Source organism: Lithobates pipiens, unplaced genomic scaffold, assembly GCF_037356315.1.
Source record: "Lithobates pipiens isolate NorthernLeopardFrog02 unplaced genomic scaffold, aLitPip1_a1.2 Scaffold_23, whole genome shotgun sequence".
In the NCBI taxonomy this organism is placed as follows: domain Eukaryota; kingdom Metazoa; phylum Chordata; class Amphibia; order Anura; family Ranidae; genus Lithobates; species Lithobates pipiens.
In genome coordinates, this window is record NW_027507785.1 from 124,702,743 (window position 1) to 124,846,921 (window position 144,179).

The 144,179-nt window shown below is 42.7% G+C and overlaps 1 protein-coding gene across 1 annotated transcript; it reads right to left on the reverse strand.

The window, feature by feature from the left end:
• Positions 1-18,827: 18,827 nt before the first annotated feature.
• On the reverse strand, positions 18,828-118,041 carry NPTXR (neuronal pentraxin receptor). The gene is made up of 5 exons (XM_077452313.1): positions 117,295-118,041; positions 42,801-43,032; positions 33,982-34,223; positions 22,393-22,572; positions 18,828-22,211 (listed from the first exon to the last, which is right to left on the reverse strand). The coding sequence occupies exons 1-5, from the start codon at positions 117,853-117,855 to the stop codon at positions 21,987-21,989; spliced, it is 1,440 nt and encodes a 479-aa protein (XP_077308439.1). The 5' UTR covers positions 117,856-118,041; the 3' UTR covers positions 18,828-21,986.
• Between the last annotated feature and the right edge of the window lie 26,138 nt (positions 118,042-144,179).

Genomic DNA, 144,179 nt, shown 5'->3' on the forward strand with positions numbered 1-144,179 from the left:
CAGGTCACCCAGCGAGGACGCCATGCTTCTCCGAATCTTCTTTCTCGCCGACTGATGCTGGGGCGTGGAGCGCGCTCTCCTCCACGCTCAGGCTCCGCCCCCTTACACTGAGTTGGCCAATCCTTGCCCAGCACTATGTCATGACCTTACTCCGCCTACCCTTCGGTCCTGGCTCCGTGCTGTTCTTTATATTTTTTGGAATAAAAAGCTCTTTATCAACGGTACTGCGCAATGAGGCTTTTTCTATTATATCTATTTATACGAGGAACATTCACCTCTGCCAATCAATGGTTCAGAGGATATCCATAGGGGTCGCCCCACATGTGCATTTGACCTAGCTAGCTAGTGACCTAGCTAGCGATAGATGAGTGCACATCTATTAGGGGGGCACCCTATTTAAAGCACTTAACAAGCACAGAATCATTCATCTATTATTCAAGTCAGCACTGGATACTGTTTCACTAGCACAAGCACCTTTTTTTCACTGGGGACTGTTTGATTAATTTTATTAATTGTTACCAGTGTATCATTTATTACCTGTATGTCATTTTTTTAGCATTTAGCGCGGTATACTTTTTATCACCTCTCTAGTTTACTCACTAATGTTTGGCTACTGTGTTCACAGCTAAATAGAGCTGGGGATTACTTTGTTCAGCAGATATGCTTTATGTAGTTTTTCTTATACGGCTTTAAGAATTCAGAGTATTGATTCAAATAGGTATGGAGACCAGCATGACATTTAAATGTTAACTTTTAACACAGATGCGTTGATTTATTAAGAAAATTATGTACAAATGATTGAATCACAAACATCTGTTCTTTATATTTTGCCCACATTCTAAACTGACAAATAATAATGGTATCCTTTGTATTTCTTCTGTGGAGAGCAGTGACAGCTGGTTCAGGCAGTTTTGCTCCCAGGCACTCAATTTGTGGTCAGAGCACACGTAAATCCAGGGCCGTCTTTAATATTGATTGGACCCTGGGCAAAAAATTTCTTCCCCTCCCCCATGCAATTTCGCTCTCCACCTTCTCTGAGACATACAATAAAAGCAGCTAGACTTAAAATCAGTTTACTGTATCAGATCAGGCAGCGATTGTGATTGGTTGCCAGAGGTTACAGCATATCATTACTGCTTACTGACTGGTTGGTAGAGGTTACTGCACTCCTTAAGGCTCACTTATTAGTTGCTAGAGGTTACAGCACATTTCTGCTTGTTGATTGGCTGCTAGAAATTGCTGTACAGTAATACTGCTCAGTGGTTGCTATAGGTTACAGCACATCTTCTCCTCACTGCAGGGGGGCATGATATACCTATGAATGCTGCCTTTATTTACATATCAATGCAGTTGGCCTCAGCTATTTACATATGCATGTCACTGCTATTTACATATGAATGCCAGTATTTACATGTAAACACAGATCTAAAGGTGAGTCACCTGTACACAACAATAGGGCAGAGCTGGGCAGCATTAGTAGCAGCACAGGACTAAAACTTCACAAGGGACAAGGGAATGTAAACTGGGATAGTTGGCAAGTATGAAGCAGCTGCTTTGGGCCCCACAACACTGACAGGGCCCAGGGCAGCTGCCCCTTTTGCCCTGCCTTAAAGACGGCCCTGCGTAAATCAGTGATGTCCTAGTGAGTTTCCACTGAATACAAAATTGCAGAATAGCAAATAATGCTGTATTGTGACTGGTTAGTATTTTTGCCTGGCAGAGAAATTATCTGATTGTCACACTAAAGCATAAAAATGTTTTTACAGAACTCTAGAGCAAAGTAGTTAAAGGGGTTGTAAAGGAATTTTTTTTTTTAAATAATAAACATATTATACTTCCACTGTGCAGCTCGTTTTGCACAGAGTGGCCCCGAACCTGGTCTTCTGGGGTCCCTCTGGGACTGTCTTGGCTCCCTCCCGCAAGGACTCCACAACTTCAGGCGAGCTTCCTGAGTTCTATTATCCATACACCGATAAGCAGTCTATTCAGTAAGTTAATTCTATAATAATTGTATACATTATATTATAATATATACTATGTTATACATGCCCCCATGGTGCCTTTGTTCCCCTCTTTGATATAGGAGTGCCCAATGCTCTTCAATACCCAGGACACCTTCATTATATATTGGTTGTACGTTTTCTTAATGAATCATTACATGTTTCTATACTTATATGTATATAAATATGTATGTATTTATTTGATTTTGTCTCTTTATTTCCCATTAGTCATAAAATACAAGCTCCAGAAGAAGTGTGTTTGCACGCGAAACATGTCGAGCCGTTCTTCTTGAAATATAATTACTATACCGCAAATTCTAATTTTTTCTACTGGAATGCCGATTTAATAATGAATTGTCTACAACTTTATATGTCTACAGTTTCCATTTGAAAATTGGTCAGGGTACAGTAGTGGTAATCATACTAGATGTTGTATATTGATGTGACTATTGGTGCATAATTTGGTTTTAAAGCTTTATATAAAGAAAATACATTTTTTAGGAATAAAATTACCTTATATATAAATGAGTCAACTTGTTTATGGTGCCTAGAAAGTCCATAGTCCCGTTCATGCCACATCAGTTCTCATCATTGCCACTACAGTGCCTCGCAAAAGTGTAATAGGTAGTCAAATTAGATTTGAGAATTTTACGCCCATAGAACACCTGATGCTGTTCCCTGCATGTTGGGCCTCTGTATGTGTATGTAAAAGTCTCACACATGTGGTATCGCTATACTCAGGAGGAGCAGGAGAATCTATTTTGGGGTTGTTATATGCGGGACAACTTTGGGTAAAAAAAAATGCATTTTCATTTTCTTTCCACATTTTCCAAAAACTTGTAGAAAAAAATGACATGTTCAAAAGACTCATTATGCCTCATAGATTATACGTTGGGGTGTTTTATTTCTGAAATGGGGTTGTTTTTGGGGTGTTTCCATTGTTCTGGTGCTCCAGGGCCTTCAAAAGTGCAAGAAGTAGTCAGGAAATTAGATGTGTACTTTATGCTCCTAGAATGCCTGAAGGTGCTCCCTGCATGTTGGGCCTCTGTATGTGGCCATGCTTTGTAAAAGTTTCACACATGTGGTATCACCATGCTCAGGAGAAGTAGCAGAATGTGTTTTGTGTGTAATTTGTGGTATGCATATGCTGTGTTAGAAATAGCCTGTTAATATGACAATTTTGTGCAAAAGAAAAAAACATCTTGGTTTTGCAAAGAATTGTAGGAAAAAAATTACAACTTTAAAAAACTTACTGTGTCTCTTACTAAATACCTTAGAGTGTCTACTTTCCAAAAAGGGGTCATTTGAGGGGTATTTGTACTTTCCTGGCTTGTTAGGGAAATGATAGGCTGCCAATATTTCAGGTATGATCAATTTTCAGAGATTGGCATCTCTGTGGACTTTCACAAAGACAAAATATTATACACCAATTTGGGTTATTTTTACCAAAGATATGTAGCAGTAAAACTTTTGGACAAATGTATGACAAAAAAAGACTAATTTGCTAAATTTTATAACAGAAACAAAGAAAAATGCTTTTTTCTTTTTACAGAATTTTCAGTCTTTTTTATTTTATAGTGCAAAAAATAAAAAACCCAGCTTGGATTAAATACCACCAAAAGAAAGCTCTATTTGTGTGGAAAAGGGACAAAAACTTCATATGGGTACAGTGTTGCATGACTGAGTAATTATCATTCAAAATGTGAGAGCACCGAAAGCTGAAAATTTGGTCTGGTTAGGAAGGGGGTTTAAGTGCCCAGTGGTTAAGAGTATCAATAACATAAAAGGATACGGTAATAGGATAATGCAGCCGGATCTTTATTATGTGTCAGCCTGAAATGGTTGGACATACTGTGTTTAGGAAATCTATTGCGAATGTTTGTTATGTGTCCACTAACACGTTTAGTCAGTGTTCTGGAAGTCCTGCCCACATATTGGTGCCCGCAGCTACATTCCACAACATAGGTTACGTGTTTAGTGCCACATGTAATAAATTTCTTAATGGGGTACTGTTTATTGGTTTGATGTGACATAAAAGATGTCAGTTTCCTGGGAGCTGCTTTGGTACTCCTACAGGGACCACATCTGCCACAAGAAACCCTTCAGGTTGAACATGGTGATTGATTGTTTTTTGGGGGCCTGGTATGTTTTTCACCAGCTTTGTTCTCAATCCAGGAACTCTATGGTAAATAAACTTAGGCCTACTTGGTAGAACTTTATTTAAGACGGGATCTTTTTGTAACATTGGCCAGTACCTATTTTACCATTTGTTCCAGATATTTAAACTGTTTGGTAAAGCCTGTGATGAATGTAACATAAAGATCCAGAAATTGGAGAGGTGCTAATATGATTAAACAAATATCACAAAATGAAACTAAATAGATATTTGAGCTCCAAACTGTAACTCCTTTAGGGTTGAATGTTGAGCTAGACCTCAACTGTTTTAAAACAGACTATTAATATACCCATGTCCACATTTTAAGATAACATTTAGGTCCATGGCAATCTATTAATGACTAATAAGTAGGTACAACACACTTACAGATTTAAGCTAACCAATAGCCACTATATTATAATTAATTTAATACACTGATTAATTGATATATTTTTAATGAATTTAAATTAATAAACTTTTTTTATATTATAATTGATTGTAAATATTCAATAATTAAAATGGACACCAACTCACCTCAATATATTCACGTGTAACTAAATTAATTAATATTTACTAATCAATAACATGTATTCATTTATTTTAAAAACAACTATTTGTATTAATCTAATCTATAAACCCCTATCTATATATTTTTTGACCACTAGATGGCCATGCTCTATTCAATTGCACATAATAAGAATGTAATTTAATTTACAACCACTAGAGGCCCTCTAAAAAATCATTAAATTCACTATTACTTTCAAACGTAGTATTATTAATTTTATTCACTTTAACTTATCTATTGAATTATTATTGATTTATGAACTTAGGTGTGTATATTAACTAGATTGTACTCACCCACAAGGTATACGCAGGTGATTAATATATTTAAATCATGAGATATGAAGTAAGGGTATAAAATGCCCTTATCCAATATGGCAGAATTAGAGCTTCCTGATGATGACCCATTGATTGACTGAAATGCGTCAAGGCAATGCCATGTCACTGCGACACACTTCTGCCCAAGCAAACACCGGGAATTGAGCAGAAGCCCTGCAAGTGGTGACATCACCATTGTGGTCCGATTTCCCCTAACTAACCTGCTACACACATCGGGTGCCAGGATGATAAGGCACAATTACATGTGAGTGGAATTTTACTATTGTTTTTAAAAATAAACCTTTGGAATGATATTGCACAATGAGGATTCTTTCTAATTTTTATCTACAGTGCCTTGCAAAAGTATTCACCCCCTTGGCATTTTTCATGTTTTGCTGCCTTACAACCTGGAATTAACATGGATTGTGTGAGGATTTCAATCATTTAATTTACAGAACATGCCCACAACTTTGAAGATTTTTTTTATTGTGAAGCAAACAACAAATAGGACAAAATAATAGAAAAAGTCAATATGATTAACTATTCACCCCCTAAAGTCAATTCTTTGTAGAGCCACCTTTTGTGGATATTCCCAAGTCGCTTTGGATAAGTCTCTAGCTTGCCACAGCTTTCCACTGGGATTTTTGCCCAGTCCTCCTTGCAAAACCGCTCCAGCTCCTTCAACTTGGATGGTTTGCGCTTGTGAACAGCAATCTTTATGTCTGACCACAGATTTTCTTTTGGATTGAGGTCTGGGCTTTGACTAGACCATTCCAACACATTTCTGGGTGTAGAGATAACATACACTTTAATTATAAAAACATATTTAATAAAGGCAACTCACATTTTGGATGTGATGTATGAGCATTCAGTCACTTTAAAAGCTGAGCATGGATGTGGTCATCTGATAGTCCATCAAGCTGAGGCGTTGTAGCCACTAGCAGCCTGCAAGTGGCAGAGACATCAGCCGTGGAGCGCAGTTCAAAGCAGAATGAAGTCTGGAGTGCAGGTGGAGAGAGATGACATCATGAGGTAGGCACGACCGGCTTCATGAGCGTACAGGCTGAGATAGTTTGACAGCTGCGCTCCTTCATCAAGCCTAAACACTTTTTATGACAATAACTTGCATATAAGCCTTTAAAATTAGCACTTTTGAGTATTCATGTTCATGTCCCATAGACTTTAACGGTGTTCGCATGTTCGAGCAAATTTTTTGCCTGTTCGCATGTTCTGCTGCAAACCAAACCGTGGGGAGTTCGGCTCATCCCTAGTCATTACATATACACACCTTTTTGAGGCTGCAACACATAAGCAAGAGGCACATAACCAAATGGATGTTTTTCAGCAGTTGGGACTGGGAAATTGGTCAGAGTTGAGGGAAAGCTGGATGGTCCTAAATACAGGGATATTCTTGAGCAAAACCTGTACCACTATGTGTGTGATTTGAGGTTAGGACAGAGGTTCACCTTCCAGCAGGACAATGACCCCAAACACACTTTTAAATCAACACTTGAGTCGTTTAAGGAGAAACATGTAACATGTAAATGCGTCTCTTCCTTTGCTTTTTTTCATAGACTTTGGAACATGGTTTCTGTCCTTCACTGATGGCAGCCCTGGATATGGAGCTCCTGGTTTTAAATGCTTTCCTTTGTTCTGCTGGATGGTATTTTTTATGTTTATAATCATACGGATCTTAACATAATATGGACTCTCATTCATTTAATTGGATTTTTGGTTTCAATTGGTGAGAGGCTGGTGGACATTGGGAAAAATCTTTGACTCTGTTTTTGCGCATTTACTTGTGTATTTGGGGACCTGGGACCTGCTCCAGGGGACATGTATCAAGACAAAAAGTATTAAAAACGGCCATTCTTTTGGGAGCAGTGATTTTAATAATGCTTAAAGTGAAACAATAAAAGTGAAATATTCCTTTAATTTTCATACCTGAGGGGTGTCTATAGTATGCCTGTAAAGTGGCACATGTTTCCCGTGTTTAAAACAGTCTCTGCATAAAATTACATTTCTAAAAGATGGCACTGATAGGCAGCACTGATTGAAAGGCACTGACAGGCAATTAGGAGCTTGTGATGGGAACACCCCCCACAGGATAACCTGACACAGGATGAGCGGGCAGCCTTTGAGTCCTTGCTGTCAAATATGGATTTAATCATCAAGGCTGCAGACAAGGGGGGAAACATAGTTCAAATGGATCGGGTTGGATATTGAAGGATGTGTCAGCGTATACTTAGTAATAGATAATTGTGTACTCCCTTCCCCATCATTAACCGGGAAAGGGACCAAAAAAGATTGTTTGTCATCCTTGACTGTGCCTTGGCCAATGGTCTCATTGATAAAGAGACGGTGGAATATCTTAAAGTAGACTGTCCATGAGTGCCAGTGTTCTGTTAACTTCCAAATGTCCATAAATCTGTAGAGGACCCCCCCCCCAAAAGCCAGTGACTATATTGACAGAATTCTATAGCCTTTTGTATGGGGCCAGTCTTATTTTGTAAAGGATACCACCCACTTACTCAAATTATTACATGATGTGGTGCTGCCGGAGGGCACACTTTTGGTAACACTGGACATCGAGGCGCCGTATTCATCTATACCTCACAAAAATGGCCTACGCGCCATCAATAAGATCCTGGATAGCAGATCATTGGACAAACGAGATCACAACAAGTTTGTGGTAGAGTTGCTAGAATTCCGGTTTAAAGAACAACAAGTTTCAGTTTGATGGCAAGTACTACGGCCAGGCCCAGGACACAGCCATGGGCACTAAATGTGCCCTGGCTTATGCCAACATCTGGGAGACTGGGAGAGATGGCTTTTCGATGGAGGGGGGACATGGTCGGCGTGCCTGTCCAGAATTTTGTCTTGGTACAAGTACATTGACAATGTCCTCATCCTGTGGTCAGGCACTGAAGACAACCTGAGTTTCACATGTGACTATCATAGAGAAAGGGTTAAATTTTTGGATTTGAATATCTCACTGGATGGAGTGGGGCATATCAACACCAAACTGTACAGGAAAACAACTGCGTTTAATAGTTTATTACATGCAGAAAGGTTCCATCCAGGGACTTTGATCAGAAACATTCTGGTTGGCCAGTATCTAAGGGCCCACCAAAATTGTACGGAAGACAGTGATTTTGAACAGGAAGCCAGGGTCTTGAGGAATAGATTCCATTTGAGAGGCTACAGTAGAAAATGGCTCGCCAAAGCCTATAATAGGGCAAGGGACAGTGATAGAAACTCCCTAATTTTTCAACGCAGGGAGAAGGGACAATGAGCCAGGCCCCAAAAGAATTGTTTACAATACACCCCAAAAAATTGCCAAGTTAGGGACATCTGCTCAGCACATTGGCACTTGCTAAGGGAGGACAGCTCAGTCAGTAAGTTAATTTCCAGGGATTAGCAACTAATATACTGGAGGGCTCGCTCTTTGGGCGACCTCCTGGTACATAGTGATATTACCTGGAAACCCTCTGGCCTCTCAAGGCAAGCGGGAATGACTCGCTGTGAAAGCTAAGAGTTTTGCCCATTTATGATTGAGGGTGACTCCCTACAGCAAGACTTCTGAAATGTAGGCAGAAGGCAAACTGTGGCACTATGGGGGTGGTAAATGTGATCATCTGCTCCTGTAATTCATTTTATGTTGGAAAACCCATTAGACCTGTATGGAAAGGGTTCCAGAAACATGTCTATGAGATTGAGACCTACCACCTGAAAGTCCCACTGGTTAGGCATGTATGCCTGGAGCATAACAGAGACCCTTGATGCCTGAAATGCTGGGTTCTTGAGATGATCCCACAGGATGGGGAGGAGAACTTTGACCAATTGGTCCTCTAGCGGAAAGCCCAATGGATTTGGGAGCTGGAGGCAACCAAGGCTCCGGGCTTGAATGATAGTCTAAGCTTTGTTCCTTTTTTGAAGTGAGGTTTCAATTATTATTGCTTATTTGAACATTCATAATTTTTACTTATTTATTTTTCTCCTTTTTTAACTCACTGTATGTATAGGTACTTAGCCCTTATTAATTGACATTTAATTATGTATATGTACTTTAGGCATAAATACATTAATGAATAGTATGGGTGTTTCTTGCCACCATGTTGTCATTTTTCCGGACTAGTTGGCTTTATGTTTATGTCTCCCTGAGTGATGGCATAAGGATGGCACATGTATGACCATTAGGGATGAGCTTCGAGTACGAGTCAAACTCATGTTCGACTCGAACATTGCCTGTTCGCATGTTCACCGAACAGCGAACAATTTGGGGTGTTCGCGGCAAATTCTAAAAGCCGCGGAACACCCTGTACAAGTCTATGGGAGAAAACTAAAGTGCTAATTTTAAAGGCTTATATGCAAGTAATTGTCCTAAAAAGTGTTTGGGGACCTGGGTCCTGCACCAGGGGACATGTATCAATGCAAAAAAAAGTTTTTGGGAGCAGTGACCAGGACAATTAGTCCTGGATTACGCCATGTGTATCTTTGTTCTCTGCTTGTGACAAGCAAACATCTACTGTAGATGGATTACACGCAGAGAGCTGCACCCATTGCAAGCCAAGTGTATAACCCAGGATCATCTGACGGAGTGTATGCAGTGAGCAGATATCATCTACTGACAGATAAGCATATAACCCAGTATCATCTGGTAAGTGCATTTCCTAGGGGGATTGTGACATGTTCAGTGTGGAGGAGGCGATCGTTTTGAATTACTGTCTGCAACGTTTTTTCTGTGATGGACAATCCTACATTTACATCTGCCTCATTTTATATATAAAGTGGACTTCATACTTATTTAACTATTTTAGTGAACTTTTAACAAATCCTAAAATGTTTAAATTATTTTAGTACTGCTAATGTTATGGTATTTGTTGCTGTAACATATTTCTGATTTAGTGTTTTATTATTATAGTAGCTGCTCTTGTTGTTTTAAAATAATACACTTTCCATGAGCGCTGAGGGAGAGATATCAACTGAGTGTTGAATTATTTCTCATTTTTCTGCCATGTCATTTTTTATTTTTTTTTTAAACTTTATTGATCAATACAATTTTGTGTTAGTCCTTGTACACACGGTCGGAGATTCCGACGGAATGTGTCCTATCGGACTGTTTTGTCGGATATTCCAACTGTGTGTGGTCTCCATCGGACTGTTTCCATCGGAATATCGGACGGACCAACTTTTCCAACTTGCCGGTAAAATTTTCCAACAAAATGCTCCGATCGGACATACTCCGATCATGTGTAGCCTACTCCGATGGACAAAGTGCCACGCATGCTCAGATCAAATTCCTAGACCAAAGCTATTGGCTACTAGCCTGAACTTAGTCCCGTCATAATGAAATAACGTCATCACATTATCTACAATCGGATTTTCCGACAACTTTGTCCAACCGTGTGTATGCAACAGTTTTGGACAAAATCCGTTGGACAAAATCCAACGGATTTGGTTGTCAGAATGTCCGACCGTGTGTACAAGGGCTTAGGCATTACCTTGAGGGCCCTTAATTTTGCAGTATTTTACTGACAGGCAATCACTGATGGGCACAGAGTGCCATCCTAATGGGCACTGATTGGCATCACTGGCGGTCTCCAGTGGGCATCCCTGGCGGTCTCCAGTAAGCATCCTGGTGGTCTCCAGTGAGCACCCCTGGTGGTCTCCACTGGCCATCCTCGATGGGTCTGCACTGATAATCAATGCGCTGATTATCAGCGCAGACCCCCTGTCAGGAGAGGAGCCGATCAGCTCTTCTACTCGCGTCTGTCAGTGCGAGGGGACGATTGCCACTTCCTGTTTACACTGTGATCAACTGTGATTGGACACAGCTGATCACATGGTAAATAGCCTACGTCAGAGGCTCTTTACCTAGATCGGAGATGCAGTGTCAGACTGACACACCACACCACAGATCGCCTGCACTGCTCATTACCGTGGGCACGCGCTAGCGGCTTATCCTGCTGGACGTCATATGATGTCCAGTGAGGATAACTTAACCACTTTGCGGTCGTCATTTTGTTATATGGAAATGGTTGTAAACCTCAGACATGAAATATGAACAAAGCATATCCCTCTAGTGTATATATTGTCTCAATCCAGAGCACTAAGTGTCAGTTCTGTCTGCTGCCCCATTCCTCTGCTATAAGCATGAGTCACTTCTGACAAGTTTTCCTGCCATCAAGAGAAAAATAGTGACAGGAGAGGGAGCTCCAGCTGATTGAAAGTCTCAGCTCTGTTACTGTGTGCTTTGTGAAAGGGGGGGGGGGGGGGGAGGTGTCCCTTCCCATCATTCAGCTCTCAAAGATTTCCTCACTGATGTAAATTCAGATCTCTGCCCCCTGATTTTCAGAGCTGAGAGATCCTGTGTAAATTCTGCACTTTTAATAAATGTAGGGATAAGATGGTTGTAGATAAACAGGTACAATTGATGTTGGAGGATTTGTTTCACCTCTGTGTGCCACCCAGTCATTTCACTGGGTATATGTGAGGGTTTAAAACCACTTTAACCAGTTTATTTTGCTATAGGCTGGGTGAAACTTTTGTCAATCCGGGTGGACAGACTTTTAATCGGTGTACTGACTTGCTGCTGGTGCCAGGTAAACGACAGATGGCTTCCTTTCATACCATCCATGGTGTACAATTGTATTGCTCGCTGTGATTGGTCACAGTGATCATGATCACATGGTATAGACAGGGCCAATCACAGCCTATCTGAACCACGTGATTAGCTGTGGCAAATTACAGGTATTCACAACAATACACACTGAATGAATCAGTTTCATTCAGTAAAAATGGTTGCTTATACCAGTAAAAGTCACTGGTATAAACAATCATAATGTGTAAATAAAAAAAAATCCTGATCACTCCCCCAGAGTAGTACAGTGTTACTATGGTATGTATTGTTCTGGTCTGTGTAAAAAAAAAAAAAAAATCTTAAAAAAATAAATAAAATAAAATTGTAATCAGGAGAAAATAAATGATTGATTTAGTTTTTCTTTTTTTTACATACTGTCACCAGTCAGTGTCCCTGACAGTGGCGGCCTGTCTGTAGAGGGAGCCAGGGCGCCGCCCCCCCCCCCCCCCCCGTAGTGTCAGAAAAAAAAAGTAAAAAAAAAAGGGAACCTTTAAGATGTTTAAAAAATAAAAAAATAAAGTCATTTAACATAGTGCACTGTGGCGCCGGTCGCAGTGCACTATGAGAAGCACCACGTCAATGCAATCACAAGATTGCATCCATGGTCCTTCATTTGCGGGCTTTTAACCTGCATTGTGGCGCAATGCAATGCGCCGATTAGCTTCCGCCCATAGAATAACTACGGGCGGGAGCATTGTTGTTTACATTTAGAGGTTACTTCCGGAATTCGTGGGCTAAATGAAAACCGGAAGTGACGTCGGCAGCTCCGTTCTTTGCATGGAGCGGAGATGTCAGGTAGGAGAGCGCGGCAGGCAGCTTTGATATTCAGTTCACTAACTCAGTGAACAGGAGATCTGTGCATACTACTGAGCGTCCCTGTCACAGCCATTCAGACACAGCCGATCTCTCCAGGAAACCTAACACTAGGCTAATCTGCCATCAGCTTCACTGTGCTAGCTGCCCCTGTCCGTGATCCCATCCCACCCACCATCCCTCTGTCCCTGATCCCATCCCACCCACCATCCCTCTGTCCCTGATCCATCCCACCCACCATCCATCTGTTCCTGATCCATCCCACCATCCCTCTGTCTCTGATCCATCCCACCATCCCTCTGTCTCTGATCCATCCCACCATCCCTCTGTCCCTGATCCATCCCACCATCCCTCTGTCCCTGATCCATCCCACCATCCCTTTGTTTCTGATCCATCCCACCATCTCTCTGTTCCTGATCCGCCTCACCCACCATCCCTCTGTCCCTGATCCATCCCACCCACCATCCCTCTGTCCCTGATCCATCCCACCATCCCTCTGTCCCTGATCCATCCCACCCACCATCCCTCTGTCCCTGATCCCATTCCACCCAGCATCCCTTTCCCTGATCCCATCCCACCCACCATCCCTCTGTCCCTGATCCCATCCCACCCACATCCCTCTGTCCCTGATCCCATTCCATCCCACCATCCCACTTCTCCCTGATTCATCCCACCATCCCTCTGTCCCTGATCCATCCCACCATCCCTCTGTCTCTGATCCATCCCACCATCCCTCTGTTCCTGATCCATCCCACCCACCATCCCTCTGTCCCTGATCCATTCCATTATTCCTCTGTCCCTGATCCATCCCACCATACCTCTGTCCCTGATCCATCCAACCCACCATCCCTGATCCATCCCTCTGTCCCTGATCCATCCCACCCACTATCTCTCTGTCCCTGATCCATCCCATCATCCCTCTGTCTCTGATCCATCCCACCATCACTCTGTCCCTGATCCATCCCACCCACCATACCCCTGTCCCTGATCCATCCCACCATACCTCTGTCCCTGATCCATCCCACCCACCATCCCTCTGTCCCTGATCCATCCCTCTGTCCCTGATCCATCCTACCCACCATCCCTCTGTGCCTGATCCCATCCCACCCGCCATCCCTCTGTCTCTGATCCTATCCCACCCACCATCCCTCTGTCCCTGATCCCATTCCACCCAGCATCCCTTTGTCCCTGATCCCATTCCATCCCACCATCCCACTTCTCCCTGATTCATCCCACCATCCCTCTGTCCCTGATCCATCCCACCATCCCTCTGTCTCTGATCCATCCCACCATCCCTCTGTTCCTGATCCATCCCACCCACCATCCCTCTGTCCCTGATCCATCCCTCTGTCCCTGATCCATTCCATTATTCCTCTGTCCCTGATCCATCCCACCATACCTCTGTCCCTGATCCATCCAACCCACCATCCCTCTGTCCCTGATCCATCCCTCTGTCCCTGATCCATCCCACCCACCATCTCTCTGTCCCTGATCCATCCCATCATCCCTCTGTCTCTGATCCATCCCACCATCACTCTGTCCCTGATCCATCCCACCCACCATACCCCTGTCCTTGATCCATCCCACCATACCTCTGTCCCTGATCCATCCCACCCACCATCCCTCTGTCCCTGATCCATCCCTCTGTCCCTGATCCATCCTACCCACCATCCCTCTGTGCCTGATCCCACCCGCCATCCCTCTGTCTCTGATCCTATCCCACCCACCATCCCTCTGTCCCTGATCCCATTCCACCCAGCATCCCTCTGTCTCTGATCCCATCCCACCCAACATCCCTCTGTCCCTGATCCCATCCCACCCACCATCTCTCTGTCCCTGATCCATCCCATCATCCCTCTGTCTCTGATCCATCCCACCATCCCTCTGTCCCTGATACATCCCACCCACCATCCCTCTGTCCCTGATCCATCCCACCATCCCTCTGTCCCTGATCCATCCCACCATCCCTCTGTCCCTGATCCATCCCACCATCCCTCTGTCCCTGATCTATCCCACCCACCATCCCTCTGTCCCTGATCCATCCCTCTGTCCCTGATCCATCCTACCCACCATCCCTCTGTCCCTGATCCATCCCACTCACCATCCCTCTGTGCCTGATCCCATCCCACCTGCCATCCCTCTGTCCCTGATCCCATCCCACCCACCATCCCTCTGTCCCTGATCCCATCCCACCCACCATCCCTCTGTCCCTGATCCCATCCCACCCACCATCCCTCTTTCCCTGATCCCATCCCACCAACCATCCCTCTGTCCCTGATCCATCCTTCTGTCCCTGATCCATCCTACTCACCATCCCTCTGTCCCTGATCCATCCCACCCACCATCCCTCTGTGCCTGATCCCACCCCACCCGCCATCCCTCTTTCCCTGATCCTATCCCACCCACCATCCCTCTGTCCCTGATCCCATCCCACCCACTATCCCTCTGTCCCTGATCCATCCCTCTGTCCCTGATCCATCCCACCCACCATCCCTCTGTCCCTGATCCCATCCCACCCACCATCCCTCTGTCCCTGATCCCATCCCACCCACCATCCCTCTGTCCCTGATCCCATCCCACCATCCCTCTGTCCCTGATCCCATTCCACCCAGCATCCCTCTTTCCCTGATCCCATCCCACCCAACATCCCTCTGTCCCTGATCCCATCCCACCCACTATCCCTATGTCCCTGATCCTATCCCACCCACCATCCCTCTTTCCATACAGTATCTAAAAAAAAATGTAATCTCTTTATAAATTTTGGCCAAAATGTATTCTTCTACATGTCTTTTGTAAAAAAAACAAAAAAAACAATAAGTGTGCATTAATTGGTTTGCATGAAAATTATAGTATCTACAAACTACGGAATATATTACTGGAATGTTTGAAACAAAAAGAAAGGAAGGGAGAGAACAGGAAAGGGAAAACACACACAAAAAAACCTCAATAAAAAGTGTTAGTTGTGTTGGACTTTTTAGGAATAATAGTATATTTAAATACACAAAAAGGGAAAAAGAAAAAAGAATATATTTAACATAAAAAGTTATTTATTTATAAAAAAATAAGAAAATAAAAGTGAGTATAAAACATATCAAATACTGTTTCATATCCTGTCTAAACTAGCACATTTTAGGCAATATCCATATCTGTTTCCATTAGGCATATAAGCCCAGAGACTGAAACAACTTTAATCCTCAGTATAAGAAAAGGTATCAATAGACAGGGTATTAATTACAGAACCAATTTAGATATATTCTGACGCTCTACATGTTTTGCGTTTTTAATTAACGATTCCTCAGGAGCTTTACCAATTTTCTAAAATTGAGAAAGTGTATCAATCAGATCAAAGCATAAAATATTTCATATACATTTACAATCAATTCCCCAAAAATACATTTTTGGGGAATTGATTGTAAATGTATATGAAATGAGGATTAATGTATGTTTTTTCAGTCTCTGGGCTTATATGCCTAATGGAAACAGATATGGATATTGCCTAAAATGTACTAGTTTAGACAGGATATGAAACAGTATTTGATATGTTTTATACTCACTTTTATTTTCTTATTTTTTATAAATAAATAACTTTTTATGTTAAATATATTCTTTTTTCTTTTTCCCTTTTTGTGTATTTAAATATACTATTATGCCTAAAAAGTCCAACACAACTAACATTTTTTATTGAGGTTTCTTTGAGTGTGTTTTCCCTTTCCCGTTCTCTCCCTTCCTTTCTTTTTGTTTCAAGTTATTTAAAGGACGTGGCATTTGGATTTTTAATTTTACAGTGTATCCACAGAACCACCCTGTGATAGATACACATTACATCTATTGTTACTGGAATGTTTTTTTTTCTTTTTTTTATACTACTAATGGTGGTGATAAATGACTTATAACAGGACTGCAATAGTGCAACAGGCAGTCTGATACCAACTGACGCTGGGGGGAGCCGACTGCCACTGACATCACCAGTGACATTAATACAGTGATCGGTGCTAATAAAATGCATTGTCACTGTAATAATGAGACTGGGTAGGAAGGGGTTAACATCTAGGGCGATCAAAGGGTTAATTGTGTGTCTAACTATGTGTAATGTGTGTAAATTGTGCTGTTTTTTTTTTTTACAAAGGATCTTGTCGTTTTTATTCCCTGCTTGGAATGAAAAAACAAGATCCCCTGTTTGTGAACACAGCTCTGTATTGTTTACAATGACGGAGCTGTGTTCAGTGCCGATCATCGGGTCCCAGCAGTCAACCATTGGCCGGGATCTGATGATCGGTATGTGCTGTAACAAATCACAGCACAGCTGGGCCGGTGGCCAAGCACACCCCCTCCCCAAGTGCACAGATCATACACATTTAAGTTATACGATCAGGTAGGCTGTTAAATAAAACCTCCTACATACGTTGTACCTGTTTATCTGCTCGATATCTCCTGTACATCCATTCAAAGTCCAAAATTTACACTGGATCTCTCAGCACTGAAAAGCAGGGGTGAAGAGCTGAAGTTACACTATGCAGATCTCATTGAAAACTGATTGGAAGAAAGGGACACACACCCCATTCACACAGCACAACACAGCTGAGGCTGTCAGTCACAGGCTGTGTACTGGAGCTCCCGCCACTGTCACCTTTTTTTCTTTTGATTTCAAGAAAATGTAATCCTACTTGTCATGTTTATTGTTATCATCGAAAGTGAAAATAAAAGAAAAATCACACATTGTTGGTTGTTTCCGTAACAGTATTAGAGGGCAAATCTTCGGATGGGGACACTAGATCAGGTGATCAGGGATTCCTTCTTTTTCAAGGGATTTCCTCTCATTTCCTGTTTTGGCTATGGGACATAAAACGAAGGCAAATCTCCCCAATGGGACACAGATGCCAAAAAACTGACGGGTTATTCTAGCAGCCAAAATGAAATAAAACGTTTTGCCTTTAATTGTACATCAAGAATAAGAATTCCTAATTTAACAAGACTGTCTCTTTTTTATGCTACGGTGTGGATGGCTTTGAGATGGCTCATAGCATGCAACTATAGAAATACAATACTAGTAAGAAATGTTGGTCAACCGAGCGTCTGATTTTTGTCAAAAGGGCGTGTGCATAGTAACGGTACACAATTGTTGCGCAACAAACAAGAACGTAATGATGTACTATGAGAAATTTCAGCTCTTGAGTGCCATCCTTTGGGCCTCTTCTGTTAATTTTGTGTTTGTTGTGCACTGATTCCGAGCATTGACTTTTGGGTGACGGATTTGTGTACTGACCATACAAAAATCTGATGTTAAACCATTGTCCGCCAAAAATTTACTAGTCTATCATCCAACATTTGTTGGCCGAACGTTGGACAACAATTCTCAAAAGGAGTGTACTAACGGTAAGATTTTAGGAGAACAGTCTGTCAACAGACAATCCCCTGCCAACAATCGTACCGTGTGTACAAGGCCATGCATTTTAATATTTCTATTCTTCAACTCAGAATCAGTAGATAATCCCTTTAATGCTAAGGCTCGGTTCACACTGAGGCAGCTTCAAAGTCACCCGGTTCTGAATCTGCCCCGTACAGCGCAACTTCAGCGTGGCTTGCAAGAAATTTCTTTAATAGAAGTCAATGCAAGCTACTCCGGAGTCGCCCCCAAGTAGTGCAGGAAACTTTTTCTTGACTTGAGTTGCTCCAATTAGAACGATTCAATTGTACTGAATGGAGCGCGACTTGTCAGGCAACTAAGGCGCCTGACAAGTCTCCCCAGTGTGAAACGAGCCTAAATAGCATAGATGGAAGAATCTTCCCTGCTTGCTGTTGTATTCTGACAACGGCTGCTCCTGCGGCTGTCAGAATAGTCAATGCATTTTATTGCCTGCAGTTGTTGTTCTGCTTAGAATTTTCAGCCCAGCTCCTTCAATTTTCAGACTGAAGTTTGTCAAACCGGGTGGTGCTGAAAGGAACCAAGAACAAAAATTTTAGCTGTGGGTCAACATGACTGCTTGTTTCACACAACATGGTCAGTTCTTCTCTCAGACACTTTCAGTCATAGGGGATGCACGCAGAATCCGCTGCAGCTGTACATAGTAACCAATCAGCTTCTAGCTTCAGCTCGTTCAATGAAGCTTTGTCAATAAAACCTGGAATCTGATTGGTTACCATGCACAGCTGCACCAGATTCTGTGTGCTCCAGTTTTAGTAGATCTCCCCCACAAAATCTAAAGTAATATAACACTGGCCAGTCTGCCAGATAATCCTGCTTGTAAGTATAATTTGGCTTTCTTTATTCATGGGATAAAAATGAAAGGATTTCACTTATTGTCATACTTATAGGGAAAGCATTAAATCTTCAAGAAAATTAAAACAAACACAAGTCTTTATTTCCAACACTGGTATTTTACAAAATAGACACAATTCAGTCCACAAATGTACCAAAAAAGCAAGCGACATGAAGGGTTTCAACATATGAATAATAATGGTGAGCAAGACCTGGGCAAAGGTAGGTTGTCTGAATGTGGACTGAGACATATGCTTGTCTCATCAAATGAAGGTTAAGGGAATCTTTAAGGCTAAAGCAACATACAATTAGGATAGAAAGTGTATGTGTGTGTTGGGGGGGAAGGGGGGGTGAAGGTCTTGGGAGTGGTGAGACATGGCAGTGATATCTGATGTCACAGTGCATCAAAGTTGTAATTTCACAATACAGAACCACAGAGATTGCATGATTGCTCTTAATAACCCCATGAAGTTTGTGTTGGTGAAAATCAAAGAAAGGTCAGTAATGTCCATTAATAAGCTTACTTCCAGCCCATCTTACAGCAGCAATGTTTAAAAATAAAAAAGTATAATTTATTTCATACTATATTTCTTTTTACTGTATATAAATATTTCCCCCATATAGTGTTAATATACCAACTAGTCTTCCTTAGTCGCTTGTACTTTTTATATATAAATATCTCTGTTTTAAAGGAAATCAAAGTGCGCTGTTGCTTGGAAAAAGGTTGTTGCTCAGAGGATGAACAGAAAGCAGAAGGCTATATAAAAAATAAATACGGTACATAGGTTTTCCCCACATCTGATCCTTACTCAATTATAAGGATTAGTAGGAGAAAAATGGCTTGTGCTATCAAAGTCTACTATTTGGGGATATACTTAAAGGGCCAGTAAACACACACTTATCTACTGTACATTATATAACTGATAAAAACATTTGCTGATTTCTATTTAATGAGGGCAATGATGAAATTTTGCCAACTCAAGTAATCTGAGTGCTTCTTTCAGGGGGGGTATTAGCTCAGTGTCAACTGTTTTAGGAATACACCTCTTACTACAATATCATATTTATCACAGATGTCATGAAACAAACCTGTATTCTTATCAAACCTGCTTAGCAGCTGCTTCTATCAAACAGCAGGCTCGTCTAAGTGACTGTAGACCACTTCATATTTTTCTTTAAAGTGGAACTCCAGGCTATACCTAACTAGTCTTAAAAATGGTCCGTCTCCCTCTTAACACCTATGCTGACTAACCTGTGTAAGAAAGATGTATATACTTACCTATTTTCAGACCACACCGGTCTGGTCATGTGATCTCCTGAGTCAGGCAGTGGGAGCTGCAGTGGAGAGGAGGGGCTGTCGACAGATGAGTCACAGGAAACTATGGGTGACGTCACTGATCCAAGGTATTACCAGCTGTTGAGTGCTCTCTCCTCTGCAGCCACCACTGGCTGACAGAGGGGAGATCAGATGGCCAGACTGGAGCAGACTGAAAATAGGTAAGTATATATATATTTTTTACACAGGTTAGTCAGCATAGGTGTTAGGAGGGGAGGAAGAACATTTTTAAGATTAGTTAGATAAATAGCATGGAATTCCACTTTCAGTGCTCTATTATGAAAATCTTTGCGTCACCATAGATAATGGTGCTTTTGCTGCTTCCCCTCCTGCAATTGGATAAGTCAGTGAGGCCATTCATCATAGTGATGGGCAAACACACAGCCATTGGGAGGTAGAAGAGGCAGAGCTATGTACAATGGACACTTTTTTTAAGTTCTCAGGGCTGAGTTGAACCCATTTTTAGTGAAAGTGGATGTTTAAGAGGTTTAACAAGAGTACACATTAAAGCAAACTTGTCATAATAAAGTGTCCTGAACTAACAAAAGCATGAGGATGCTCACAGCTTATCTTTTCTTACTTGGATAGCACTGTGGACCTTGGGGCCCACTTTCTAGTTGTAGAGAATTGGTATTTCCCCTGCCCATGTCTCACTGTGGGGTGGATTTACTAAAGGCAACTAGACTGTGCATTTTGCAAAGTGCAGTTGCACTCTGCAAGTGTAGTTGCTCCAGAAAGTAGTAAATAAGCAGAAGATCTGCTGATTTCCATCATCCAATCACGTACAAGCAAAAAAACACTTCTTTTATATTTTCCTTGCACGTGATTGGGTATTCTTTGCAAAGTGGAGCTTTACCCCATTTACTTAGCTCTGGAGCAACTGCACTTGCAGTTTATTTGCCTTTATTAAATCAACCCCTTGGTTTTGCCCTGTACCTTATCATCAAGTCATTAGACAAAGGCACTACCACAATAGAGAGTAATTATGGCTATGCAAGAAAGCTTCTATATTCATAGCCCCTTCTGTATGGCTCTGAGCTGTCAAACCATGCAACAATAAGCTTGTTCTGACAGTTTATGCTGAAAAAGTTGTCCTGCATTAAGTTAGTTTAGAACATTATTATTTCCACATGGTTCACTTTAAGTTTTGTTAAACATCTGATTTGATTTGTAGTAATAGCACCTTTACTGTAATTTGTGTTTACTGGCTCTTATGAAAATGGTGAGCATTTATTTAACACATTAACCTACAGAAGCTAATCGGCTGATCTATGATTGGTTGTTCTTTGTGCTGTTTTCTTTGTTCTGTGCTTATTGAATAATGCCCTACGAATCCAGCAAAAGGCTCATTGGCCTTAGATGATAGGCTATAATGTTATCAACAACTGATAAGCTGCAGGAAATGTTTTTGAAAACCATGTAATTGTGAGGAGCACTGCTGGAGAAACAATATAAAATGCTGTTTAAGAACAAATAAGCACTTGTGATACAGTATATGAATTTTAAATAAAGATAGCCCCTCTATTTAGATCCGCTTTACAAAACCTGATATATGTATTAAACTGTAACACTGAAATGTATCTAGGTCACTTTTGTGTCTTACTTTTCCTGAAAGTGCTAAGTAACCAAACATGATGCCCTGCTGGAAATGAGTACAAAGAATCTGTACATGTCTATGTAAAAATTTTCAAGTGACGGTATTAAGCAACTGCTAAACCCATTTCATAGTAAAGTTGGTTGCTGACCCCAAACACAGACACACAGTGTTATATGATTATCTTGTGATGATTTAACACAAGCTGGTGCTGCTTTCACACCCACTGGTTGGGAAGCTGTGAAATCCTGCTATGGTGACACTGAGGGATAAATAGGGGATGTGGGAGACCTGGATGCTCATGTATATCTCAGTGACCCAAACGCTCCTCACAGCTTTCAAATGGACTCTTGGTTGCACCACCAAAAACATCCACTTGGCGATCATCCCAGTGGATAAGGTTTCCAGACAAAGGTATTGTGCAGTTTGCGATTCCTTCTATTTCACTATTGGTCAGGACACGATCCCACATATTGAACTGTGCCACCTCTCCTACAAATGCCTGGGTAGCATCAAATCGACCACCTACAGCATCCTGAAAAAAGAGAACATGGTTCAGTATGCTCAGTCTCAAACTCAGCCTACCAACAAAGATTCAGAATATGTTGCTGAAGTTCATTTCAGGTAGAAAAAAAGAACATACACACAGGTTGAATTAAATGTCAAAATGGCAAATGAAACGTAAAAACAATAAAAAAATAGCCAACAGTAGATACCTGTTCTTGTCCAAAAATGATGACTCCATTAGGTTTGATTGGGTGCCAGGCAGACAGGTTCTCATTAGAGCCTTTCTTTTTCCCATCTTGGAAGGCTGTCCACATTCCATCTCTTGTAGTCCAGGCCACACAAATATGATGCCACATTCCATCTTTTAAGCTAACTGGCAGTTGAGTGACCTGTCGGAAGTAAGAAAATGTTTAATTTTCCTGAGCCAATAGTGATTTTCGTCAGATTATGTTCTCATATTAAGATTTACTTCCACCTTTTCAGACCAAATTTAAGAAACCTCACTATAAGTTTATTATGTATTACCATTAACACTTCATACTGACATAATTTATGTTTTTTTACAGGAACTGTAGAATTATGGAACACTGGGTTATACTGCTGCCTTTAGGATGCTTTGGACAAGGGCAAACAAAAAGCCACAGGCCAGCCAATTAGATTCCCTCCTATTGCCCTGATGTTTCAGTTTTTCGCTAAAGTCCTAGGAGGATGGGTGTCCTTTCGCTTTACACATTTTTTTACATTTTTACATATTTTTTTACATTTATCAAGACTATTTTTTTCTTCAGTTTTTAATTATGCTGAAGACTGGTTATGCAGCTATCAGGATGACCGTATCCAGATCTTAGAGGTCATACTCAGACCTGCTAGACTGTGGATTGCAGGACTAGCCTGTAATGCATGGGTGCCCAACCTGTGGCCCTTCAGCTGTTGGGAAACTACAAGTACCATGAGGCACTGCAAGGCTAAACAGTTACAAGCATGGCTCGCAAAGGCCTGCTGGGACTTTTAGTTCCGCAACAGCGGGAGGGCCACAGGTTGAGCACCTACAGTGCCTTGCGAAAGTATTCGGCCCCCTTGAACTTTTCAACCTTTTGCCACATATCAGGCTTAAAACATAAAGATATAACATTTTTATTTTTTGTGAAGAATCACCAACAAGTGGGACACAATTGTGAAGTGGAACGAAATCTATTGGATTTTTGAAACTTTTTTAACTAATAAAAAAATTAAAATTGGGGCGTGCAAAATTATTCGGCTCCCTTGCGTTAATACTTTGTAGAGCCACCTTCTGCTGCGATTACAGCTGCAAGTCGCTTGGGGTATGTCTCTATCAGTTTTGCACATCGAGAGACTGAAATTCTTGCCCATTCTTTCTTGCAAAACAGCTCGAGCTCAGTGAGTTTGGATGGAGAGCGTTTGTGAACAGCAGTTTTCAGCTCTTTTCACAGATTCTCGATTGGATTCAGGTCTGGACTTTGACTTGGCCATTCGAACACATGGATACGTTTATTTGTGAACCATTCCTTTGTAGATTTTGCTGTATGTTTGGGATCATTGTCTTGTTGGAAGATAAATCTCCGTCCCAGTTTCAGGTCTTTTGCAGACTCCAACAGGTTTTCATCCAGAATGGTCCTGTATTTGGCTGCATCCATCTTCCCCTCAATTTTAACCATCTTCCCTGTCCCTGCTGAAGAAAATCAGGCCCAAACTATGATGCTGCCACCACCATGTTTGACAGTGGGGATGGTGTGTTGAGGGTGATGAGCTGTGTTGCTTTTACGCCAAACATATCGTCTTGCACTGTGGGCAAAAAGTTTGATTTTGGTTTCATCTGACCAGAGCACCTTCTTCCACATGTTTGGTGTGTCTCCCAGGTGGCTTGTGGCAAACTTTAGACGAGACTTTTTATGGATATCTTTTAGAAATGGCTTTCTTCTTGCCACTCTTCCATAAAGGCCAGATTTGTGCAGTGTACGACTGATTGTTGTCCTATGGACAGACTCTCCCACCTCAGCTGTAGTTCTCTGCAGTTCATCCAGAGTGATCATGGGCCTCTTGGCTGCATCTCTGATCAGTCTTCTCCCTGTCTGAGCTGAAAGTTTAGAGGGACGGCCAGGTCTTGGTAGATTTGCAGTGGTCTGATACTCCTTCCATTTCAAAATGATCGCTTGCACAGTGCTCCTTGGGATGTTTGAAGCTTGGGAAATCTTTTTGTATCCAAATCCGGCTTTAAACTTCTCCACAACAGTATTACGGACCTGCCTGGTATGTTCCTTGGTCTTCATGATGCTCTCTGCGCTTTCAACAGAACCCTGAGACTATCACAGAGCAGGTGCATTTATACAGAGACTTTATTACACACAGGTGGATTCTATTTATCACCATCAGTCATTTAGGACAACATTGGATCATTCAGAGATCCTCGCTGAACTTCTGGAGTGAGTTTGCTGCACTGAAAGTAAAGGGGCCGAATAATTTTGCACGCACCACTTTTCAGTTTTTTATTTGCTAAAAAAGTTTAAAATATTAAAATAGATTTCGTTCCACTTCAGAATTGTGTCCCACTTGTTGGTGATTCTTCACCAAAAAATTTAATTTTATATCTTTATGTTTGAAGCCTGAAATGTGGCAAAAGGTTGAAAAGTTCAAGGGGGCCGAATACTTTCGCAAGGCACTGTATGCTGTAATGTGACCTGTAAATGCTGGGCTCTGCTTATGGCACTCTCTAGACACATCGTTTTCTGGCTTGTTAGCCACATGGATTTTAACAGGTGCAAGGCTGTGACACATCCTCTGGTGGGATCCTGATCTCAAGATTCCTTAGGGGATATGCCTGCAGTAGACATGAAAATTGCCTGGAATGTGACATATGGGTGGTGTTGCGTAGTTCCTATGTTAATTACATGTGACAACAAAAGATAAAACTATTACATACATGTAAAAATCAATCATGAGAAAAAAAAAAAAATATATATATATATATATATACACAGTATCTCACAAAAATGAATACACCCTCACATTTTTGTAAATATTTTATTTTATCTTTTCATGTGATAATACTGAAGAAATTACACTTTGCTACAATGTAAAATAGTGAGTGTTTAGCTTGTATAACAGTGTAAATTTGCTGTCCCATGCAGCCATTAATGTCTAAACCGCTGGCAGCAATAGTGAGTACACCCCTAAGTGAAAATGTCCAAATTGCTCTCAAAGTGTAAATACTTTGTGTGGCCACCATTATTTTCCAGCACTGCCTTAACCCTCTTTAGTATGGAGTCCATAATAGCTTCACAGGTTGCGACTGGAGTCCTCTTCTACTCTTCCATGACGACTTTACGGCGCTGGTGGATGTTGGAGACCTTGCGCTCCTCCACCTTGCGTTTGAGCATGCCCCACAGATGCTCAATAGGGTTTAGGTCTGGAGACATGCTTGGCCAGTCTTTACCCTCAGCTTCTTCAGCAAGACAGTGGTTGTCTTGGAGGTGTGTTTGGGGTCGTTATCATGTTGGAATACTGCCCAATCTCCGAAGGAAGGGGATCATCCTTTGCTTTAGTATGTCACAGTACATGTTGGCATTCATGGTTCCCTTAATGAACTATAGCTCCCCAGTGCCAGCAGCACTCATGCAGCCCCAGACCATGACACTCCCACCACCATGCTTGACTGTAGGCAAGACACACTTGTCTTTGTACTCCTCATCTGGTTGCTGACTGTTAGGGCTGGGCTCAGCCCTTCCTTCTCTGAGCTGGCTGCTCAGCTGTCGGCTAATTGCCAGCTCCTAACTCTCCACAGTTACTTAGCAGTTGATGATATCCTGCTTGTCAGTCCTGCCTACTTAAGCCCTCCAGTCCAGAGGAGCTCTGTCTTCGACTTAGTCAAAATCACAGAGACGCTCTCCTGCATTCCTGTTAAAAGACTTGCTTGGCGGACATCCCTTCTGGCTCCAGATCCTGCTTGCTGCCACACACGATTGACACCATCTGAACCAAATAAGTTTATCTTGGTCTCATGAGACCACAGGACATGGTTCCAGTAATCCATGTCCTCAGTTTGCTTGTCTACGGCAAACTGTTTGCGGGCTTTCTTATGCATCATTCAGGAGCCTGGCAGACAAGATGGGTGAACGAGAGATACTGTTGTATGAGGAGGATTTGGATTTTGTGGGAATTTCAGAGACCTGGTTCAACACCTCTCATGATTGGCTGGCAACCATTCAAGGGTATACCCTTTTTTGCAGGGAGAGGGGGGGGAGGGGTATGTCTATATATCAATAATAATGTACAAGTGAATGTGAGAGATGACATCACTAAGGGAGCTAGGGAGAAGGTGGAATCCTTATAGGTAGAGCTCCAAAGGGATGAAGCTAAGGGGAAAATGATACTGGTAGTATGCTATAGGCCCCCTAACCTGAGGGAGGAGGGGGAGACAGACCTCCTATAACAATTTTGATTAGCAGAAAGGATGGGAAGTGTTATCATAATGAGGGATTTTAATTATCCAGATGTAGACTGGGAAGTGGGAACCACGCATTCCTCTAAGGCTCACCAGTTCTTAAATGTCTTGCAGGACAATTTCATGGGTCAAATGGTAGACACACAAACTAAATCTACTGATTACCAACAATACAAACTTGATCTGTAAAAGCGATCACAGGTAAATTAGCTTCAGTATAAATCACACAAATAGGAAACATAAGGGGAATACAAAGACACTGAATTTCAAAAGAGACAACTTCACTAAACTACGAACCTTGCTAGAAGGAATTAATTGGGATAAAATCTTAGGAACAAAGAACACGGAGGAGAGATGGGTTTGCTTTAAGAGCATATTAAATAAGGACATTAGCCAGTGCATCCCATTGGGTAATAAATATAAAAGAATGAACAAAAGTCCTGGATGGCTTTACTCCAATGTAATAATGCATATAAAAGCAAAGGAGAAGGCCTTCAAAAAATACAAGGTTGAGGGATCATCATCAGCATTCAGACTTTATAAAGAATGCAACAAGAAATGTAAGGGTGCAATTAGGGCAGCTAAGATAGAACACGAAAGACGTGTTGCGAATTCTTCATCCGAACCATAGAGATTACGCGTTCTACTCACACCCTCATGACTTATACACCCGAATTGATCTAATCATGGTGCCCCAATCTCTCCTGTCTAGGGTTACATTGGCATCGATTGGTTCCATCACATTCTCAGACCACGCACCGGTCATGGCAGACACAGACCTCCTCCCATCCACAACTAAGCAGTGGATGTGGAAGATCAATAACTCATTGATCCAACTGCCTGAGGTAGCCGAAGAAGTGTCCAGGGACTTGAGGCAGTTTTTTGCCGAAAACGTAAACTCAGAGACAGCCCCAACAATGGTTTGGGAGGCACACAAGGGCTACATCAGGGGTCTCCTAATAAAAATAAGGTCCAGCATCAAGAAGGCCAGAGAGAAACAGATTTCTAAACTTCTAGGTAAAATCCAGTCCTTAGAGGCCACTCACAATTGCTTGCCAAACAGGCTATGGCTGATTTAACTGCTTTGATGAATCAACTGTGCACCCTGGCATTACACAGTATGTTTATCCCCGAAATATACAATGAAGCCCACAATAAGGTCCATAATACAGAAGCCATAGCAGACCAGTTTCAAAAGTACAATACCTCTCTATACAACCTTTCACACACATTTTCCGAAAGGGCGACGCCGTCTGAACGGGGTAATATACTAGATCACCTCCAAAAATCGGGTCTCCCCCAACTATCAGATGAGGAATTAACTGATTTAGAGAAACCCATCTCGGCAGACGAAGTGACCCTAGCAATGGCATGCATGCAACTGGGTAAAGCCCCGGTTCAGATGGCTATTCCCTTCTTTACTACAGGACCTTTGGGGAGCTTTTGATCCCACACTTCCCCTCAGCATACAACGCTCAACCTTTCCCAGAGATACGTTACACGCACACATCGCGGTGATTCCAAAGGAGGGAAAAGACCCCCTATTATGCCAAAACTATATGCCGATCTCAGTATTACGTATAGATCTAAATATTTTAACGAAAATTCTTTCTATCCGGCTGATAGATCTGATCCCTCAACTGATTCACTCCGACCAAGTGGGATTTGTTCCCACGAGGGAGGCACGTGATAACACAACCAAAGCAATCAACCTAATATACGCAGTCGGGAAACTAAAAACCCCACAGTTGGCCCTTTCTCTTTGAAACCCTTTGGAGCATAGGTCTTAGAGCGCGAATGATGAACTGGGTGCGAGCAATCAATTCTTGCCCATTGGCACAGGTTAAAGTTAATTGTCACCTATCATCACCATTTCCGATAACAAATGGGACAAGACAGGGGTGTCTTCTATCAACTATGATATTCTCTCTCTCTGCCTATCTCCCTGCCCCCTTTGTCTCTCTCTCTCTGCCAGTCTCTCTCTCTCTTTCTGTCTCTCTCTCTGTCTGCCTCTCAATTTTTCTCTCACTGTCTCGCTGCCTGTGTGTATCTCTCTCTCTGCCTGTCTCTCTCTCTCTCTGCCTCTCTCTCTCTGCCTGTCTCTCTCTGCCTATCTCTGTCTCTCTGCCCATCTCTGCCTGTCTCTCTCTCTCTCTGCCTGTCTCCTTCTGCCTGTCTCTTTCTCTCTCTGCCTGTCTCTCTCCGTCCCCTCTCTCGCTCTCTGCCTGTATCTCTCTCCCTCTGCCTGTCTCTCTCTCTCTGCATCTCCCTCTCTGCCTGTCTCTCTTTCTGTCTCCCCCCCCCCCCCCCCAGGCAACAGCATGTGGTGAAAATTGTGTTTTTCCCATATCTCACATGTTCCTCTTTAAGAATGCTTATAGATGAAAACATGCCCTAAACTCAGGTTACAGCTTCTACATGAGTTTACAAGCAGTTACAAGCATTTGGCATTAGAAATTCCAGTAAACTTCTGTCCTGAACGCATTTTTTACGGTAAAAAAAATGCCACTAAACTCAACTGCCTCTAAATGAGTGTAAACTAATCAGTGTACATATACAGAGAAGATAACATAAATTGCCCAACTGCTCCTAAATGTCAGTTTATTAGCTGCAGTGTACATGAGGCCTTAAGCCGCGTACACACGGGCGGACTGTCTGGCCTACTTAGTCCGCCGAAACACATTTCAGCGGACAGTCCGCTCGTGTGTGGGCTTCAGCAGACTTTTTCAGCGTGCAGTCTGGCAGAGTAAGTATTTCGGAATTTCCGTAATACTGTCCGTCGGACTCGCATTTCGGCGGACAATCCGCCCGTGTGTGTGCCAGTCCGCCGTACTTTTGAAATGAGCGGACTTTTCCCGCCCGGAGAAAAGTCCGCTCATTTAGAGCGGGTATCCAGGTAGGGGGGGCCCGCGAAGGAGACGTCGCTGGCCCCGCCGCCTGGTATGGACTTAAAGGGGAACCCCCAACGCCGAAAAAAATCGGCGTGGGGGTCCCCCCCAAGTCCACAACAGACCCTTGTCCGAGCACGCTACCCGGCCGGCCAGGAAAGGGGGGCGAGCGAGCGCCCCCCCCCCTCCTGAGCCGTACCAGGCCGCGTGCCCTCAACATGGGGGGGTGCCTTGGGGAAGGGGGGGCCGCGCGGCCCCTCCACCCCAAAGCACCTTGTCCCCATGTTGATGAGGACAAGGGCCTCTTCCCGACAACCCTGGCCGTTGGTTGTCTGGGTCTGCGGGCGGGGGGCTTATCGGAATCCGGGAGCCCCCTTTAATAAGGGGACCCCCGGTTACCGGCCCCCCACCCTATGTGAATGAGTATGAGGTACAATGTACCCCTACCCATTCACCTGTAAAATAAAAGTACAAAAAAAAACACAACACACGAGATAAAATACTTTATTGCACAGCTCCGGGGGTCTTCCGTCTTCGGGGGTCTTCTCGCCGGACTCCTCCGCTATCTTCTTGTAGCTCTTTTGCTAGCGGAGGAGTCCGGCTTTCTTCCTCGCTGCCGGCCTCTTCTCCCGACTTCGGGGGTCTTGTCCCCCTCTTCGGTTCTTCTGCCGGGCCACCGCGCCTTCTTATAGCTCTTTTACAGGAGGTGGCCCGGTCTTCTGTCGCCGCCGCCTTCCGTTCTTCTTCTTCTTCTTCTCCAGGAGATGTTGCCTCGACGATCTCTGCGCGGCCACTTATATAGGGACAAGGGGCGGTGTCACATGGCTTTATGTCACATGGGTTGGTCACATGGGTTGATGTCACATGGGGACTATGACATCGTAAGGGGGCGGGGTCACCATGTGACACCAACCCATGTGACATAAAGCCATGTGACACCGCCCCTTGTCCCTATATAAGTGGCTGCGCAGTGCATCCCTGGCATTCCGGCCAGAGAGATCGTCGAGGCAACATCTCCTGGAGAAGAAGAAGAAGAAGAAGAACGGAAGGCGGCGACGGCGGCGACAGAAGACCGGGCCACCGCCTGTAAAAGAGCTATAAGATGGCGCGGTGGCCCGGCAGAAGAACCAAAGAGGGGGACAAGACCCCCGAAGTCGGGAGAAGAGGCCGGCGGTGAGGAAGAAAGCCGGACTCCTCCGCTAGCAAAAGAGCTACAAGAAGATAGCGGAGGAGTCCGGCGAGAAGACCCCCGAAGACGGAAGACCCCCGGAGCTGTGCAATAAAGTATTTTATCTCGTGTGTTGTGTTTTTTTTTGTACTTTTATTTTACAGGTGAATGGGTAGGGGTACATTGTACCCCATACTCATTCACATAGGGTGGGGGGCCGGTATCCGGGGGCCCCCTTATTAAAGGGGGCTCCCGGATTCCGATAAGCCCCCCGCCCGCAGACACCGACAACCAACGGCCAGGGTTGTCGGGAAGAGGCCCTTGTCCTCATCAACATGGGGACAAGGTGCTTTGGGGTGGGGGGGCCGCGCGGCCCCCCCTTCCCCAAGGCACCCCCCATGTTGAGGGCACGCGGCCTGGTACGGCTCAGGAGGGGGGGGGGGCGCTCGCTCGCCCCCCTTTCCTGGCCGGCCGGGTAGCGTGCTCGGACAAGGGTCTGTTGTGGACTTGGGGGGGACCCCCACGCCGATTTTTTTCGCCGTTGGGGTTCCCCTTTAAGTCCATACCAGGCGGCGGGGCCAGCGATGTTTCCCTCGCGGGCCCCGCCTACCTGGAGACGCGCTCGAAATGAGCGGACTTTCCTCCGCGTGTGTGGGCGAGTCCGTTCATTTCAAAAGTAGGGCGGATAGTATGGCTGACTTAGTACGCCGTATTAGTCCGCTCAAAAAGTGGTGTGTGTGGTCAAGTCCGTTCATTCGAAAGTATGACGGACTGTCCGTCGGATTGTCTGACGGACTAAGTTGGCCAGACAGTCCGCCCCGTGTGTACGCGGCTTTAGGGGTGTACTCAATTTTGTTGCCAGCGGTTTAGACATTAATAGCTGTATGGGTAATAAACCTCTGTGCTTCCACCATTCACCTCAGTGCTCACAGAACTCTCTTCGCTTCCATATAAAAAATCAGGCTCTAGTATGAATCTGGTTATCCTTCCTTAGGACATCCTCTTCCTATGTCTCCTCTGTATTGGCTAGAGAATCTTAGATCCTGGGGTATCCCTGGCCTCTCCGGTCCATATGTTAGAATAGAATAGACAATATGCCTCCCATAGTGTAAAAATGTTTAAAACATCACCATTTATTAAAAGACAAATTAATGCTTAATTAATAAAAAAATAATAAATGAATTAAAACCACTTTGAATAGTAAAAACACAGGTGATATCACTTGTCTGAGTACTGCTTTCCGTCTTGCAAATAAATACAGTGAGTTAACAACCAATCCGGTTACCCTGAAGAAGTCACAAGATGTGATGTAACACGCAGGGCGTGGCCGGTTGACTGGAAGTGACGTGAGAGGCGATATTGCCTGTGTTTTTACTATTCAAAGTATACCGATTCCTTGGAGTCTTCCCTAGGTCTTTCAGGTATTACTCTTTCCTCTACTCTGTCCATGGAGGAGATTTTTCAGCGGGGATCTAAATGGGAGCTCTGCCCTCCCCCCACATGAAAAATTAAAAGTCAGCAGCTACTAATACTGCTGATTTTTAATATATGGACACTTACCTGTCCAGGGAGCTTGCGATGTTGGCACCACAGCCGCTGCCATTGCTGGTAAGGGAAAACTGGCAGTGAAGCCTTTCACTTTCTAATTGGCCCTGCGGAGGAAGGAGGAGGGGGGCGAAATTCTGAGACACAGCGCCACGGCCCCATCTCCCAGAAGTGGGGAAGAGGACCCAGTAAGTTGATTTTTACATCCTCTCCTACAGGGTCTGTCTCTGACATTCCTGAAGCTGCAGCGGCCATGGCACAGTCAGCTGCAGATGAGGAGAAGTTACACTATTGTTTTTTGGATGAATTGGTGCCTGAGCAGAATCAGCCTGCTGACTACTGCATTTAAAGATACTATTTCAAGTGGTAATAAAGCTTAATTTTTATAAAAATTTTTTGTAAATAACAAACATGTTAGTGCAGTGGTTTTGCACAAAGTAACTCCAATCCTCTTCTTTTCAGGTCCCCCCGCCCGTGGTCCTGGCTACTCCCCCTCAAGTAGTGCCCCCAGAGAAAGCTGCTTGCCCTGGGGGCACCAATGTGGGCTCGCTCTAGAGCTGCTGCTCTATGTGTCCATAAAACACATAGAGCCGTGGCTCGACCCCACCCCCGCTCTCTTCTCACTGGCTATGATTGACAGCTGCTAGCATGCCACCCCTTCCCAAGTTACCTTTTCATGCAAGAAAGGCATGCAGACTTGTACACCAATAGCAATGGAGCCATGAGCGTGCAGCCCCATGCACATACCACCCTACATACCTTTTAGCATTGTGCTGGGTTTTAAGGAGGATTTCTCTGATCAATGGGAGCCCCTTCCAAAGCACCTTTGCCTGATGCTGACCACTATTGTGCTCTTCTGAGCTCTTGATGCCCAGGAGAGGGTGCCAGCAACTTAGACTCATGTTCCACCTACTTGTACCCTCATGGGGAGAAAGTAGGTGTTCTCCTGCTCCCTGGGGAATGGTTTTAGGGACCCCCTTGACCTCTAAACAATCCACTGCTGTGTGCAGGTAAGAGAAAAATGTAAACATCACACAGGAAAAAAGTACTCCACTTGTTTGCTATGGGGATACCTGGGAAAGGACATGCTGGGTTTTTTTTTGTGGACCCATGGAAGTGCTGGATCTTTATTAAAAACACCAATTTAGCACTCTATATAAACTAAATCACAGCTCCAAGGAAAGGACGCATTTTAAAATACATATTCCACAATTTAGACCAGGGAATAGTTTGTATACTGGGCAAGGCAAGAAAAAGACTGAATGTTGGATTCATTTCAGAATAAATCTATATTCACTGAGTGAATCCTGTTTGTTGAAATTTTACAGTAAATCTCCTTTGCTGCTATTTTTGATGGCCAAATCTTGTTTAAAAGGGACAAAAAACACTGTAATAAAAGGGAATGTAAAGATCAAATTTCATAAAAAAAAATGACAAATATTGGGCAAATGTTAGCTGAATTTCTCCTCAATTCACTGATAAATACACCACTTTATTTCCAAGTAGCTCAATTCTGTCAGTATCAGATTGTCAGATTTCATTATAAACATATTTAATGGCAGATTTGCTGCTGTGATATGTCCAGGAATATGGTTACAGTAGTTGCTCCTACCAAGGATGATATTCAGGATTTCCTGTTTGGTGACTAATGCTATAAGATAGAGAGTTCTGTAAAGAAAATGGAAAAACAATACAATTTTTTTGTCATTTCACATTAGCCATATTGTTTTAGTTTTACCTTGTCATTGATTAGAAGTTCCATAGGGTTGTGACCCCATTCCAGCAGTACAATCTCATTGGGTTGACCATGGACAGAATAGGAGAAAGGAGTGCCTGACCCTGAGGTTGTCTTGGATTTTAGCCAGAGACATATAGTGAAAGCATAGAGTTCCGGGAGAGTCTTTTTCATTCGACCATACATATAGTTGGTACGTACTGGAAAACTAAGCTTGAAGTTCTCTGGATGATACCCAGGGTAACCTGAAATAAAATAAAGCAAACACACTTATATTGAAATACTAAAATATGGTAAAGTGACCTTGTTGCTAGCTAGCAGAAGTGAGACTAACATAACCCTCTAAAAGATGAAAGTGAAATTTTAACTCTCTTCAGGAGTCTTGGGTGTCAATGCTTTTTGACACTTCCTTATATGCGAGATAGAGTATCCCCTGCTCAATGCTGTGGTTCCTCCTAGACATGTGTACAACAGAAAAATTAGTTTTGTTTTGGATAGATTTGTTATGGTACTGATTTAGTTTCATTGATTCGTTTAGTTTCTCTTTGTTTAGTTTAATATTTTTAAACTTAATGTGATTGTAGCCGTATTAGTGCAATTGTGACAGAGAAAATTGAGTACTGACCGTGATACTTTTTTTATTTGCACTAACATACAATTTTCAGGACAAGCTTTCGGGTATGTCCCCTTATTCAAGGTCCAAGCAGTACTGATTTACACATTTTTAAGCAGAATGTAAAAAAAAAAAAAAAAAAAAAAAAACACCTCTGAGGGAAAGAAGAGAAAAAAACAACAAAAAAGACACATACAAATCAATGGCAATAAAGATAAGAGAAGAGTTAGTGAGATAAGACAGAGGGAGAGCTATGGAATGGAGGGGGGGTTGCTAGTCACAGAGGGGGTTGTAAAACTTTAGTATAATGAGTAAGGAAACCTATATCTAAATTCAGGCCATTATTTTTTGTGTCAAAAAGAATTATCATTCTTAGTTCAAAGGTTTTCCTTTCCTGGATAGTTCTGAAATTCCCTTTAAGAACTAAAACATTGAGGTCTTCTATAGTGTGGTCCGGTTGTGAGAAGTGATGTCCCACAGGTGTACATAAACTGTCTTCTTTATGTTCCTTGATGGTAGGTCTGTGTAAATTCATCCTCGTTTGCAACTTCTGTCCTGTTTCACCAACATAAGATCCTTTGCTGCACCTTTTGGATTGGATGAGGTACACAACATTGCTGGAGGTACAGTTGTAAGATCCCATGATATTGAAGGTCCCGTTTGTGTGTGTGACACTTTTGGATAGATTGATCTGGTTGCATAGTTTGCAGCGCTTTTTATTGCAGGGTTTGCTTCCATTATTTGTGTCATCATAATCAGAGTGAAGTTTCCTGCTGATTAGTTTGTGTCTGAGGTTGGGTGGTTGTCTGAAAGGCAATAATGGGGGTTGTTGGAATATTCCTTTCAGAGTGTCATCCTCTGTTATAATGGGTTGTAAATCTTTGATTATCTTTTTGATCCCTTCTAGTGTTGGGTTGTATGTGGTGACTAGAGGTACTCGGTTATTTGTTTTTTTCTCTGTGTATTGGAGGAGATTTTCTCTTTGGGTTTTCAAGGCTGTGTTTATGCTGATCATAATCCATTTTTTTGTAGTAAGTAGTATTTGCCAGCTGCCTCTGGCCCTCTTGTATATAGGAAGTGACAAAAAGAAAAAGAACAGCAATTTTACACCCCCACAAGGACGCAACCCCAAACTGGATACCTATATTGACAGCGTCAGGCTACGAGTTACATCCCTGCTATCCACCCAGCAAAAGAAAATATTATACAACCTCTCACCACTGGAGCGAAGAGCTGTACATGATCTGCGCAATAATCAGGCTATAACCATCAAACCAGCAGATAAAGGGGGAGCAGTCGTTGTGATGGATACAGACAAATATATACAAGAGGGTCAGAGGCAGCTGGCAAATACTACTTACTACAAAAAACTGGATTATGATCCGACCCAGGATTTTACTAAGCAATTAAAGGATCTCATTGCGACAATACCAAGCCACCACCTACATTCAGAACTCATCAATGCAATTCCGGATAATCCAGAAATTGGAGACTTCTACATGCTGCCCAAGATTCACAAGCCAGGAAACCCAGGCAGACCCATTATAACAGGTATGAATACACTTACCGAACATATCTCAGGCCTTGTAGAAAATATGTTAAAACCTTTAGTCATGAACACTGCGAGTTTCCTACAAGACACCACTGATTTTCTGAACAAGCTTAACAATATACAACAATTACCATCAAATACACTTCTAGTCATCATGGATGTAGAATCTCTGTACAGTAACATCCCTCACAAGGATGGGTTGTCGGCATGTCACAGATTCTTATCATCCTCACCAAACCAGAAATACACTGCTGAGGATGTGACACAGCTCATCGAATTCATTCTTACACACAACTACTTCACTTTCAATAATGACATCTATCTCCAGTGTATGGGTACTGCTATGGGTAGCAAAATGGCACCCCAATATGCAAACTTATTTATGGCTGACCTGGAGGACAAATTTCTGAACAGCATACAACAAAAGCCATACAGATATTATCGCTATATTGATGATATCTTCATGATATGGACTGAAGGTGAAGAAAATCTAAACCAATTCTTCTCATTGATCAACACTTTTCACCCATCTATTAAACTAAAAATGGAGTATTCCAACACACATGTCAACTTCCTAGACACTACAGTATACATCAGGGATCACAAGCTTCACACTTCGATATACAGAAAACCGACTGACCGATGTAGCTATCTTCACAGTTCCAGTTTTCACCCGCAACACACTAAACGGGCCATCATACACAGCCAGGCCATCAGATACCACCGAATTTGTTCAGACCCAGCAGACAGAGATAAACATCTCAGAACACTGGCAGACTCCTTCCACAAGAAAGGTTACAAAGAGAAAACCATCAACAACAGCATACACACAGCCTTGAAAACCCAAAGAGAAAATCTCCTCCAATACACAGAGAAAAAAACAAATAACCGAGTACCTCTAGTCACCACATACAACCCAACACTAGAAGGGATCAAAAAGATAATCAAAGATTTACAACCCATTATAACAGAGGATGACACTCTGAAAGGAATATTCCAACAACCCCCATTATTGGCTTTCAGACAACCACCCAACCTCAGACACAAACTAATCAGCAGGAAACTTCACTCTGATTATGATGACACAAATAATGGAAGCAAACCCTGCAATAAAAAGCGCTGCAAACTATGCAACCAGATCAATCTATCCAAAAGTGTCACACACACAAACGGGACCTTCAATATCATGGGATCTTACAACTGTACCTCCAGCAATGTTGTGTACCTCATCCAATCCAAAAGGTGCAGCAAAGGATCTTATGTTGGTGAAACAGGACAGAAGTTGCAAACGAGGATGAATTTACACAGACATACCATCAAGGAACATAAAGAAGACAGTTTATGTACACCTGTGGGACATCACTTCTCACAACCAGACCACACTATAGAAGACCTCAATGTTTTAGTTCTTAAAAGGAATTTCAGAACTATCCAGGAAAGGAAAACCTTTGAACTAAGAATGATAATTCTTTTTGACACAAAAAATAATGGCCTGAATTTAGATATAGGTTTCCTTACTCATTATACTAAAGTTTTACAACCCCCTCTGTGACTAGCAACCCCCCCTCCATTCCATAGCTCTCCCTCTGTCTTATCTCACTAACTCTTCTCTTATCTTTATTGCCATTGATTTGTATGTGACTTTTTTGTTGTTTTTTTCTCTTCTTTCCCTCAGAGGTGTTTTTTTTTTTTTTTTTTTTTTTACACTCTGCTTAAAAATTTGTAAATCAGTACTGCTTGGACCTTGAAGAAGGGGACATACCCGAAAGCTTGTCCTGAAAAATTGTATGTTCGTGCAAATAAATAAAAAAAGTATCACGGTCAGTACTCAATTTTCTCTGTCAATAATTTTCAAACAAACTCCAAGTTTTCGGAACAAAGATGAAAAAAGATCGACCAATGCAAATTTTGTGTAAAGAATAGCTGGTTGTTAAGGAGGCGGCTAGGAAGCTGGCCGCCACATCCTTAGCAACTGATGACTCATCAGCTGTCAACGGGCTTCCCCCCTGACAGCTGAAATAAAAACAAAAGAATGCTGGCAATGAAAAATAAAAAAACTGCGTTTTGGGTCTGGTATGGATTTTAAGGGGGGCCCCATTGCCAAAATGTAAGAAAAAAACTATGTGGGATCCCCCCAATGCATACCAGGCTCTTTGTGTCTGGTATGAATTTTAAGGGGAACCCCATACCAGCAGTTTTTTTTAAAGACGGTGTGGGCCCCAAAGTCCATATCAGACCCTTATCTGAGCATGCAACCCAGCAATTCAGGAAAACGTGGGAGGGCAAAGACCGCACGACCCATCCCCTTCTGAATCATACCAGGCCACATGCCCTCAACATAGGATGGTGCCCTGGGGTGAGGGGCCTGCCCCCCCCCCCCACCTCAGAGCACCTTGTTCTCCTGGTTGATGGGGACAAGGGCCTCTTCCCCACAACTCTGGGTGGTGGTTGTGGAGGTCTGCAGGTGGGGCTTATCAAAAATTTTGAAGCCCCCTTTAACAAGGGGGTCCAATGATCCCTCCCCCATGTGAATCAGTATGGACTACATAGTACCCCTACATATTCACCAAAAAAGTGTCAAAAGTGAGTAAAGACACAACACAAGTTTCTGACAAGTCCTTTATTAAAACATCAAAGCGCTTCCTCCATGTTGAGAGCATGTGGCCTGGTATGGTTCAGGAAGGGGTGGCACTAACTGCCCCCCTTTCCTGGCCTGCTGACCTGCATGCTTGGATAAGGGTCTGCTATGGATTTTGAGGAGGACCCCACGCCATTTTTAAAAAACATTTTGGCATGGGATTCCCCTTAAAATCCACACAAAGATTCATAGGGCCTGCTATGGATTGGGGAGGGATCCTACGCTGTTTTTTTTCTTACATTTTGGCATGGAGTTCCCCTTAAAATACATACAAGACCTTAAGATCATTGCTGGTTTTCTTTTGATTACATTTTAGCTGTCAGTGGAGAAGCCCGCTGACAGCTGATGAGTCAGCGGCTGTTAAGGATGCGGCAGCCGGCTCCCCGGCCTGCTCTGTAACAACCAGCTATTCTCCACACAGAATTTGAATCGATCGATCATTTTTCGACCGATCCAAGTTTGAATCATTCTGGAAATTCAGAATTTCCAGAACGAATATACGAAATTAAACAAATTTAAACAAATTTCAAACACATTAGTTACTATTCGAATAACCAAAAAGTTGCCAGAAATGTATATTTAGAGTAAAACGAATTGCATGCGTCTAGATCCTCTAATGGACCCCAACATCCTCACAGGTTGTATTGTAGTAGGGGTTGATCGAGGGGTTCCAGGTGCGTCTGATAATGTAGTGGGAAACATTATTTAACATACCTGAAAGTGTCAAATTGTAACAAAACCTAGAGCTCCAGTGATTGAAGATTTTACTACACGCATTGAGTACGTATGAAAAAGCTTTGTTTTGTAAAACTTTATGCTAATCTCACTTTTGCTCGTTAGAGACAGGGTCATATTAGAGGCTTAATTCAAAACAAATAATCTTTAAAAATGTCACAGTTAACCAAAAACTCATTGTATCCTTATAATAAGTACGTTTCTTAAAAAAATTCTTCACTTCACTTTGTGCCAGTCTGAGAGTTTTTAATGGATTCGCTGGGACAAATGTTTTAATTTGGTAGAAAAAAAATACTGTCCACAGCACCATATCAATTAATCACAATGCAACTTGTGCTTTCATGCAAATCAGATAAAGAAAACAGATTTGTTTTTATTGCAACTACAGACCCTTTCTGTTTAAAGTCTGAATAGTGGATGAGATTAATCCTATTGCAATGTGCAGTAAGTGTAAATTTGTTCATGATCATAGGGCTCAAGATCCATGCTAAGATCAAACTCATCTTTTACAAGTTTGATATTGCACCACCTCCCCCAACTTTGCCTCATTCAGGGAAATGTCAGAAATCAACTATACCAAGTCTGGGGAATTCCAGGATCCAATATGACAATGTTTACGGAAGTTCCTGGACCCAGCATAGCTATGGGCTGATGTCAGATTAAGGCATATTCATACCTGGTGCTGAACGGTCTTCTTCAGCTATTTCTGTGCTTTGACCTGATATGCGGTTGCTCAACTGACCTGGTTGCCATTTCAGATTTTTTTAACACCAAATTCAATTCTCTGATTCCCAACCGAGTGTTTATCTTTTGCCTAAGCCCCCATACACATGGTCGGACATTGCGACGGAAAATGTCCGATCGGACCGCGTTGTTGGATAATCCGACCGTGTGTGGGCTCCATCTGACTTTTGTCCGTCAGAATGTCCGACCAACAAGGTTTGAGAGCTGGATATGAAATTTTCCCACAAAATGATCCGATCGTACCTTGTCCGATCATTTGTAGAGAATTCCGATTGGACAAAATGCCACACATGCTCAGATCAAATTACGAGACCAAAGCTATTCCGACGGATTTTGTGGTCGGAATGTCCGACCGTGTGTACGAGGGCTTACACTGCAGAAGCCTGCCTTGGTTCCTGGGCTTACACCTCTTCACTGACTGACGCTGCTGCTGCCTGTCTGTGTTCCTGACCTTGCTACTGTCCACTGTCCTGTACTGCTGCTGCCTATCAGTATTCCTGGATCATTGTCTGTCTCTTGTTTGCCATAGCTACTGTCCACCTGTGTTCCTGACCTTGCTATTGTAAACTGTTTTGTACTGCCACTGACTGCTAGGATTCATGATCCAGTACCTGTCCTTTGCCTGACTTTTTCCTGACACTGCACCTATCTGCTACCACTGCTGCCCACCTGTTGATGACCTTGACATGTTCCTAACCCTGCACCTGTCTTCCCAGGTACTGTTGTTGTCAGCTTGTTGACCTTAGCCTGTGTCATGGCCACACTACTAATACAGTTTACCAGACTCTGATGTCACTTCACTGCCTTCAATGTTAGCTTTCACCACTATTAAGAAAAATTGAATATGTACTTGACACCAACCTTTCTTTTAGCTTCTCATGTGACCCGGTTAAATAACAAGGTGCCCCCCCCCTCTGATGCTACGGGAAAGCCATAGGGATGTCCCCATGCATCAGAGGGGGCGGGGTCACCCGGCGATGTCACCGTATCCATGTACCCCGTAACCATTTTACACAGGGGGGGGGCCAGGATCTGGGGGTTCGCTCGTTAAAGGGGGCTTCCAGATTCCAACAAACGCCCCTCCCGCAGACCCCCACAGCCACTGGGCAAGGGTTATGGGGATGAGGCCCTTGTCCCCATCAACATGGGGACACAGTGCTTTGGCTATCCCAAAACACCCTCCCCATGTTCAGGGCATGTGGCCTGGTATGGTTCAGGGGGGGGCGCTCTCTCATCCCCCCTCTTTTCCTGCTGTCTGCCAAGTTGCATGCTCGGATAAGGGTCTGGTATGGATTTTTGGGGAGACCCCCACGCCATTTTGTTTTTTAATTTTGGCACAGGGTTCCCCTTAAAATCCATACCAGTCCTGAATTGTCTGGTATGGATTTTGAAGGGGAACCCCACGCATTTTAAAAAAAAATTGTCATGGGGTTCCCCTTAATATCCATACCAGACCTAAAGGGCCTGGTATGGAATTTAGGGGGACCCTCACACATTTTTTTTTTAACTTTGGTTCGTGGGTTCTCCTTAATATTCTGGACTGTGGGGGAATCCCATGCCGTTTTTTTCAAAGACTTTTATGTGTATTGCCGGGACTGACAATTCATTATAGCCGCGAGTACTTTTAAATTACTTTAATTTTGCTCTCAGACTGTTCTAAACACGGGAAACATGCACAATTTTACAGGCATACTATAGACACCCTCCAGGTAGGAAATTTAAAGGAATAGTTAACTTTTATTGTTTCACTTTAAGAATTATTAAAATCACTGCTCTTAAAAAAAGGTCAGTTTTTAAAACTTTTTTTGCATTGATACATGTCCTTTGGGGCAGGACCCAGGCCCCCAAACACTTTTTTATGACAGTACCATGCATATAAGCCTTTAAAATTACCACTTTTTTTACCACTTTTGATTTCTTCCATACACTTTTGCCGCGAACACCCCAAATTGTTCGCTATTCGGCGAACACCCGATATTCGAGTCGAACTTACGTTCAACTCGAACATTGGGCTCATTCCTACTCATGATATAACCGTAGGTTGCTTTTATCGCGAACTTTATCATTCTGTACGCCTCAAACTTCAGGAAAATAAAAAACATAATCTGAATGCATAAAGTTTTAATTGTATTATGATAATTCACTTAGAATGCAGGTGCAATGAATGTCCTTAGACCTTTATCTGTATGTAAAAATCTTTAGATAAAGTTTTGATCTATACTATAAGTTTTTTCTTTTCTTTTAACTTGATTGCTTTTGAAGCCCATAAACACAGTTTGGGTTTTTTTTTTTTTTTTTTTTTACAAAGCAGCTTTTAGAAATTTTGCTGAAATAAGGACATTTTGCACACCTAATTCCGAATATATTTGAGAGTGTTTGATATCCTTTCTGTGCTTGATTTAGGTTGTGTTTGCATTTATGCCTTTGGTATTTCTAACAGAGCCTAACAAAATAGAATAGCATTTTTGCTCTCGGTCCTTTAGCACAGAATCCATTTTTTTATTATACATTCTATATTATCATTATTACATGACCTTCACCTTGTTCCAGTTCCGCTATGCGGTTCTGCAGAATGCTCAGTTCCTTCTCTATGTCCTGCTTGTCTCTTTCACCTGAAGCTGTTGTTTGCTCCTTCTCTAGTTCCAGAAGTTTGGCTAGAAGTTGAGCCTCTAACTCAAGCAACTTGGACTGTAGAGAATCCCGTCCATAAAGAGGTGAAGGTGAAGTGGATGTTGGCGCAGTCAAATTGTGCACTCTCTGCTGAATTTCCAGCTATGAAAGAAAGGGGAAAAATGTTACAGAGCTTATACAATACATAATATTGGCAAATCATGCATATATCAATCAAGAGCACTGTTGTCAGGGGTCACATGTAGACCTTTGGCCCTTTTTGTAAAGCTCTCAGGGCCTCTGCAAAAAGTATTCTGTGTTGGTGCTTACTTAAGCAAGTAAGGAAAATATTATAGTAATAATTATTTAAACCCTTTCTTCTTTTTGTTTTTTTCCTTCTCTCTGACCTTTTATATTACTAATGCCCCATACACACGGTCGGACTTTCCAACCACAAAATCCATATGATTTTTGCTGCCCGATTTTGATCCGAAACTAGTCTTGCATACACACGGTCCCACAAAGTTGTCGAAAAATTTGATCGGTCGGAATAAGGTGACATTCGTAATGTACGACGGGACTACATAGAGGCCAGTAGCCAATAGATTTCATCTCCAAATTTTTTCTGTGGATGCATCGCACTTTGTGCGTTGGAATTCTCTACACACAATCGGAAAAAGTCCAATTGGATTTTGTTGTTGGAAAATTTTAGATCCAGCTCTCAAACTTTTTCAGTCGGAAATTCCGACAGAAAAAGTCCGATAGAGCCCAGACACGATCGGATTTTCTGACAACATAATCCGATCTGAATTTCCGACTGTGTGTATGGGGCATAAGAGAAATCTCTAATGTGGCACAAGTAATTTTAAAGAGGGCTTTGGGAAGTATAAAGTATAAGTTAAAACATTGATTTGTAAAGGGGATTTAATAGCAGCGATCTCATGTAACATGCCTCCAGCCTAAGACTCTATGTATGTATGTGCCCAGTCTCCAACAACTCTATAGCATGTTTGCAATCTCTGGCCATCATGTGTACATTTTTGCAGTTTCTGAAAATCTGCTGTAGCGTGCCTGGAGTTCACCTGTTGAATGTCTGCAGTTTCTGACAGCTTTCTGGCTAAGATAGAGTTCAATCTTTACATAAATTAGCCAATGTAGGCAATTGGCTTAGTATGTTAAAAACTACTTTAGCCTCACACCGATGTACTTCGGCAGAATGGCACAAGCACGTATCTGTATGTCGCTCTTTAAGTGCCCAGCCGTGGGCCCGACCGGGTCCTGAGCTCCTTGACCGTGGCCGCGGGACCAGCGGACCCAATCGCCACTGGTGTCCCGCGATAGGGTCACAGAGCTGAAGTGCTTCCTACTGTGGCTGTCACCGATTGTCTGTTCCCTGATATAGGGAAAGTCGATCAGCGACGTCACATGCCAGGCCACACCCCCTACAATAAAAAAAACATTACGCCATAAATAACCCCTACACTGCCCCCTAGTGGTTAACTCCTTCACTGCCAGTGTCATTTACACAGGAATCAGTGCATTTAAATAGCTGATCGCCGCCATTACTAGTAAAAAAAAATATATAAATAAAAATGCTATAAAACTATCCCCTATTTTGTAAAAGCTATAACTTTTGCGTAAACCAATCAATAATTGCTAATTGCGATTTTTTTTAACCAAAAATATGTAGAAGAATACGTATCAGCCTAAACTGAGGAAATAAAATGTTTTTTATATATTTTTGGGGGATATTTATTATAGCAAAAAGTTACAAATATAGCATTTTTTTCAAAATTGTCGCTCTATTTTTGTTTATAGCGCAAAAAATAAAAACTGCAGAGGTGATCAAATACCACCAAAAGAAAGCTCTATTTGTGGGAAAAAAAGACACCAATTTTGTTTGGGAGCTGCACAATTGTCAGTTAAAGCGACACAGTGCTGAATCGTAAAGAGGGGCTTGGTCCTTTGGCTGCAAATTGGTCCGGGGCTTAAGTGGTTAAAATGCACTGTGGATTCTGTAAAAATATTGTTTAATGCAAAAGCTATACTTGTAGGCCTTTTCTGTCACCCATGGAACCTGGTCAAAATCCTCCTAACGTTTACAGTCCTGCATCCTGACTTATTTACAGGACCCTGAAGATGTTGAGATCCAGGACCAAAAAATAAATAACCATTGCACAGCATGCTTTCTCCCTCCTCCTTTCTCAGCAGATAAAGAGCTCAGCATTATTGAAATAGGAGAAGAGAGAGAGCAATGTTTTCTAAGAGGGGCACTCACTGGAGAGTGGGGGAGCCAAGAGCGTTGGTAGGGGAACCAAAAAAAGGATTGGGGTTTCTCTGTGCAAAACTTTTACACGGAGCAGGTAAGTATAACATCTTTGTTATTTTAAAGAAAAAATATATGTTTAGAATCACTTCAAAATCTTTTGGATCTTGTACATTCATAGTAACATAGTATCTCTGGTTAAAAAAAGTTCATCCAGTTCAACCAAAAAAAAAAAAACAAATACACTTACCAATAACCACAGAACCACACTTGGTCCAGAGGAAGGCAGAAAAACCCCATTAAAGCATAATTTGCTCCAGCAGGGGATAAAAATCCTTCCTGATCCCCCAAAGACCCAATCGGATATGCCCTGAATCAACTTTACCTATAAATATTAGTATCCAGTTGTATTATGTGCATTTAAGAAAGAAATTCTTTCTTTCTTAAGACCTCTTTCACACTGGGGAGCTTTACAGGCGCTAGAACGCTAAAAATAGAACCTGCAAAGCGCCCTGAAAGAGCCGCTGCTGTCTCTCCAATGTGAAAACCCGAGAACTTTCACACTGGAGTGGTGCGTTGGCAGGATGCTAAAAAAAGTCCTGCTAGCAGCATCTTTGGAGAGGTGTATACACCACTCCTGCCCATTAAAATCAATGGGGCAGCACGGCTATACCGCCAGCATAGCGCTGCTGCAGCAGCGCTTTGTGGTGGTTTTAACCCTTTTTCACCAGCTAGCAGGGGGTAAAAGTGCCCTGCTAGTGGCCAAATAGCGCCGCAAAATTGGTGGTAAAGCACGGCTAAAAATAGCGTCGCTTTACCGCCAACTCACCCACCGCCCCAGTGTGAAAGGGGCCTAAGGTAATCCAGTGTGAAAGGGGCCTAAGGCACAGGCATCCTGCCTGTGGCCAATTATGGCTTTCCTCGCTGCCGGCGCTGTGATTGGCCAAGGATGCGGAGTCACAGTGCATGCTTGGCCAATCATGAGCCAGAAATGCACTGCGATGGCGTAGTGCATTGTGGGCCGTTCATGCCACACGAATTTGGTGCGAACGGTCCACAAAGTTCTGAATTCGCCGAACAGACAAACGGCCGATGTTTGAGTTGAACATGCGTTCGAGTCGAACACCGAGCTCATCCCTATTCAGCACTCACAAAATGTAACTCACTGCCATCCATTATCTGGTAAAGAACCCTCTCTGGGTGTTTCTAAAAGCAAATTTAACCACTTGCCTACTGGGCACTTTTTACCCCTGCTTCCTGTCCAGGCCAATTTTCAGCTTTCAGCACTGTCACACTTTGAATGACAATTGCGCAGTCATGTAATACTGTACCTATATGAAATTTTTATGATTTTTTTTTCACGCAAATAGAGCTTTCTTTTGGTAGTATTTAATCACCACTGGGTTTTTTTTTTTTTGCTAAACAGATGAAAAGACCAAACATTTTGAAAAAAAAAAAACTACTTTTTTTATAGTTTGTTAGAAAATTTTGCAACCAGGTAATTTCTCTCCTTCACTGATGTGCACTAATAAGAAGCACTGATGGGCACTGATGAGGCAGCACTGGTAAACACTGATGAGGAGGCACTGATAGGTGGCACTGATAAGCAGCGCTGATAGGCACTGATAGGTGGCACTGATGGGCATTGATAAGCGGCAGTGAAGGGCACTGAGGGGTGGAATTGATAGGCAGCACTGCTATTTATTTATTTACGTATTCTTTCCTCACGCTGTCAGCATGAGGAAAGTAAAGTAGATTACTGGCTTGTGTTTACATCCTGTGATCAACTTTCATTGAACACAGCTGATCACATGCTAAAGGGCCGCTGTGATTAGTCCTTTACCCCGATCTGCGATCAGCTAAGTACGAAGAACTCAGCAATCACAGAGCGTGCTGTCCACGTGAAGTGCATTCATGGGAGGCCGACCATGGACGCCCTCTCGGCAAACTAAGCCCGCGTTATAGCCATCTTTCAGCTATAGCGCGGGCAGGAAGTAGTTAAAGTATAATTGAAGGCAAAACTTTTTTTTCTAAATTTTGGATAGAGTGGAGAGGAATTAGAATACCTGTCACCCTCTATATTTGTCCTGTTTACATTATCATTAAATGTGAAAGTATTCAAAAAATCCCAAATTTTGAGTTGTCCCCAGAACAATAATAGAGGGAAAATCTTCTAATGGGAAAACTAGTTCTGGTTACCTGGGCCCCCCCCCCCCCCCAAGAGATTCCCTTAATTTACGGGGATTTCCTCTCACTTACTGTTTTGGCTATGGGACACAAAGTGAAGGGAAATCTTCCCAATGAACGCAGGTGGCAAAAAAAAAGACAGGAATTCTAACTCTCCTTTACTCTATTCAAAATGAAAAAAGTTTTGCCTATAGTTCTACTTTAAGACAGATCTAGTCACCCATCCTAATACCAAGAAAGTGGCCCAAAGGTATGTCATTAATAAGAATTTGTCTTTGCTACACAATGATTTATAAGGCGGGGTCCCCTTGGATACACTAAAGTTTACAACAACGGTGAACTTAACTCTTTACTAGGAGTTGGGTGTTTCACAGCCACATAAAAGTTACATCATTTTCATTACCCGGTGTTAGAAAAGAAATCTGTTGACGTGCAATACAGTCCAATCAAACTAAATGAACTCACCACTGGGATGTGAAAGTACTTATACTGTATATCTGATAGAGAAAAAGCAAGTTTTCTAAAAAAAATTCTTTTAGAACAACATGACTTATAAATACAGAATAAAACTTGATAGTAATTACTGTATTTATTGGCATATAACACTCACTTTTTCACCATGAAAATCGGGTGCAAATAGCGTGTGCGTGTTATATGCCAATACAAAAATGTATTTTTTTTCCTGAAACTTCCCTCTTAAAATGAATGTGCGTGTTATACACCTGTGCGTGTTATACGCCGATAAATACGGTAAGTGAGAAGTTTTATGTAGTAGTTTGGGGACTTTTAAATAATTAAAAAAACAAACAAGATTTTGACCCTTGGCAGATATCAATGCCTGTGCCAGGGTCACCAACCACTAACAACACTATTTACTAACAAGATGTAGAAATTTACTGACAGTCTGATATGACACTTTTTTACTGACAGTCTGATATATGTGCCAAGTCAAATGTAGTCGCAGAAGAGGGAGTAGGGATACTAAACAGCATTGGCTAAAAGCAGTGGGAGGCAGAGCCACTACCCCACAGAATCACCTTCTACCTTATGATGGCAGGCCTGGGAAGCTGGAGATTTGCATGATGTCAGCTGACACTGACTGTTGTCTGTTCAAGCTGAGATAGGAGCCTTCTTATAAATGCTTGCTCCTGCCTGTAAACGCATGTGGACTGAAGCAAGTGTACATAAAAAGTTTTACAAATGATTGCTCCCGTCCACATTCTTTTAAGTGTAGCAAATAGCCAGCACTCCAACAATGTTTCAGAATGAATATTTCTAAGGTCTAATATCAGCAAAAAAACATAAACCTTTCAAGAGGAGTAGGAAGACCCTCTTTCTCAAAGTAATAGAGAAATGGATGGGAGCAAGTATCTTTTACAAACTGTTCATGAAAATATTCACATTGTGCAACTCTGTGCCTAACTTGTCCCATGGTCGTTCAGGTATGTGACAACAAAACTGCTTTTTTGGCTAACTGTTCAGTTTTTTCACAGACGTTGCAGGTTTTCCCCATTTCTTTGATGTCATATGTCCATATCTGGCCAAAACATTCTCGATCAAAGAGATTTAAAAAAACTTCAGGGAGTATTGAAGTTTATAAAATTACAAAGGGTTACAAACGAATTCTAGAGAGTTGGGCCTTCACTTGTCCACAATTATGTAGACAGTTTAGAAATGGAAATAGCTAAGCAGCATCCTAGAAAGATCAATGCAGTAACACAAAGTACAAGCATTTAGGTTTTCACAATGTTTAAAAATTAGTATTAAGTATCTATAGTGAGCTTCCATAAAAATTATTTTGATAAAAAAAAGTCTTGGAAGCCACTGCTCTATAATTAAAGAAACCATTGCTGCTTGTTAAAAACAAATTAAACTAAACTAAATGTTCCCCTCTCCGCCAACGGAATAACTGAATAATTCTCTGTAGACAAAGAAATAAAAGTTGAAACTTGAGGTAGATGTAGACAGTGTTCTATTTGGGGACAACACTGTATATCAACACTAGAAGCTCATCACTACTTTAGTTACACGTAAGTAAAGTTACTTATTTAACTCTTCTCTCACCCAAACACAAAAAAAATTATTGTGACTTGTAAATGAATCCTTCAAGTGTCACTAAATCCACATCATAACTATCAACAAATGGTGTATTACATGCTGTTCATACTCACTACGAGATTAGTTCTCTGTATTCTGAAAACAAACTGGTTGATCCTGCTGCTCTCTTTCTCCACATCCTGTTCATGTCCCCAATTCAGCTAGGGATGCAGCTCTGGTGGCAACTCTGCACATGCTCAGTTTTCAGTGAGTTTAAATTCTGAGCATTTCCGCCCTATCACATCTGAGTAGCTCCTGTGACTATTGTGACTCAGTCACAGGAGCTACTCAGATGTCACAGTGTGGGTGTATACACAGTGGTAAATGACAGCCCACTCCCTCCCTCCTCCTCCATGCCCACTAACCAGCTAAACACAATGGGGGTGGGATAAGAAATGTAGATTGATGGTGGATTCACCTCCCTGTTATTCTAAGACACAGGCTGGAGGGGAAACAGCCTGTGACTGGCAGAAATCTGCCCCCACTATGTTATTTCCACAAAACAATAACAATTAACCCTACTCATTAGGGAGGCATGTATACCGCTCAGATGAGCACTTGATTGCAGTCCAGCGTGGGTGCCTGCCCTGGCTCACCACCGTAAATATCCAGGAAAAAGAGAAAAAAAAATGTGGCCAAACACCAACACAGAACAGATGCAAATAAAATCCTTTTATTTTTATGAAACAAAAAAATCCTTTTATTGTCTTCACAGTCAGAGAGACACAACAGGACAAACTGTTAACCTGTCTTGTTTTGTCTCTGACTGTGAAGACAATAACATGATTTTATTTGCATCTGCCCTGTGGTGGTGTGCAGCCAAGTTTCTCTTAACACTCTAACTCAACTCTTAATACTTGACCTTAATCCTTTGCCCTAACTTGGGACCCTAAACCTAACCCTGAGCTCCAAAATGAACTGTTAAAGTGGTAGTAAATGCAGTTTTACCACTTATACCTACAGGTAAGCCTATAATAAGGCTTACCTGTAGGTATTGTGAATATCTTGCACTTGCACTGTTTAGGAAATATTCAGAGTGCATGCAGCCGGTGACGTTACCAGCGCATGCACTTACTTTGCCGGACCTTCAGAGCTCGTGCCATAAATGGCGGCTCCCACACTAATGCTCTAATGAGTGACATCATCGCGCCCCGGCCCACTCATTTAGCCGGAAGAAGGAAACCCAGAAGGAAGACCAGGTGAAGATGGGAACCCTCTCAGCATTGATTAATTGAGAGAGCTGAAGGGCTTCATTTTAAGGTAAGTCTCTCATGACACTGCCTTGCAGGGGAATTTTTTAGTTTTTATCTTCAACTGAGATTTACTTCTGCTTTAATATGTCTGTTAATACTGCAGTATTTTTTTTTACCTGCTGAGGTCTGCTTAAGTCTTGAATCTGCAAATTAGCTCTATGGCAAACCAGACAACAAGGATAATTAAATGAGTTGTCAATATTTGTGTCATGACTTCTGTCCAAGAAGATGAAGAAAGAAGAGTTACAAGAATTCCAGAATCTCAGCATCTCTAGGACCTGTTTTTCCAATTAGTTCTGCGGATCATATACCTGCTATATGCAGAGCACCAATTAGTTGCTAAAGCTGAGATTCACTTTTTAGATGTAACAAATGAATGCCTCAGACTGGTCTGCAGTCATCTTTGGATTAAGGGCTGACTCATACCATGTATGCTGAGCTGCATTTTTCTGCATCCCACTGCACGTGTGGTTTGAGCAGGGCACATAGAAAACAATATTTTTCTATGTGCTCTGTTCACACCATACATGTTCAGTGATGTGCATAAAAATGCAGCTCAACAGACATAATGTGAACAAGCTTTAAGCCAACACAACACAGAAATGCTGCATGTTTAAATTCCTCTGCACCTCAGTGATTGTTATATTATTTTGGACCCCAACAACAGCAAGTATTTGTACACAGTTGGAGCTGTTCTTTTTCTAAACCAGGGGTTCTTAACTTTGGGTCATTGAACCCCTAAGTGGTCCATAGATGGGTTTCAGGGAGTCTGTGAGGGTCAGATTAAAAAATAACATTTACATTCGATATACAGCCCCCCCCCCCCCCTTTCTCCCAATCAACAATTTACCATGAAAAGAAATGAAAGAAAATGCACACTGCCATTGCTTTTAGCAATGATCGCTAAGCATCTCTTGACATGTTGTTGGCCCATGTTTACCATTTAAATTTGTATCATCGTTTTCTGTACAGACGCCATCTTGTGCCACTCCATAATAGGATTGAGTTTTTTGATAAGATTGTTTACTTTATTCAAACTTTGGGGTTGATTTACTAAAGGCAAATATACTGTGCACTACAAGTGCAGTTGCTCCAGAGTTTAGTAAATAAGGTAAAGCTTCACCTCGCAAAGAATACCCAATTACATGCAAGAAAAAATAAAGCATTTTTGCTTGCACATGTTTGGACGATAGAAATCTGGAGAGCTTCCTCTCATTTACAAAGATCTGGAGCAACTACACTTGCAGTGCACAGTATATTTGCCTTTAGTAAATCAAGCCCTTTCTGTATGTCATATGTGTATGAGGCAATCAAATGTCAATAAAATAAAGTACATACATTCATTGCACAGAAAGCTATGTTTATGTGAATATTTCCGGGGACGGAGGTTTATAGATTTCACCAGATTCTTATAGGGGCCCGTGACTCAAAAAAAGTTAAGAACCACTGCAATCTACAGCAAATGGTATTTTGTTAAGGAGGAACTTTACAAATAAAAAATCAGCTTCATTGAGTTTATCTTTAATTTCTAACACTCATTTAAACCCTTGAAAGGAAGGGTTACCTTCAGTTTGGAGAAAGATTTTGTCAATTCTGATTTGCGGGATCCACCTGAATCAACCTAGGCTTTGTGCTAAAAACAGTACTGTCTAGTTAGTGCTGAAAGTAACTAATTGGCCTGGATGATCATTCAGGCAATGAATTTCATGTTGTTTCATAAGAATTCTATTGCAGAATGTAAGAGACTCCGCCTGTGGTTTTAAATCCAGAAACTGGATTGTTTTAGGATGGGCAAATTTGATTTCTACTCTCAATCTTAGTTAAATCCTGGCATGATCTAAAGCAGGCCATTTAGATAAGCTCTCCCAAATAGGTGTAGCGGGGTCTCTTTAAGGACTATAAAAACTACTGTTCCCAGAACCCCGCTGGTTCCCAGGATGTTTGGAGTTATGCCCCAGAGACTCATGGGGGAGGGCATATAAGGAGGGGGAGAGGCCTAGTTCGCTCTCTTTGGACACCCCCCCCTCTCCTAGCAAGAGGAGGTCTGTGCTGAACTGCTGGAGGCACAAGGCCTGAAGCCTGGGCCTTGTGCTCTTTTCCAAAGAGCCCTCTACCAGCCTAGCTGCACCTGAGAGACATTTTCTCATCCTTGCTGCAGTACACCAGAAGGATTGAAGACTCGGAGGTCGGTGGATTCCTGTTCCTAGACGAATCGGCGGAGGAAACGGACTTGGACTTGTCCGGGTGGTGAGAGCTGTTTAAAGACAGATACTTTATCTTTATTATTCGTTTTGGATTACAAAGTTGTTCTTCAAGTGCACCACCGAAAGATTGCTAGCGAATATTGTTTCACTGGACTCCCATCTAGATCAGTCAGGCCTGACTGCATAGGTAGATAGTGCTGGGTGTTAGTTTACCCATGCGGGGAAGTAGCTGAAAAAGGGCAGCGCTAGAGTTGCATAGCAATACTTTATTATGCTGATTACTCTGTTTATCTTTATTACTGGTTACTGCAGGGACCTGCTTATGTGTTGCAAACCAAATGTTCGATTCATGTTATTCCTTTTATAAAAACAACAAGTAAAGTCAGTTATATACTTTCAAAGATTGTCTATGAGCTTAAGTTATCCACCCACGCACACACACATATTTAGAGTATAAGCGATTTAATGTGTATTGCTAGATACTAACTGTGCCAGAGTGGGTAGAGCAGATTGCCGGGGGGGTTGGCGGAGCTGTGCTCAGGGCCCAAACCAAACTTGCGGCCCTCTTAAGTGAGGGTATCGCTATACGTGGGGGCTCGTCCGGGATTTCTGAGACAGCGGTGAACACGCCAGAGGTACCGGCATGGACCCACAGGGAGTCAGAGCGTGGTGTGAAGCGGCTAAGGCCGACCCAAGTCAATCAGTGGTCATTAGCCTCCCAGGGGAGAAATGGTCGACTGAGACCGTAGAGGAGTTAATGAAGTCAGTGTCCCCAGACCATGAACCATGGGTGATAAAATCAGACCCAGACATCCCATATCAGTACGCGCTAGTGGAATACTGGGATGGGATGCCGGAGGCTTGCAAGCGCAACTGTGTACGGACACAAGACAACAGATCCTATAGGTTGGCGCACGCAACAAAGGAGGAGCCATCGCCAACGGGATCACCGCAGGCTGCGGCCCGTACCTCACCCGAGAGTCTCAGATCAGCACCGGCCACCCTTAGCGCAGAACTGTGTGCTGTCCTGGGGGAAATTGTGGCCCAGTGCAAGAAGGATCCCACAGATTACCCGATGTCGGGGTACAGAAAACTCCAGATGTCTTTAGGGAGGAAACCTGTACCTTCGGAAGAAGAGGGATTTGAAGAGTGGTTAGATAGCGCAACTCAGGCACTAGAGGAATGGGAAGTTCCAGAGCGCAGAAAGAAGCAGAGGATTGTGGAAAGTCTAAAGGGACCTGCTCTAGAGGCCGTACGCAACCTGAAGATGAGCAGGACAGACTGTAATGCGCAGGAGTACCTAGATGTATTACAGAATGTGTTTGGTGGGACAGAGAAAATCTCTGAGCTTGCTTATCAGTTAGAGCATTGCTACCAGAAGAAAGGTGAAAAACTATCAGACTACATGGGACGTTTAGATAAAATCCTGCATAGGATGATCCTAAGGAAGGGGATCAGCCCAGGGAAAGTAGATGAGGCCCGTGCTCAACAGGTACTGAGGGGAGCTCAACCCATGGATCCTATTGCATGGACACTGCGTGCCCGACAGGATGGGAAGAATCTGGAGTACACTGACCTCATCCGAATGATCAGAGAGGATGAGGCCCTAATGGAAGAGAAAAGGGAAGAACATCTCATCGAGCCCGTCGAACAACCGGTAGCAATAGTTACACCGGTCATGACTCTCGCTAGAGATAAGGAGGTGGACACTTTGAAGTTACAGATGTCCCAGGTGATGGAGATGTTGACTGCTATGATGGCGAAAGGTCAAGGAGGAGCCGAGAAACCTCCTAGGAAGGAGTTGTTTCCAGATACACCAACACCAAGCCCCACTCGAGACCGAGAAGAGATGCTATGCTACAACTGCGGGGGCAGTGGCCACTTCGCCAGTAGATGTTCCAGTCCCAAGAAGAAGAAGATAGATAACCGCCAGCTGGCGGGAAACTCCAGAGGGCCCCGGTGAGGGAGTCAACCGGGTACCCATGCCTTTCAGTGAACTCCAAACCGAATAGAAGGAAGAGAAAGAGAGAAAACCAGACCCCTCAGAAGGAATGTCTACAAATAAGAAACAATAACATCCCTCAGCGGGTTTGTACTCTCATTACTGTGGGGGGGTCAATGCATACCAGGCTCGAAAAAGAATAAAGTCAAAAACCAACTGGATGAAGACGGGTCCCCAGAAGAGGGTGGCCTCAACCCGGCCCTACCCAGAAGAATTGGTCGGCCCGTCCCCCACTGTCTCCATCCAGGTGGAAGGAGTCTACACGAAGGCCCTCCTGGACACTGGAGCTCAAGTGACTTTGTTGTACAGAGACTTCTATGATAGGCACTTGAGCCATTTGCCTATACAGAAGATAGAAGAGCTGGAGTTATGGGGCCTGGGAGCTCAGAGTTTCCCCTACGATGGTTACCTGCCCATAAAGCTGACCTTCGATCCATCTGTGGCGGGGAAAACAGAGGTGTTTGACACCCTGGCAGTTGTGTGTCCTAGACCGCCCGGGGCCAGCAAGATGTCCCTCATCATAGGGACCAATACGGATCTGGTGCGAAGACTTCTGACCCCTCTAGTGAAGACGAGAAACCATCAAGATCCCAATATCCATCCCATGCTGAAGACAGCCTACCAACGGTTGGTCCTAGAGCAGAAGACCCCAGGAGAGGGGATAGGGAAGGTGTGGATACTTGGGAGAGAAGGAGTGGTGCTGCAGCCCGGAGAGGTAGCCTGCCTCAGGGCCACGGTGAAGCTTACCTGGGAGCAGCCTGGCCCCTTTGTCATGCTGGAATCCGATCCAAGGGAGGACCACTCAGGCCTGGAAGTGATACCGGAAGTGATTCCAATCAAGGCCCTGAAGAAGGCTCGAGGAAGAGTCCCAGTGAGTGTGAGAAACCCTACAGAGAGACCCATACAGATCCCTGCCAGGATGCTGTTGGGGCAGGTGAGTCCTGCGGCCCCAGTCAGCTGGTCAGAAGTAAAAGGAACGGGTGAAGGAGGAGATGTTTGGGAAAAACTTTCAATGGAGAACCCGGACCTACCTGGAGCCTGGAAGGAGAGAGCCAAGGCCCAGCTGACTAGATGGGAGAGGATTTTCTCAAAGGATGAGTTTGATGTGGGATGTGCCAGGAGTGCCACCCACCGAATCCGCCTCCAAGAAGACAAACCCTTCAGGGAAAGGGTTAGGCGGGTCCCTCTAGCTGATCTGGAGGATCTGAGGGAGCAGCTTGCGGAGTTGAAGAAGACTGGTGTGATTCGGGAGTCTAGAAGTCCCTATGCCTCCCCCATAGTGGTGGTCAGGAAAAAGAATGGGTCGTTGAGACTTTGTATCGACTACAGGACTCTCAACAGGAGGACCATCCCTGACCAGTTTAACCCCTTACATATGCACCAATTGCCGAGGTAAACCTACACCCCCCCCCCACGCTGAGTGCTGCTGAGCAAATACTTAAAGGGACCAACACAGCGTGATAGGCAGGAGACGCCAGGATCCGTGGATACCAGGATCTGTAAATATCGGGACAAGACCTCGAGGGATAAAGTACAGGAGTTCTGAGGATATACATATCACACGCTGTTACCTTACAGCTGTAAGGTAAGGGGACACCCATACTCCAACCACACAGGACCACGTGGGATATATTCACCTCTTTCACCACCATCACCGATTATATTGCTCTGTGCACTTATATACAGACACGGACATTATATGCGATTTGTCGACATATGCGACTTTTGACATAATCGCCACCGTTTATCGCACAAAGCAGAATGGTCACACTCTGATATATGCTATTGTTATTTTTTATATAATTTCTTGTAGGTATCGCACACAGTTTTTTGATTAGTTTGTGGGATTCTTTTTACTCCCTTAACACCAATATTACTTATGCGTTTATTTTGATTTTCTGTCATTTTCTTGCACAATTGAACTATTGAGCTGTTCACGGTCGCAGGAATATTGTTTTGATGATTATATGGTAGAGAACACCCGCACGGACCTTGTTCTACCACTTCTGTGACACTAGCACTTTATGCGACTTCTGGCAGCTACAACTCACCATTTCTTGCACATACGTTTTATCGAGTTGGTGATTGTTTTATACATATTATCCTATTTACCTTATTGTGTAATAGAATATTCCACACACCTTCTCACCTTTAGCACTGGCACTTTATGCGATTTTGTCAGCGTGAACAAATCGCACTGCGATTCACTATTCTTTGTGACTGCTTTATATATATTGTTTTATTTAATCTATGGTGTAGTTAATACTTTCATGATTCTATTTATTGTCTAGCACTGGCACTTTATGCGATTCTGTCAGTTATAAAATCACATTAGGGATTACTTATTCCAAGCATTGCAATTTTTTCTTTTTTTTCTTACTCATTACATTTGTCTCCTATCTTGAATATCATCATGCTATAGTGGTGAGAGTTGTCCACCACCCCCTTATAAAAATACGCACAACTTTTTATATACCTTTCTCTTACTGTATACGGGAATATATATATCACGCACAATCTTAGTGCCTATAGAATTTATTAAGCCTCCTAGGCCAACTCCCTATTATAGTACCGCGCATCACTACTTTTTTACCTCTTTACTCCGCTATTGGGACCCAAGCATCCCCATTTCAGTGTATGCAGCAGTACGATTATCGGATTCTTCCCTGATTAGGCGCAGGAATAACCCTTTTCTCATCCCTGACCAGTATACCACACCGAGAATAGAGGATGCCCTACAGAGTTTGTCTGGTGCCAAGTGGTTCAGTGTAATGGACCTCAAAAGTGGGTACTACCAAATCCCCATGCACCAGGAAGACCGAGAGAAGACAGCTTTCATAACCCCAGTGGGATTCTTTGAATTCAACAGAATGCCTCAGGGCCTGTCTGGAGCCCCTGCTACCTTTCAACGCCTCATGGAGAAGACCGTTGGAGACATGAACCTCATAGAAGTCCTTGTGTACTTGGACGATGTCATTGTCTTCGGGAAGACTTTGGAAGAACATGAGGCCAGGTTGGAGAAGGTGTTGAGAAGACTCAGCGAAGAGGGACTCAAGCTTTCTCCCGAGAAGTGCCGGTTTTACCAATCCTCTGTGAACTATCTGAGACACATAGTGTCTGAAAAGGGAGTGGCTACAGACCCTGAGAAGTTGGAGGCAGTTACCTCTTGGCCAAGACCGACAACAGTCACAGAGCTCAGATCTTTCCTGGGGTTCTGCTCCTATTATAGAAGATTTGTGGATGGGTTTGCCCGGATTGCCAAGCCACTAAACGAATTGCTCAAGACTGAAGGAGAAGAGGATGGCTTGGGACCTAGGAGGGCCACTGAGTCGGTTCAAGATCAGTGGAACCCAAGGTGTGAAGAGGCTTTCCGAACCTTGAAGAGGAGCCTTACCACAGCCCCAGTCCTGGCCTATGCCGACCCCACCAGACCATATGAGCTACATGTCGATGCCAGTCATGAGGGCCTAGGCGGAGTGCTCTATCAAGAGTATGAAGAGCAGCTGCGACCAGTGGCCTATGTGAGCCGGAGCCTGACTCCCTCGGAGAAGAACTACCCCACTCATAAATTGGAGTTCTTGGCCCTCAAATGGGCAGTAGTAGACAAACTGAAGGACTATCTCTATGGGGCAGAGTTTACCGTAAAGACAGATAACAATCCTCTGACCTACCTCTTCACTACTGCAAAGTTAGATGCAACCGGACACAGATGGTTGGCTGCATTATCCGGATTCAACTTCAGTCTAAAGTACAGACCAGGGGCTGGAAATAGGGATGCAGATGCCCTGTCCCGAAGATCTCATGTCATGGTCAATGACTGGGAAGACTGGACCCAGGTAGCACCGGAAGGAGTGCGAGCACTCTGTCAGGGTGCTGAGTTTCAAGCAAGAGGGGGCTCCAGAGCAGAGGAGATAGGAGTCACCGCAGTGGGAGTCCCTCAACCCTACTGTGGGGTAACTCAACTAGCAGAGGAACTCCTGCCAAAGCTGTCCAGAAAGGAGCTGAGCTATGACCAACTGGAAGACCCCATGGGGAGATTGGTCCTTGAAGCTTTGGAGAACGAGAATCCAGAGGGACTTCGACATCACCCTTCCAAGGAGGCTCGCCTGCTGAGGAAAGAGTTGGATAAGCTACAAGTACATCAGGGAGTGGTCTACCGAAGGGGCCCCTCTGATAACTCAGAAGATAAGTGGCAGTTGTTTCTCCCAGAGAAGCACCGAGAGACAGTACTAATTGCCTTACCTGACCAGCATGGCCATCTAGGGGCAGAGAGAACTTTCCAGCTTGTCAGAAGCCGGTTCTATTGGCCCTGTATGAGGGCAGAAGTGGAGGAATATTGCCATTCTTGTGCACGATGCATCCAGAGGAAGACTCTAACCCATCAAGCTGCCCCAATGGGCCACCTACAGAGTCAGGGTCCAATGGATCTGGTGTGCATTGACTTTCTCTGCCTCAAACCCGATTTGAGTGGATTGGGAAATGTTCTGGTGGTAACCGATCATTTCACCCGTTATGCTCAGGCTTTCCCCACCAAAGACCAAAAGGCCTCCACTGTGGCCAAGGTGCTCATGGAAAAATACTTTGTCCACTATGGATTACCACAGAGAATCCACTCAGACCAAGGAAGGGACTTTGAGAGTCGTCTGATCCGGAACCTACTGGACTCATTGGGAGTAGAGAAGACCAGGACTACACCTTATCATCCACAAGGAGATGCCCAACCTGAGAGGTTTAATCGGACCTTACTAAACATGCTTGGAACTCTAGAGACAGAGAAGAAGCAACACTGGAGCCAACACATATCAGCTGTGGTGCACGCTTACAACTGCACCACAAGTGATGTGATGGGTTACTCCCCATACCGGCTCATGTTTGGGAGAGAAGCAAGATTGCCGGTGGATCTGGCCTTTGGCATTTCCCTAGACCATGCCTCTGCTACCTCCCACAAGGGATATGTGGACCGACTTAGACACAATTTGAAAGTGGCCCATGAATGAGCTCAGGCGGCCTCGGACCAAAGGGGAGCCCGCAAAAAGAGGAACTTCGATCTGAAGGTTCGAGTGCAAGACCTGCAGCCTGGGGACCGTGTACTGCTACGCAATCTGGGGATCCCTGGGAAGCACAAGCTTGCTGATAGATGGAGATCGGAGCCCTATGTCATTTGCAGAAAGCTACCTGGATTGCCTGTGTATAAGTTAAAACCAGAGGGGAAAGTGGGGCCCTTGAAGACTTGGCACAGGAATCATTTGCTCCCGCTTACTGAAGCAGTCAGAATACCTCCAGTGAGAAATCCACCTGAATCTGTTTCCATTCTGGATACCCCGGGACCTAGCACTCGGTCTCAGACCTCCCGGGTTAGAGATGGACAAGATTCCCAATGAGGTGAAGGTGGAAGAGGAGAGCTTGAGTGGCTGTGGCCTTCATCAACTCCAGGAAATTCTGCCATAGATCTCCCACCTACTGAGGATACACAGGATGGGACGCTGAACCCAGAAGCTACAGAGTTCATTCCATCTAGTGGTGTGCCTGAAGGCTGGGAAGATATCCCTAGCATTTACTCAGAAGAGGAAAGGACCGATGTTCCAGAACCATTGATGCTGTCAGAGTGTGTTCCTGAAGTAGAACCTGTGGCACCAGAGCCTGAAGTCCCAAGAGAACAGAGAGCTCGCCGAGTTGTTAGACCCCCCAAGAAGCTAACCTACTCTCAAATGGGGGAGAGCTCTGAGGACTCTGTTGTGACTGCTAGAAGAAGTGCTGAACGCTCTAATCCCTCCACTGACCATTTGGTGGAGGGCAACCCCAGCTCACTCTCTGGCACAGTTAGGCAGGCCACTCATGCCAGTGTGACCTGTGGGACAGGGAATCCCACCTCTGAGTTCTGGTGGAAATTTCCATGTACCAACATCATACCCAGCACTTTCAAAATTGGTACAGGATATGTGTTAAAAGTTTATCTTTGGGGACCAAAGAGTTTAAGTGGGGGGAGTGTGTAGCGGGGTCTCTTTAAGGACTATAAAACTACTGTTCCCAGAACCCTGCTGGTTCCCAGGATGTTTGGAGTTATGCCCCAGAGACTCATGGGGGAGGGCATATAAGGAGGGGGAGAGGCCTAGTTCGCTCTCTTTGGACACCCCCCCTCTCCTAGCAAGAGGAGGTCTGTGTTGAACTGCTGGAGGCACAAGGCCTGAAGCCTGGGCCTTGTGCTCTTTTCCAAAGAGCCCTCTGCCAGCCTAGCTGCACCTGAGAGACATTTTCTCATCCTTGCTGCAGTACACCAGAAGGATTGAAGACTCGGAGGTCGGTGGATTCCTGTTCCTAGACGAATCAGCGGAGGAAACGGACTTGGACTTGTCCGGGTGGTGAGAGCTGTTTAAAGACAGATACTTTATCTTTATTATTCGTTTGGATTACAAAGTTGTTCTTCAAGTGCACCACCGAAAGATTGCTAGCGAATATTGTTTCACTGGACTCCCATCTAGATCAGTCAGGCCTGACTGCATAGGTAGATAGTGCTGGGTGTTAGTTTACCCATGCGGGGACGTAGCTGAAAAAGGGCAGCGCTAGAGTTGCATAGCAATACTTTATTATGCTGATTACTCTGTTTATCTTTATTACTGGTTACTGCAGGGACCTGCTTATGTGTTGCAAACCAAATGTTCGATTCATGGTATTCCTTTTATAAAAACAACTAGTAAAGTCAGTTATATACTTTCAAAGATTGTCTATGAGCTTGAGTTATCCACCCACGCACACACACATATTTAGAGTATAAGCGATTTAATGTGTATTGCTAGATACTAACTGTGCCAGAGTGGGTAGAGCAGATTGCCGGGGGGGTTGGCGGAGCTGTGCTCAGGGCCCAAACCAAACTTGCAGCCCTCTTAAGTGAGGGTATCGCTATATAGGATTCACAGATTCTCTGCGGAATGGATTGTACATGGCCATGTGAAAGAACCCAACCAATGTACTTTTTTTTTTTTGCTTCCTTTTAGTCTGTTAAAGAGCAGGTTTTGTGAAATGTGTGACAAAGCAGTGCCTACTCACAGAGCATAGCAATACATGTCACAGAATTCAAAGAAATAAATATGCGGGGATCTTTGCAATACAAGTTTATAAAATCTTTCAAAGTAATATCAGTGGGCTATTAAAATACAGTTTGGAAATAAGTATTGGATTTTATGTTTTGACCATAGATATGTTTTAAAACTATAAGTGGAAGAATTTTTTCTATATATATATATGCCTTCAATATGTGCAAAAAAAAATTGTTGATCTTGCTAGAAATCTTGTGACCTGATAACTCTCTGTGGTTTCTGTCTCTCTGTCTGTGCTGACTGTTACTATTTAGCACTGTTCCCAGCTGCTTCTGTGGACTACAACCCTGCTCCTCAATAAATACAGTAGGATGAGTAAGAATAGTCACCCTGGGACAGGAAGTGAATTGTTACCAGGATCATCAAATGAAAAAGAGGAAAGTAAAATCCCCAAAAATTAAAATAAATTCAGCTCTTGTTAAGCATCGGTAAGCTGCAATATATTTATTCTTTTAAAGGTACGCTTTACATTTGAACAAGCATTTCCTTAAAGCATAGCTACAGTTTGGTTGAGAAAAATCCCTTGAGAAGATTGAATTAAATTAAAAGGTTTTTAACTTACAGTACATTGTATATTCATACCTTTCTATGTTTTACAGAAATGGCTGTTTGCTTCACTAAATTCTTTCTAATTTTTTTGACCTCGAAAATGTGCCTTTACTGCAAACTCCCGAGAAAATCTTATGCCATGTACACATGACCGGACTTTCCGGCAGAAAAGGTCCAACGATCTTCCCTACAGAGTTCCGATGGACTTTCAACCGAATGGACTTGCCCACACACGAACGGACCATAGTCCATTTGTTTTGAATGTGATGACGTACAACGGGACTAGAAAAGCAAGTTCAATAGCCAGTAGCCAATAGCTGCCCTTGCGTCGTATTTGGTCTGTCGGACCAGCATACATACGAACGGTTTTCCCGATAGAAATTGATTCAGTTGGACAGATTTGAAACATGTTCTATTTCTAGGTCCGTCAAAATTTTTGAATTAAAAAGTCAGATGAAGCCCACACACGATCGTAATATCCGATGGAATGATTCCGTCTGACCTTTTCTGCCGGAAAGTCCAATCGTGTGTACGCGACATAAGTATTCTAATCAGAACATTTTCTGTGGTGTCTGTATCCCTTTAGACTAAGGCAGAATTTGACTTGTATCTGATGTTATTATACACCAGGAAGGACAACCTTCTTAGCTTTAAGCCCCTGTACACACGGTCGGATGGGACTACATTCAGGCTAGTAGCCAATAGCTTTGATGTAGGAATTTGATCTGAGCATGTGTGGCACTTGGTCCGATCAAAATTCTCTACACATGATCGGAGTATGTCCGATCGAACCATTTGGTCGGGAAATATTTCCAACATGTTGGAAAATTGGATCAGACGGATATTTCGATGGAATCAGTCCAATGCATACCACACACAGTCGGATTATTCGACTACACGGTCCGATAGGACACATTCCGAGGGATTCTCTGACTGTGTGTACAAGGGCTAAGGCTGCATTTACACAATATCAGTATGTGAACAAACACAAAATCGCATGATTTTGCACGCATTCACTAAACATTTATTGTTAAAAATGCACAACAGATCTGGTGAAATTCACAATTAAAAAACACTTGCAGCCTGGAGCTCAATAAGGTGTAAGAGCTTATTTGCTGTGTTTGCTGCACATACAGCAGCCCACTGAAATGAATGGGTTGCCCTATGTGTGTAGCAAGACAATGTGACAAAAATGTGCATATACAGTACGTGACACATCATAGTGTGCATGGGACCTAAGAGAGCACAGTGACAGACCACAGATCTTTATTTTTCTGATCACTTAGAGCAGGTAATGGCTAAAATTCATTCATCTCTTTAACAGGGTTTCTCTACAGCAGTCATTCCCAACCTTAGTGAGACCAGGGCCTGGTCATTTTCTTTGATAATAAAGGCCTATTTAAAGTGGTCCCCAGGCCTTAAGGTTTTTTTTTTTAACTTAACGCATTCTCCGCAATAAGGTAAAACCCTTTTGTGTCCAAGATCCACCCCCAGCCCGCCCTTATACTTACCTGATCCCGATCTCGATCCAGCACTGTGCACAAAAGCAGCGGCTCTCTCTGCTCACTCCCTCACAAAGCAGACTGATATCAAGAGGAGCCATTGTCAATCAAATCCTAGGATGAGGTAGTAGGGGCGGAGCAAAACCCTGCTTGTCTGTGTCTATGGATGCAGGCAGCTGGGCTTGGGAGCGGGCCGCATGAGTACCCCCCCCATAAGCAGCTTGCTGAGGAGGTACGCTGAAGGCATGAGGAGCCAGGAGTGCTGGTGGGGGACCCCAGAAGAGGAGGATGAGGACTGCTCTGTGCAAAACAATTGCACAGAGCAGGTAAGTATAACATGTTTGTTATTTAAAAAACAAACTTCATGGTTTAGAATAATTTTAATTCTTTGTGGTGCATTGACAAGCATTATATTGTGCATTTACATAGTTATATAGTCAGGTTGAAAAAGGACACGAGTCTATCTAGTTCAACCAATAAAAAACCCCAGCAAAGCATGATCCAATTTGCTACAGCAGGGGAAAAAAATCCTTCCTGATCCCCCGAGAGGCAATTTATATGGACTGTGTTAGGGCAACTCTATAAAAATAAAATAAAAGTGTTTGAATACATATTTTGCAATCCCATGCTTTTATTTATGTTCAATAGTAATATGGGAATGCAAAATATGTATTCTCATACTTTTATTATATGAGTTTAAACAGCTCTTTTACGTACCAAGTGCCTGCTACATATGACTGTTGATCAACCTTGCAGTCATGTAAATCATTACATGACACATGACTGCAAGGTGGATCAATAGACTTATATAGCAGGCACTAGTAGGCAGGTGACACATCTATCCAGCCCATGCAGTGCCAGGTGTGCGTCATAGAATGTAAGTCTCCTCCACTCACCTATTGCTCCTGCAATCACTCTATTGCCACAGGTACAGAGGGGACACTGGTGCCTCTTCACGGCCTAAAACCCTACCTCTGAGACACTATCCCCCCCCCCCTTTTCCAACAATGCTCACCCCTGTAACCATATTCGAACACTGTTCACATCTGCAACCCTCTTACAACACTGTTTACTTCTGCACCCTTTGCCACTCTCCTCTCCTCCAGCATTGCTCATCTTGGCATGCCCTGCCACCCTCTTTCAACACTATAATATACAGTATGTATATGCATTTGTTCAAAATAAATACACCTTTGAGCAAGTTTTAGCAAAATTCCCAGTTTGCAGTCCCCATGTCCTGCCTTGCTACCGTCGCTCCTATAATGCTGGGTACAATGTTTTTTTGCATCAAGGAACTATGTGTGTGTGGGGGGGGGGGGGGGGGGGTGCTAACTGGGAGATTTTTAATCAGGTTTTCAGAGGCCCAAATGGCCTACAAGTATGTAAATAAAATTAATGATAATAAAGCTACATATTTTTATTATATCTACTGGGACCTTTTAACCGCATAGTCTATTATCTAAAAAAATGTGAACTTAGCTTTTAAATAAAATATTGTTTGCACTGTTTTTCATCCTTTGTTGTTTTTCGGTGCTGCTGATCACTTGTAGCCACTCTGCAGCAACTTTCTGAATGCACTCTATTCAGAAAGTTGGTGCTTGCATATTGTCTATTGAAATGTGCCCCTTGTAGTTTCCATCAGAATCTTGTGTGACTGGGTGAAAGTGCCAGTCACAACTGTGAGACAAGGACAGAATATGGACAGAGCGTTGTCACTCTACAACAGGAAGTTTCTGAACAAGGTTTTTCATGGCAGGATCACCAGATATATTCCTTGAATAAAAGCGGCAGAATTAAAAATTTTGAACATGACCTCTGAAAATACATTCATATGTTATAGGTGACATATGATTTTAATTATGGTGTTTACTTATACTATAAAAAAAACAGCCATATTAGAACAGTTACTATGCTACCTCTGCGGGTTTGTCCCAACAGACAAAAGGTTAAGCAGCAGTGGTTGTGAATCCACAAGCTGTAATGTACACTACAGGGAACCATCAAATTAAAAAGGAGCTATATATTTTATGTTTTGTGGATCTTGAAATCATAAATTGTGTGCAGTTGGGTGGTGTTGGGCTAAGGGGCTACAGTATGCATAAAAGTAAACAGTGGCCAAAGATTCTGAAATCTGTGATGTTTTATCTGTCTGTGGTTCAAATTATAATGTGAGATTGGAATTGGATTATGTCTCATGAGAACAAGGAGAAGACATTATAGAAGAAGTGAGCCCACTAGGAGAGATCAGAAAAAGGTCTACATGGTCCACACTCCATGGGGAGTTTGGTTTTCTAGCTACAAAGGGCTGCAGTTCTTGCCAGGATGTTCAGGCATCAGGACCAATGTAGAGTGTCAGCCGAAGGCATAATGCACAGACAGCTCCAGCTAGTTCATATTTCTCCATATCTCCAGATGGAATACTTATTGGCTTGTGGGAAATGTACATAGGTAACAGTAGACAGTAGGCAAGACAAAAATGTTGGCCCCTCTATACTCTCATGGCAACTCTCCCAATTCACTTCTGCAATCTTCTCAGTTTTAGCCCATGTATCTGCTAGTAAAAAATCATGAAAAAAGACATACAGTCCTCCGTAAACAATATCAGCTTACAAAAGCATGCCTACAAGCACATTCACAATCTCCCAACTATGGGGATATCAACCCATAAGTCTGCTGTGCTGGGCTTGTGTAGCTCTGAGAAGCATGTATTATTGTTTTCTTCTATTTTAAAAAATAAATCTGCCAGCTTCCTGCGCATCCATATTGCTGATGCTACATCCCCTCTCTCTCAAAAACATATTCATCATAAGCTTCCCTGTCCACTTGGTGCTGATCCTGCTATACTGCAAAAGTAAGATAGACTTTTTAATTACGTCAAAAGTGGTTGTAAAAGTAGACTTTTTTTACCTTAACATATTCTATGCATTAAGGTAAAAAAACCTTATGTGGGCAGCTGTCCCCAGCCCCTCCTTATACTTCGATCGAGTGCTGTGCCCAAGGCCAGCACCTATCTCCACTCCCTCTCTGCTCCCTGGCCATGAAGACAGCAAAGGGGGGCAATTGGCTCCCACTGCTGTCAATCGCAGCCTGTGAGGAGATATCAGGGGGTGGATCCAAGCTGCTCTGTGTGTGTCTATGGACAAGGTATTTCTTTGTTCACACTTCATGCACCTTTCTCTAGAAAATCCCTACAAAAAAAATATTTAGTAAGTTTAGGATTTGGTTCTTATCAAAGGAGATTTTTAAGAAAAAGTCCCAAGCATTTCCACCCTAAAAAAGCCTACAGCGATTTGAAATGTAGTAAATATTTTCCCCCGTAGAAGAGTATGGGTCATATTTTTTCAGAGTTCCCTCATCTAGAGCAAAAAATTGTAGGTTCTTAAATTAACTCCATAATGAGTACATTTGATTAGCCAAGAAATCTAAACAAATTGAAGATTTGCGGGGGCGTGGTCAATATGGCGGACTGATAGGACGTGTGGAACGGGAGCTCCGCACCTGGCAGGAAGATTTGCTATGTTAGGAAACATCTAAAAATTTGAATATCTTTTGTCTAGAATTCCCTCTAACCTCTGGTCTTCTTGGTATGTGAAGGTGCCTAAGCACTTTTCTGCCTACAGCCTCGTAGCTATATTTCTGTAGTGGGAGATATGCAGTAAGGCGCTGCTGGCTCTGACTGCTAGTCTCAGGAGATTCTGGGATGTCACTACTACTATGCTGCTCTCTGTTCTCTGACCGACAATGAGAACTAAAGCCCTGCATTTACAAGATGTCCACCTCCACACTGAGACACAATGCAGAACAAGGCATTGTAAGTTGGTAATGAGAAAAAGATCAGCTGCAGGGAGACCACAGGCAATAATAGTTATTAGTTCTTTGCACTCTGCATAGCTCATTTGGGCGCAGCTTCCAGAATTAAAGTGGCTGTAAACCTCTGAAATAAAAAATTAACAAAACATATCCTCATATAGTGTGTCCTTGCATCAGTCCATAGCACTTAGTGTGTATCACATCTGCTCTCTCCTTTCTCTATCTGCATGAGTCATGTCTGCAGCTTTTTTTAGACACCAGACAATCCTTGGAGATGGACGATCAGAGCAGGTGACAGACAGCCTCAGATGTACATGTTTCCCAGTAAGACTGTGTAGAGGGGGTATGTCCTTTCTTTTCTTTCTTTCAGGTCTCAAATTACACTTAGCTCTGTGCTGTACAGTGTATGACATTAGATGCCTGTCCCCTGCCTCCTATAAGCTCAGAATTGCCAGGGCTGCAGATAAATAGATACAAATTATGTAGGAGGATTTAATTCATCACTGCGTATCACCTGAGGCCAGTCACTTCAGTGGACATATGTAAGGGTTTATTATCACTTTAAATTCCTTTTTATTAGTCCACTCTGAGTCATCTATGTATACAGGTATACAGATGGATGGAAAAGAAAGCTTTGCAGTATAGCCTATCCATTAGATGTCTATAGCTGAGGCAAGCTCTGTCCTTGTCTGCACTCCAAGCACTTACCCATGGACCCAGTGGAGCTTTGAGCGGCAACTGTCAATTTTGTTTTCCCTTTAGTTATACTTTAAAGCCTAAATCTGGGCAACTAAAAAAGCATCCTGTGCAGTGGGGCTGCACCCCCACTGTTATGGATAATAGCTTGTTTGGTCTAGGGGAGAGTAAAAATTGTTTAACTTACCTAATTCTCGCTCCACTAACAGATGGTGCTCTCCCATGCTCCAGCAATGAACTTTCACACAGTGTCATCATGTCCAATGCAGGGCTATGAATCCTGCTTTGGTCTTGTTGATGGTAGGTCCCTAGACAACTGCAACAGAGGGGAGAAGATTGTGCAGGGACATGTCTAGCTGCAGGGAGGGGCATCCTATGTTTTGTTCTCCTGGATCAAAGTGAGCAGTTAACTCTAGTTGTGCAGACAAAACCCGACTGCAAGGGCTCATTTTTTAGTTACCTGGAGTTGGACTTTAACCTTGATAGAAAACATATTTGCCTGTTATTCCTGTTAGATGCTTCTGATAATATGTCATTCTACAAATGAATAAAGATATATAAAGCAGGACTAAATATATTATTAAAATCACAATAAATACAATTCTAACTTGGAACGAGTAATTGCCCCACACTGCACTTGGTGGTGTTGATCTTTTTCCCATTTGGGTCCTTTCACACGGACGGTCTGCCCAGAGGACTCAGTTTTCCTCAGTGAGGGATTGCTCTGCTGATCTCCGTTGAAAGGTCTGTCTCTGCTTACTGTGCAGAGACGAACCCGTCAGAGTCCCGCTCTTCTCTATGGGGAGATCGGATGAAAACAAAACACCTGTCCATTTTCATTCAATCCTATCTGATCTGATCTGCCAGACGGATGGAAATTAGGGTCACCATCCACCTAGTTTTGGCGGACAGGATCGGATAGCAACAGATGTCAGTGGACATGTTGACGCTGACATATGATGCCCCTAAGAGGTGAATAGAGTGTCGGATTTGGTCCCCCTGTCAGTTTTTCAGAAAGCCTAGAGGCGATTTAGTTCGCATTGTGCGCTATACAAGTATTTCATTCATTCATTCATTCAAAGGGACTTACCATTAGGGATGGCCTCGGCCCCGGCGGTCGGTTTGTGGCGAATTTTGCGTGTTCGCGATTCACCAAAACGGCAGACTATCGGCACTGTTCGCCCGGCGGACATATGCGTTTACAGTGTGAAAGAACTTTGACCCATGATGACACATCCATCATGGGGTACAGGACAGCCAATTGAGACATTTCAGCACATGGACAATTGGGCATTCCCCCTACCTTATAAATAGACCCGATCTGGCGGCCATTTTACATTCTGTCTTATGGCAGTGTAGGGACAGGACGCTGTGTGGAGCAGGGAGAGACTGTAGTGACACAAATCACTAGCTATTAGATCCACAAAAGTTATTTTAAGGACTGGTATAGGTGTAGTACAGTATATAGGGTTCAGTGCACTGCTGTGCTGATGATTGCAGCTGTCTTTTGTCAGTGTAGGGACAGGATGCTGTGTGGAGCAGGGACAGTCAGTTTAATCACTAGCTAGCTATTACTACTAGGTCCACAAAGGTACTTTTAAGGACTGGTATAGGTGTACAGTATATAGGATGCTGGTGCACTGCTGCTGACTGCTGCCCCGATTCTGCAGCTGTCTTTTATCAGTGTAGGGACTGAGGGACAGTCTGCAAATCACTAGCTACTAGGTCCACAAAGGTCCTTTTAAGGACTGGTATAGGTGTACAATATATAGGGTTCTGGTGCACTGCTGTGCTGCAGATTACTGCTTGTTTCTGCAGCTGTCTTTTATCAGTGTAGGGACTGAGGGACAGTCTGCAAATCACTAGCTACTAGGTCCACAAAGGTCCTTTTAAGGACTGGTATAGGTGTACAATATATAGGGTTGTGGTGCACTGCTGTGCTACAGATTACTGCTAGTTTCTGCAGCAGTCTTTTATCAGTGTAGGGACTGAGGGACAGTCTGCAAAACAATAGCTACTAGGTCCACAAAGGTCCTTTTAAGGACTGGTATAGGTGTACTATTTGGTGTGCAGTATATAGGTGTGTAATACACGTATAAAATACTTGCACATATAGAAATCATAGTATAGTGCATTTCCACTGTGCAGCATTGTGACTGCTGAGCGGTTCTGCAGCGATACAACAAAGAGTGACAAACGCAATAAAAAAAAAAAGTATTATAACTAGTGTGATAGACCAGTGGCCCCCAAAACCGACAGATTGAAGCGGGGTGTTATATACCTTCTTCCACATACATACTGCACTTCTCTAGAGACTTTTTTCACAGGGTCATTTAAAAAATGACAGGCAGAGGCATGGGTGGTAGGGGTAGGGCAGGAGCAACAGGCTTGAGCCAAAGTGGCAAATTGCAGAAGGTACTTGTGATTACATCAAAGGACGCACCAGACTTGGTTGAGTGGCTCACTCAGCCTTACTCTTCTGCACCCTCCTCATCCTCTCGATCTGCACCGTCTTCTTCACTCTCTGCTGTGTGCACCCCCAAAGACACTACCACCAACACCACCACCATATACTTTCCGCTTGAGTCACAGGAATTATTTTCCGATCCATATCAAGACATTTCCGATGCGCAGCCGCTCTTGGCATTGGATCAGGAAGAGGAGGTAGCAACAACCGCCACTCAGCAGTCTGACGACAGTACCCAGATCAGCCCAAGGAGGAGGTTGGTCCCCGGTGTTGCTGCCTACTCCGAGATCTCTAACTATAGCGGTGGGGAAGGTGACGTTGATGATGACGTGTCTAGTGATGTCCCGTGGGTGCCCACAAGAGAGGAAGAGGAGGGGAGTTCAGAGGGAGATATGGACCATCAGATAGGGAGGAGAAGCAGGAAGAACTTACATTGCACAGGAGGGACAAAGCAGACTGCTAATGTATCAGGAGCGAGGCATCAACCATGTATGGTCACATCTGGCGTTCCCAGGACGCCGACACATGGCTCTGCAGTGTGGGCTTTTTTTAACGTGTCCGCTGCTGACAATAGTGTTGCCATCTGCAATCTTTGCAGTCAACGCATAAGTCGCGGTAAGCCCAACACTCACCTAGGGACGACCGCCTTAAGAAGGCACATGAGCTGCCATCCCCGAGCCCAGTGGGAGCAATGGAACACACAAAGCCCCACTCCAGGCTCTCACTGTCCAGCCTCGTCTTCTAATTCTCCTTCTCCTCTCTCCTCACAATTGTCCTCCACTCCACCTTCCATCATGCCATCCCCACGTTTTTCTGGAAAAAGGCAGGCTTCTGTGGGCCAAATGTTTGAGCGTAAAAAAATTATGACACCGGATAACCCTCTTGCCCAACAGTTGACGGCTGGCTTGTCAGAACTGATAGCCCGCCAACTACTGCCCTATAAACTGGTGGACTCAGAGGCCTTTCGAAAATTTGTGGCCATTGGAACACCACAATGGAAGGTCCCAGGATAGAAGTATTTCTCACAGAAGGGCATCCCAGAGCTATATGGCCATGTTCAGCGGCAAGTGAATGTATCTCTGGCACACAGTGACGGTGCCAAGATACATCTGACCACAGACACGTGGTCTAGCAAACACGGGCAGGGAAGGTATATCACTTTTACTGCCCACTGGGTGAACCTTCTGATGGCCGTCAAGCATGTAACCCATGGCACCCGTGTAGATTTGGTTTTACCGCCACGGATTGCATGCAGGCCTGGCTCTTCTCCTCCTCCTACTCCATCCTCCTCCCTCTCCTCCTTGGCTGACTCCTCCTTTTCCGCTGCTAGTGTCTCTTCCGCTGCACCGCCCAAGCTCCCCAGAACCTATTCGACATGCCAGGTGAGACGCTGCCATGCTGTGCTGCGTCTGTTGTGCCTGGAAGCCAAGAGCCACACTGGCCCTGCACTCCTTTCAGCTTTGTTTTCACAGGCAGATCAGTGGCTAACACCACTGAATTTGACAGTTGGTAAAGTGGTGTGTGACAACGGTGCCAATCTGCTTAGCGCATTGAAACAGGGCAAAATCACGCACGTGCCATGCATGGCACGCGTCTTAAACTTGGTCGTGCAGCGATTCGTTGTCAAATACCCTGGGGTCCAGGACATCTTGTGGCAGGCAAGGAAAATCTCGGCCCATTTCAGAAGATCTTACACGGCCATGGCTCGCCTTGCTGACATTCAGCGGCAACACAATCTGTCGGTCAGACGTCTCAACCTTTTATATGCTTGATAGGCTGCTCCAGCAGAAACGTGCAGTTAACGTCTACCTGTACGAACTCTGCGGCAGAACAGGTTCTGGGAGCTTGTTTTTTTTTCACCGCGCCAGTGGCTGCTCATGCGCAACGCATGCAGACTTCTGCGGCCATTTGATGAGATCACCAAACTGGTCAGTCGCAGCCATGGCGCCATCAGTGACATGGTACCTTATGCCTTCTTTATGGAGCATGCATTGCGTTGTGTCATTGATCAAGCCGTGGAGGAGCAGGAGCAGGAAGATGAGGAAGTCGCAATGCTGGATGAATTCCCAGGGGGGGCTACTCTATCTGAGACAAGTCAACAACAGGAGTCTGAAGAGGAGTCAGAGGAGGATGGTGTCGGGGCGGATGAGGAGGAGCAAGAAGAGCATGCTTTAAACCTTTCTGGGATCCCTGTTGTTGTGCGTGGATGGGGAGAGGAGAACGAGGAGGATGACATTATCCTGGATGATGAGCAGAAGCCAGGCCACCACACCGCTTCCAGTTTAGTGCAAATGGGGGCCTTCATGCTCCAGTGTTTTAACAGGGACCCCCGTATAAAAAGCATAAGGGTCAAGGACCAGTACCGGGTGGCATACTTAGACCCCCAGCACAAACACAAAATGGCGGAAATGTTACCACCGTCACAGAGGGCTGTTAGAATGGAGCACTTACAGGCCTTGCTTCGAGAAATGCTGCATTCTGCTTTTGCGTGCGCTGGCAGAGGAGGAATTCCCACTCCCAGAAAAAGAGTTGCGGGTACCAATCCAAAAGCGCCTGCAAGAAGAGGGTGGTTTGAAGATGTGTTGGTGACTTCTGATATGAGGTCATTCTTTCAGCCGACCCATCGACAGGTGTCATCCGGATCCAGCATCAGGGAACGCCTAGACCGACAGATGTCCGACTACATCGGGTTATTGGCCGATGTGGACCCTCTGAGAAGTGATGAACCCCTGGACTACTGAGTGGGCAGGCTTGACCTCTGGCCAGAGCTTGCCCAATTTGCAATGGAACTGTTGGCTTACCCCTCGTCCAGTGTCCTGTCCAAAAGGACGTTCAGCGCAGCAGGGGGGATCGTGATCGATAAGCGCACTCGCCTAGCTCACGACAGTGTTGACTACCTCACATTTATAAAAATAAATGAGGCATGGATCTCGGAGGAATCCAACACGTGACCAGTAGACCATGTATATGCATAACTCTATAAACAATTTATTTAATCGAGCACACAAACCTTTTTTCTACCTTTGGCTCACTTCTTTGTACAAAAAAAGCACACCGTACTATATGCCCGTACCCTCATGTTTGAAGAGGTTGAGCGGTGTCATATTTTTGGGTCCTGCAGCGAGTTGCTGGTATCAGTGCTGCTGTCAGTGCTCTCTATCTCAGTGCTGGTGTCAGTGCTCTCTATCTCGGTGCTGGTGTCAGTGCTCTCTATCACGGTGCTGGTGTTAGTGCTCTCTCTCTATCTCAGTGCTGGTGTCAGTGCTCTCTCTCTATCATGGTGCTGGTGTGGTGTCAGTGCTCTCTATCTCGGTGCTGGTGTCAGTGCTCTCTATCTCGGTGCTGGTGTCAGTGCTCTCTCTCGGTGCTGGTGTCAGTACTCTCTATCATGGTGCTGGTGTCAGTGCTCTCTATCACAGTGCTGGTGTCAGTGGTCTCTATCACAGTGCTGGTGTCAGTGCTCTCTCTCTATCTTGGTGCTGGTGTCAGTGCTCTCTATCTCGGTGCTGGTGTCAGTGCTCTCTATCTCGGTGCTGGTGTCAATGCTCTCTATCACGGTGCTGGTGTTAGTGTTCTCTCTCTATCTCAGTGTTGGTGTCAGTGCTCTCTCTCTCTATCTCGGTGCTGGTATCAGTGCTCTCTATCTCGGTGCTGGTGTGGTGTCAGTGCTCTCTATCTCGGTGCTGGTGTGGTGTCAGTGCTCTCTATCTTGGTGCTGGTGTCAGTGCTCTCTCTCTATCTCGGTGCTGGTGTCAGTGCTCTCTATCTCGGTGCTGGTGTCAGTGCTCTCTATCACGGTGCTGGTGTCAGTGCTCTCTCTCTATCTCAGTGCTGGTGTCAGTGCTCTCTCTCTATCTCTGTGCTGGTGTGGTCTCAGTGCTCTCTATCACGGTGCTGGTGTGGTGTCAGTGCTCTCTATCTCGGTGCTGGTGTCAGTGCTCTCTATCATGGTGCTGGTGTCAGTGTTCTCTATCACAGTGCTGGTGTCAATGCTCTCTATCACGGTGCTGGTGTCAGTGCTCTCTATCTCGGTGCTGGTGTCAGTGCTCTCTCTCTATCTCTGTGCTGGTGTCAGTGCTCTCTATCACAGTGCTGGTGTCAGTGCTCTCTATCTCGGTGCTGGTGATCATCTCCTGCACCCTCTTCATAGCTTACCCTGACCTTTCCTCTCCTCCATTGCCTTCATGCGCTCCTGAATCCTGAATTGTCAAAATTTCACAGATAAAAAAAGAATGCTTGTCGTTGTCGATCCCAGATTCACTTCATACTTTTGTTATGTCAGTTGCCATGTGGTGGGACTATGTGTGCACAGCTAGTAAGTATTTTGTTGCTGAAAATATGACCTGTAGGTTTTTAAAGTTCGCCTGCCATTGAAGTCAATGGGGCCCACCGCAAACTTTGCGGTTCGCAAACTTTTGGCCACGTTCGCGGTCCACTTTCGTGAAACATCCCATCAGAAGTTCGTCCATCTCTACTTACCATGCCGTGTTTTACACTGTGGGGCTCACTTACTAAAGCTGGAGCGTGCAAAATCTGGTACAGCTGTTCATGGTAGCCAATCAGCTTCTAAGTTTAGATTGTTAGATTGTTCAATTAAAGTATAACTAAAGGCAAAACTTTTTTTCGTTTTTAGGTAGGGTGGGGGAATTAGAACACCTGTCAGTTTTCATTGCTGTCTATGCCCCGTTAGGGAGATTCACCCTCTCTATTTGTCCTGTTTACCATTGTCATTGAAAGTGAAAGTAATAGAAAACACATGTAGCGGGTATTACAGCCAAAGACTTAAATTAATACAGATGGGCTGCATGTAAAGTCTGAAAGAGGGGAGAGAGCTGGTTGGCATGTCTGCATGGGCGTTTACACCCTCCTTCTTCCTGTAATGAAATGCTGACACACACAGAGCTGTGCATTCAGCAGCCTCTCTTGTGCCCCTATTGGCCAGCAGAAGAAAACCAATTAAAGGCAGAGTTACAACAGCCAATGGGAGACACTGTACTAAACTGCAGGGAGAGCTGCAATGGATTCTGTGACATGCAGTTCCCACACAAACTGGCCCCATAGACTGGTAAACAGGGAGATATACAAATCCCAGTAGGCTTTGCTGACAGGAAAGTAAATGATTCAATTTTATGTCCTCAGATAAAAGTCAGTCAATAAGGGAGTGAGAGAGATACAGACGTGATCCGAGGGGCTGCTGTTACCCACAGAGGGGATCCATCCAGCCACAGTTCCAGAGGTCAGTGTGTTGATCCTGCCACAGCTCCAGAGGTCGGTGTGCTGATCCTACCACAGTTCCAGGAGTCGGATGGCGACAGACATCCAGCCTGAGAGGGATCCTGGCTACATCTCCAGGTGTGACTGAGGGCATGGGCTTATCCGGTTACAAGGTGGCCAGTCGGGTTTTCCCGGAAACTGGTCGCTTAATCCTTTGGTTGCAGGATGGCTGAGTGGGCTTTTGCCCATCTTTGAAGACACGGTAGTCAAGCAACATTGCCTCACCAGTGCCTACATTTGTAGGAACACTTGCACCCTGCTGAATAGTCACTACATTCCACTTTTCCTATCAGGAAACTGCTAGAATTCTACATCTCATTTTTGCCTACCAGGATACTTTAAGTATCTCCTTTGTTTATCTTGCTCAACAGGATTTTACCAAGTGCACCAACGCGAGGTTAGCTGAAGATCCTGGATATCTCCATTGTGAGGCCCCTTTCTGTTACTCCTTCAGTATCAGTAATTTAGTGATCCCAGTGACTACCTTTAAAGGGGAACTCTCACATTAAATGTAAAAGTGATAGGGGGGGGGGGGGGCATGGTTACCGTGCTACTGCATGGACATCTGAGAAGACAGCTCCCTTCCAGTATTAGGAATCCTAGCAAGCTGAGGTGTCCCTGACTGGCACTCTGGCACCAACTTACCCCCAAAGTGCCGACCAACAACCTGAGATGACCCACAAATGAAAGGAGTCATCCCAGCCGAAGAAATTACAGCATTTCTTTCTGGCTTCCTCTGGTCGATCCATCACAGCTATGCAGAGCCTGAGCTCACAGGGAGACTCTATCCCCCGCTCACACTATGCCTCCACACCACTATTCCACAGTCTGCCTGCAGTGTCTGATTCAGACTTGGTAGTAGACACAATCCACCGCCTGCCCAAGACTTCCCATCTCCCAGATTATTTTCCCAGAGATGTTCCGATACGGGTACACTTTTTTCATGTAAAAGAACAGTTCATGATGGCTTTCCGCAAAAATCAACAGCAGCCTGATCAGTACTCTTCCATCCAACTTTTTGCTGACCTCTCGCAATTTACTATGCAGAAATGTAAGTCCCTATTACCTGTCACAAAAGCACTGCGCAATCACTTATCCCTGCAGCTACCCATCAAAATTGACCGTCACAGGTGATGGTAACACGCCAGTGATCAATAACCTAGATGAAAGGCTCAAAATGCTCCGTGCCTGGGACATTTTTCCTGAGCAGATCAATGAAGGATCACCCTCTGCCTCAAAGATTTATACTCAAAGCACCTGGCATGTGTCACACAAGAAGAATAACAAAAAGAATAACACCTGAACACCTTGGCTTTCACACGCACTCGATTCCTATAGTACTGTTAAGCTCACAGTGCACGGACTTTCCCCTCCTGAGCAATGTGCAGAAATTGTGCCATCAGATTCACATTAGAATGTACCTTTTTACCTTGTTGGTTCGAATAACCCTGTTTGACTTATTTTTTAGTACTTTTTTTTCCTTTCTTTTCTATTATACACTATCTGAGCATTATAACTTGACACGAAAAGGCCTACCACATCTACATCAAGGTTTGCAACGTCTTCGGACACCACCCAGGGACAGGAGCACCCAGATCTTCTAAAAGTATTGATATCATCTCATTTGATTGCTAGTCATGGTGCTTAAAGTAGTTTCCTTTAATGTCCATGGACTAAATCATCCAGCAAAAAGATCCTCGGTCTGGAAAGAAGCACTGAATCTGCATGTTGATATCCTGTGCATACAAGAGATGCACTTTCTAGCCTCCAACCCACCTACTTTTCAACATAAAAACTTTCCCCATATACTCCTAGCCTCAGTTCCACAAAAACAAAGAGGAGTAATCATCGCCATTAAGGACTCTGTTGCCTTTGCTCCTAAAGAGATACAAGCAGATCCAAAAGGGAGTTATTTAATCTTAGTAGGCAAGTTCAACAATCAAACTTACACAGTTGTAAATCTTTATGCACCCAATACTCATCAACTTTGCTTCATAAAAAGAGTGTTCAACAAAGCCACAGAAATCAGAAAAGGTGGTCTGCTCATGTGTGGAGATTACAACATTACAGTGGACTACAAAGAGGACACTACTACTAGATCTAAACACCCCTTACCTATGCTACAATCTTTACTCTATGTGGAGGATGTTTATGATGCTTGGAGGTGTCAGCACTCTATCAAGCTCGATTATACATTCCACCCCTCCAGGCATAATACATGCTCGCGCATTGACCTGATTATGTTTGACAGAAATATGTTGCAGACAATATCCTTCTCCACCATACATGACATCTCGTCTGAGTAACCTGTGTCAGTAACAGTGATGGAAAAGGATGCTCCGAGCCCTGCTTATGTGTGGAGAGTTAACTCTCGCCTCCTTCAGATGCCTAATCATGTGCATACTTTGCACTAAATACTGGATCGGTGTCCAACCCCTTTACTCTGTGGTGCGCCCACAAAGATTGGACCACTTGCTTGGAGATACTAAAACCTTAGAAACTCAAAATAAAGACATAGCAAACGCTGACCTAGTGACTAGGTTAGCCTCGCTTCGCACTGATCTCAAACTCATGCTCACAGAACAATACGATAAGCATATTAACTTCCTGAAGCTGACACACTATTCATCCAGAAACCAAGCTGGCAAATTCCTAGCCCAGAGGTTGAAGGAAAGCAAATCCCAAACAAAAATTCCTTATCTAATTCGAGCAACAGATAAAAGCAACATTTTTCATCCAAAAATATATAGTAGAATATTACTCCTCTCTATACAACCTTAAAGATGACTCCAGCATCACTCAGCCTTCAGATGAAGCCATTCAAACTTTTCTAGCAGACATTAAGCTTCCCTCTCTGTCACAGTTACAATTGCTGACCGTAAATGCACCCATAAATGAGAATGAGATCCAAAGAGCAATCAAAACCCTATCTTGTGGCAAATCCCATGTCCAGATGGGCTAAAAAATGGCTATTTTAAGATATTTCAAATTATCTTATCTCCAACACTAAAATGGTCTACTCTCTTGCTGTGTCCTTGGCCTCGTTCCCCTTTGAGATGCTTAAAGCGTATGTAGTCACCATCCTCAAACCGGGTAAAGCTCTCACTACCCCATCCAACTTTAGGCCCATATCGCTTTTAAATACTGAAATCAAACGCTATGCTAATAGATTCTTCCCCATTCTACCAATGCTGATCAACCCAGATCAATCAGGCTTTGTCTCAGGGAGACAGGCATCAGACACCACACGCAGAGTTATCAACATTATCCAATATGCAAAATCCTGTCGAATTCCATCTCTGCTCCTTTCTCTGGAAGTTATTCGGCAGGATACATTGGGGATACATGACGCACATATTTTCAAATGATTTGGCTTTACTGGACTCATTATCTCTGCTATTCTAGCCCTCTATTCGTCACTCTGTGAACAGGTTTACACATCAAATATTTTATCCCAACCCTTTCACATATATAATGGAACAAGGCAGGGGTGCCCCCTGCCCACCTCAATCTTTAATCTTCTCATAGAGCCCTTAGCTGAGAAAATCATAGCACACCCCAAGATAGCAGGCTTATTTCTTCAAGATAAGTCTCACAATATAAACCTTATTGCCGATTACATCATCCTGTTCATAACCGCACCATCTCAATCTCTCCCTCATGCCCACGGTATTCTCAACAGTTTCAGACAAATTTCATATTACAAGGTTAATTTTACTAAATCACCTCCATTTACAAATTTACAATTGACACATAACTAAAGAAACTATCTACTTAACCAAAGTTGAACTCTTCTGGTCAGGTTGTTTGGCCTCGTTCAAAATGCTCCTGCTTCCTCAAATCTTATACATTTTTCAAACACTCCCCATTCTGTTTAAAACCACACAACCTTTGTGGAAAAAAAAACAACACACACCTCCACTCACTAAACACTCTCACCTCAAACTATTTATTTGGTGCTCCAAAAGACCCAGATGCTCCAAAGCTCTTCTAACCAAGCACAGATCCGCAGGATGTATGGGGTTCACTAATCTACAAGATTACTATCATGCCTCCCTAGTTAACCAAATCAAGACATGGTTCACATTCAACCCAAAAGTTCCCTGGTGTAACATTGAATAAGCCTTAAGCCCTACTTTACACTTACGTTCCAGAGTATGTTGGAGGCTGCAACTCCCACTTACCATACAAGCCTCATTAATGGTTTGGAGAAATCACCATAAATCCAGATCCTTATCCTCTAAAATGATTGATGTCCCCTTAACTATCAATATTTTAATGAAAGCAACCCCTAACATTGCACTTCTGGATTGGCAAAATAAAGGCATCACCCGCATTGCTGATCTATTCAACAATAACCTCCTTAAGACCTTTGATACACTTAAAAGGGAATTTTGCCTAACACCTATAGACTACTATAAGTATTATCAAATCTCACATTTTCTGGGATCTCTAAAGACCCAACATATATATATTCATAACACAGTCTGGTAATACAAAACATCATCACTATAACCTCTAAAGGCATACCCCTTTTATACAATCTCTTCCAGCACAAGCTCACCTTTATTAAATCATCCCCCTATCAAAAATGGGAAGCGGACGTAGGTAAAAACTTCATACACTTGCAATGGCGTTCAGAACAATATATAAAGCTTCTAATGCCGCGTACACACGACCAGACTTTTCGACGGACTAAGTCCGACGGTCTTCCCGGCGGCCTTTCGGCGGAGTTCCGACGGAAGTTCATTGCCAGTAGCCAATAGCTGCCCTAGCGTCGGTTTTCGTCCGTCAGACTAGCATACAGTACAGACAAACTGATTTTTCGACCCGACTCGAGTCCGGCGGAAAAAGTTGAAACATGTTTTATTTCTAGGTCCATCAGCTGGAGCCCATACACGGGCGTTATATCCGACGGATTCATTTCGTCGGACCTAGTCCGTCGAAAAGTCCGGTCATGTGCACGTGGCATTAGTGTGTATATCATTGGGAACTCTCCCAAAAAATAGCATTCAGGTGGTACCTCACACACCGAACCGGATGTCCAAATTTTCCAAAACAAATTCCCCTTTCTGTTGGAGGGACTATGGGAAAGTGGGGAATATTGTTCCAGTCTTGTAAGCATTTCACCAGCTTTTGGAACAGCATATTTCGACAAATCTCTTTTATATTTACAGCTCTGGATCCTGGGCTGGCTTTATTAAACCTGGGTGTTGAAACCTTCCCTCCATACTTTCGCACTGTGGTCACACATATACTATTAGCAGCCAGATCACTAATAACGAGACATTGGAAATCCAATACAGTACCCAATATATCTGAAACTCTTGAAGTCGTGCAGTCTCATTATACTTATGAATCCTTACTGGCCAACAATTGTGGCACTAGGAAGAAATTTGACATGGAGTGGGAGATCTGGAGTGAGGGGCTTAATACAGCCCACTGATGTGTTTGATCTGATTACTTTACACTACTGATAACTATTTTTTGATTCAGGTGCCTTTCTATATTCAATTGATAGCTTAAGAATGTCAATCTCAATGTTACTTCTATTATATTTTTATTATTGCTTTTATCATACCTTTATTTCGCTTTTATTTCCTTTTTTTTCATTTATTTTCACTTTCATTTTTCATTTTTATTATTTGATAAATACTCTTTTACTATGGTTAAATGCCCCCTGTACATTTCTACTGTTAAAACTGACTCTGTCATATATCTTTTGGAGTTTAACCGTCCTCTACAGTTTTATACTAATTGTAAAAAAATGTTAAAGTGATAAATTGCATTTGTGGCCGATTGCCTCACATTTAATTGCCTGGGTCTGTGATTTCAGGATTTGAGGGAAACAGATTGACTGTTGTTAAGTCAGATCAGTTCCCCTGTATGTGAGTGCATAGGCCACTCTAGACCTATTTAAGTTGTTTGACTGTGTTATTTTGAAGTCTGCATTTTGGGTTTGATTAAAACTATTAAATACCACAGTTTGCCATTCTTGACTATTGAGTTTCCAGATCACTGTTTGCTTGATTGTGGAAAGTCTCCCAGTAAACAAACTTCCTGTTCACTACATCTGTGTCTGTTTTAGGCCCCTTTCACACGAGGCGGATCAGTAATGATCCGCCCCGTGATGATCCGCTCGCTCAGCGGGGATCGCTCCGTTGTCCCCGCTGAGCCGGCAGCGGACAGGGCGGTCTCCACACACTGTGCAGGGACCGCCCTGTCAGATCTCCGCTCTCCTCTATAGGGATCGGATGAGCACGGACCGTCTGTCTGTGTTCATCCGATCCGCTCTGCAGACGGATAGAAAAATAGGATTTTCCTCCGTCTGCAGAATCGGACAATAGCAGAGGCGGACAATAGCGGGTGTCTGCAGATGTTCATCCGCAGACACCCGCTATCCCATAGGGATGCATGTATGTCCGTATTTCATCTGCAAACGGATGGATGAAATACGGACATACTGTCCGCATGTGTGAAAGGAGCCTTACTGTGTTTGCAAGTACACTGTTTGCTAGGTGTGCCAGAGGGGCTGAGACAGTTCTTTGGGGTTGAGAGGCAGAGTAACGGACTGAACAAACAAAAGCAGCTCCATTGGGGTATCGCTGCACACACATTTTGGGTTGTCCCCAGAAAAGTAATAAAGGGGAAATCTTCTGACGGGGACACTAGTTCAGGTAACCAGGAAGTACATTGCTTTTTGTAGGAGGAATTCTAGACATAAGCAATGGCAGTTGTGTGACGATAGCTAAGTAATATTTGCTATTGTCTTCCTGGTTCTCCTCCTGGCGAATCAGGAAGGAGCTTCTGAGACCTGATTTGCCAGGGAGGGTTAGGACTCCCTGGCCAATCGTGTCTCATGACACACTTCCTGTTCAGCTGGGAGGAGAAGCAACAGCCCGGCTCTTCCTTCCCCCTGCCTCCTAAGTTAAGGTCAGTCTCCCATGGGGGGTGGCGGTGGATAACCACCGTGTTCTTGTACATCTAACATGGACAGGTGATCGTGGCCTTCCCATCCGCTGTCCGTCTCCCATGTGGTGGGGGGGAGTGGGGTGGCGTTAGTTTGCCCCCTCCTCCAAAATATTTAGCACCAGCTGCCACTGGACATAAGGTACAGATCCACTTTTTGCTTTTTGATGCACTGTGTATCATAAACAATTACCATTAGTCTCCGTAAGCCTGTTGTCTTTAGTGGCCTGATTTTTGCTATAGCTTTAGTCAGTTATGAAAAACACATTTTCCAGACTGATTTGGAACCTATCTTTGATGGAGGAATCTGTATACAATTGCATTACACAGACATAAATGATTTAGGATTGCATTTACACAGAGATAAGTACCATCTCTGTAATTACATTTATTTGTAAAACAATACAACTAATCCTATTCTTATTGGAAGGGTGCTATTATCAATATTGTGTATCATATGTCATTTTTTTATTTTATATTTTGGCATGAGATTACAATCGACAATAAAAGTGGTTAGCCAATATGATAACAAAAGTATGCTTTTGTTGCGCTACCCCCTCAGGAGCCATTGTGTATTCTGGTTACCTTGTTCACTACTGAGCCCTAAGCAGAGTGTTGCCCCTGCTGACACCATCGAAATACCTTGGCGAGGTGACTGTCTGTCACAAAAAGCATAAACTTGTACACACTATTGAGATAAATGTTTAACTTGTACTAATGTCTGAGTTTTCCAAATGGCAAAACACAAACGAGAAAAGTAAATTTAACAGAGTATCACTTTAAGCCACTCTCACCCATCCTGCAGGAATAAAGATTTAAACCTGAGCTTCCAAACTGAGAAATTTTCTTCAAATGAGCAAATGAGATGAAAAGGAAAGAACAAACATGGGGCTAGCTCACTTGCAGGCTCTCAGGGAGAAGAGTCTGAGTTTAACTCTCAGGAATTTAAATAAGTACATTTTCAGCTGATACCCCAAGCACAGGAACTCTTCTGCCGGCTAGTGTGGGTCCTTACCTTGATGCACAATAGAGATGTAGTCTCTGGGGAGCTTGGTTATCCGGTCAACATATCTGATCAAAAATGTTTCATTTCTAGTCATATGTGGTAACCTTACAGCACACGTGAATAGGGATTAGTTGTGAAAGAATATAAGAATAAAACAATCATAAAAAATAAATAATAATAATAAAAATAAGATAAAAAATGTGATGAAAGTCCAGTGAAAAGGTTCAATGAAAAAACAAGTTGCGGAACATTTGGAATTATATTCAAATTATAAAGTTCAATCATAATTGTTGCAGATGAATAACAAAAATTCAAGTGACTTTTGTGCTTTGCCAAGATGACTCGTGCCTAGGTTTGGCCACAGATGTGCAGTAGATCACTTTATGTGTTATAGAATGGCACAGGCAGGCAAATGGGCATACCTCTATGTCCCTTTGAATTTGCCACCTATCGGGCGTGCCACCGGCGGCATGTGAGCGTACCCGCAGGTCCCAGGAAACTCAATGTTCACCAGCAGGCCTGAGATTGCGGTGCGGAGAGGCAGAATGGGGAGATGCCTATGTTAACAAGGCATTTTCCTGTACTGCCTAGCAACATGAAAGGGCTCTATGGCTCCCTGTCATTGGGAGCAGTGATCTCTGTTATGTTGTAGTGACATCCCCCCACAGTTAGAATCACTCCCTAGGACACACTCCCTATTTGTAGCTCTGATTGCTGTATAAATGACAATGGTCCCAAAATAGTGTCAAAAGTGTCCAATGTGTCCTCCATAATGTCGCAGTCCCAAATAAAAATCGCAGATCGCCGCCATTGCTTGTAAAAAAAAAATAATAATAAAAATTACATAAATCTATCCCCTATTTTGTAGACGCAATAACTTTTGCGCAGACCAATCAATATACACTTATTGTGATTTTTTTTAACCAAAAATATGTAGAGAAATACATATCGGCCTAAACTGTTGAAGAAATTTGTTTTTATATATATATATATATTTTTGGGGATATTTATTATAGCAAAAAGTACAAAATATTGCTTTTTTTCACAATTGTAGCTCTTTTTTGTTTATAGTGCAAAAAATAAAAACCACAGAGGTGATCAACAAATACCACCAAAAGAAAGGAAAAAAGAAGGACGTCAATTTTTTTGGGGTCCAGTTGCGCAATTTGCAGCTAAAGAGACGCAGTACAGAATCGCAAAAAATGCTCTGGTCAGGAAGGGGGTAAATCCTTCTGGGGCTGAAGTGTTTAACACATTTTTCAAATAAGTCACGGAGAACACTTTTATAACACTGGCTTGTGACAAATCCCTCACCCTCCATCTGGGAAAAGTGACCTAATTGGAGGCTCACCATTCAGACGACAGAAGTGAGTATTACCCTTTTGTTGCCCACTCACCCAGGAAGAGCAACTCATTGTGGAGGATCACTCTTTGGGTGACGGGCAGCGCCACATCCCTATATCTATAACGTTCTTTTTTATAAGGGTGCTCCAGTTGGGGCCCCCTCAAGGGAGGCAACAGCCCAGCCTATACATAAGTGCGGAATATAACAAATCATACAATCTTAACATGTTTAGTATCTATTTACTCAACGCAATCCCATGTTTTATATTTTACAAAAAAGATGAGTAATATAATGTGTTTGTGTGCACTAAAATTCATGTCATTATATATATTTTAAAAAAAATTTATTTGATAAACAGCTGCGCAAATATCATGTAACATAATAAATTGCAACTGCCACGATTTTATTCCAGAGGACCTCTGCTTTTAGAAAATATATAATGTTTGGGGGCTCTAGTTTTCTAGTAAAAGAATGCTGATTTTTAACTTGTGTGAAAATTTGCCCCAGATGCATGTGGATTTTATTATTTTTATTTATTTTCATTTAAGTGGATACAAATGATTTAAGACAGAGTCTCCAGGCATAAGTAATATTATTGAAGTCTTACCTCAGAGGGATATGTGCCCTGATATTGAATTGCATTCCCTACCTATCAGGGAAGAGATGTCACTTTAATGTCAGGCCCAGTATAGGCTGACCTGTCTCCTTCCTCAGTTCAGGACTGATATCTCTCAAACTTTTTAGGCTGCTGGTTGAAGTTAACAAAACCTTTAGTTTTTGTTTATGTAATCCAGAATACATCTTTCCTATATGACAATTTTTTTGGTGTTTTTCATTTTCAGCACTGGACTCATGCGGGAGATGATTGTAAGAAGTGTGTTACCTCTACTGACCAATATATATATATATATATATATATATATATATATATATATATATATATATATATAATAAAAATGATTTACTAAGTTAAGGCGATGAATGCAAATATTTGATTGCTATGGACGGTGCATCAGTAAATATACCCTAAAGTGGATCTCCAGCCACAACTTTTTTTTTTTATGGAGAAAAGTACAGGCAAAAACATATGTGATATGTGAAAATATTATGATTTGCATTCATTTTTTTCCTGTATTAACCTAGTACCTTATTATAAGGATCGGTAGTCCCCAAACTACAGCCAGTGGTTGCCGTAAGCCAGCCCCTGTAAAGAGAAGGGCTTTCTCATTGCAAGCTGAAGGGAGGTGGATGCAGACTTCAGAGGGCCAGCAGAACGTTCCTGCACTTGCAATCTATTACAGGCAGGTGATCTCCTGCTCAGTGAATCCTGTACAGTCTCAAACGTGATGTCACAATGAGGAAGGACATGAAACTATCAAGGTGAATACCATTGAACACCATTGATTGGGCACTTCCACTGACAACTGAACACCAATGATAGAGCACCATTCCTCCCACTGAACACCAAAAGTGGGGCACTATATTTCTCTCAGTAACCACTGACACCAATGAAAAAGCACTATTCCTGCGCCTGACTACGGTCAATGATGGGACACCTGCTCTCTCACCTATGTAGGAAAATCTATTACTCCTTCAGGACATTGAAGATAGGACATGTATTACTTCTACAGACCAATGATGCTGGGGCATCTATTATTACCACTGAACCACAATGCAGGGACATTTATTACTCCCGCTGACACCAGGGAATTTATTATTCTACTGATGCCAAGGAATTTATTGCTGCTTAATTATGCAAGGACATTTATTATTACTTCCATTGATAACAGGGTATTGAAGTCTCCTACTGACCTCTGTCATTGGCACATTTTATTATTCTACTGGCCACAGTCTGACCCCCAAATAGTCTGAAGGACAGTGAACTGGCCCATTGTTTAAATAGTTTGAGGGCCCCTGATCTGGATAATTATATGAAAAAAACACTGTTATCATACTGTTACATTTGTCAATACTGTGAATTGTATTTACAAAGAGGATCTTTATAGTGATTGCACATTCTTTTATATATTCTTTAGCAGATTTGCATACAGTGTTTTCTGCAATGCTTTGATGTATATTGAGAGTGACTTACAAAAAATGGCCTTCTCTTTGATCATTGTTCTCTGTATTTTAGCAAGTGGCAAGAAGCACACATATGTAATATAAGCACTAATGTGTTTTTTAACAATCATCTTTAATAGATTAATGAACTATATAGAGTACATTAGAGATTAGCCTTTGTTTGTTCCAAGCCACTAAAATGTGCATGAAGCAGCAGCTGATCAAACAAGACTAAAATCTGAACGCAGAGCATCTGTAAGGAGGTTTCTGTGAGCAATTTAAGGCAGAGCTTAATGTCACATGTGACACATAAGCCACTAATTGGGAGTTACTGCTTTAACTATACTGTCTTTTCAGAGAGCACTTAAACAGCTTTTTGGTTTAAAGCAAGGGGACCTTATTTCTTTTAGATGTTTTAATAAATGATTCAGCTGCTGACATCCCCTCTGCGCTTAATAAGTGGCATTCTATATAACCAGCATTACATAGGCTTATATGGTATATTCATAAGTCCAACAGCCAATGCTAATGAGACAGAGGTCTCCACAGTGCTGGCAGCGCAGCAGAGCATTACACACCAGTAATAAGCCACACAGATGACTTGTGACTTCAATACTACTTAATTATTAAAGGGATAAGAAGGCAGAGGGAGGCGGAAGTGATGTGGGAGGTAGAGCTTATAAAAAAAATCATGGGTTGAACACGTTTTTGCAAAAATCCTATTATAGGTGACTCGTGTAACAATTAAAGAATAAAGCTTAGTATATTTAATAGCAAATACATTGAAGCAAGTTCAGTACTCATTTGCTGTTTTTTTTCACCTATTTTATGATTTTCCTATCAGTAATTCAAAGTTTAATGCACAGAATATTGATATTGTGGTTAAACATGAATGCTTAAAGCAGGGTTCCACCCTAAAGTGGAACTTCCGCTGATCGGAACCCTCCCCCCCTCCGGTGTCACAATTGGCACCTTTCAGGGGGGAGGGGGGTGGGGATACCTGTCAAAGACAGGTATTTACACCCACTTCCAGGCATAGACTCCCGTGGGAGTCTATGCCTCTTCCTGTCCTGCCGCGCTGTCTGCTGGGACACACACGGGTCCCAGAGACAGCGCGGACAATTCCTATTGCGCTACGCGACTTGCGCATGCGCAGTAGGGAACCGGGAAGGGTAAGCCGATTCGCTTCACTTCCTGATTCCCTCACCTAGAATGGTGGCGGCAGCAGCCGAGAGCCGAGCGATCGATCGGCCTCGGCTGCCGGCATCGCTGGACCCCGGGACAGGTGAGTGTCCATTTATTAAAAGTCAGCAGCTGTAGTATTTATAGCTGCTGGATTTTAATATTTTTTTCCCCAGTACAGTCCCGCTTTAAGATTGCTTCACTGAAGGTCTCATCTCTCTTTTCCCCAACAATGGGCTCTCAATCTCCTTGCTATAGCTGGTGAAGTTTCAATCCTGCTAAACTATTCATGCTGTAATAAAAATGAAAAGAAAACAAGAGTTGGAGCTGAAACTCAAATATGGACAATAATAGGATTTTTTCTACAGCTTACCTGTAAACTCCTTTTCTTGGAGTACAGCACAGGACGCAGAGACAATTATTATAATAACTACTTGGGTTATACGCCACCTATAGGTGAATGGACACTGGTAGATCAATCAAGCAGGAAGCTCTTCTTCACAGGAAGCACATCAGTTTTGTAGCGAACAATAAATTCCCAAAAGAGGGGGGACCTCTGTGTCCTGTGATGTAAGAAAATGATTTTACAGGTAAGCTGTAGAAAAAAAATCCTATTTTCTTTATCATACATCACAGGACACAGGGCTGGTTATTATAATAATAACTACTTGTGATGTCCCAAAGCAATATCCTTGAGGGAAGGGAGACATCATCATAGAAACTGCAACCAGAGAAGGACCTGCTCTGCTATTTGTAATACGCTGAGGCCAAAGGCAGTATCTTCTATGTGATTGACATCCACCTGGTAAAAAATCCTGTAGATGTATAAACCAATGGTGGTCTTCCACAGCTGGGCCACTGACACCCGATGACAGATAGCCCAAGATACCCCCCCCCCCCCCACACCTGGTAGAGAATCTCTCCCCAGAAAAAAATGGGGTTTTGCCATTTAAGCCATAGGCATCATTGATAAACTGGCAGATCCACTTCTAAAGATACGAACTTGATGCCGACTTGCCTTTCCTCGGCTCTTCTGGCAGCACAAACCAGGATTCCTGACCTGTGCCGACAACTCAAGTAGATCCTGAGCACCTGAACAACCTCTAGAGCAGGGTTATGCAATTAGCGGACCTTGAGCTGTTGCAAAACTACAAGTCCCATGAGGCATAGCAAAACTCTGACAGCCACAAGCATGACACCCAGAAGCAGAGGCATGATGGGACCTGTCGTTTTGCAACAGCTGGAGGTCCGCTAATTGCATATCCCTGCTCTAGAGTATGTAGTGATCTTTTTCCTGCCGGCTGTGGATTAGGAGAAAAATAAAAAGCAAGACACTGTCCCGATTCAAGTGAAAACTAGAAACCACTTTAGGCAATAAAAGTGGATGAGGATGCACCTTATGATGAGAGACCAAGAACGGCTCTTTGCATGAAAGAGCCGCCAACTCTGACACAGAACTGAGTGAAGTGATAGCAACCAAAGAAGCCACCTTCCGAGATAAAAGGACCAACAGAATCCCCTGATTAGTTCAAAAAGTGGCCCCTGCAAGGACAGTCAAGATCAAATTCATGTCCCGAGGACACAAAAATGGCCTGACAGGAGGGACTGTCCAAGTTACATGTGGTATGAGGAATGAAACAAGGAGTGAGAAACAATGGCCCCTGGAAAAGAATGGATAGGGATGAACTCTGACCCTTAATGGTACTTAGGGCCAATCTCCTTTCTCCTACTGATTGGAGAAAGAAAAAGAAAATCTCCCACTCATATATTTCTGCGAGTACCTCTTCCTGGCTTCACCCCAGGCCAAAAAAAAATTAAAATCCTGTAACTGAAGTTCCCCGAAGCTGGCTTCCAGGAGCTCAACAGTGCTGAGATACAGGACTCAAGACCATTAGGTCCTGCTGGATTGGGAGTGTCGGAGGAGCAACCCCAGTAATACTTGCTATGTCAGTGTACCAAGCCCTCCAGGGCTAATTCGGCCAACACTAATAGTGTTACCACCTCCCGGATTCTTCACAAAAGATGTGGCAGAAGCTGAAACAGGGGCAAAAATGTCAAATAAGTGCGAACTGATCCTTAAAGTGTTACCAGTATATCTACCCCCATTGGCAGTGGGACTATCGTCCCAGACACACCTGTTCCAACCTGTTAAAGAACTTGAAATCTAGCAGATTCCCCTGCAGACTTTCCCTTGCCACTATTCTATCCCTGGAATATTTATTGGCGAAAGAGGCAGCACTTGTACTGTCCCAGACAGAATGTGGTACACCTCTCTGAGTCACATGACATCTGGTGCCGCCCTGGTGGTTGATATATATGCCTGCAGAGGCATTTCCAGATTTAACCTACAACTGGTTTGTCCTATAATCCAGAGCAAGGCGTACTGGCCAAACAATTCCAAAATATTGATGGACAATATTCTCTCATGTGTAGACCAAGCCCCCTCAACTGTAGCCTGCCTCAAATCAACTTGGAGAGGCTGGCATCAGTGGTTATTGCTCCCTAAATTCCTGAAAAGGAAGAATATCAACCACCAATTTTTGCTCTGCAACACCTCGGAAACAGAGACTTCTGGCAATCCAATGCCTGGATCCTCAAGTTCCAGACAGAGAAAATGATCCTCACCAAGACCTGGAGTAGGACTGTATGTAGGGAACGTGCTTTAACCTAAACACAGATTCCTCTTGTAGAAATGTTTCGAAGGAACTCCTGGAATCAACTGCTTCCTGAGCAAAGATTATTGAGGTAATGAGTATTGAGGTATCTTCAGCAAGGCCAGCATTGGGGCTAGACGCTTTGTGAACCATCCAGAGCTGTGGACAATCGAAAGAAAAGATTCACAATTCACTATTTGGTTTTGGAGCTGCTACCATTTAATTGTTTCACAATAATGAGCCCATAACTTTTGCTCCAAAAAGCAAATGCAAGGCAAAATACTGATGACTCTGTGGCAGAACCAGACAGTCCCAAGAGGTGCACTTAGCCTACCAAGTTTCTGCCGGCTAAAGATGGTACAAACCACCTCAAAGACTGCCCTAAGATCTTCTGGCCTGAGATGCTCCCAAAACACAGCTGCCTCAGATGCCTCCCTCACCCAGGTGGGAAAAAATCTTACAGCATTTGGTATTTCCAGGCAGTCTCCCATCCATATACTAACCAGGCTTGATCCTGCTTAGCCTTTGATTAACCAACATCACACATGATCAAGGTTATACGGCCGCAGTCTATTTGACAAAAAATGAATGCGTCAGGAAACACTGCAATACCAAACACCACAGTGGCTCAGATGCACCTGACACCACTGTCCATCTGGAGATGTGGTCACTACCAGATCCCTGAACCTGGGAGCGGTGCACCTGCCTCCCCCAGCTGCCTCTCTTTTCTGGAACCACTTAAAGCGTTTTTTTTTTTTTAAAGCCAGCAGCTACAAATACTACAGCTGCTGACTTTTAAAATAATGACACTTACCCGCCCAGCGCGCCCACGATGTCGGCACCCGAAGCCGATCTCTCGATCGTCTCTCGGGTGCTGCTGCCGCCATCTTGGGTATGGGAATCAGGAAGTGGAGCCTTTCGGCTTCATTTCCCGGTTCCCTACTGCGCATGCGCGAGTTGCGCTGTGCAATAAGGATGGTCCCCGCTGTCTCTGGGATCCGTGTGTTTTCCAGCAGGCAGCGGGGGACCTTCGGAAAGGGGCGTAGATTCTGCGGAAAGGGGCATGCTTTCTGCAGAATCTACGCCGGAAGTGGGTGCAGATAACTGTACTGTACAGGTACCTGCACCCTCCTCCCCCCTGAAAGGTGCCAATTGTGGCGCCGGAGGGGGGGAGGGTTCCAATGAGCGGAAGGTCCACTTTAGGGTGGACCTCCGCTTTAACTGGTATAACAGGTAAATAATGCAGCAACTATATTAGCCAACCTAATATACAGTCCTCCAAAGATGCAGGAATAAAACAATGTTGGTTTACCGCTATGCAACCCCTTAGGTATGTAAGTATGCAGGTACCCAGGTATGCCATTGATGTCAGTACCTAGGTATGCAAACATGCAGGTATACAAGTATTCTTGCCATTCCTGCATTTATGTATGCAGTTCAAGGCCAATAAGCACATATGTATGTATTGTATCCCAAGGTAAATAAGCACATATGTATGTACCCTCAGGCAAACAAGCACATATGTATGTGCCCTCAGGCAAATAAGCACATATGCATGTATTCCCAGGCAAATAAGCACATATCTATGTAGTTCTAGGCAAATAAGCACATATGCATGTTGTCCTAGGCAAATAAGCATATTTATGTAATCCTAGGCAAAAAAGCACATATGTATGTAGTCCTAGGCAAATAAGCACATAATTATGTAGTGCTAGGCAAATAAGTACATATGCATACAGCTTAATGTAAATAAACATACTGTATACAGTACAAATGAAAACATGGCAGCAAGTGTTTAAGCAACATGCATCTATGGAAGCATGTAAGGATGTGCTTATGCAACTATACATTTATTCCAAACATGACCTATAAACACGCATTTATACAATACGTGCCAATGGAAAAATGCATTTACGCAATAAGCAAGCACGTGTTTATGAAACGTGTTATACAACATTACGCAACACGCATCTATGCAGGCATGTATAAACATGCATCTTTATGCAGACATGTATCTATATGCAGACATGTATTTTTATCCAACCATGTATCTTTATGCAATCATGTATCTTTATGCGACCATGTATCTTTATGCAAACATCTATAACCATCCTTATGCAACCATGTATTTTTATGCAACCATGCATCTTTGTGCAACCATGCATCTTTATGCAACCATGTATCTTTTAATCAAATGTATAAACATGCATCTTTGTGCAGACATGTATCTTCATGCAGACATGCATCTTTATGCAACCATGTATCTTTATGCAAACATGCATAACATGTATCTTTAGCAACCATGCGTTTCAGCAACTGCATGTTCCAGCAACCGTGCATTCCAGCAACCTTGCATTTTAGCAACCACGCATTTCAGCAACTGTGCATTCCAACAACCGTGCATTTCAGCAATCAGCAGTGTGTTTTAGCTAGTTTGCAAACACGAATCTGTAGGTGGCCCCATACTAGTCCTGCAGGATTTAGCCAAGAACATATGCATCCAATGCAGCCTCTATGCTGTTTCAGAACAGCAAATAAGACCACGGACACTATACAGGAGACACAATTCCTTAAAGTACTCCCATGCCCATGTTCTTCCAAACATGGTTATTTTTAAACATGACTTTAAGCACCAATTTTGCAAGCATGTATACTACACTGCATCTGCTTTCCGAGCAGTAAAAGAAACACTTTAAAGTGAACTGCTATGTGCCCAGAGGTGTATCGACTTATAGTTGAACAGTCGCCCCGGATTAAGCAGCAAATATGCAGCATATAATCATAACTTGGGCACACAGTTCTCCCATAGTAAGTACTTACACTTTTTTAGTATCCATGGGCTGCTGTCATGTCTCCAGAGGCCCAGCTGACCTGTTGACCACATGGCAACATGGCTGCCCTTACACTTCCTGCCTATATAAAAGTAGGCCATGCTGATCGAGAGCCTGCCTCCTCTAGTGGCTGGAGAAGAAAACACAGCCCACACAACTAAGAAGTACACAGCATGATTGAACAGCCCACTGCCACCAGTGCCACCGGGAGAACAGACAATCAGATCTCTCTTTTATTCTTTTTTTTAAAGAGAAACTGAAAACAAATGCAGACTTACCATTCCCGCTGCAGAACTCTGAACATAACAGAAGTCCAATCTTCACCCATCATGGCGAGCTTTATCATAAAAGACCTTCAGAGACTGGGTCCCCCTTGATGTGGGGCCCACTCCCCTGGACCTGTATAGCACCCTGTAGGAAAGCACTTTGGTCAGAACAAACAATGCACAGGGTTCTATTACACAGGGTCCAGTGCCATAAGGCTGCATTACAGGCAAAACCTTGAGTAATCTTCTCTCCTTCCAATGAGGTCTAGGTACAATCCATTTTGGCTGATAGCTTTTTCAAATAGATCTGATTTAAGTTCATGATTCTTAATAGAACCATCCAGACCTCCAAGTATGCTCCAAGAGCACATGCATCAGTGACCACCACTTTACAGACACTCTTGAAAAAACTGATGTGCTTCCTGTGAAGGAGGGTTATATAGGAGAGGACTTCCTGTTTTATCTACCAGTGTCTATTCACCTATAGGTGGCGTATAACCCAAGTAATTATTATTATAATAACTGGCTCTGTGTCCTGTGATGTACGATAAAGAAATATAGATCTAGAAACGAGAAGCTTCCGGGTTTTTTTACATCCAAGCTGTCGATCAATCTTTGACTGTTGGTAAAATCTTCCTGTTGAGACAAAATGCATCTGGTACAAGCAAGGGGCATTAGAGGTTGAGATGCTTCCTCTCCCTTTCTGCTCTTGTTATAATATCTGTGTAGCCACACCACATCATTAACAGCAAAAGCAAAAGTAAAAATCTTATTTTCCAATCATTTATTGGGTAGATTTTGAAAAAACAAGAAGAATATAAAAGTTCACACACTGTACTATGCTAGATTGTTGGGTAAAGAGCTTTGTCGGAAAAATACAAAACAATCATAAAAGTAAAGGCGATACAGCACAATAATAAGGTTAACAAGAAAATGGTAGCATTCCCAGGACTAGGAGAAGTTCCCAATTTGCACCATCCCATTGTGGAATCAACTGTAGTATTGTCTAAATGCAAGGGGGTTAAAATATCACCATATGGCCAGCTATGGTATCCCCTTGTGTAATACTATGAATGCAGGTGTCCAACCCAGGGGAACACCATTTGTAATGAGATATGGCCCTCCAAGGGGCCCACCTGAAGTGATATGCAGACCTTGGGGTCCTAGGCTAGCCTTCCTAAGCATTGCATTTATACAACCTTGAATATGAGTAACCAAAGAACAGAAAAGAAAAAGAGAAAGTAGGCAAGTTGTAAGAAAATAGTATAGTCTGGCCGATCCAGGAGCACATTGTTAAATTGTGTTATGTATCCCCCATTGAATAGATCCAGGGGTCCAATATTCTTTCAAGAAATTTAAGTTTATCATTTACGATTGCATAAAGATGTTCATTAACCATAATCCATGTTAATTTGGCCTTCATGAAAAATCTTATTTTCATTGCATCTGCACAAAAGTCAGTCATGCCACACTGACAACCAGGCTGTTTTCACTGAACCTTCATGAGGCTTCAGAATGACAGCAGCAAAGTCAGGAGAGTACAAGGTTTTTTTTTTTTTTGCTGTCTCCGCACTGGGGAAATTAAGATGCTCTATTTCTCTTGTTGGCTATCCACATAGAAAATGATCGGCAAAACAAAATGTTAATGTTGCCCCCAAACAGAATAGAAAGATAATTTTACAATGGTGGCTCCTGTTCTGGGTACAACAGTCTAAAAAGAGAATTTTACTCAGTTTGTAGAGATTTTCTCTCAGTTCCTGTTCCATCTCCCTGACAGGAAGTGAATGGAATTATCCATAAAGATGAGGGGTGAAAGGGGGCGGGATAGGAAAAATCTGAATCCCTTTACACAGGGCCCCTTAGGTTACTAGAGGGGTTTCCGTGACTGCCTTTTAATAATATTGATACATGATCTGTGCTCAGTGAATAAATACACAAACGGCATTGATCATCCCAATACCATAGCTATTGTCCTCCATGTAATAATATGGATGAGTTCTATTCATTCCACATAACACTTTTTCACTTGAAATGGCACTAAAATATTTTCTCTGCAGCTCTTGATAGTGGTGAAATCAGCTTTAAATGTATTTTTACATTTGAATACATTTGTACTGAAAGAAATTTTTATAAAAAATGTTCAGACAAAAATAAGCTTCAAACATATGGGAGTAAACACTGTGGCATAGGAAACATAAGCAAAATCTAGGTACATGAGCATTGAAGTATTGCATATGGTGTGAGTGTGCAAGCCTCCCAGCATGGCATAGCCATATAGTAATTGGGAGGGCACACATTGCCCAATCAATGCTGAGGATCAATTAACATTTAACCTGGATCATAGCTGAAGAAACATTAGAGCTGCAATGGCGAAAACCACCATCAGGGTTCTACCACAGAGGAGAAAAAATGGACAGTAGAGAATGACTGAGGAAAAAAGATGAAAAGGAAGAGAGACTATGCAAAGTGAGAGGGGAAGGATGGGAAATGGGAATGAAAAATTCAGTCTTTCCATCACAGATGTCCCCATGTGAGATGGCAAGTCCACTCTTGGTTCCAGAGACTGTTAAAATGTCCAAAGAGTCATTGAAATTCTCCAAGAAACAAAGATCCACAGATTCCAAATCTATTTATATTTTTTACTTTATCATTGGAGAATGGCTGCCAAGTTTACACTGAGTATAGACCATGACATTCTGTTTAACCTGTATAACAGTCGGGGTACTAGACCACCAGTGTAACGATAAAAGTTAGAAGTCTAAATTGGCCAAAAGTGTAGTTAGGTGGTTTAAGATTCAGTAGAGCTTCATATGAATTCTTAGGGAATAGAAACTAGAGCAGCATAAACTAGTTGGTAAACCCCGGTCCAAAATTGTTTGATTCTAGGACAGTCTCGCCATATCTGTACTAAAGTTCCAATTGTTCCACAACCCCAAAAACAATGGTCTGAGGTGCCCTGTATACATTTGGCCAGTCAGCGTTCTGGACATGCATAGAACACACAAAGTCACTTTTCAGAAGAGAGCTTTAGATTGAGGGTACACCTTAGGAGGCAGTGTCATTTTCTGGGCAGCAATCCTTCCCAGCCAAGATATCTGATACTTCTTTCAGATTCAAAAATGAATGGTGTTTGCCTTAGGAGAGATTGGTAATTGGCCCATATAGAGTCTTGTAGGAGAATGTGATGTAGACTACATAAAAGAGAAGGCAAGAAGGCACCCAATGTTAGGGAAAATTATCCTTAACCACTTGACATCCACGCTGTGGCCGTCATTCTGAATTCCTGGGAGGCCGTCATATAAAGTCCTCCCCTGTGTACGATCCCTGCACGCGCCCTACAGGGCACGCGCAGAGCACGCTGTGATCGCCGAGTCACTGAGACTCGGGTGATCACCGATCCGAGTAAGGGGCCGATCCCAGCCCCTTACCATGTGATCAGCTGTCAGCCAATGACAGCTGATCACATGATCAAAACAAAAGCTCGGTGATCGTTTTTTTTCTCTCCTCACGCTGACAGCTGAGGAGAAAAAAAAAGCCAATCACCGGCTCACCTGAAAGGGACAAGAGGAAAAGAGGAAGAGGCAATTATGCCTCATTTATGCCACCTGACAGTGCCCCCAGTGCCCACAAGTGCCAACCATCAGTGCCCATCACTGCCACCTATAGGTGCCCATCACTGCCGCTTCATCAGCGTACATCAATGACAGACAAAAATTGCCTTTTTTTAAATTTTATAACTAAATTTAAAAAAATATATATATTTTTTAAATTCTGTCTTTTTACATTTTAACAAAAAATAAAAATTGTAGGGGTGAGCAAATACCACCAAAAGAAAGCTCTATTTGTGGGGAAAAAAATGATTTGGGTACAGTGTAGCATGACCGCGCAATTGTCATTCAAATGCATCAATGCTGAAAGCTGAAAATTGGTCTGGTTAGGAGGGGGGTTTAAGTGCCCAGTAAGCAAGTGGTTAAAAGAGGTGTATGGGGGTTTTTTTTGCCCATTTTGTTGCATTTGTTAAAATAGGATTTTTTTATATTAATCAGACATAACATTACATGGTACAATATTACAATAGTGGTTTCTCATAGATTACTGTCAGGTTTAGGCTTGAGTAAATATTTCTCAAACAAATGCTGCTGCATACAATGGGTGCATAGATACCATTGTTGTATTCAATTGACAGTTTCAACAGTCCATTGTTTCTACAGCTACAGTAAACAGGTATGTTTTCTGTTGTTTGGCAAATACGGTAAACAGCCTGACACATAAAAGGGGATTCAGGCATAAGCTAGGGACACACATCATCATGTTTTAAGATCGGAAGCCACTCATGATACAAGGAGGTGCCTGGTCTCAAGGAGAATTGTTGTCAATGGAGATCACGAACATACAGTAACAGAAGTTAAGTAACTCTTCAGTATATTTGTACTGTTATAGATCATAGGCTGTTCATTTTCTAGGCATTTTGCTTGTTATAGATATCTATCAGTCTTGTATTATATTCCTAATATTGTAATAGTTATGTATGTACAGCATCTTTGTATAGTAAAAGCACATTTACACACTGCAGAAGTCTCAGCTTCCTTGCTTATAATACAAAGTAACCTTGCTAAATAGACGCAAGCAAAACACCCATTCATACTTACCTAGGTGGATGCAGCATTGGTTCAATTCTGCATCTGTCCCCCGGAGCCTCTGCACTAAGAACCGAGCGATTGAACATCACTGGTTCTCACAGATCCCAGGGCAGAGAGTAACTGACTGTCAATCAGCAGCTCTCCTCTCTGCTCCTTTATACTCACTGGAGAGCTGAGGTGTGGAGGGGCGCGTAGCGGCCATCTCAGGCTCTCAGCAGCTCACAGAGAGGCTGAAACAGGCATCAGTCTAGGCACCTGGCAGATCCAGACTTTACTGTCTTAATGACTGGAATGGTTCATTCTGTATAACTACAATTGCCACTATATGAATCCATAATATAATTGATTCTTTTTTCTCCACACAAGATTTAGTAATTCATCCAACATGCTGAATATACAGATTTTTCCAACCTGCCAAAACACATTTGAAAAAAAAAAAATACAGCTTATTAATATGATAATGGGTCACAGGAGTGCAAAACGCATTGCACTACTGTAACCCATAGGGGAAGTCCAGCCAAATGAGCTTGGGCTGGACTTCTCCTTCAAAGTGGATGTAAACCCTCACACATACTCAGTGAAGTAAATGGCCTCAGATGATACACAGAAATTAAACAAATCTTCCCACATACGTTTTACATGCACATCTGCTGTCTTCAGCTTTCTACATTCTTTAGAAATTTTGTTTACTCATTCAGCAGCGGAACATGAGTCTGGTCATACACTGTGTGAGAGATAATTGGAGGAAAGGCACCCCCCCCTCCACATAGGCAGAGTAACAAAGAAATATGCAGAGCTGTATTATGAATAGACAAGCTCTCTGCTTATTTATCTCTTAGCTCCCTCCCTAACACAAATTTCCAGCTGCTTTTATCTCATGTGTCAGAGAACTTGTCAGAAGTTTTCATGCTGATGACAGAGGAACAGAGCAGCAGAAAGACACAGGACTTAGAGCTTAGGAGAGAGATAAGTAAATACTACAGATATATGCGCCTAGGTCAGATTTCATGAATGGAGTTTACAACCACTTTAAGAGACTGGACTTGGTCAGCTCTAAGCAATTGACTTTGAGACGTTTACATAGAGCCCTGAGCACTCTGGATAAAGGTTCAACAGAGACATTAGCAACAGCAACATTATCATTCTGGGCGAGGGTAGTATTAGATGGACTAGCAGATTTAGATACAAATTGAAGCCAACTAACTGTTTTTAAGCAGGTTTAGAAAACAAATTTGTTCATTTGGGGATAAAAGTTTCACATACAGTTAATAATTAAAAGCTGATCATTTTAAGTACCTCTGTTAGTGGTAAATGGTTTGTCTCAACCTTTTAACTGTCACATCTGCAGGACAGCTTGTTCTGTTGAAAAACAACAGACTTACTGGCAGAACCACCAGGTGGAACTAAACAGAAAGCAAGCCTAAAAAAAAAGAAAACAAATGCAGCCATCACATCTAAGAATTGGTAGGTTGCAATATAAAAATGTTTGCTTTTGGGTTTAACACCACATTAAGCACATGCTTATTATTTTGGTAGTGTAGTGGGAAAAATGATTCAAGCTCCTGCTACAAATCGGAACAAAAAGAATTACATACTGAACAGCTGGAATGGTACATTCTGTAAAACTACAATTACCACTGTATGGATCCATAATTTAATTGATTCTTTTTTTATCCACACAAGATTTAGTAAGTCATCCAACACGCTGAATATACAGATTTTTCTAACCTGCCAAAACACATTTGTAAAAAAATACAACTTATTAATATGTATGCAAACCAAAATATATATTTCAGAATGCTTGGCATTGATGTCTCACTGCATACAGATTTTTAAGCTATTAATCATTTTGTGGATCTTTTGCAAAGTTTCTTAAATGGAGATTATGTTAGTAATAGCATTTCTTGGAGGGCTGCCAACAATAAGGCTGGCCATAGACGTTTTGAATCAATTTGAACCATGTGTGGGTAGGCTGAATGAACCAAGTTGATCAATCGATCAACTTGGGTACAGCAAGCCTGCTGGATTCACTTGCGATAATAGCTAGCGTCTGCTATAGCCCCTAGTATTAATCACTGTCTCCTCACGGCGGGGGCGTGCGGGGGCTTCCCCTATCAGCACTGTCTATATTGATGGAGGAATCATGCAAATGGTTGCAGGAAAGAAATTGGCACTGTCTATGGCCACTCTAACTCACTTTCACGCATTCAGCAGCATTACTGTCAGCCAGCCATTAGTAACTCCTTTAGTTGGCTGCTGGGCTGTCTATGCGATCAGATTGATAGCTCAATGGCCAACAGAAGTGCACATGCCAGGCTGACAATGCTGCTGCTAATTGCAAAGCAAGCGCTGTTAGGGACAGGATCTGTGGCAGAAACTATATGCAATGAGGCATGAAAAATAGATTTTCAGGTTAACATAAACTTTAACCACTTCCTGCCCATAGACAAGCCTTAGTTTATTCAGATGTTTTTTAAGGGCAGAAGAGAGTTCTGGGGTCTAATAGATCCCAGATGTCTCAGTAAAGAGAACCTGGCACTGCCCATGCTATCACAAGGGATATTGTTCATCCTGTGTGATAGCAAAAAAAGTGAAAAAAAAAATAAAGAGACAGTCTAAAAATCTAAAAATTAAAAATAATAATAATAAAAAGAAAATGTAAAGTGCCTGTCTTCCCATGCTAGCGTGGAAAGGCGAAACTCATGCATAGGTCACGCACACATATGTAAATGGGGTTCGTACCACCCGTGTGAGGTATCGCTGCAAACAATATAGCCAGATCAATAGTTCTAGCATCAGATCTCTTATGTAACTCTAAACTGGTAACCTATAAAGGCTTTTAAAGCATCAACTATGGAAATTGTCAAGTACCATAGTCTGTCGTCATTCCACAAGCGGGCTCAATTATAAAGTGGGACAGTTTAGTTAGCTATTCACTCGGCGTAACATAACATCATATTTTATATTTTACCAAACAATTGGGTATTATACTGTGTTTTGTGCATTAAAATGTATTAAAGTGTATAATTTAAAAATAAAATGTGTTTGAAAACATAAGAAATTGCAATACCCACCATTTAATTCTCTAGGGTGTCTGCTTAACAAATTATTTTTGGGGTTCTAAGTAAATTTTTTGCCCAAAAAATGCAGATTTTTACATGTAGAGGAGGAATATCAGAATTTGCCTGCTAGGAAAGTGGTTAACCTGAGGTCCTGATGGACCTATAAACCATCCACAGCACACTCAGGGTCAATATGAGAGCAATGGAAGGCTTGGGCTGTTAAATTTGTCCTCTCATTCCACATCTGATTGGTGGCTGTGAGAAATAGCAGAGGTGTTTCAGCATTTTTCAGAGAATACATTTTCAGTGAGTCCTGTATTTCACCTGAAGTTATTTGGGTGTTTTTCTTTTCCTCCCGAACAATTTTCCTGGCAGTTGTGGCTGAAAGTTTAGTTGGTCTACCTGACTGTGGTTTGGTTTCAACAGAACCCCTCATTTTCCGCTTCTTGATTAGAGTTTGAACACTGCTGATTAATTCCTTGGATATCTTTTTCTATCCCTTTCCTGTTTTATACAGTTCAACTACCTTTTCATGCAGATCCTTTGACAATTCTTTTGCTTTCCCCATGACTCAGAAACCAGAAACATCAGTGCAGCACTGGATGAAAGATGCAAGGGTTTGTCAGGAGTTCAAAAACTCACTGACCTTTTATACACATGCACTAATTACAAGCAAACAGATCACAGGTGAGGATGGTTACCTTTAATAGCCATTCAAACCCCTTTGTGTTAACTTGTGTGCATGTTATCAGGCCAAAATCACAAGGATATATATAAACTTTTGAACGGGGTCATTTGGGTAGTTTCTGTTGTCATTATGACTTAAAAAGAGTAAACACAGTTGATTGATAATAAATGGCTTCAGACAAACACTAATCATGAATGAAAGAAAAGTTTTTGGGTTATCACTCATATTCTCTGAAAAATGGCCAAGAAATCATAAATTCTGCCACGGTATGTAAACGTATGAACACAACTGTATATATACAGTATCTCACAAAAGTGAGTACACTCCTTACAGTTTTGTAAATATGTTATTATATCTTTTAATGTGACAACACTGAAGAAATTATACTTTGCTGCAATGTAGTGAGTGTACAGCTTGCATAACAGTATAAATTGTCTGTCCCCTCAAAATAACTCAACACACAGCCATTAATGTCTAAACCGCTGGAAACTAAAGTGAGTACACCCCTAAGTGAAAATGTACAAATAAGGCTCAGTTAGCCATTTTCGCTCCCTGATGTCATGTGACTCATTAATGTTACAAGGTCTCAGGTGTGAATGGGGAGCAGGTGTGTTAAATTTGGTGTTATTGCTCTCACTCTCTCATACTGGTCACTGGAAGTTCAACATGGTACCTCATGGCAAAGAACTCTCTGAGGATCTGAAAAAAAGAATTGTTGCTCTACATAAAGATGGCCTAGGTTATAAGAAGATTTCCAAGACCCTGAAACTGAGCTGCAGCACAGTGGCCAAGACCATACAGCACAGGACAGGTTCCACTCAGGAGAGGCCTCGCCATGGTCAACCAAAGAAGTTGAGTGCACGTGCTCAGCGTCATATCCAGAAATTGTCTTTGAGAAAATGAGTGCTGCCAGCATTGCTGCAGGGGTTGGTCAGCCTGCCAGTGCTCAGATCATATGCCACACACTGTATCAAATTGGTCTGCATGGTTGTCATGCCAGAAGGAAGCCTCTTCTAAAGATGATGCACAAGAAAGCTCGCAACCAGTTTGCTGAGGACAAGCAGACTAAGGACATGGATTACCGAAACCATGTCCTGTGGTCTGATGAGACCATGATAAACTTATTTGGGTAAGATGGTGTCAAGCGTGTGTGGTGGCAATCAGGTGAGGCGTACAAAGACAAATGTGTCTTGCCTACAGTCAAGAATGGTGGTGGGAGTGTCATGCTCCCCGGTGCTGCCAGCTACAGTTCATTTAGGGAACCATGAATGCCAACATGTACTGTGACATACTGAAGCAGAGCATGATCCTCTCCCTTTGGAGACTGGGCCGCAGGACAGTATTCCAACATAATAATGACCCCAAACACACCTCCAAGATGACCACTGCCTTGCTAAAGAAGCTGAGGGTAAAGGTGATAGACTGGCCAAGCATGTCTCCAGACCTAAACCCTATTGAGTGCCTGTAGGGCATACTGAAACAAAAGGTGGAAGAGCGTAAGGGCTCTAACATCCACCAGCTCCATGATGTCTTCATGGAAGAGTGGAAGAGGACGAGGACTCCAGTGGCAACATGTGAAGCTGTGGTGAACTCCATGCCCAAGAGGGTTAATGGCGGCTACACAAAATATTGAAACTTTGGGCCCAATTTGGACATTTTCACTTAGGGGTGTACTCACTTTTGTTGCCAGCGGTTTAGATATTAATGGCTGTGTGAAGAGTTATTTTGAGGGGACACTGTTATACAAGCTGTGCACTCACTACTTTACATTGTAGCAAAGTGTAATTTCTTCAATGTTGTCACATGAAAAAATATAATAAAATATTTACAAAAATGTGAGGGGTGTACTCACTTTTGTGAGATACTATATATATATATATATATATATATATATATATATATATATATATATATATATATAGCACTGGCTCCTGACAAGCAGGCGCTATTGTTTTTGAAAAGTTAAGTTGCCTGAAGCCACGGTTGGGCTTCGGGACTATTTCTCAAAATTTCTGGCTTCAGTACCAGTCCAGCTGGGTTGCGCTGGGTTCTCCTTGACCGCAGGTGTCGCTGTCACTGCCGGCAAGAGTAGAAATGCAGTCTAGCTGGGTGCATTGAATGCCGCATATCTCTCGGAACCAGCCCAGTGGGAGTGTTTTCCTGCCTTCTGGGGGGTGGTATTTAAGGTACCGAAACCATGTTGGCGGGGGATTATTTTCTGTATGTTTGGTTCTGGTGGTCCTCCTGACCCAGCCCCATGGCCCTCCTGGCCTGGGGTGCGGAACTATGCATCCTGAGTCTCTGAATTTCTGGGCCTACTGATCCAAGGATGGTCTGGTGCCGTCTCATCTGAAGGGAGAGGTCCAGCAACTGAAGAACCCCAGGGGAGGACTCTTTCAGGAGAAGACCATGCGCAAGGCTGGTTTCTCTGAAGGAGACTGGAGGCTTAGTTGAAGGACGCAACCTAGATCAACACTCATATGGTATCGCCGGATCGGTTGAGAGAAACTAGTACCATATGTCAGTTCTTTAAATTTAACCACATCCCTCAGTAACACTCAAGTGTATCTCACAAGTCTGTGGGAGAGACTTTGTAGAGCACCCCACCGGCTGCTAGGCCTAGTGAGAGAGGTCTATCCGGGGGTTGTTAAATCCAGTTGTGAAACAGTTTTTATTCTCTGGATTTTCTCTTAAGATGTCCATCTTGCAATCTAAGTGCCTGAACTCACTCCTAACCCTCTACCTTCTATTGAGAGACTTTGTTTTGTTCTAAATAAATAACCCTAAAGAGGATTCAGTGTGAGTTTCAACATTCTTTGGGTCATCTACCACGGGAACCCCAAGACGGAGAAGCAGCAAGCAGGTGAGGTAACAGTAAGCCCAAATAAAACCAGCAGCTCCTTCAAGGGTCAGTGCTACATATATAATATATATATATACATACATATATATATATATATATATATATATATATATATATATATATATATATATTACAGATTGACTCAAGGTCAATGTTCCCATCAACAAAAGTTAATGTTTCACATTGTTTTTATGCTTATTTTGTAGTGGTACATGCACAAGGAAGCAGCTAAAACAGTTGTGCCTTGGTTATCCTGTTTGCCTGAACAGAGGGGAGTCCCAAGGCCTGGGGCTGGCTGGCAACTCGGGGCTATTGGATGCCTGCCCTGGGGCCACTTTTGGGCTGATTCAGGGCGGGTGCATGCCGGGCGAGCTGACAGTCTGAATGGAAGGGGGTAGGCGAGTGGCCCCAGACAGAGCGGGGATCTCCATCTACTGCTTACCCGGCGTGGCTGAGTGACATGCAAACTTCTACCTCCTGAACTGGCTCTTATGATGAACATCACACTGGTCCAATGCCGGGACGTGTGACATCCATCATAGGAGCCGCTGGTCAGGAGGCGGGCCACACTGGGTGAGTGGGAGATTCCTGCTCTGTGTAAACCGGTGGCTCTCCTCTCCTGATGGCACTGCTGTCTGATCAGGCTGCATGGGCACAGGTAAGGCTGAGCTAGTGATGGGATAGGCATTGATTAGGCTGCATAGGCACAGGTAAGGGTGAGCTGGTGATTTGATGGCCACTGATCAGGCTGCATGGGAACAGGTAAGGCTAAGCTGGTGATGGGATGGGCACTGATCAGGCTGCATTGATGCCTGATGATGAGGCTGCATTGGTGGGCACTAGTTAGGCTGCATTGATGGGCACTGGTGAGGCTGCATTGATGGGCATTGCTAATGCCCCAGCGCTGATCGCTAATCTTCCCACCCCCCTCCTGATCTCGGAAGGGGGCATCACAGGATCCAATCACAGGCTTCTCTAGCAGATCGCTGGCTTAGAGCACATGCGTGCGCTCTGAGCCAGCAAGGGGAGGGATTTTTTTGTTAATTTAATATGTGGGAGGGCTTTTCAAACTTACCTTGGGGCTGAAGCCCCCCCCGTAGAAACATTCCTGCTGGCCATACACATATAGATTGCTAACATGTTCTTTTAATAGATTCCTCAATTCATGCTACATAGCCCAGATGGATTAATTTCCCACTGCTGCTATAGTATTTTAACAGACAGCCCGCCAACTGTCAAAATATTCAAACAATGCCTGCATCTGATTGGATATGGGCTCTATTCGGCCAGCAAATTTCTGCACGGCTCTTTCAATTTTTCAGTTGCAGAATATCGAGCAGGTCATGGCCAACAGGGTCAGCCAATGAGCAAAGAATAGACAACCAGTCCAGGCAATACTCTTTAGAAGTGTACAAGAAGTCGGGTTGGCCACCAGTAAAATCACTTATATTTCAACTGCCCTGAACTATGATAAAGTGCTAAGTGAGCATGAAACACGTTATCTGGTGATGCTGTTCCCCTCTATTTGTGTTTTGTAACATTTTTTATGGATTTGCTGAAATAAAGTTGATTTTACTGGATGTGCGGACAACCAGACATCTTTGGCCTATTAAAAAACGTTATGGATGGGGCCAGCACATCTGGATGGTGTGTTATTGGAGGCGGAGATGGGAGACTGACCTAGAGCGGTGTTCACATTCATGATTAGAAGTGTAGGTTTTTATTGAAGTATTTTTTTCTCCAATTAATATTGTGATTTGCTTATACCGATATGTGTTTTTTTTTTGTATATTTGAAGTTTAATTTTAATGACAGGTCCAGTTTAAGGCTGCTATAGATGGACAGGTTTCTTATCAGTGTCATCAACAGATCACACTATAGAATTATTTTTTCTGCCTTTCTTCTTGACAATCACCATGGAAACAAACCTGTTGCAATCGTTTTTTCCGACTTTTTAATAAGCTGCTCAGATTTTCAATCTAAAATATGCAAGGGCTTCCAAAGCCACAGTGATTTGTAGCAATGCAATTAGTCATGTGGTTGCTAAAGTAAAAAAATAATTTTCAGTTTTAGTTTTATTTATTGGATATATAACTAATGAAAGTATCTAAACAATGAGACTGCCCATTTTATAAATCAAATAGATAGAGGAGACTGAGTGCTGAAATGTAGGCTATTGTTTATGAATGTTTTGGAGGCTTAAAAGACTAACATTTTCTGGAAATTCAAAATAGCTCTGTGGAAATTGATAAAACGATAATGGCTCACTAAATGAATGCAGAGAAACCACTGAGGCCTATTAGAATACAATGTACCACAAAATGCATTTCCTTGCATATTTGGGTGCAGAACCTGGTACATTACAGAACCCTCTTGAGGTGTTTTAATAATGAGAAAAAAGGGGCTTTTATACTAACATCCTACACAGGTACTCTAGTAGATTTTCACAATAACGTTCATATGAACATTTGTCTGAAAACTTTCATCAGTATATTCTATGACACGACCAATGTCTTTTGAAAATGTGCATTTAACATTCAATTTTGGAGTTAATGAATTTTCCTGAACCAAAATCACATTCACTATTAGAAATTTGTTTACTCAAGAAAAGTTTTCCACCCTGCTCCTTCAAATTTAGTCCAAACTGCTGTCCAAAACTAAAGTTGATTTTACCCTACTAACCATTAGAAGATCAAACAATTATTCCTTAAATTAAGAAATTTCAAACAAAATTCTACTAGTGTATGGCCAGCTTAAAAACTGCCCTGACTGTCAGTCACTGACTCTCTGCTATGCCCCTCCAGTGTTCACTGGAGTGCTGGGCAGGGGAGGGGCAGGAGTGGCTGGCTCAGGCTCTCAGTGGCTCGCCAGTTCAGCCTTCTTTGGGTTGATCCTGGCTATATGGTCGGGTTCTTTTCAGAGCTTGGACCGGGTTTTTGACATCAGCCGACAGCAGGCTTCATGCTGCTATTGGCTGAAAGCTGGTCACAGGAGTGCAGAACTATACGCTTGTGATCCATAGGAGAAGTATAGCCAAAAAAACTTTGGCTATACTTCTGCTTTAATGCAAAGAGTTCATTAAGGTGAAAAAAACCTTCTGCTTTTACAACCACTTTATCTTTTTTTTTTTTTTGCACCAGCATAAAATACACAAAGACACAAATACCCATATAATGTAAGAGTCAAATAATACATATAGCAAACATTTTTTTCACAGTGCCTGTACAATCTTTTTCCTAAACGCCTGAGTAGATGGAGCCTATGCAAAGATCTTTAGAAATCTTCATTAGAAATATACACTGCCAATGCTTTAAAGACCAGATACTGAAGGGGACAGTATATTATTTAAAGGAAAATGTATGAGCAGTGGTATCATATTTTATTCTATGCTGAGATTTCTTCCTGACCCTCAGAAAAAACACCAAAATGCTAGTTGTAGCTAGAGTGACATAAAATAGCATTTCTTCTCCAATGCTTCATTGCTTATTGTTATTGGGTACCAGCATAACAGGTGCCTTGACCATTCTGATAATTCAATATCTTATTGATTGCATTCTAATTCTGGGATATCGTATACTATAGGGTATTTAACAAATCCAAGAGATTTCTGAAGAGTAACATTTGGGGGCAGTCTTCGCACGCATTTGGTCTGATATTTGAGAACAGTAATGGTCCAAAAAATCTGTAAAGACAGATGGCAGATCTGCCTGAAGATACATTCAGAGTAGGAAGAGTCATGCCAGGTTAGTCATTCTTTTACACATATGATGTTTATTTGACTAAAAGATGTTGGATTAAACTTGATCACTATCAATTTTTAAAAGAGTAGCTGCCCCCTGATCCAGAGACATATCACATACACACCTGCGGAGCTGACTAATATAATCTCCTGAGAGGGGGCCTTGTGCATTCTCCATTCAATTCTACAAAGGCTTCATTTACCACTGGAGTTCGGAGTACAGAAATCCATAGGACTGCATGGGGCCTCTTCTCGCAGCTTTACAGCGTTGTATGAGATATGTCACTGGATCAAGGTGCAGTTATTCTTTTAAAAAAAATTATAGTGATAAGCTTTAAAATATAACAAAAGGTAAAACTTTAAGATAGAATGGAGGGGGATTAGAATACATCAGGTTTTTAATTTCTGTACATGTCCCCATTAGGGAGATTCACCCTCTCTATTTTTCCTGCTTACTGTTAACACTAAAAGCCCAAAATTATGAGTTGTAACCAGGGCCGGACTGACAACGCATGGGGCCCCCGGGCAATAGGAGATTAGGGGCCCCCCCAGGCAATAGGAGATTATGGGGTCCCCAGGTAATAGGAGATTATTGGGCCATACAGTATACACACACACGCACACAAACATACAGTATACACACACAGACACACAATATACACACACAGTATACACAGGCAGAATACACATACACACACTGAAAAGGTACTGGAGAGACGGGGCAGCTATAATCTTGGGATTTTTTTTAAAAACACAGATTTTTACATATTGTCCCTGGTTTTATTGAGGCTGGCAACCCTGATGGGGCCCCTTAGTGGCATGGGGCCTTCGGACAGTGCCCGAGTGCCTGAATGGTCAATCTGCCCCTGGTTGTAACTAGAACAGTAACATTTTTCAATGGGAATACCAGTGCGGGACTTTGGAGGGATTTCTTTTCACTTCCTGCTTTGGCTATGGGACAGGAACTAAATGGAAATCTCCCTAATGGGACAGAGATGGCAAAAAGGAAAACAAACAACTGATAGGGGTTACATGCCTCCATTCTCCTATCCATAATGATAGTACTAGGAAAGAAGAAATCAGTGAAATCTTTATGTTTTATGCTCTTATTTCACTTTAACACAGCAGCTCTTCATGTTATAGGGTTTACTGTTAAAGTGCCAAATAAATGATTTGTTAACCACTTGAGATCCGCGCTATAGTCAATTGACGGCTACAGCGCGGATCTCCTTTTCCGGGACTACGTCTATTGACGTCGTCCCATGTACGAGCGGCCTGCGCGCGCCCTGAGGGGCGCGCACGGCGCGCTCTGTGATCGGCGAGTCCATGAGACTCGCCTGATCACCGATCCGTGCAAGGGGTCGATCCTGACCCTTTATCACGTGATCAGCTGTCAGCCAATGACAGCTGATCAGGTGACATAACGGAGACGGTAATCGGCTAGTATTCTGCCCCCTGCCAGTGCCCACCTGCCCCCTGCAGTGCCACCCTAATAAAAAGTAAGTGCCCCCTGCCAGTGCCACCCAGCAGTGCCCATAGTGCCACCCAGCAGTGCCCACAGTGCCACCCAGCAGTGCCACCCACAGTGCCACCCACAGTGCCCACAATCTGCCTCAAAGGTGCTGCACCCCAGTGCCGCCCATCAGTGCCCAGCAGTGCCGCCCATCAGTGCCCAGCAGTGCCACCTATCAGTGCCACCTATCAGTGCCCATCAGTCCCATCTATCAGTGGTACCTATCAGTGCCCATCCGTGCCACCCATCCGTGCCACCCATCCGTGCCACCCATCCGTGCCATCTTATCTGTGCCCATCTTTGCCCATCAGTGCCGCCATATCTGTGCCCATCGGTGCCGCCTTATCTGTGCCTATTAGTGCCGCCTTAACTATGCCTATCAGTGCCCACCAGTGCAGCCTATCAATGCCCACCAATGCAGCCTATCAGTGCCCACCAATGCAGCCCATCAGTGCCCACCAATGCAGCCTATCAGTGCCGCCTAATCAGCGCACTTCAATGAAGGAGAAAAATGACCCGTTTGCAAAATTTTATAACAAACTATTAAAACATGATTTTTTTTTTTTTTGCATCTTTTTTTGTTTATTTAGCAAAAAATAAAACTCCGAGCTGTAACTAAATACCAACAAAAGAAAGCTCTATTTGTGGGAAAAAAATGATAAAAATTTCATTTGGGTACAGTGTTGTATGGCCGTGCAATTGTCATTCAAAATGCATCAGCGCTGAAAGCTGAAAATTGGTCTGGGACTGAGGGGGGTTTAAAGTGGTTGTAAACCCTTACAAACCACTTTGACCTACAGGTAAGCCTAGATTAAGGCTTACCTGTAGGTCTAAGCAATATCTCCTAAACCTATATGGTTTAGGAGATATTTGCCCGAAAACGGGCACCGCTGTCTACGGCGCATGCGCCGTAGACAGTGGCGCGCAGGTGCACTGAACGCGGCAGTTCCAAAAATGGAGCTGCCGCATTTGTCGACTCCCGTGCGCATGCGCGGGAGTGACGTCATCGCGGCTTCGCCAAATTACAGCGGCGGAGCTGCGAGAAGCCACAAGCAAGATGGATGCGGCGGACTACAGGGGACAGCGCGACCTCGCTGGCTCCTGTGTCAGGTAAGTGACACATAATGGGCTACTATGCGATCCATAGTAGTCCATTATGCTTTGCCTTTGCAGGGAATGAAAGAGGAAGTAAACTCATCAGGGTTTACTTCCTCTTTAAGTGCCCAGTAAGCAAGTGGTTAATTACGCACTACTTTATCTGCAGTGATTGATACATTTACCCAACTGAGCCACATTTGCTGCCATCTGTAAATATCTTGATTTCCCATACTTTAATAGCAAAGTTATCAGCAACATTTTAGATATTTACTGTAAATTCAATGCTATATTTGCTATCATTAACCTGTTTTAGACAATGACTTTTTTAAATAGGAAGTTTTGCTTCCGTAAGTGAATTGGTATTGATCCACTGCTCTTGACCCCTCTCCATACACATTTGCTGCACTGCAAATGAGAATTTTAGCGTAAAGTGACACTAAACAATATCTCTATTCTCTATACACATCCACTACTTAATGGCACTGTAAGCTATTTTTCATGAAATCAGTTTTTACACTTCTTTTCTCCCTACTTGTATGTCCTTTGTGAGCTTCTAAACCTTTCCTTTACGCCCTTATTTCCATTTCGTTGGATGAAGCAGTGCTTGTTAGTTGTGGTCAAGTGCACTGCTCTATGCACACAATACATCCCATAATCCATAGTCCCTAGTCCATCTCACCAGCTGTCTTTAGTACCATAAGGATATGTTAGTCTTCATCAAGTCTTAACACAGTTCCCAGTGCATTCTGTCTTCATTTTATTAACACTGACTGCTCAAGCCCTGACAAAGGGAGGCACTTTTTTTCCCCCTGAAATCAGTTGACTGTATTTGATGTTCTTAACCATTAAATGTTTCAAAAAGTCAGTCAAGTGAGATGATCCCATATACCAGGCAGTCCTCAGAACACGTCCAAGACTTTTCCATCTGGCAAGAACTTGTTGCTTTTAAAGAGGTAAAAGCCTCAGTCCAGAACAGAGTCCACTCATGCACTCATATAGATCAAGGATCTGCTTCTTTGAAGGAAAAATCTTTTTACAGTAGATCCATCAGAACCAACTCTCACTTTTATCAGTCCAGCGTTATCACACACACATCAGGCTCTTTAAAGCGGAACTGCAGTCTGCTCACATAATTTGTAATAAAAACATCTTTGCCATTCTGAAGCTTCCCTCCCACCACTTTGCATATTATTTTATATATACTATGATTCTGTACTTGCCAAATATTCTGCAGAAATCTCCCTCCACCAAGTCTTTCTGCAACCATTTTAACCGTGGGCAGCTGAAGCTGCTGCCTGTTTACTTCCTGGATTTACATAGACACACCTCCAACTCTGCAGCTCTCATTGGCCCTCTTATGACTCACCCCCCTCTCCTTTCCTGGCAAACTCTCAGGAGAGGGAGAGAGAGCTGTGCATGGTGTCATAAATCTAGGCTTTTTACCAGACAAGAAAAATGAAGTGGGCTGTATAAGATATTTACTGGCAGAAAAAAATGTTTTACTATCCAAAGTTAAAACAACAAGGGCAGATGATGAATAGATGCAAAGATGAAAAAATGACTGAAGTTCCACTTTAATCAGTTGTAGACACTTCCTGTCCCAACAAAGGGATAAAGAGGTAAAACCTGGACTTTTATTTCATATATTAATAAGGGGGGACTCAGTGCATCCCTCTTGGTCAGTAGGGACAGACTACATTTCCTCTCATTTCAAACTGTCCAAAGTAACTTGCAGTCTGCCAAAGGCCTGTTCCAAACAAACACCTAGAAAGGTATTTATCTACATATATACTTTAAGGCTCAGGCTACACATGGCATTATATATAAAGCTTTGCTAGTGGGATTTTTACTTCCAGTCCAGCTGAAATCAACTCTAAAGCCCCATACACACTATCAGATTTTCTGCTGAATTTCTCCTTCAGATTTACCAAAACCATATAATATGAGGTCAAACCTTAGGAGTTTCAATGTGTATGCAATCAGGCAGGCCCTTCTACTACATGGTTTTGGTAAATCTGAAGGAAAAACTCAACAGAAATATGATAGTGTGTATGGGGCTTAAGGGAAGCAAGATGTCAACATTATTAGGTTTAATTAAAAATGCAAAAAGCTATAGGCAAAGTACATGAACCCATAACAGGTAATCAGCCATCTTCTTTCATTGCTTTGACATGTCTAAACAGCTGAAATCTTGATGTATTACTTAGACGGTGATTAAAGTCTGTACTGCATATAATTAGTCCAATATATGGAAACAAAAAACAAATGTATATTTTTTTATACCACAAACTCATTTTTCCCCTCGGATCTATGTATATATTATTCAATATGGTGCTCTTCAAGCCTCTGCCAGTTCCTTAGCAGGGGGTGACTGCCTATTAGAAAGACAGTACTCAGCATCATTTTACTCAATCGATTCTCCAGGTTGTAATGGAAAGAGAACTGTGTCCCTGAGAAACAGGAAGTCTACCCACAGGAGAATCAGGATTGAGGAGATGTGTTAATGAGATGGCATAGTGAGCTTGCTGGAGGGGGGCCAGAAATGGGATGTGGAATTAATTATTGATAAATGCATAATTTACAGATGTTTATCAGACAGTGATGATAAGAGACACAGTTATTAACCAAGTAGAAATTCTTTAGCTATAAATGATATTTAACAATAGCTGAGATACCCTAAGGCATCACAAGCAAGCAGAAGCTATTTCCTATTTTACCAAACTAAAGAGATTTAGGAATCATTTTTTGGAACAGTATGAATTATCACCTTTTTCTTGTTAAATAGATGTCTGCTTATAACTAGCGCAACCTAACAAACTCAGCTGTATCAGATGCATTTTTTTCAATATGTTTTAAATTAAAAGGCTTAAAATAATAAGAAAATAAATTTGTACTATTACCATCGTCTTACTTAAAGCATACCTGAAACATGCACAATGTTCAATCTGGTCTTTGTGCGATACTACTTAATATGCCGCCAATACTGACATTAGGATTGATTTGTGAGTCTGAAATAATCGCCTCTCGGGCTATAGTTAGCGAACAGAAAATGCATCACTTAGGCAAATCTGGCAAATCTCATCTTCTTCAATGATTGTGAATTATCAATTTGCTTCACTAAACGCATTCAGATTTCTCCAACCTGTGGATGAATCCAGGCAATCACAATTTATGAATCGCATGATGCTCTGCACATTGGACAAATCTTCATGTGCATATTTAAGCAAGATGTAAATTTATGAATCAATGAAAAATATGGACTTGGACATATTTGTCTAATTCATAACTCCCTGAAAATATAAGACTGCACAGAAATTGGATTAGAATCACCAGTTTTCATATCTCTAGTTAAATTATGTAAATTTCTGTCATATACAAGTCGCAGTTACTTTATATCACTATATTTTTTCAACTTCTGCAAATACAGGTATATTATATTAGGAGTTTATAGCCAGGCTAGAGACAAATGAATGTGCATTTTTTGCTTTGTGTCTGCCTGTTCATTGGGACAGACTTGGTTTATTCCGCTTGTATAGGGGATGCTCATTACACTGTCTATGCAAATAAATCCGCCCCCCCCCCCCCCCCCCCTTAATGTAAAATGTCTTTATACTTCCAGCTAAAGTGACTAAATGACTTCTATCGAGTAATATCAGATACAGGGTTCGTTGGTTTCAGTTTAGGTCTATTACACCAAAAGACACAGACAGACAGAGGAAACAATTCCATCTCTGATAATGAACCATGAGAGTGAATGGATCTGCTGCCACACTAACCTGCTGTCATTCATTCAGCTCCAATATTTTACTACAATTTCATAGGAGCACAGAATTCATGAAATGTATACGAAACACAGGATTGTATATATGAAGGAAGAAACTAATCATAGTGTATATGTCAGGGTAGCACACATTTGCTAGGAAATTAAAATGAGCCTAAGTCTTGTTATATGTGTATGTAATAAAATGGAAATGTACAATATAAAATTATAGATCGATAGATAGATAGATAGATAGATAGATAGATAGATAGATAGATAGATAGATAGATAGATAGATATAATAATTGATTGGATGATAGATAGATAGATAGATAGATAGATAGATAGATAGATAGATAGATAGATAGATAGAACAATTGATTGGATGATAGATAGATAGATAGATAGATAGATAGATAGATAGATAGATAGATAGATAGATAGATAGATAGATAGATCAATAGATAGATAGATAGATAGATAGATAGATAGATAGATAGATAGATAGATAGATAGATCAATAGATAGATAGATAGATAGATAGATAGATAGATAGATAGATAGATAGATAGATAGATAGATAGATAGATAGATAGATAGATAGAACAATTGATTGGATGATAGATAGATAGATAGATAGATAGATAGATAGATAGATAGATAGATAGATAGATAGATAGATAGATAGATAGATAGATAAGAATGACCCTAGTTTTGTTATATGTGCATGTACTAAAATAGAAATGTGCAATATAAATATATAAATGCATAGACACATAAATTGATTGATTGGATGATAAATGATTGATAGATGTTAAGATAGATAGAAAATTATGGAAGATTTATAGATCGATAGATAGATAGACAGACAGACAGACAGATAGGTAGATAGATAGATAGATAGGTAGATAGCTATGATTATAGCACTGTTTAATCGTTAAGAACAATTTATTTTGTTCTAATAATATATACTTTATTTTTAATGAAAATGTTTCATATTTTTACTTGATTTTGCAATTGAAGATCCTTTATAACAGCTCCCACCACCTCCCTTTGTGTACCAAACAGGTTGTAGTAGAGTCAGGTGTAACCATTAATGATGGGGATGAATCTATGACACCATGCTTCCACCCATTACTAGCACTCATTCATCTCTCTCCTCTATATGACAGACAGCCAGGATAGGTAGTCTGCCATGGATTTTTTATGAAGACACATTTTAGGATGGTGTCATTAAACCCTCTTCTCCATGTAATCCATATGATGACATGCCATGTCTGAACATTCCTCACCCCACACACATCATCGCTCATTACTAGTTGTAGAGACTCCGTTTTTCTGCTCACCTCAATTTTTTCAATGCGATCCTTCAGCGTCCTGACCGCCTCCTCCAATTCCTGCACCGCCTGTGGGGAGTCGAGGGGCAGATCCCCCATGGCTCCTTCCTTGGGACCCCATCCATCGGCCCCCTCCTGGTAGCCCTTGTCCAGGCCGTTCTCACAGCGGCTCAGCTTGCCGGTGAGCTCCCGGATGGCCTCCTGGTCGGTGAGGATCTGCTTCTTCTGCTGCAGCATGGTGTGCCGGAGCTGCTCGGCGGTGTTCTGAAGGGTGAGGAGCTCTTCTCCGGCAGGTTGGGGGGAGTCTCTCTGGACATCAGAGGGGCACTCCATGGCTAAGGGGGTGCAGATGAGTCTACTGAAGCTGGGGGCAGACTGGCTCTTGGATCCTGGGAGCTCCAGGAAGGCGTCCTTTGATCCGTACAGAGTCTTGACACCATGGAGAGCTCCCAGGCTCTTCTCATTGGGAACGGCTGGAGCCGACTCATTTTCAGCACCAAGGACAGGTCCCTTGGCGGCGGGGTGGACGCTGGCTATAATGCATATGATGGCACCTAGGAATGCAAGCATTCCGGCCACCAGTAAGACGGCCAGAAACTTCAGGGTGACAGCTACAGGGGGGCGATCTAAGAAAAGAGGAGCTGAATGGAGGTGATGGGCAGAGGAGGATCCCTCACTGCATAGAGCACCAGATGGGGAGAGCTGCGACCACACCGAGCCCCCTCTATACAATGCACAGCCGATGCTTGGTCTCTGACTTAGGAAGGGAGGAGAGGGTTACACGTCATTACTCCCTCCCCACCCCCACTTTCATCATTTTTTTGTTATTTCTCTAGCGAGTTAGCAAGGCATCTTTTAACCCCTTAACTCTTCCACCAGGCTTGATGTACAGGGAATGTGATATTTATAGAGATCCCATTAGAAATGACATGTGGGAACTGATTTATGCAGCATCATCCTCATGCATTGCTCTTTTATTGACACGCTATTTAAATAACAAATACATTTTAATACACAAGACAAATATATTGATGATTTCTTACAGCATTCTCGACAAGCGTAGGAAGACATTTATTATTGAATAGATTTCTTTGACATGTGAAATGTTTGATGCCTTGGCAACCCAAAGACTGGCTACAGATTATAAACCACTGCTGAAGGCATAATGGCAGCTTCTTAACTGGAACTTTTTAGGTAAAGCTTATCTATGGGCAACATGTAAAATCGTATGGTAACCGCGTCAGCCCCTCTTAAAGTGTTACTAAACCCACAACAGTAAAATCAGTCTGTATATGCAGTAACGCATGCTGGTTATACTCACTGTGGAACCTAAGGGGTTAATCCTCCACATTTGTTTTTTTTTTAAAAAGGTTGTTTGATCCAGTCTTCTTTGATCCTTCCCTTCTTCCACTTCCCCAATCCATCTCCTGATAGCACAGATTCTTGGAATCACTCGGCACATGCTTAGTTTGTTGTGTATTGCTAGAGAGATTTTTTTTTCTTGGGAGGGTGCATGTGATCAGCACAGGGCCAATCAGCACTGTCCAGACAGAGAGTCAGGGGTCCTGACAGTCAGAGGAAAATAAAAACTCTTCCTACAAGCTTTAACTAGACACTGATTTGCATTTCCATGTTTTGTGTACTGTGGGTGACCAGATATAGCAAATGCAGGTTCTGGGTTTAGTAACACTTTAAAGGGGAGTTCCAGGCTTTTTCTGTTTAACAAAAGTCAGCAGCACAACAAAAAGTGTAGTTGCTGACTTTTAATAAACAGGCACTTACTGTTCCACGGTTCAGCGATGCGGCCGAACGGAGCGCCGCTCCTCTCCCCCTCGTCTCCACCGGCGCCTCCATTGTCACTCTGGGCACCCGGCTGTGACAGCTTTCGGCTTCATGGCCGGACACGCACGGCACATGCGCGAGTCACGCTGCGCTCCCAGAGTGTACAGGCGATCTCCTGTCATGTTCCAGGAGATCGCCTAGAGGGAGGGGCTGCCTAAGGCGAAAGGAGAAGTCGCCTTGGTGATCCATGGATGGAAGGAGGAAGTGGGACAGGAAGTCCCCCTCCTAACAAAGCCCCCACTCCCCCCCAAAAAAAAGGGGGCGAGGAGTGCTTAAAGCGGAAGTTCCATTTTTGGTTAGAACTCCACTTTAATGACTAGGCCATTTTTTGTTATATGGCACTGCATTATTTTAACTGATAATTGCGCAGTCGTGTGTCCCAAATAAAATTGATGTCCCTTTTTTCCCCACAAATAGAGCTTTCTTTTGGTGGTATTTGATCACCTCTGCAGATTTTATTTTTTGGACTATAAACAAAAAAAGAGCAACAATTAAAAAAATATTTTTTTTACTTTCTGCTATAAAACACACCCAATAAAATTTTTCAAAATCAAATTTCTTCATCAATTTAGGCCAATATGTATTCTGCTACATATTTTTGGTAAAAAATACCAATACGTGTATATTGATTGGTTAACACAAAAGTTATCGCGTCTACAAACTATGGGATATTTTTATGGCATTTTTTTACTAGTAATGGCGGCAATCAGTGATTTTTAGCGGGACTGCGACATTGCGGTGGACAAATCAGACACCTGACACTTTTGATACTTTTTTGGGAACCAGTGACAATTATCACAGTGATCAGTGCTAAAAATATGCACTGTTACTGTACTAATGACACTGTCAGGGAAGGGTTTAATACTAGGGGTGATCAAAGGGTCAAAGGGTTACTTTGTGTGGGATTAACTGATTGGGTGAACACAGAAAATCTCTGTGTCCTTCCCTATCAGAATGGCAATCTACCTTGTGTGAGGAACGATCGTGCTGATTGGTTCCCCCTCTGTCCAATGGGCGCGTGCATGCCCACACACAGTATCTAATGCAATGCATCCTAGCACATTATGATATTACCTTTCAGGTTAGAAAGCCTAGTAGCAAACAGGTATTATATTGCAGCCTACCAGTTCTTAGATGTGAAGGCTGCATTATATTTCTTTAGTTATTGTTGTATTTTATGTTTACCTGATGACCCTGTCAGTAAGTCTGTTGTTTGTTAACAGAACAAGAGATGTAGCAGTTAGAGCAGCGGTTTTTAACCTTTTTTGAGCCATGAACCCCCTTAGAAATCTTATGAATGGATCCCTCCCCAGAAACACACATGCAGTGAATATAAGTACTTTATTTTATTAAAATGTGATTGCCTCATATATATATGACATATACAACGTTTGAATAAAGTAAATAATCTTAACAAAAAAACTCACTCTTGCAAATTAAAACCATTTTCATTTTACTTAAATCTTATATACTACTACTGCTGCTACTACTACTACTACTACAAAATGGGAATTAGCACTTGCTATTATGTAGTGGCACAAGATGGTGGTTGGGCAGAGAATGATGATGCAAATATAAGAAATAAACATGAGCTAACAATGAGTCAAGAGAGGCTTTGTGGTCAGCGGTATAAGCAGCACCAAGGTGCGTTTTCTTACATTTCTTTAAGATGGGAAACCATTGATTGTGACAAGGGGCACCACTGTATAGTGAATGTACAATAAATGTTTTTTTTATCAGACCCTCATGGACCCCCTGAAACTCACCCATGGACGCCAAGTTAAGAACATTTGAGTTAAAGGGTTGAGCCAAACCATTTGCCATTGACAGGGGTGCTTACAATGATCATGTATATAAAACCTCTATCGCAGAAAGAACAAAATGGTTGCTGTAACTGCATAAAAAGCAGGGGTGGACTGACCATTCGGCTACTCTGGCACTGCCCGAGGTTCCCGGGCCACTAGGGGGCCCCGTCAGGGTTGCCAGCCTCAGTAAAATCAGGGACAGTATGTAAAAATCTGTGTTTTATTTACATCTGTCTCTGAAATATCCCTTACCCACATCCTTTTGGTATAAAAATCCTGAGATTATAGCTGCCCCACCTCTCCAGTACTTTCTCAGCCAATAGAAACATGTCTGTGTATACTGTGTGATTGTATACTGTGTGTGTGTGTTTGTGTATACTGTGTGGCCCCATAATCTCTGATTGCCTGGGGGCCCCTTAATCTCCTATTGCCCGGGAGCCCCATGAGTTGTCAGTCCGCCCCTGATAAAAAGTATAAGCTAGAGCACTGTTTCTCAATTCCAGTCCTCAAGGTGCACCAACAGGCCATGTTTTCAGGCTTTCCATTATTTTGCACAGGTGATTTGATCAGTTTCACTACCTTAGTAATTACCACAGCAGTTTCATAGGAGGGAAATCCTGAAAACATGACTTGTTGGTGCTCCTTGAGGACTGAAATTGAGAAACACTGAGCTAGATTTTGTTTCAATGTGTTTAGTGCATTTAAATCTGCTAGTACATCAAACACTCCCCTCTTTCCCAGACTGACAATGTAGCTCTCCAAAGGTATTTTTGTTGCGCCTTCATCACTCTAATAAAGGAGGTGTGTTACTGGCCAGATCACCAGGTAAAAACAGAGGGAAAATGCCTACAAATAGTAAATGAATGCAACCGCCATATCTGAAGATTGGTAAACTGCAATATATTACATCCATGCTTTTGAGCTTGATACTGCATTCCTTTTAGTTAAAGCGTACTTTAACTTTTGGAACTTTTTAGTTAAAGCGTAGTCAAAAGTTAAAATTATTTTTTAATTCCCACATTAAATTTCAATTATTTCTTGCCTACGCCTATTATTGTGAATGATTCAAAAATATGCAAGCTTGCCTTATGAAATTTGCCACACATTTACTTACTTGAAATCTCTGACAGGTAGTTACGATGCACTGAGTAGGCACTGCCGTGTCACACATTTCACAGAGCATGCCTTCTGAACTACAGAGGTGCTGACAGGAGGAGTTTCAGGAGTCACTGCAGGAATTAAAGTTTGAAGACAGCAATGTACAAGGTAAAAATGAGAATGAAATTTCTTTTGCTTAGACTAAAGATCACGATTCTTGGCGTAACATCACCTTTTACATTATACAAAAAAATTCTTTCTTTTTGATTAATTGAAGTGTATTTTTTCCCCAAAAAATATTGTTTGTTTAAAAGAACGCTGCAGAAATACAGTGTGACATAAAATATTGGAATGACCTCCATTTTATTCTATAGGGTGTTTGATAATAATAAAAAAAATATATATATATATATATATATATATATATATATATATATATACAGTGCCTTGCGAAAGTATTCAGCCCCCTTGAACTTTTCAACCTTTTGCCACATTTCAGGCTTCAAACAAAGATATAAAATTTTAATTTTTTGTGAAGAATCACCAACAAGTGGGACACAATTGTGAAGTGGAACGAAATCTATTGGATATTTTAAACTTTTTTAGCAAATAAAAAACTGAAAAGTGGTGCGTGCAAAATTATTCGGCCCCTTTACTTTCAGTGCAGCAAACTCACTCCAGAAGTTCAGCGAGGATCTCTGAATGATCCAACGTTGTCCTAAATGACTGATGGTGATAAATAGAATCCACCTGTGTGTAATCAAGTCTCTGTATAAATGCACCTGCTCTGTGATAGTCTCAGGGTTCTGTTGAAAGCGCAGAGAGCATCATGAAGACCAAGGAACACACCAGGCAGGTCCATAATACTGTTGTGGAGAAGTTTAAAGCCGGATTTGGATACAAAAAGATTTCCCAAGCTTTAAACATCCCAAGGAGCACTGTGCAAGCGATCATTTTGAAATGGAAGGAGTATCAGACCACTGCAAATCTACCAAGACCTGGCCTTCCCTCTAAACTTTCAGCTCAGACAAGGAGAAGACTGGTCAGAGATGCAGCCAAGAGGCCCATGATCACTCTGGATGAACTGCAGAGAACTACAGCTGAGGTGGGAGAGTCTGTCCATAGGACAACAATCAGTCGTACACTGCACAACCCTGGCCTTTATGGAAGAGTGGCAAGAAGAAAGCCATTTCTCAAAGATATCCATAAAAAGTCTCGTCTAAAGTTTGCCACAAGCCACCTGGGAGACACACCAAACATGTGGAAGAAGGTGCTCTGGTCAGATGAAACCAAAATCAAACTTTTTGCCCACAATGCAAAACGATATGTTTGGTGTAAAAGCAACACAGCTCATCACCCTCAACACACCATCCCCACTGTCAAACATGGTGGTGGCAGCATTATGGTTTGGGCCTGCTTTTCTTCAGCAGGGACAGGGAAGATGGTTAAAATTGAGGGGAAGATGGATGCAGCCAAATACAGGACCATTCTGGATGAAAACCTGTTGGAGTCTGCAAAAGATCTGAAACTGGGACAGAGATTTATCTTCCAACAAGACAATGATCCCAAACATACAGCAAAATCTACAAAGGAATGGTTCACAAATAAACGTATACAGGTGTTAGAATGGCCAAGTCAAAGTCCAGACCTGAAACCAATCGAGAATCTGTGAAAGAGCTGAAAACTGCTGTTCACAAACGCTCTCCATCCAACCTCACTGAGCTCGAGCTGTTTGGGCAAGAATGGGCAAGAATCTCAGTCTCTCGATGTGCAAAACTCATAGAGACGTACCCCAAGCGACTTGCAGCTGTAATCGCAGCAAAAGGTGGCTCTACAAAGTATTAACGCAAGGGAGCCGAATAATTTTGCACGCCCCACTTTTCATTTTTTTATTAGTTAAAAAAGTTTCAAAAATCCAATAGATTTCGTTCCACTTCACAATTGTGTCCCACTTGTTGGTGATTCTTCACAAAAAATAAAATTTTTATATCTTTATGTTTGAAGCCTGAAATGTGGCAAAAGGTTGAAAAGTTCAAGGGGGCCGAATACTTTCGCAAGGCACTGTATATATATATATATATATATATATATATATATATATATATATATATATATATATATATGTGTTTGGGGGTTCTAAGTAATTTTCTAGCAAAAAATTCAGATTTTTCACTTGTAAGCAATAAGTGTCAGAAAAAGGTTTAGTCTTTAAGTGGTAAAACTGACCTCATTTACAAACTGAAGTACTTCCCTTCGATCTAAAAGAACCAAAACGATAAAATGTTTTTTAGTTATTGCTGAGCAATGTTGATAAACATTTGCCGGAGGCTTTTTTTTTTGACAGCTGTGAGTGAGCAGAGTGCAAAGAATTCCAGATTAAGATTGTTAGGGGGCTTGATCGTGCAGCTCTAGTAAGAGGGTAGCCAACTGTCAGTAAATTTACTGACAGTTTGTAAAAATATGTGCTTTAAACAGCTGTCAGCAAATGTCCATTAGAGAAATTTTATATCAGCAAAAATCAGTCCTTTTTTCAGGCAGGTTAGTGTTGGCTCGGCAAAGGTAAGAAAGAACCCCTTGACAGCTTAATATGCAGCACCAATAGCCACCAGTTGGGATTACTTTTAAATAGATGCAGGCTGGAGACGAAGGTCACATTTGCCGATCCTGCTCCGTTAGTTCCGGTTGGGGCGTGATCTCAACTGTGCTCTGCCTGCCGCCCCTCTGCACAGAGAGGTAGTTGGAACCTGGGGCTAGACTGGCAGAAACAGCTGCTGAAGCCTGGCCCCATGTGCTCTATAGCTACACTACACTCTCCTTCTGTGTAACCAATCCTAGTCATCTATCTATTCTCTTCTCTATGAGGTACTGTCAAGTAGGGGGATTTGGGGGTGAGAGTAGAGCACTGGATTGGGGGTGGAGGAAATTTGGGGGAAAAGAGAGTAACCCGGCACATCGCACACCTGAACCCTGCACTCTGTATGCAGTGCACCCCTGAACTATGCACTCTGTATGCAGCAGCACACTGCGGAAATAAAAACATAATTTATCTGCACTAAAAATGATGAAACTTAAGAATGTAGCCTGCAGTAATTTGTTGATTGCAAATTACAAAAACTTTAAGTAATATATGCAGAGCTTAAATAATGATATAAAAACAGCTAAAAGCCCATATAGCCATATAGCTGAATAGAAAGACAGATAAAGGACCAGCTCCAGTATGATAGGAGACGCACACAGCACCACAGTTAATCCAGCAAGTCTCCTTACCAGAAAAGTTGGACCCTCGATTTATAGTGCAGTCATATGTGTACACAGCATAGAGTAAGCTAAAGTTTGGCGCTGGATATCAGGTGCCTCTCATCCAGGTATGGGGGACTGTATTAGCAGGCTCCAAATCATTTGAGACTCAAGCAACTGGCAATACGACCATTGTCACAATCGGCATTCAGATCACAACAGCTCAGCAAGGTGAAAAAACAAACAAAAGTATCCCACAGTGAAGTACGTTATTTGTAAACAGACTCTTTAGTATAAAAAGCATACTTATAAACATCTGATAGTTCATAAGTTATCAAAATGGCCACAGCTAGTAGCGTGATTGCATCATGCATCAAGGTCCCGCCTTACACGTTTCCTCATCAGTAGACATCATTAGAGGCATTTGATTATGTCTACTGATGTCCATGTCTACTGATGACCGCATATGACCGCTCTATAACTTGAAGTTCCAACTTTTCTGGTAAGGAAACTTGCTGGATTCACTGTGGTGCTGTGTCTGTCTCCTATCACACCGCAGAAACCTGCACTCTGTATGTAGCGCACAAATGAAACCTGCACTTGGTACATAGCGCACACATGAATTCTGCACTCTCTTCTTCCTTAGTACCTGCTTCTCACCCCCAGAGCCTTTCCCGTGACAGTGTGTGGGGATTCTTACACTCATAGTCCATTAACACTTCTTCCAACTTTCTAACTGAAAGCCCATACAGAGGTACAGGCCGAGAGTTGGAGGTGGAGAGTGTCTGCAGGATCTTGACATTGTATCCATGAGCCACTGATTGTAAGTGCAATATTTGGCAGGCACATGTGGAAAAAAATTATAAATGCACATTTTGTTCCTGCAAAAATATGTGAATTTATTGTTTTGTTTTTTTATTAAAGGTTAGTTTAGCCTTTAGAATCTGAGGCTACTCACATGTTATGGATTAATTCAAGACAGCTGATATCATCTTAAACTAAGCTAATCAACAAAGCCTGAACTGACGTTTAGGCCCCATTCACACATGCGGACGATATGTCCGTATTTCATCCATCCGTTTGCGGATGAAATACGGGCATACATTCATCCCTATGGGACAGCGGGTGTCTGCGGATGAACATCCGCAGACACCCGCTATTGTCCGCCTCCGCTACTGTCCGATTCTGCAGACGGAGGAAAATCCTATTTTTCTATCCGTCTGCAGAGCGGATCGGATGAACACGGACAGACGGTCCGTGCTCGTCCGATCCCCATAGAGGAGAGCGGAGAGCTGACAGGGCGGTCCCTGCACAGTGTGCGGATACCGCCCTGTCCGCCGCCGGCTCAGCGGGGACAATGGAGCGATCCCCGCTGAGCGAGCGGATCATCACGGGGCGGATCATTACTGATCCGCCCCGTGTGAAAGGGGCCTAACAACTGATGGAGAACTGGGCACAATGAACCTCCTGAAACAGAGGACACATACACCGTTTTCCAACGTTGTGTGTGCTTATTAAAAAGCCCCAAAGAACAGCTTGATGAATTTTCTTTGAGGGTAAGAGACTTTCTATTAAATCCCTCAAGAAGACCTGCAAAGATGTTAAAATATTGACCTTTGGACATTTAGCTACTGAAGTAGCATTTCCTAAGAGTTCTCCCCCCAAAAGAAAACAGTGGCAAATGTTCTCTCAAAGCAAGATTAAATGATGTAACATATTCTGTTCAAGATCTCCAGAAGATGCAGGGCATAAGTCTTTAAGATAAGGATAGATTCACCCTGAGCATGGGAACCTCTGCCTGATTCTGACCTGTAGCAGCAGTTACCAGGGTATGGAAAGGAAAATGCCCATACACCTAAGTCCTTGGTTGACAAGTCCCTTGTGTGTGGTAACAATGGCAAAATTGGGAGTTTGGAAGATAGAATCTCAAAAACAGCTTTCCACGACAGAATAGCACAAGCTTAATAAAGCCTAAGTTTGGTCACAAAGGAAAAATACAAAATACAGCACAACAGTGTAAGTTTACCCTACGCTAATTTCTTGTTAACTCTCCTCTTCTGGTTTATTCATAGCCAAAGTTTGTATATGTGTCATAGCACTAAATAACTTAAAGCGGGAGTCTGCCGGGACTCTACGTTTTTTTTTTTTTTTAAAGTCAGCAGCTACAAATACTGCAGCTGCTGACTTTTAAAATGGTGACACTTACCTGTCCAGCGCGCCCGCGATGTCGGCACCCGAAGCCGATCTCTAGATCGACACTCGGGTGCTGCCGCCGCCATCTTGGGTATGGGAATCAGGAAATGGAGCCTTACGGCTTCATTTCCCGGTTCCCTACTGTGCATGCGCGAGCCGCGCGGCACAATCCGGATGGTCCCCGCTGCCTCTGGGAACTGTGTGTTTCCCAGCAGGCAGCGGGGCACTTGCGCAAAGGGGCGGGCACTTGCGGAAAGGGGCGTAATCTACGCCCCTTTCCGCAGACAGCTATCCCGGAAGTTATTATCCAGGTAACTGCACCCCCCTCCCCCCTGAAAGGTGCCAATTGTGGCGCCGGAGGGGGGGGGGGATTCCGATGAGCGGAGGTCCATTTTAGGGTGGACCTCCGCTTTAAACCTGATTGTCTTCATGTTATGTTACCTCTTGGTTACACATGTGCTGGAACACTTTTACTTGTGCCTCAGGGTTGCCCTGTACTTATTTATAGGGATGGGCCATATGGACCCCTGTTCGGTTTGCACCAGAACTTTCGAACACCCCGATAGTTCAGGCCTGAATAACGAACCCCATTAAAGTCAATGGGACCGAATGTCAAAAATCGAAAGTGCCCATTTTGAAGGCTTATATGCAAGTAATTGGGCAAACATTGGTTATAGGGGTCCGGGTCCTGCCCTGGGGGACATGTATCAATAAAAAAAAAAGTTTGTGAAAGTGAAAGCATAAAAAATAAAAATTCCTTCCAATATAGTGCCTGGGGGGTCCCCTTATGCCGTGTACAAACGACCGGACTTTCGACAGACTATGTCCGACGGTCTTCCCAACAGACTTTCGGCGGAGGTCCGACGGACTTCCTGAACGAGCGGACTTGGCCACACATGACTAAGTCCGTTCATTTTGAATGTGATGACGTAAACGGGACTAAACAAGGGAGTTCAATAGCCAGCAGCCAATAGCTGCCATTGCGTAGGATTTGGTCCGTCAGACTAGCAAACAGAGAAATGGTTTTCCCGTTTTTTAGTCCAGATAGATAGATTTGAAATATGTTCTATTTCTAGGTCCGTCAATTTTTTTTATAAAAAGCAGTCGGGCTAGCCCCCGCACGATCAGATTGTCTGACGGACTGATCCTGCCGGAAAGTCTGGTCGTGTGTGCGCGGCATAGGTCTACCTGTAAAGTGGCAGATCTGTACCATGTCTAGAATCTGCTGCAGTAATAGTTGCATTTATAAAGCCAAAAACATGACATTTTCCCTGTAAGCTTGCTCAGCAACAGCTGGGGAGCCAGTATGTATGATGAGGCCACAATGTAGTGCACTGGGAACAAGATTAGAGATTTTTTGGATACATTCTGGTGTCACTTTGACTTTGGATAGAAGTAACAGGTGTGTAAAAATTGGTCTTTGGGTGTCGGTGGCTCCTTCCCACCGTAACCCTATAGAGGTACTCTTGATGAAAGCATGAATTGGCCTTGCTGTAAAAAAATTGTAATGATATGCACCTGTCAAACGGGTGCAGAAAAATTGGTCTTTGGGTGTCGGTGGCCCTTTCCACCGAGACCCTATAGACGTCCTCTTGATGAAAGCAAGAATTGGCCTTGCTGTAAAAAACTGCAATGATATGCACCTGTCAAACAGGTGAAGAAAAATGACTCTTTGGGTGTCGGCGGCGCCTTCCCACTGTAACCTTATACAGGTGTTCATGATGAAGGCAAAAAAAATTGCAATGATATGCACCTGTCAAACAGGTGCTAAGAAATTGGTCTGTGGGTGTTAATTGTGCCCATGAAACCTATACCAAAAACATTCTTCCAGATGAAATGATTGAACACTCTTAAAGCTAGGCAGCGTCGAAGTCCTGAAGAGATTCCACATCCCAAAAAGACTTAATCAGTGACATCAGCATCAGGGGCTTCATAGCTGGTAATCTCGGACTGATTCATTATTTATAAAAGTCAAATGGTCCACGGAGTCTGTGGACAGACACGTTCTATGATCAGTAAGGAAACCTCCTGCAGCTCTGAATGCCTGTTCTGAAAGCAGGCTGGATGCAGGGTAGCCCAAGAACTCAATAGCATACTAGGCAAGTTCTGGCTAGTGGTCTATTCTCATGATCCAGTAAGTCAGTAGGTTGTCAGCTGGAAAGCTCTCCATCTCTGTTTTGGCCCCGAGGTAATCATCTACCATGTGATGCAGACACTGCCAATGGGATGTGGAAGCTGACAGTCCTGGGCAGCGAGGACTAAAAAAATTCCGAAATGCCTCACTTAGGCAGACACCTTCTCCAAGCTCCTCTCTTGACCAACAGAAGACTCAAAACTACATTTTCCAAGACACTGTAACGTACTGGAGTCAGGAAAAAGTTCAATAAAATCCTCTTTAACGTGTCCTCAAGAGATTTTATCTTCTACACTCTCTGTGGGAAGGGGATGAGTTCTGAGACCTTCCACTTATAACGGTGGTCAAGGAGGGTTGCCAACAAGTAATCATTCTTCTCCTTTATGTCACCTAATCTTGGATTCTTTCGCAGGATTTTTAAAGCATGAGGTTGCCCATGCGCCTCAAATTTGAAGAGGCTTGAGAAGCTCCTCAGGGTCACTCAGGATGACAGCATCTGGAACTTCCTCCTCCCAGGCATGTACTACTCCCATGGGGTTGGAAAGCCATCGCTTACAGATTGACGCATGTCTTCCTCTTCTTCAAAGCCTATGAAAGTGCCAGAATCCTCCTCCTCATCCTCCTCCCCTCTCTCTTCCTGTGTGTTCTGTGACATAGGAATGATGGTGTCTGGATAAAGTGGGCCTTGAGAGGAAAGGAAGTCCTCCTCTTCCCCCTGCTGCTCTGCCTCCAGTGCCCTGTCCATAATGCCACACAGAGTCTGCTCCAGCAGGAACACAACAGGAATGTGTTGTGTCACGGCTCACCATCCTTGTGGCCTCCTCAAATGGTGACAATGGCACGGGGAAAAAAATCTGAGGTGGCCAAAGTCGAGTTCCACCTGGTGGGCATGTCACAAATCAGGCGGTTTACGGGCAGGTGGAATTCCCATTGAATTTTAGCCAACCGAGCACTGGTTGTATGATTGCCTGAAATGGCTACAGACTCCTTAATTCTCATGAGATTGTATGCCCCTCTCAAATCAAGCTTTGTAAAAACCGTTGCTCCCTTGAGGCGGTCAAATAACTCCATAATCAATGAAATCGGATAGGAATTCTTAATCGTGAAACGATTGATACCCCTATAATCAATACAAGGTCTCAGTTCACCACTCTTCTTCACAAAGAAGAAATCAGAACTAGCAGGAGAGGAGGATTTGTGGAGGAAACCTCAAGAAAGTGCGTCTGCAACATACTCCTCCATGGCCTTATCCTCCAAGACCGACAAAGGGTAAACCCGGCCACGAGGGAGTATGGCCCCAGGTTGAAGGTCAATTGTGCAATCATATGGCCAGTGTGGAGGCAAACTACTGGCTTGACCTTTGTCAAAGACATTGCTAAAATCATGTAACTCCTCTGGCAGGTAGGAGATTGAAGAGGTGCACAGAACCTTGGCTACCTTCTATAAGCATGTCTCATTGCATTGTGGTGACCAGGAGAGAACCTCAGCATGGAGCCAATCAAAAGAGGGGTTGTGCCTCTGTAACCAAGGATAACCAATAACCAGCGGAAACTTGGGTGAGGAAATAACTTGGAATTGGATTATCCCAGGGTGAAGATTCCCTATGACCATGGACAATGGAACCGTCTAATGAGTCACATGGGCAGGCTGTAGAGGTCTCCCATCAAGAGCCTCAATGGAAAGAGGAGTGTCACCCAGCTGCAGCGGAATCGAGTGCTTCGATACAAAGGCAGCATCAATGAACAGGCCTGCAGCCCAAAAGTCGATTAGAGCCTGCATCTCGATGGACGACTCAGCCCAAGAAAGGATAACTGAAACCAGGGGCTTATCCTTCTGCATAACTGGGGGTGAAACAATGCCACCTAAGGTCTGTCTGTGACAGGACCTCAAGGTTCAGGCATTCATTGGACAGGTAGAACGAGACTTCAAAAAGTGACCTGCCTGGCCACAATAAAGGCACAATCTCTCCCTCCTCCTAAAGATTCTCTCATCTGCAGAGAGACACGTGAAACCCAAGTGCATGGGTTCACCTTCACTGACCGACTCAGTACCTGGAGGCATGGCAAGTGAGGGAGGCACGGGTGGGACTGCAAAGCTTGAAGACAAACGTACAGGAGGCCTCCTACAAGCACTCCTTAAAAGAGAGTCTTTCTCTGAGTCTGGAGTCAATGAGGATGGCAAACATGTTCAACTTCTCCAGCTCAGTGGGTATCTCGGGCTGCTGCTATCTCATCCTTGATGGTATCCGAGAGACCTTGAGAAAAAGCAGCCACTAGGCCCTCATTGTTCCACGCAACCTCTGCTGCCAGAGTACGGAAAACAATGTCGGCAACAGTTCTCATACTCTGTTCAATGGGCATGAGGCACTTGGCAGTAGAAGTATGGGGGGACATCAAATGCCCTTTTAAATGAAGCCATAAACTCAGGGTAGCTCAAGACAACAGGTTTTTGCATCTCCCACGCCGGGGGCCAGCATGTCAAAGTATATCTCAACCTGGTTGAGAAACCCTCTGCATTGGACTGGATCGTCCCCAAATCGCTGAGGAAGCGGAGAGGAATCAGACATACCTCTTATATAACTCTTATATACCTCTTATAGAGGTAACACTCAAGGCTGGTGCCTGCACAGAGACTGGGGCAGCAGCAGGGTCGGCCTGCAACATAGGTTGTACTGGGGAGGCCACAGTGGGAAATTCCAGGTGAGCCATGTGACTCAGGAGTGTTTGTAACGCCATGGCGAACTGATCCATACGGTGATCCAGTTAATTCAATCTGGAAAAAATATTACCAACAAGTGGATTGACTGTATCTTCTGAATTCATGGCCTTCGCCTACTGTCAGAAACCATGAAATCAGACCGAAACAGAAGTACAGTTAAATCACACTTGTTTAATAATAAAAGTAAAAAGAACAAACGTAGTCAAAACATAGTCAGAGTTCAGTAACTGGAATGGATAGTCAGCCAAGCCAGAAGTCAGGGATCAAAGTTGTGGAACAGCAAGCAGGATCTGGAGAAAGAAGGGATGTCAGCAAAGCCAGTCTTTAAACAGGAACACAGGCAATGTAACTTTCTTGTGATGTTGACCGAGGCGAAGGCAGAAACCCTCTGGACTGGACGGTTTAAGTAGGCAGGACTTACGAGCAGGATGTGAACAACAGCTGAGTAACTGTGGAGAGAGGGAGCTGGCAATTAGCTGAGCGGCCAGCTCAGAGAAGGAATGGCTGAGCCCAGCCCTGACAACACTATAATATACTGCAATATAATGCGCCAAACGTACAATGACACACAGAACTATATGGCATTAAACTTGCAGTAACGCACACAGAAGTAAATGGCGTTAAACTGGCATTAACGCACACAGAAGAACTAGATGGAGTTAAACTGCCAGTAACGGACACAAAACTATATGGCGTTAAACTGGCAGTAATGCAATCAAATAGATGATGTTCAACCGTCCCTACACTTATGCTATATGAACTGTCTCTACTCTAGCTATACACAAATGTAAAGATTACTGACATGGTCTCACTATACTACACTGAAACTATCTGAGCTGTCCCTACTCTAGCTGCACACTATGCAAAGCTGAATGATGGCCCTCCTCACTACACTCACACTATCCCTAGACTGACACTAAACTAATATTCTACACTGACATTTGAAGCAAAATAGCACAGTATAGCACACTAACTAACTAATAGCACTAAGCAGAGCCCTGTTCTATCTTTCTCCATGCTGAAATCACACGGAAAATGGCTGGCATTGAAAGAATACTTTTATACTGTGGGGCGGGAATGATTGTATAAAAACATGATGACAGTGACCAATCATGAATCTAATAGTGCTCTGTGAACTGATTGGCTGAACCGTTCACTGCTTCAGCCAATCAGGGCTTGCAATGCACTCTTCAGTGTCGCTGCATTGTGGTCAGTTCAGGGGGCTGAACAAATGGTCAAATGACCCGTTTATTTGGATGTTCGCTGAAACGTCTGAACAAGGAAAGTTCGCCCCGAACTTATGCTCGCCCAAACCGTTTGCCCATCCCTTCTTATTATAAAACGTAATAAATAATGTCAGTTTTCAAAAAAATCAGTACAAGGGACATTACCTACCGTCAACAGGATGTGTCCTTTGTGCTGCTGGCTTCTGCATTAGTTAAAATCTTTCTCCCCTACCTCCATCTATAGCTTGCTTTTTATAGAAGCTATAGGGGTTAATTTAATTAAACTGGAGAGTGCAAAATCTGGTGCAGCTCTGCATCGAAATCAATCAGCTTCCATTTTTTTTCTGAAGTTAGAAGCTGATTGGCTTCTGTGCACAGCTGCACCAGATTTGTCTCTCTCCAGTTTTAGTAAATTAACCCCATAGTAGCCTTCATAGTCTTCATGGTCATCTATGAATGGAGGAGGTGGGCAGAAATGGTGGAAATAGTTGGCACTCTTGACGAGTGCCCGTAACAGGTTCATCAGCTCTATTAACCCCCACCGCCCCATTTTTACAGCGGCAGGAGTGGGGGTCAGAGGAGGAAGATTTCAGCTAATGCAGGAGTCAGCAGCACAAGAGGCATATCCTGCTGACTATGAGTAATGTCCCTTATGCTGAATTTTGTTTTTCATTTGTGACTAAACTTAATTATTGGCTGAGTGGTTTTGACTGATAAAGCAGACAGATAACATGAGGAGGTTGCTTGCATGTGTCCTAAAGCTGGCCATAGATGACTAGAATTTCAAATGTAAATTCTTGGGAAAAGAATGTTCTAAGAAAGTTTGTTAATTTATCTAATCATTAGTGGGTGGAATCAATATTCATATTGGAACCAAGGGACGAGAAAATTAGAAGAAGCAGGATGAAAAATTTTTCCCAAACAAATGGATTTCTATCAGTGTATGTGAATTTAATTTGGTAAAAACTATTTATTCCAAAAGCAAAGGTTAAAAGCAAATGAAGTCTTTTAAACAACATTTGAATGTTCAGAGAATTTTCATACAATTAATTTTAAGAATTTTTTTAAACTCTGTCCAACTATGGCCAGCTTAACCACTTGACCTCCGCAAAGATTTTACCAGCTACATGACCAGGCCATTTTCTGCTATTCAGCACTGTGCTAATTTAACTGGCAATTACACAGTCATACAACTCTGTATGCAAATTAAATTTATATAATTTTTTTCACACAAATAAAACTATCTTTTGGTGGTACTTGATTAACCTGGGGTTTTTTTTGTTTTTGCTATATAAATGAAAAAATACTGATAATTAATATATTTTCTACTTTTTGTTATAGCACATAACCAATAAAATTTCTTCATGAATTTAGGTCAAAAGGTATTCTGCTACTTGTCTTTGGTAAAAAAAAATTCCCAATAAGTGTATTGGTTTTTGTGAAAGTTAAAGCATCTACAAACTACTGACAGCCTATCTCTTTTCTTCAGACCCTTAAAATGCCAGGACAGTATAAACACCCCCCAAATTACCCCTTAAGTATTTAGTAAGAGGCATGGTGAGTTTTTTTGAAGTTGTAATTTTTTTGTCACAATTTTTTGGTATATGAAAAAATGTACCGTAATCATTTTTTTCCCATTACTGTCACCAGTGCAGTACAGCAGCATCATATGACTGGTGTGACAATGATCAGAGATACTGACTGGTGACAGTATGTTAAAATTTTGTAAGCTTGAAATATGATTCAATTTTGTAAGCTTTTTTTAAATTGGGGGGGGGGGGGGGTGGATCAGGGATTTCTTTACTTTTTTACACTGATCACTGTTACAGTGATGTTCACTGTACAGCAATGTTTTGAGCTGTGATCACTATTGTGTGCTGTGATTGACCCACAGCTATCACATGGTACAGGGTGCTGTGATTAGCCCAGGTACTATGTGATAGCTGTGGGCCAATCACAGCATCACTATAGGAATCACAGTTATTATGAGTAAACTTAATTCATAACAGCTTTGTTGACATTGTGATCATGAACTGGGAGCTGCAATCTGCTGTGTCTGATGGACACATCAGTCGTGGGAGTAGCACGCTGCATTTCCCTTGGTTGGAGGATGTACGTGCCACCCTTCTGCAGTAAATATACTGTGGCCAGATGACAATCAGTTAGAGTGAATTTTCACACACCCTCCTTTTTTTTACCCCTGCTTTCCAGATCGTCTGTTCTGAAAAGTTTAGATACTCACCCACCCAGTGGATTCAGCTTTGTCCTGCTGAGATTCTCTTGTCCGTTGTCACTGCTTTGTCCTGCACTGCCATGTTGTTTGTGACATCATCAAGAGGCTCACGACTCTTCAGAGTTCATCCAGCGGGTCTCCCAATGACATGGTACTAGGCCCGCCCCGCCTCCTTTGTGAATGAAGGGCTATGCCTTCTGGGAAATGTGACATGCATATCCCAGGAGGCACAGCAACACTGTGCACGTAATTCACCTAGGCGGGTAATGTGCAAGGGGGGTGGGGAGGAACACTTTTTATGAAAAAAAAGGTAAAAAAACACAAAAAAAGTCAGGACTATTTATGTAGAGGAGGGTAGGATGGGTGGAGGGATCATTATTCCGAGGTTGAAGATCTGCTTTAAGGATGAAGCATATAACATTTGTGGAAGGGCAGTGTGCAGTGGAATTATAAGAAAGTAGAGTAACATGCAAAGAAAAAACATTCTGCAGAATATAAGTTATTGCCTATTGGCATCAAGTTTATTGTGACCTTGTAATGACATGTGTATGTTTGTTATAGAGAAAGTTATGTAACCACCCTGGCAGTATGATTATGTCAGATTTTTACATCTCAAAGCGGTACAATTGTTTTGCATAGAAATTTGGCGTTTTATATGGTAGGTCTGTAATTCTTAGCAATAACACACTTAAATCTGTCCAAACAAGAGTCTAGTAGATATCCCAGGTATGATAAAGTTTGAAACACAAAATCATAAATTATAATATAATAAAATACTATAAAAAATTATAAAAAATAATAATATAATAATAATAAAATTAATTTCCCCATGAGTCACTATCACTCAATTCTGCAAGTGTTCTAATTTACTATTGCTGTTTTCTAGCTGGTCTAAAACCAATTTTTAACGTAAAGGGACACTTTTTTGTTGCTATGGACAATCTCAAGTTTCCAGGCAGAAAGAACAGTATTTATAATATAAAACTGCATGCAGGGCACTGGACAAAGCACTGGGGACATTATTTCATAGAGTAATGTAATCTGTAAGATTACAGTGTACTGTATGTGTTATGAATTTTCTATTTTTTGAATTTGCAGCCGGGCTCCACCCCCGTGTGTTGCGACGCTCGCAGGGAACGAAGCTCGGCACACAGAGGCATCTGGCGGAGGACACAGCCCACAGACACAGCGGGGAGACATCACAGGATCCTGGGGACAAGATAAGTAACCTGCACCAGGATCATGCAATGCAATCCCGAGTGTGACTCAGGGTTACCGCTAATGGTACTGAAATTTAACCCCGAGCCACACTCGGGAAAACCGCCAGGGAGGTTAACGTAACATGGAAAGAAAACATTAGTTAAATTAACTAATATGTAAATGCAATTCATGTTTATTGAAATTTTGCAGAATATCAAAGTGAGAGTGTTTAGATGAAAAATAGAATACTGTATTTATCGGTATATAACACACACTTTTTTCCCCTTAAAATCAGGGGAAAATTGTGGGTGTGTGTTATACGCCGATCCCCCACCGATTGTGAGTTCTCTGGGCTTTTCTGCCATTCTTGGCGGCTTTTGGCTATTTTCGGCCGCACTCGCCCATTCTCGGTAGCTTTCGGCCGATCTCAGCAGCTCTTGGAAAGCCAAAAGCCGTTAAGAACGGCCGAAAGCCACCAAGAACGTCCGAGTGCGGGCGAAAATAGCCGAAAGCGACCGAGAGCTACCGAGCGCTGCCAAGATACACAGGACATCCGCTCTGTATCTCAGCGGCACCATTTTTAAACGGCAAGCCGACAATGACACTGACACTGACAAGGCTGCAAATGACTGACAAGGCTACAATGGAAGGCTGCAAATGACTGACAAGGCTACAATGGAAGGCTGCAAATGACTGATAAGGCTACAATGGAAGGCTGCAAATGACTGACAAGGCTGCAATGCAAGGGCAAGGCTGCAATTGACACTGACAAGGCTGCATTGATGGGCATTTAAATTTAAGTTAAAAGTTTTTTTCCCTTAAACTTCCCCCCTAAAAGTTTTTGTCTTTAAAATTCCCTCCTAAACTTGGGGTGCGATACTGCGATAAATACAGTATATATTTGGAAGCTGAGCTCAAAGTTCATTCAGCAAAGTACCAAGGACAATTGTTTTTTAAACACATCACGCCCGGCCTATAGCAAAATGATGGCCAGGCGGTGGCTTTCTCGTTCTGACTGAATGTCATATAATGTCCTTCAGAATGAGCCTCTCTAAATCAAAAATCAACAATTGTTTCCAGTATTATGGAAAAAGAAACCCATTTTAGTTGTAATTATTTTAATACGACTTAAAGCTGGCCATACATTAGTAAATATTTGATGGAATATTCACATTAAAATATTCATCAGTAGATGCAATAACATGGTGAATATAATTTTAAGACACAAAAAAAAAAAGTGCTCTTAACATATGATTTTGGAGTGAATGGACTTTGTTGAATGAAAACCACAGTCACTGTTAGAAATCAGTTAATTTCAGCAAAAATTTCCATATCATTATTTCAAATTTTCTTGTCACTGCGGTCAAAAACGAATGTTGATTTGACTCCACTAACCATTAAAAAAATAATAATATTCTACTGGAACTTTACTAGTGTATGGCCAGCTTTAGGCATTGTCAGACTTTTTACCCCACTTGTTTATCAAACCCATGTTATGTATAAAACCTTACTGCATGAAAAGACAAGAGGTATTCATTTACAAAGATTTGCACAAGGACACACTTTGAAGAAAGACTTGTCAGTTTAAGTGGGAAAATGAATTTATTCTATCTCCTCAGTGACAGCTAGAGTTTATAAATGGAATTATTCTCTTTTGGCATACCCAGGACCTGATTCCCTGTCTGAGCTGGTGAGATGTTAATGTATTAGTATATTAGTATAATATAAGCCTTTGTACACTATTCTTGACACCAAACAGTTGCAAATATGTAACCCAATTATACTTAATGTACAAAAACATATACTCTCTCGTTCTTCAATTGTCACGCTAATGACATATATTCTGTCTATGACCAAAGGGTAACTTTTCCTGAGTTTGTGTTTCCCCAACAATCTGGATCATTAAGTTCAACAGTGATTCCATAAGGGCAAGCGACTCATTTTGAAAGAAAATACATTTAGCCTTTTAAATATAGTATTCTGCATATCCCATCTCATCCATCAGAATTCCCACCATGTTGGATGTAATCTAGTAAAATCTATAAGTCCTGCCCATGTATTTTATGTCTGAATTCCCAAGGCCAAAGGTCATTAAATAACATCAGTAATGCATTCTTACCATTAGTATATACTTTTTCCTTTAAAAAAATACAAGCTAGTACAATATCATCAATATTACCCTTCTACTAGGTCATTTCAACTATTTTGTTCACAGACCCTAGAATAAAATTTACACTATGACCCTCAAAATTATGACTGTTTACTGTAGTATCTTCTTGTATAGAACTTTGTAGAAGGGTGGCTTTTAACAAATCTGTTCCCAAGGCAGCTTATGAAGATAGTCTAGAACACAAAGTCTGTATGTATCAACCACATTCAAAATTCCTGCTGTGATTTCTTTGCCATCAACAAAGTGGTATACCAGGTTCTTTTCACTCTAGGATTTATAATTAAGGTATGTGAGGTAAAACTAATCTGAAGTATCCTTAATAAAATACAATTGAGAACTAATGAACTATAAGCCATAACATTTAAATATGCATTGATCATGATGATGCCACATTCATAACCCATTCATAACTTACAGTTGTACAGCAGAAAGTAGCAGACTCCAATCACAGGGAAAAGCCAGCACCAGGGTGAAAAAGATAATCTTTATTCAAATACTAATAATCAAAAATGACTAAAACGCAGATGTGGATGCCAGGTGAGAATTACCTCAATGATAAGGGATAAGGGTGGCTACCCTTGAAAAAGTCATGTGATATGTGACACAACGCGTTGGGAGGCAGAGCCAGTGACGGCATCGAACGCGAGTGTCAGCACAGCAGATGCCATGTGGAGAGCGGTGTCACAACTGACCATTTTTTCAAAGAGCCAAAATCTTTTTCATCAATGTGAGTGGATACAATTCATTCTGTAGATTTATATCACTTACAACACTGCGCAATGATGCATTTTTTTTTCATTCTATTTCATGTGCTCCATCATTTTACGGCGAATATGAGTGAAGCAGAAAGCAAGTTTAAAAGCCTGAGTTTGGACATTTATCCTTTGCAGGACTGATTTTGGTACACCTGCGAGCGGGGATTTATATATATCTCCACCATATTTGTTTGAAGCTATTTTCTCTATGCTGTATGAGTATATTTATATATTTATTTGCATCTTTAGGGGGAGTCTGAACCTCAGAATTGGGGTGCACTGGTAGCACTTTATCCCGCCTTACATCGAGAGGGGTCCCCAGGATTAGGGTGCACTGTTATTGTTTTATTTTATTTTATTTTGTTTTACACCAAGTCAGGTTTATTTATAATTTTACAAATTTGTGTAGGGTGGGTTGTTGATTCTAGCGCACTAATATTGATGTATTTATTGCAATCTTTATTCAAAAACAATGGATTGCAGCCATATGAAAATCCAACGCGTTTCACCATTAGGCCTTAATCATGGCTATTGTAAACCTGGAATCAATTACATTACCTTCCACTTTGTCACCACCTGTAAGTTTAATTAAACACATTTTTCTCACATATTGTTTCCCTACAAGAAAATAATTCTTATGGTTATTACATTCATATTCTAGTACATCAAACAATGTGTTATTGTAGAAGCATATACAGATGATACATAAAAATGAAGACTCTGTGATGAGTGGAGGATTTTCACTTTGAACTAGCATTAAGCATATGTTGTGATATTAGATGGTACTGTTAGAAAAAAGAACAAGTATTAGATTCCCTTATACTCATACTTACCTTCCTTTCCCTTATACTTACCTGAACCTAATCTTGATCCTGAATTGTACCCACCCACAGTGGCTTTCTCTGCTCAAAGAGGCAGAGCCATTGACTCCTGCGGATGCTAATCTAATCCTGTGAGCAAAGAGGCAAAGAGCAGGGGATGGGGTCGAGCCATGCTGTCCGTGTCTATGAACACGGGCAGTGCAGGCAGGGATCGAGCCCACAGGTGGGCCCCTGTAGGAAGTGGTTTCCTATGGAGGCACACCATGAAGAGGGGGAGCAAAGTGTCAGCAGGGGACCCAAGAAGAGGAGGTTCAGGGACGCTCTATACCAAACCATTGCACAGCACAGATAAGTATGTTTGTTTGCTTTTTTTTTTTTTTTTAAACAATCACTTTAAGGAGAAATTGAATCACAAGTTTTTTTAAGAATAACAAGGAAACATTCCCAGTTGACATCTAACATAGATACAGTGCCTTGCGAAAGTATTCGGCCCCCTTGAACTTTTCAACCTTTTGCCACATTTCAGGCTTCAAACATAAAGATATAACATTTTTATTTTTTGTGAAGAATCACCAACAAGTGGGACACAATTGTGAAGTGGAACGAAATATATTGGATTTTTGAAACTTTTTTAACTAATAAAAAAATGAAAAGTGGAGCGTGCAAAATTATTCGGCCCCCGTGCATTAATACTTTGTAGAGCCACCTTTTGCTGCGATTACAGCTGCAAGTCGCTTGGGGTATGTCTCTATCAGTTTTGCACATCGAGAGACTGAAATTCTTGCCCATTCTTCCTTGCAAAACAGCTCGAGCTCAGTGAGCTTGGATGGAGAGCGTTTGTGAACAGCAGTTTTCAGCTCTTTCCACAGATTCACGATTGGATTCAGGTCTGGACTTTGACTTGGCCATTCTAACACCTGGATACGTTTATTTGTGAACCATTCCTTTGTAGATTTTGCTGTACGTTTGGGATCATTGTCTTGTTGGAAGATAAATCTCCTTCCCAGTTTCAGGTCTTTTGCAGAATCCAACAGGTTTTCATCCAGAATGGTCCTGTATTTGGCTGCATCCATCTTCCCCTCAATTTTAACCATCTTCCCTGTCCCTGCTGAAGAAAAGCAGACCCAAACCATGATGCTGCCACCACCATGTTTGACAGTGGGGATGGTGTGTTGAGGGTGATGAGCTGTGTTGCTTTTACGCCAAACATATCGTTTTGCATTGTGGGCAAAAAGTTCGATTTTGGTTTCATCTGACCAGAGCATCTTCTTCCACATGTTTGGTGTGTCTCCCAGGTGGCTTGTGGCAAACTTTAGACGAGACTTTTTATGGATATCTTTGAGAAATGGCTTTCTTCTTGCCACTCTTCCTTAAAGGCCAGATTTGTGCAGTGTACGACGATTGTTGTCCTATGGACAGACTCTCCCACCTCAGCTGTAGTTCTCTGCAGTTCATCCAGAGTGATCATGGGCCTCTTGGCTGCATCTCTGATCAGTCTTCTCCTTGTCTGAGCTGAAAGTTTAGAGGGACGGCCAGGTCTTGGTAGATTTGCAGTGATCTGATACTCCTTCCATTTCAAAATGATCGCTTGCACAGTGCTCCTTGGGATGTTTAAAGCTTGGGAAATCTTTTTGTATCCAAATCCGGCTTTAAACTTCTCCACAACAGTATTACGGACCTGCCTGGTGTGTTCCTTGGTCTTCATGATGCTCTCTGCGCTTTCAACAGAACCCTGAGACTATCACAGAGCAGGTGCATTTATACAGAGACTTGATTACACACAGGTGGATTCTATTTATCACCATAAGGACAATTAGGACAACATTGGATCATTCAGAGATCCTCGCTGAACTTCTGGAGTGAGTTTGCTGCACTGAAAGTAAAGGGGCCAAATAATTTTGCACGCACAACTTTTCAGTTTTTTATTTGCTAAAAAAGTTTAAAATATCCAATAGATTTCGTTCCACTTCACAATTGTGTCCCACTTGTTGGTGATTCTTCACAAAAAATTAAAATGTTATATCTTTATGTTTGAAGCCTGAAATGTGGCAAAAGGTTGAAAAGTTCAAGGGGGCCGAATACTTTCGCAAGGCACTGTACATACCTATAATTTGTGTATACTGAAATGATTTAGCTTGAAAATGTATCATGCCTGTTTTGGGATCATATTGTCACCAAAATATTCAGTGATCTGTTTTATTAAAACCTAAGATACCACATTCTGCCCTCTGAGCATACATATCCATGAAGCTTATGCCACAATAGTTGTTGATCAGAAATCTAGACAACAAATCCTGTAACATAAGCTCCCTCTATTGTTCCAATACTAAGCATTGTTATTATGAGCTTAAGAGACCCTCTCCTGGAAATGTGCCTGAAAGGTGTCACCTTATCAAGATCAGTCACATTGCATCAACTGTACAAAGTAATATATTGCTCCCACTTCAACTGCCATGGCATTCTTCAAAATCTAATTTCCATTGTGCAATTCTTTGTGAATTAACACGTCTTGTCTTTTCAAACAGGGAACTTCTTGGGGGCTATGTAGCATGGGGTGTTTGCAAGCAAGTGGTGCAATTCCTAGGTTATGTTCTGTTTAAGATTATACAGGGTACTTTGATATAAATGCAAAGAACTCTATCAATGTCTTATCAAAAACATTGGAAGTTATATTTATTAAACAAATAAGATTTGATTTCTCACACAGCAAACTGAGAAAACAAGCTGTCAGTCAGGGGCATGGCAAGGATTTTTGTCTACTAAGGCAAAGGTGAATTTTGGTGCCCTCCCAACCATCCTCCTGCCACCCCCTCCTCTCCACAATGTAACTTCTCACCCCATATGGCACTTTATTACATTTTATTTGTGCTCCATTATGTTGTAGTGATAGAAGAGCATCCAACAGAGTGTAGATTTCAGGCGGTCTCCTGCATTTGTGCAAGTGGCCCACAATTATAATCCCCAGCATTGGGGACAGTGGCTGCAATAATAACAACCAGCACTGGTTTTTGTGGCCACATTAATAATTCCCAGCACCGGTGTCAGTGGCTGCAATAATAACCCCAAGCATTGGTATCAGTGTCTCTGATACTAACCCCCAACTATGGTGTCAATGGCTGCAGTAATAACCCCCGGCACTGGTTTCTACAAGCACATTAATAACTTCCAGCATTGGTGTCAGTGGCCACAATAATAACCCCAGCACTGGTGTCAAACCTCTTCAGATTGGTGGTCAATGGCAGCACCATTCTACCCCCTCCCTCCACCCCGTACATACTGGTGGTCAGTGGAAGTTCTATTTAACATCTCCACATTCCCCTTCTTCCAATAACTAATTGGTAATCACTTACCTGATCATACTCTTCTGAGCTGCTCTCCCTCTCCCCAAAGGCCTGACTTTTAGTGGCTGGTGGTACCTGAAAGACACATGGGAGGATCTTGGATCCTATTGAGGAGCTCAGA

Excerpts from the sequence above, each read along its gene's own strand:
- NPTXR (XM_077452313.1), bottom strand. The coding sequence starts at position 117,855 with ATGCTTGCATTCCTAGGTGCCATCATATGCATTATAGCCAGCGTCCAC. Across the intron at positions 43,033-117,294 it reads ATCGCATTGAAAAAATTGAG|CTGGAAATTCAGCAGAGAGT; the intron begins GTGAGCAGAAAA and ends TTTCTTTCATAG. Across the intron at positions 22,212-22,392 it reads TCATTTTTGGACAAGAACAG|GATGCTGTAGGTGGTCGATT; the intron begins GTATCTACTGTT and ends CTCTTTTTTCAG.